The sequence below is a fragment of the Protopterus annectens genome, chromosome 1.part1, assembly GCF_019279795.1.
Source record: "Protopterus annectens isolate FY-2018-M chromosome 1.part1, PAN1.0, whole genome shotgun sequence".
Taxonomy (NCBI): domain Eukaryota; kingdom Metazoa; phylum Chordata; order Ceratodontiformes; family Protopteridae; genus Protopterus; species Protopterus annectens.
The window spans coordinates 1096082505-1096211829 of record NC_056726.1 but is presented as its reverse complement, the minus strand read 5'-3'; the positions used below and the strand labels follow the sequence as shown (position 1 = coordinate 1096211829).

Below are 129325 nucleotides of genomic sequence, written 5' to 3'. Positions count from 1 at the left end.
ACTGGCAAACTGGGCAAATTAGATGACTGCAAACTGGGCACCATAGTTGAAAATCCATCAGACACAGATATCCTTCAGAGAGGTCTCATAGAAATGGATAACTGGTGCCAGAGCCATGGCCTTAAGCTGAACGCCAAAAATGTATAGTCATACCCTTTGGTAAAAACAAGGTAACCCCAAGTTACCACATTGGTGGCAATCCATTAAGCACAGAAGAGGTTATCAGGGACCTGGGGACCCAAGTTGACAGTAACCTTTCTTTTGACACTCACATTGCCAAAGTGGTTAGGAGGACCTTCTACATTGCCCACCTGATTATGAAGGGATTCACATCCAGATCAAGGGAGGTCATTGTTCCCCTGTACTCTTCACTTATCAGACCAATGATTGAGTACAATGCCCCATTCGGAATGTATCTTACCCGACACCTGCAGCATTTGGAAAGACCCCAAAAGTTCCTCACCAAAAGGATAAAGGGGCTCAAAAATATGCCATATGCTGCCCGACTGAAGTAACTCCAGCTCTATTCAGTCGCATACCGTCTGCTCAGAGGTGACCTGTGCCTGACATACAAGGCCATGTCCAACCCGGAATTAATGGACATGCTCCACCTCAAAAAATCTAAATCCACCAGAGCCACAAGAGCAAGAGACTTAAACCTCAACACGGATATAAATAGGACATGCTGGAGGGACAGATTCATCACCCAGAGACTCCCTATGCTGTGGAACAGAATCCCAGTCCATGTGAGACAGAGCACCTTGCTGGCTCTGTTCAAGAGGAATCTTGACCAGTGGATGGGAGATCGTAGGTTTACCCCGGAGATCATCTCTGTATCATTGCTGTACAGAAGCACGACAAACTAATGGGTATAGTATTCTTCAACCTAAGGGGTGGTGAAAGCCACACAACTCTGGCTAGGCTTATAAATGCCCTAGGGCAGATAGCCTAGTATGAACCTATGAACCTATGAACCTATGCATGTCAAATCTGAGGTTATTATCAATTGTGATACCTAGGCGTTTGGTAGATTTATCTGGTGAGATTATATTATTTATACTGCCCATAGCTGTATTAGTAGAAGTGTCATTGTGAATACAGTTGCATTATTTATGAAGTTTTGCTTGCTCACCTCCTTGTGGTGATAATGCTTTGAATGCCATGACCCCTGTTGGGGGAACTCACTTTGGGGTTTTTCTGTCTGATGCATGGAAGTGAGCAGGCTGAGCATGTTTTGGGGGGATATCACTTTCAGCGTTGCTCTGGAAATCCTCAGTTCTATGTTATGTAGTTAACTTTAGTTTGGTAATAGAGGGAATGAATAAGTATGCTTGATCAACTACTGAGGTGGATGATGGTAAAACTGCCGGTTTACCATTACAATTTCATCGTGCAATTGTACGGCTATGAAGTATTTGAACAAAAGATGTTCGATTACTTCATATTTCGGCAGGTTATGTGAGCAAACATTATTATTGCGAATGGACTGTGCATTTGCAATTATAACATTCGCTCATGTAAGGGGATCGTGGTACAGTGCATTTAGGGAAATACATCCCTTTCCTCACTGTATTGCGATCTCGGAGTTGGAATATTAAGCTGGGGGGGGGCTTTTCCCCTGCATAAACGTGAGTTTAGCCAAGATATTTAGGGAGTTAAGGGAAGGGTGGGATTGCGTGTTGAAAATGTCATGAGCGACATTTTCAACATTAACAGCTGTTTTTTGACGTTAGGAACGTTCGGAATTGTGTACTTTCGGTGAAACACTTTGCTGATAAGTACACACTTTTTTTTTTTTAATTTTCGAAATAATGATAGTAAACCAAAACTGCCCTACACCTTTTTTTTGTCATGGGACGTCTTTGGCTTGATGCACAGGTTGCAAACATTTGCAGGAAAATTATTTGATTCTATTTAAATGTGTCACAGTTGGTTTTGTCTGTATATGTTATCTATATTTCTCAAATAGGTTAATGATGACATTGGTGTATAGTGAGCTGATCAATAGTCTGCTATTACTGAGTTGCAATGTGCATGTATTTATCTTGTCAATACAGGTTCATCACTCACCTTTGTTACTGCTATAGAGAACATTGCAGTGTGGCATTCCCTTATGTCTGATGTACACCACAGGCAGCCCATAAGTGGGCATGTAAAGGCTGGTAAGTTTGCATGCATCACTTTTATTGTTTATATGTGTGTGTATCATTTTTATATACAGCAAGTAATCTCCATGGTATCCCCAACGTCTCAACCAAACTACTAAACAGGTATAGTGGGTTTAAACGCAAAACAGTGTGAGAAACGTCTCTCTGTGGAAGATTTTCAATCCATATATGTATGTATATATATATATATATATATATATATATATATATATATATATATATATATAGTTAATACTGTATACTAATCAGATCAGATAATGGTACTAGAAGTAGCAAACTTAAACTTGCCCTAAGTAAAAAAATAATAAAAATATATAATTTTAAATATTATACAGAATTACTAAGTATTCAAAAGTAATCCAAGCAGGGTAGACAGTCTGTTTCCAGTCAAAAAAATCTTTATTAAGCACACAGATAAGCAATCCAAGTTAAACAAAAATAACAGAATAATAGTTTCATCACAAACTTTCTAACTATATATATACTTTTTATCAGGTATGAGAGTGGTTTATTGTGCTGTAAAATATAGTGTATTGGTATACATATTAACAACTTCACATCTCTTCCCCCATTAGTGTCACATTCGAGCTGGTCCTGCCTTACTTAGTAGCTGTCATAATAATATAACTCTTATGAACTTTAAATAAAATTAATAATGATGTGGTACCTCTTATTAACCAGATTATTAAGTCTGTGATTTTATCAAAGCCAATATACTATATGGTTGGAAATATATAAACCTTAAACCATTTGCTAGTGTAAAATAAAAAATATATACATATACATTTTGCATGCAAAAATCCACCTTGCAAGCCATATTCTATTTCCATAACCTATTTTTAACAAAGATCACTTTCATCCTTCTAGACTTCTTCAGGACTGTGTACAAGAACCCTCAAAAACTATCTTCAAAAATAGTATTGTTTAAATAGCTAGCATTGTTATTAAACATCATTTCAAATAAAGAGGAAAAAAGCAGAAAAAAGAAAAAAAATGTGTGATGATAGAAACAAAATATACACTTCTATTAAAAATTATTTACCAAGATATTTAAGATCAAATGGAAGAATAAAATAAAACAAAAATTAGTCATGTAAACGATGTGGCATTTTTTTAAGTTCCAGTGCACTTTTAAGTGAACAGTAATAGTTTAGTCCAGGCTTGCTGAAAGAGTTCAGCTTTAATTGCCACATGAGTTCATATTTTTCCAGCATATTCAAGATGTCTCCTTCAAGATCACCCATGCTATGTGATCTAGTTACCTGGAACTTAAAACCTGTGTGTTTTTTATGAAGAGCAAAGTGTTTGGCTAGTGCATTATTTTTACATCCGGAACGGATTTCTGCCAGATGACATGACATCCTATGCTTAACTTTTTTTACAGTCTTGCCCACATAAAATACATCACATTCATTGCACTGTGCCCTGTAAATTACTTCTGTAGTGTTACAGTCACCCCATACACTGGTTTTACTGATTTTCTTTAAATAAGGGCAATAAAAACTATCACCTTACTGTATAAATATACAAAATGTACAATAAACTTCACATCTTTTAGTGTTCCTCTCATATAGTCTAGGTTTAAATTCAGCAAAACTAATATTCCTGGCTTTCCTGTAAACAAAGGATGGGGCTTCACCTAAGATGTTATTCAGCAAAGGGTTTCCTGTGACAATGTCCCAGTTTTCTTCAATAACATTTTTGATAGTGTGATAATCTAAAATGTATGTCAGGATGCAGCTATTTTTTGCATTTGTTATTCTCTGTGGACTTTCTTAACATTCTCCTACTGGGGAGGTTGAGTGAAGGTGCTTCAGTCCTTTTCAGTTCTATAATGGGTTCCAGGATGTTTTTTAACATCCTACTTTCATAGCCTCTCACTAGAAAATCATTCTCTAAGTTGTTCAGGTTTCTCAAAAATGGTTCAATCTCTGTGGTAATTCTAGCTAATCTATAGCCTTGGGACTTCAGTACATTATGCTTGTTTTTTGTAGGATGTAGACTTTTACTATGGGGTAATAAGTTAACCCTCATTGGTTTTCTGAATAGATCAGTAAAAGTCAGTTTAGCTAATATACATAATGTAAAACATACCTTAGTTTCTGCTGTGATGAGTTCTCTGTGCTTCTCATTGGATCTCAGGTTGGGATGGCAGATGTTCACTATTAATGTCCTTGTCTACCCTATAGCGAGCTATTATTCCTATTTCATGTTGTCCCTAGTAGGTCAAATGTGGTCTGAACACCTTAAGCCTTCTAGTCTGAGGTCTGGCAGCAGCAGCACCTTGTATTAGAGCCTGGTGCACATAAAGATGTATAATGGCTGCAGCAATCTAACAGTTTTACAATTTCCTCATGGGTATATTCCAGATTAGAGCCTGGTGCACATAAAGATGTATAATGGATGCAGCTATCTAACAGTTTTACAATTTCCTCATGGGTATATTCCAGATTAGAGCCTGGTGCACATAAAGATGTATAATGGCTGCAGCAATCTAACAGTTTTACAATTTCCTCATGGTTATATTCCAGATTGCAGCCTGGCGCACATAAAGATGTATAATGGCTGCAGCAATCTAACAGTTTTACAATTTCCTCATGGTTATATTCCAGATTACAGCCTGGTGCACATAAAGATTTATAATGGCTGCAGCAATCTAACAGTTTTACAATTTCCTCATGGTCATAATCCAGATTAGAGCCTGGTGCACATAAAGATGTATAATGGCTGCAGCAATCTAACAGTTTTACAATTTCCTCATGGGTATATTCCAGATTACAGCCTGGTGCAAATAAAGATGTATAATGGCTGCTGCAATCTAACAGTTTTACAATTTCCTCATGGCTATAATCCAGATTAGAGCCTGGTGCACATAAAGATGTATAATGGCTGCAGCAACAGTTTTACAATTTACTCATGGCTATATTCCAGATTAGAGCCTGGTGCACACAAAGATTTATAATGGCTGAGCAATCTAACAGTTTTACAATTTCCTCATAGGTATATTCCAGATTAGAGCCTGGTGAGCACAAAGATTTATAATGGCTGCAGCAATCTAACAGTTTTACAATTTCCTCATGGTTATATTCCAGATTACAGCCTGGTGCACATAAAGATTTATAATGGCTGCAGCTATCTAACAGTTTTACAATTTTCTCATGGTTATATTCCAGATTAAAGCCTGGTGCACATAATGATGTATAATGGATGCAGCTATCTAACAGTTTTACAATTTCCTCATGGCTATATTCCAGATTAGAGCCTGGTGTGCACAAAGATTTATAATGGCTGCAGCAATCTAACAGTTTTACAATTTCCTCATGGTTGTAATCCAGATTAGTGCCTGGTGCACATAAAGATGTATAATGGCTGCAGCAATCTAACAGTTTTACAATTTCCTCATGGTTATATTCCAGATTAGAGCCTGGTTACATAAAGATGTATAATGGCTGCAGCAATCTAACAGTTTTACAATTTCCTCATGGGTATATCCCAGATTACAGCCTGGTGCACATAAAGATGTATAATGGCTCCAGCAATCTAACAGTTTTACAATTTCCTCATGGTTATAATCCAGATTAGAGCCTGGTGCACATAATGATGTATAATGGCTGCAGCAATCTAACAGTTTTACAATTTCCTCATGGCTTTATTCCAGATTACAGCCTGGTGCACATAAAGATTTATAATGGCTGCCGCAATCAAACAGTTTTACAATTTCCTCATGGGCATATTCCAGATTACAGCCTGGTGCACATAAAGATTTATAATGGCTGCAGCAATCTAACAGTTTTACAATTTCCTCATGGTTATATTCCAGATTAGAGCCTGGTGCACATAAAGATGTATAATGACTGCAGCAATCTAACAGTTTTATAATTTCCTCATTGGCATATTCCAGATTACAGCCTTGTGCACATAAAGATGTATAATGGATGCAGCTATCTAACAGTTTTACAATTTCCTCATGGTTATATTCCAGATTAGAGCCTGGTGCACATAAAGATGTATAATGGCTGCAGCAATCTAACAGTTTTACAATTTCCTCATGGTTATATTCCAGATCAGAGCCTGGTGCACATAAAGATGTATAACGGATGCAGCAATATAACAGTTTTACAATTTCCTCATGGTTATATTCCAGATTAGAGCCTGGTGCACATAAAGATGTATAATGACTGCAGCAATCTAACAGTTTTACAATTTCCTCATGAGTATATTCCAGATTACAGCCTGGTGCACATAAAGATTTATGGTGGCTGCATCAATCTAACAGTTTTACATTTTCCTCATGGTTATATTCCAAATTAGAGCCTGGTGCACATAAAGATGTATAATGGCTGCAGCAATCTAACAGTTTTATAATTTCCTCATGGGTATATTCCAGATTACAGCCTGGTGCACATAAAGATGTATGATGGCTGCAGCAGTCTAACAATTTTACAATTTCCTCATTTTTATATTCCAGATTAGAGCCTTGTGCACATAAAGATGTATAATGGATGCAACTATCTAACAGTTTTACAATTTCCTCATGACTATATTCCATCATATCTTGGAATTCATAACTAAATCAGGAGTGATGTGTAGGTGCTTGTTTTATATGTTTCTGCATTGCTCCGCTATGACTGTTTGCTTACTTATCATCTACTTCAACTCTTTATTTGCTCACTAGCATATTCCGTTGCTGACCTTAATTCCTAGCCAGGCATGACATGTACTCTTTGATGAATCACAAACAGGTTGCTTTCTGCTGTTCATCACACAACCAGGCTTAAAGCAATGTGTAAGCTATCATGAATCCAGCCCAACTGTCTTTTATCTAACCAGCATTTCTCATTAGCCAATACTGCTGCTGTCTGGAATATGTCTCAAACCTTATAGATTTGTAGGTGTTTACTAGAATAACCATCACTGAGGCCTTTTTAAGCCTAGCCATGCATCCCAAATATCTGACAAGTTCTGTTACCCTTGACAACAATTAGAGACATAGGCGCCAAATGAGGGATGAATTTCCTGTTCTCCATCCAATTGTCCAAGTTACACTTGAATTGGGCTAGGGAGCAACTCTGCTTCACATGGATGTGGAGCCTGTACTAGAGAAGGGGTAGTCTCTGGGACACATACCTATCTCTTCACCATGTCCTATTTATATCTCAGGCAATGTTTAAGTCTTAGAAGCAGTAGTTTTGGTGCTATTTGTTTTTGTGGATATGTGGAAGATCCATCAGAGTGGGGTCTGACAATGCCTTATATGCCAGAAATAGATTTCCCAAATACCTCTCAACCGCTTGTGCAAGAAATCTGGACAAAGCCCAACAAAACTGAAGAACAGAGGCCCAAAAAATAGGGACATATTTTAAATAATGCTCTTATAAACTTAAAACTTTGCTAGACTAACAGAGTTTGCTTTAACATACATTTTCTGAAGGATTTGAACTCTGAAACTCAAATGCATGTCATTATTTAGTGAGTTAAATCCTCAGATCACCCCAGTGATTTGCTAGACAAACACAAATTTTATAGGTTCATAGGTTCATAGGTTCATACTAGGCTATCTGCCCGAGGGCATTTACAAGCCTAGCCCATCGTTTTGTGGCTTACGCCACCCCTTTAGTATGGGGAACTATACCCATTATTTTGCTGTGCCTCTGTTGAGCAGTGACACTGAGGTAATCCCTGGGGTATATCTGCGATCTCCCATCCATTGGTCAAGATTTCTCTTGAACAAGGCCAGCGAGGTGCTCTGCCTCACATGTACCGGGATTTTGTTCCACAGCATAGGGAGTCTTTGGGTGATGAATCTATCCCTCCAGCACATCCTATTAATAGCCGTGTCGAGGTTTAAGTCTCCGCCCTTGTGGCTCTGATGGATCTAGATTTTTGAGGTGAAGCATATTCATCAAATCTGGGTTTGACATGGCCTTGTATGTTAGGCAAAGGTCACCTCTGAGCAGCGTAAGCGACTGAATAGAGCTGGAGTTCTTTCAGTCGGGCAGCATAGGACTGATTTTGAGACCCTTTATCCTTTTGGTGAGGAACTTTTGTGGCCTCTCCAGCTGCTGCAAGTGTCGGGTCAGATACATTCCGAATGGGGCATTGTACTCAATCATTGGTCTGATGAGTGATGAGTAAAGGGAGACTATGACCTCCCTTGATCTAGATGAGAATCCCTTCATGATAAGGTGGGCAATGTAGAAGGTCTTCCTAACTACTTTAGCTACATGGGTGTCAAATGACAGACTACTATCAACCTGGGTCCCCAGGTCCCTGATAACTTCTTCTGTGCTCAGTGGATTGCCACCTATTTGGTAGCTAGGGTAACCTTGTTTTTCCCGAAGGGTATGACTATGCATTTTTGGCATTTAACTTTAGGCCGTGGCTCTGGCACCAGTTATCCGTTTCTGTGAGACCCTTCTGAAGGATATCTGTGTCAGATGTGTTTTCTACTATGGCGCCCAGTTTGCAGTCATCTGCAAACTTTGTCAGCCATAACCCTCCTGTGTTTGCTTTTACTTGAAAAGTAGATGCCAAACAAGAGTGGGCCCAGGACTGAGCCCTGTGGGACACCACTTGTGACAGGCTTTGAGTCTGACATGGCGCCAGCAACTCTGACCCTGTGGGTTCTGTCACTCAGCCAGTTTGCAACCCATCTTGTGATGTGTGGGTTAACATTTAAGCTGATGAGTTTTTCAATGATACCCGAGTGGGGTATTGTATCGAAGGCCTTAGCCAGATCGAGGTAGGCTGTATGGACTGCCTTTCCCTCATCAATGGCTTTGGTGACTGTTTCAAAAGTCAACCAAGTTTAAAAGGCATGATCTGCCTTTGACAAAGCCAAACTGGGTTGGATCCAAAGTCTGCAAATTCCCTATGTCTTTATTTATGAGGTCCATTATGATCCTCTCCATGGCTTTGCAGATAAGGCTTGTCAAGCTAATGGGCGGTAATTTCCAGGGTCGGTGGAGGCACCGCCTTTGTGAAGTGGTACCACAGTTGCAGTGCGCCACTTCCTGGGTACGTATCCAGAGGTAAGACTTTGATTAAACAGCTGTCCTAGCTGTGGGTTTAATTCCTCATTGAGTTCGTGGAGCACACAGCCGGGGACACCATCAGGTCCCATGGATGCTGTGTTTTTTGCTTTGGAGAGAGCAGTTCTCACTTGGGCGCTGGAGATGTTTGGGGGGCTGAAATCGTTTGGTATAGATATCTCTCCTTTTGGGGAGGGGAGAAGTTTGCACTGAACCTGTCAGCCAGTATGTTGGCAATGTCTGTAGGATCAGTAATCTTCACATCCTTTTGAATTAGTTCTGAGCATATCTGGGAGTTTCCTCCTAGGTTTCTAACATAGCTAAAGAAGGCCTTATGATTGTCTTTTGAGTCTTTAGCTATTTTTCTCTCGAAATTTGCTTTGGATGATTTTATGAGAGCTCTTACTTATAGTGATCAAGGGTGTCTTACCTTTTAAGGATTTTGATCTATCTTGTAGTAGCTTCCTCCTTTTGTTGTAGAGTTTATTTATGGCTGGGGTCCACCAGACTGGACACTTGCCTTTGGTACAAAGAGTCTTTGTTTTGCTTGGGATTGCCTTATCCATGCAGTCCTGCAGGTGCTGGTAGAAGGCATTTGTAAGTGATTCAGCGGCTTGAGTACTGTTTTCCGCCGGCTCGGGGGCCTTAAAGGAGACCACACTAGTCTTTAGAAGTGTGAAGTCGGCTTTTGAGAAGTTCTTTACTGTGGTCTTTTTATTTCAGGTGGGGTGGGATGAGGACCTCCAGCGAGATTAGTTTGTGATCTGATCTCACCAGTGAAGGGTATACTTCCGGTGTTGAACATTGTGCTCCCATGTTCGTGATGATGAGATCAAGTATGTTATCTCCTCTTGTGGGGATGGTGACTAGTTGTTCCATGGCATTTGAGTTTATGAATTCCAGGAACTTTTGGGCTAGGGTGTTTGGGCTTGAGTAGTGTTCCCAGTCTATATTAGGGTAATTGAAGTCACCTAGTATGATGGTGTTTGGTGATACATTTATCCCTCTAGTGTTTTCAGGAAGGCCATGTGAGGTTCCTGAGTTTGTGAGGGTGGCCTGTAACATGCTACAATTTGCAGAGCAGTCTTGCCTACGGTTAATTGCACCTGGATGGTCTCCGATGCATCATGCGTTGCCACCAGTCTTGAGGTGTGGGTGTCCTTGATGAATATGGATACCCCCCCTCCTTTCTTGGTATTGTCCGGATTTTGGGGCGGGCATGATATGAGGTAAAGCCTGATAGCGCTGGGGTGCTCTCAGGAGCCTTGAACCAGGTTCCTGTCACAGCACAGACATCGATGTTCTCCATACTGAGAAGGGCCTCGAGTGCGTGCATTTTGAGATTTAGACTTCTGGCATTGAGCAGCATTACCCTTAGTTTTTTCCTTTTTGTGTTCTAGGGTGGTAGGTTTAGAATTTGAGCCTTGCCTAAAAAGGCACTATGGGGTGGCAAGAGCCTTTGCCAATATCCGGAATCCCAGGGTGACAGGTGCAAGCCGTCCCTTGAAGCAGCGTGGCTTGTCCAGCATGTCATCCCAGGCAGACAGATACTGGATCCCCTTTGAATGACACCAGTGTTTAAGCCAATTGTTAAAGCTGATCATCTTATCTCTGTATTGTGGCATCATTCTTGGTGAAGGTAGGATACTGCTCAAGGTCAGGGTCATACCTGCCTGGGCTACATAATCAGAGAGCTCCTCAATGTCTCTTTTCATGTAGTCCAAGGAGGTACGTCTCAGGTCGTTTACACCAGCGTGGACAATGACTGAGTCATATTTGTACCTGCTGTTGAGAGACCTGAGTTATGAGGAACAGACCAAAAATATGAGCCAAAAATCTGGACATTCTGGGAAAATCTGGAGAGTGGAGAGGTATGATCTCCCCTCAAAACCTTTAGGAGACTGAATACAAGGTCAGAGCCTTGAGACGGTCTGCATAGGGCATCTTTCTTGCACCTAGTATTATTTTACTGAAGAACCTGTGTGATGTTCCAGTTGCTGGATGTGCCTGGTCATATACCTATCAAAACAGGCATTGTACTCAGTGGCAGGTCAAATCGATGACCTCTTTGGACCTAAATACCATAATTTTATTTATATGTTGCAGTCTTTACAATGAGTTTCAGAAGACCGTGCTGTGTGTTTTAATATTCATGAAAGATTACACAACTTACATTGTATAATAGCCTGTTCTTAAACTTTGATGCGTGTACGCTTTAAGTTATTTGTTTTTTTGGTGTGATGATGATGCTTGGCCAAGTATTTTTTGTATGTAGAATCACAGAAAAAACATTTCTTCCGGAATGCAATATTTAGCTTTGTATCATTGCAGGTCTGAGCCTGAAATAGGCCCTTTTGTATCAGTGTTCTCACTGGAACAACAAATCTAAATAAATAAATTAATTAACTACCTAACTAACGAATGACTTGTGAATTATGCCTGTGACTGAAGTTGAGGTGGTGCTGTTATATCTTTCCATTGGATTAACAAGCTGAAATAACACACTTTTATTTTTAAAGGCCACATTTTAAGGTACCCATTCAGTTAAAAAATGTGTAAAGTATCAGAAGCGAATAACAAGTAACAAAATTAAACTGGCACACAGTTCTACCAGTTACATCTAGATTTAACTGTACAATTAGACTTAGTGAAAAACATGGAAAAATTAAGAAAAGAGGTTCACAAGGAAGAAATCTGTCAGCAATTCCACTTTCAAGAATGTATTTTAATATAGTACTAAAACTCACTACATATAATTACTTAAGTACTTTTCTGCCTATCATGGGGTCATAGATTTTTCCTGTCCCCTTAATTTGAACATCTTGAAATCCTGCATCTTCCAGGAGCAGGGCCATTTCCTTTGGAGTGCGTTCTTTTCCTTCTGTCATAAGGGCCATCATGAAGTGCTGTGTGTTTGCTGTGATTACCTCATCATTGGCATCTTTCAGGAAGCATTCTACTACAACAACTGCGCCCCCTAATGGAAAAGAATGATGCATATGAGTTATGATAATTTTCGGACAAATCCACATTTAAGAATAGCCTTTATGTAACTAAATGAGAAGTTAAAACATTACTTTGTATTTTAACACAAGTGAATAAAACTTCATCTGTACAAGTCAGTGAGTAATAGTTAAGCACTAGTAGCACCCTGCCTTCACCACTAGATTAGTAAGGTTTGCAAACCATGTCCTAGAGGAGCTGTACAAGTCAGTGAGTAATTGTTAAGTACCTGAGCATCCTGCCTTCATCACTAGATTAGTAAGGCTTGTATACCATCTCCTCAAGGAGCTGTCCTGTGAAACCCACCTTAGTGGCTTATCTTGTGATTAGTTTGAATAATGAATGCTTGGAGTGGTTGCTTAGCATTCAGTTTCCACAGACATCAGGAAGTGTGTTAAGTACCAACAATTAAAAAAGATTTGTCAGTTTGTAATCAATTCTTACCCATGTACCTGGCTACCCATAAAACAGAGCTCTAACCTACTTTTAGGATTACAGCTCTAGAAACTACTCCATCTACACACATTTACTCACTTTGTAGCTATACACCATACAAAACCTCATACAACATGAGCTACTATTTACAAGCCATACCAACTCTCATTACCCCCAGAACCAAAATCCACGGCATTGCACATGCTCTGTCACACCAACTCATGTTACCCCTAGAACCAAACTCCACAGCACTGCACATGATCTTTCACTCCAACTCTCATTACCTCTAGAACCAAACTCCACAGCACTGCACATGATCTGTCATACCAACTCTCATTACGCCTAGAAACAAACTCCACAGCACTGCACATGCTCTGTCACCCCAACTCTCATTACCCCTAGAACCAAACTCCACAGCACTGCACATGCTCTGTCACACCAACTCTCATTACCCTAGAACCAAACTCCGCAGCACTGCACATGCTCTGTCACACCAACTCTCATTACCCCATAGAAACAAACTCCACAGCACTACACATGCTCTGTCACAACTCTCATTACCCCTAGAACCAAACCCCACAGCACTGCACATGATCTGTCACACCAACTCTCTACACCTAGAACCAAACTCCACAGCACTACACATGCTCTGTCACAACTCTCATTACCCCTAGAACCAAACCCCACAGCACTGCACATGCTCTGTCACACCTGCACTCATTACCCCTAGAACCAAACCCCACAGCACTGCACATGCTCTGTCACAACTCTCATTACCCCTAGAACCAAACCCCACAGCACTGCACATGCTCTGTCACACTAACTCTCTTTACCCCTAGAAACAAACCCCACAGCACTGCACATGCTCTGTCACAACAACTCTCATTACCCCTAGAAACAAACCCCACATCACTGCACACACTTTCTTCTCTCAGGCACCTAATCTTTGCTAAATGATCCTGCATCAACACTGGACATCTCACCTACACTATCTCCTTCAGAGTCTTCTCCTCTGTCAAGATTCACTGAAGAATGACCCACTTTAGAAACTAATGAGTATATTGTACATTATAATCTGTTTTATTGTACATTTTTAATAGCACAACAGGTAGTGTACTTGCTTTTGATGCAGAAGGCTGTGGGTTTGACTCCCACAGGGGGTGGATGCTGCCATACTAAGAATGTTCTCTTTTCAGGGGTCCAAGGAAATAAATAGTATGGAAAGAAATAGCCAGGGAATTGTTATGGCTAGGCTTGTATAGGCCCTAGGGCAGATAGCCAAGTACCAGCCTATGAACCATTGTACTGTGCTTGTTTATTAGAAGGTATATACACAGTTTTTTTTTCTATGTAATTAGTCTGAACTCCTCTGTTATTGCTTACATTTCTTTATTTTTCTTTGTGAAATGTTTTGTGTTTCACCCAGGCTGAGCCTGAAATTGGTCAGTACTGATGAGTGCACTACTCAGGTAAGCAAATATAAATAAATAAATAAATAAAAATAAACCTATGAACCTATAAGTGCTTATGTTTCAGTGAGTATGGAAAATGAAAAATGAATGGTGTCATCATTTTGAGCCATGCTTACATACAACAGTCATTGCCTTACTTACGGAACTAATGTGAATGCTGTAAATGCTTTCACATCTATAGTACTAATTATACTCTGGGTTGTTACTTTTCAAACCATGCTTACATACAACAGTCATTGCCTTACTTACAGAACTAATATGAATGCTGTAAATGCTTGCACATCTATAGTACTAATTATACTCTGGGTTGTTACTTTTCAAACCATGCCTACATACAACAGTCATTGCCTTACTTACGGAACTAATATGAATGCTGTAAATGCTTGCACATCTATAGTACTAATTATACTCTGGGTTGTTACTTTTCAAACCATGCTTACATACAACAGTCATTGCCTTACTTACAGAACTAATGTGAAAGCTGTAAATGCTTGCACATCTATAGTACTAATTATACTCTGGGTTGTTACTTTTCAAACCATGCTTACATACAACAGTCATTGCCTTACTTACGGAACTAATATGAATGCTGTAAATGCTTGCACATCTATAGTACTAATTATACTCTGGGTTGTTACTTTTCAAACCATGCTTACATACAACAGTCATTGCCTTACTTACAGAACTAATGTGAATGCTGTAAATGCTTGCACATCTATAGTACTAATTATACTTTGGGTTGTTACTTTTCAAGCCATGCTTACATACAACAGTCATTGCCTTACTTACGGAACTAATATGAATGCTGTAAATGCTTGCACATCTATAGTACTAATTATACTCTGGGTTGTTACTTTTCAAACCATGCTTACATACAACAGTCATTGCCTTACTTACGGAACTAATATGAATGCTGTAAATGCTTGCACATCTATAGTACTAATTATACTCTGGGTTGTTACTTTTCAAACCATGCCTACATACAACAGTCATTGCCTTACTTACAGAACTAATATGAATGCTGTAAATGCTTTCACATCTATAGTACTAATTATACTCTGGGTTGTTACTTTTCAAGCCATGCTTACATACAACAGTCATTGCCTTACTTACGGAACTAATATGAATGCTGTAAATGCTTTCACATCTATAGTATTAATTATACTCTGGGTTGTTACTTTTCAAGCCATGCCTACATACAACAGTCATTGCCTTACTTACGGAACTAATATGAATGCTGTAAATGCTTTCACATCTATAGTACTAATTATACTCTGGGTTGTTACTTTTCAAGCCATGCTTAAATACAACAGTCATTGCCTTACTTACGGAACTAATATGAATGCTGTAAATGCTTTCACATCTATAGTATTAATTATACTCTGGGTTGTTAATTTTCAACCCATGCTTACATACTGCAGTCATTGCCTTACCTAGGGAACTAATATGAATGCTGTAAATGCTTTCACATCTATAGTATTAATTATACTTTGGGTTGTTACTTTTCAAGCCATGCTTACATACAACAGTCATTGCCTTACTTACGGAACTAATATGAATGCTGTAAATGCTTTCACATCTATAGTATTAATTATACTCTGGGTTGTTAATTTTCAACCCATGCTTACATACTGCAGTCATTGCCTTACCTAGGGAACTAATATGAATGCTGTAAATGCTTTCACATCTATAGTACTAATTATACTCTGGGTTGTTACTTTTCAAGCCATGCTTACATACAACAGTCATTGCCTTACTTACAGAACTAATATGAATGCTGTAAATGCTTTCACATTATAGTACTACTTATACTCTGGGTTGTTACTTTTCAAGCCATGCTTACATACTGCAGTCATTGCCTTACCTAGGGAACTAATGTGAATGCTGTAAATGCTTTCACATCTATAGTACTAATTATACTCTGGGTTGATATTATCACTGTTATTGCACAGATATTTATTCATACCTTGTTAATAAACCTATCTTTAATCCCCCGTATTTGCTAATTCAAGAAGGTTTTTGTATCAGTCAGTATAATTTACATGTTTGATTTAGGTCTTGGTATTTTACACAACACTACTGCTATTAGCCAACTATTCTGGATGTTTTGAGTAAAATAATTGATGCCCTTCCATTTCACTGTTGCAGTACTCCTTACAACAGATGTCCCCTGCCAAGGGCGACCCAATGTTCGGTCAATATACCAAAGCCTTTAAGTTGCTAAAGGTACACCATATGTCATGCGTATGCTCCCCACATACAACACAGGACATAAAGGTGCAGTTGGACATACCACCCCAGAACTTCTTTGCCAACAGTGTGAATGCTTGCTTCATTTGAAGCTATTACAAAGACATGCAGACATGCATCTGGAGCATTTCTCCCTGGGCCTCCACTGAAAATACCTTCATTCCATGTTGGACTTTCCTGGTTAGCAAATGTTAAATAAATACAAATAAATCAATACAATTTGCTGGTTCACCAACCCATTTTTAGATAAGTTATTATCTTTTTTCCTTGTTTTTGTTGCTTCTGGAGTTCATGTCATCCAGAAAGAGTAAATGCCAGTGCGGGAGACAGATTCCCCATGAACATTGTCACAAGCAGTTTTTATTTTGTATAGATTTATTTATTTATTTAAATTTGTTGACCGAGAGTATCCGACTGGACGTTGGTCTATTATCAGCAGAGGCCCGGGGAGAAAAGCTCCACAGTTAAAATAAACAGACAGTAGTTACATTGGATTACATAGCGATTAACAATTTAACATAGCAATTACTTACAACATATTTACAGATGAAGAACATAGTACATCAGTAGACAACTAGAATCTTTATCTGTGGAGTACATAACAGACATTAACAAATGTTACAATGAGAAGTTCCTGCTGTATAATAAGTACTAGGCTTATGAGCATCTGAGCTTGCTATAATCAAGGTAGTTAGTGGAGTGGAAAGAAAGGTAGTGGTTGGAAGGGGTGGATGACATTAGAGTGGGAGTTGCAAGGGCATAGCCACCGTGTTTTTAGATGCGCTTTTTGTAAAGCTTTGAAGTGGGTGCATGATGGTATGGAGGTAATTGTGGGTGGGAGTGAGTTCCATAATTTGGCTATGGTGCAAGAGAATAGTGCTTCACCAGCAGAGTTATTGGCTTTAGTGATCTTCAAGTGATTTTTGTTGCTGGATCTTAGTGGTCTGGTGGTGTAATAGGGTTGGAGTAGATTCTGGAGGGATGGGACATTTAGTGAATGGTTTACTAGTTTGTGGGTGAGTGGGAGTTGATACCACTGAAGGAGGTGAGGGAGTTCAAGCCAGCCCAGTTCAGCAAGTGAGAGACAGTGGTGACTACGGTAGGATGCCCCTGTGGCGAATTTGGTGATTTTGTTGTAGCAGGTCTCTAGCTTGTTTAGATCACATTGCCTTAGGTTGGTATATATTGGAGAGGCATAAAGTAGGGTGGAGATAAGGTGGAAATTTGCTATTGAAATCTTTGCTGCTTTGCTGAGAAATTGCTTATTTCTGTATAACGCTCCTATTTTTGTGTGGACTTTTTTTATAGATGCAGGATCCAGACTGTTCCAGTGCTAGCATCCTTGGCTCCTCCCATGGGGGATCTCTGGTTGTTTCAGCAAAATAAAGGCCACACCAATATCAAAGAAATGAGAGCTTTTCTGTTGGCTCTTCAAGCATTGCATCCTCTTCTCACTCCAGGGCCCCTCAAGGTACTGACAGGCAATACCACTTTTATATGGTGTGTCAACAAGTAAGGGGGGACAAGATCTTATCTCCTGTGCAGGTTAGCCTCTTCAAGTGTGGGAGCTAGTTATCCAGTATCAAATGATGCTTCAGGCAATGTACATTCCTTCAGGTCAGGACATTGTGGCAGACTCATAGGTTAGTGCTAAGCTAACTGCCCTTGTGAGCCATTTTAAGCCCAGCCAATTATCCCTTGTGAGACTCAAACCCTGCACCTTGTGTTTTTAAGGCAAACACCTTAACCATTAGGCCACCCTTCCAACCCCTGCCAACTCATTAAGCAGGTCTATATCACAATCCCATGAGTGAATGCTTCACAGATGTGTTTCTGGATTTTGTCCACCAGTGGGGTACTCCTCAATTAGGTATCCTTGCCTCCCCTCTGAACAGACAACTTCCTCTGTTTTATGCCAGAGTCCCATACCCTCTGGCCTGGAATGTGGACACCCTCTCTTTTTGTTGGAAGGGTATGTTTCTTTATGACTTCCCTCCCCTTCCTCTCATTCCAAAAGCCCTGCTCAAGATAAAATAGGATGCTCTCAAAATGTTGCTGGGGACTTCCTTTTGGCCCAGAGAACATTGGCTTCCTCTTTTTCTGCATTTAACAAAGGACAATCATCACACTTTACCTCACAGGGTAGACTTACTCACACAAAACAAAGGATCTCTCATCCATCCCCATCTGTCCACTCTTCAACTGACACTGTAGGTGATAGGATTTTGATTCTATATAGACACCTTTTTTCTGAGGATCTGCTTGTTATCCAAATGGAAGAAGTTTTCTGTTTGGTCTCTTTCTTGTAACATGGACCCACTTTCATGGATTCATAGGTTCATAGGTAGGTACTAGGCTATCAGCCCTGGGGTCTATACAAGCCCAGCCAAAAAGGTAGCCTGGCTATTGCCACCCAAGAAAATTATTTTCCTGTGCCACTGTCGAGCAGAGCCACAGAGGTTTCCTATTTCCCATCCAATCATCGAGATGTTCCTTAGGTTCTCTTTCTTATATGTGTGAATTGCTCAGTGCTAGGTTGGCATATTCTTCTGTTAACTCATTAACTCTGAGTACCATCACATAGCACCTCTGTGCTTAAATCCAAGTATGCTATGAGATGATTGGAATTGCATGAAGTTACCCCAAGTGCCTTCCCTAAGCACAATTAATTTTACAGTCCTATTTTAGCTGCACTGTTAATAAAGAAGTTGAAAAGTAACTGAACTTTGTCAGTTACCTTCTTAACTTTGGTTTCAGAGTGGAGTTAAGTGCAGCTCATATTGGACTTTTCTGAGAAAATCTGCTTGCCATGTGCTCTGTATTTTCCTCTGATCACAGCAAGCTGATTTTGTCTATATTTCATCAAGCAAGTGGTTCCATCCAATCAGATTCTTTCAATCCAGGCTACCACTTGCATAACACCTGCACCCCCAGACCTACCTTTTCTTTGTTCACTCCAAATAAGTAAAGGGTCCTGCAGTAGCAATTCCTTTTCTTTTTTTGTGTAATTTTCAGAATTTACCTGGATTGCTGCTGGATCCCTCTATTTATTTTATGTGCCAATTGGGTCGTGAAGCTGGAGATACTGTCTGAGAAGAAACACTGAAAGTCGAATAAGTAGAGTACGGCTGAAACAGATACCTTACTTTATGCTCAGGTAAGTCTAGAACAGTCCAGTCATTTTTGTAAGATGTGTGCCAGTGTGCCAGTCCTGTACTATGCATTTCCCATCTTTTTTTTTTTTTTGGCAATGTAGTTCATTGCAGAGTATCCTATTGGTTGTTTGAAGGAATAGCCATTTTATGTATAGAATCGCAATGAATGGAAAGCACTTAGTTTTGGAGATGCCCTGAAATATGGCAGTATGTTTTTGTTGGGCAAATCTTCTGTAATGCAATCGTTATGCTAACATGTAACTGCAAGTGATCACATTACAGAAAACACAAAAACAAACCTTATTCAGTGTTTATAGCTTCTCCTTCTTTATTTTGCAAAGGTCATTGATATCTATGTGTATGTATAGTTTTAATGGTTATTCATTTAAGATGTGTGCCAGTGTGCCAGCCCTGTACTATGCATTTCCCATCTTGTTTTGTTGCTTTTATTTTTATTTTTTGACAATGTAGTTCACTGCCATCATACACATGTTCTTCTGTAATGCGATCGTTACTCTAACATGTAACTGCAAGCAATTGCATTACAGAACAAAAAATAAATAAACCTCTGCAGTGTTTTCCAGTTTCTCCTTCTTTATTTCGCAAAGTTCAATGAAGTCGGATATCTATGTGCACGTTTAGCTTTAAATTTGCAATATTTTGGGAACATATCTATGTGTTAAGTAATCCCTCATTTGGAAGACAGTATTAGTACTTAAGACATGGTAGAATAACTGTGTCTGTGTGCTGTAGACATGTATAGATATCACAGTTAGTTTAGAACTTAGGTTATGAAAATTATGATATGTTTTCATATTTTGGTAAATAACTTTGCTAGGGAAGATGTCAGCATGTTAAGTCATACCTCATTTTGAAGACAATATTAGTACTTAAAACATGGTAAAAGAACTGTGTCTATATGATGTACACATGTACAGATATCACAGTTTGTTTAGGACTTAGATTATGGAAATTATTTTTTTTTCATATTTTGGTAAATAACTTTGCTAGGGAGCATACCTATGTGAAAGTAATCCCTCATTTGGAAGACAGTATTAGTACTTACAACATGATAAAAGAACTGTGTATGTATGATGTACACATGTACAGCTATCACAGTTTGTCTAGGGCTTAGGTTATGGAAATTATGATTTTTTTTTATATTTCAGTAAATAACTTTGCTAGGGAACATATGTACATGCTAGGTAATCCCTCATTTGGAAGTTAGTTTTAGTACTTACAACATGGTAAATGAACTGTGTCTGTATGCTATACATGTGTACAGATATCACCATTTGTTTAGGACTTACATTATGAAAATTAATGATTTTTTTTCATATTTTGGTAAATAACTTTGCTAGGCATCATGTCAATGTGCTAAGTAATACCTCATTTTGAAGACGGTATTAGTGCTTACAACATGGTAAAAGAACTGTGTCTGTATGATGTACACATGTACAGATATCACAGTTTGTTTAGTCTTGTAGGATTCTGAAAATTATACATTTACCATATTTATCATTATTATGCCCATATCTTTGCAAGGGAGTATGGGGAAGACATGCCTAACACATCGTTTTGAAGCTGACATTGAGCCACACAACTTGTTCACTGATATGTAGTCTCTCTCTGTTACAGATGATGAGATATTATGCTTTGTTTAATTATCAATTATGAGAAATATAATATTAATCATATTTCTGTGAACATCTCAGTAATGGAGGATCACACAGTAATGGTTAAGGTATCATTTTAAAGCTGGCATTCATACAGACAAATGAATTATAATTTGTGTGGGTCTACACTGTACATTCACCAAGATATTGCAATTTGTTTTACCAAAAAGGTAAAAAATATGCATAATATCAGCACCTTGGCAAATATTTAATTAGATACACACTATCAACATTTACACTGTTGGAAAGGTCTGTGTAGGTCAGTGTCTGCTGAACAACTTTCACATTTACATTTTTAGTCTAGCTCTTATGGTTAAAGAGTTATGAACATTTGTTTTCTCTATATTACAAATGGATTATCTAAAAATTAGGTCAGGCTGCACTGTTGTTCCTATGGTGGAAGTAAGCAGGAAGCATTTTCTGAGCTGCTCTGGAGTGAATGATTTAAGGGCCACTTGTTAGCTATTTCTGCTTGTCTGTCTCAAGCACCCCCTTTAGCCTCTTGATTTGAGGCTAAACAATTTCCTAAAGGTGTCCTTCATATTAGACCTCCCAGGAAGTCTGCCCCTCCTTCCTGGGACCTTAATTTTGTTTTGTAGAAATTGACTCAGGCTCCTTTTGAACCTGCATCTTCAGTTTCCTTGCAACATTGCTTTTGAAAGTCTGCTCTTTTGTTGGCCCTTATTTCTGTCAGATGGGTGTCTGAGATTCAAGCCTTTATGACTGTTCCCCTTTTTTTAGTTTTCTATAAGGACAGGGTGTCCCTTTATAGTAATTCTTCTTTTATGCCCAAAGTAGAGAATGAGTTGTCTCAATCAGTCTATTCATTTGCACACTTTCTTCCCTTTTCCACAGTCTGCTAATGAAAAGGTTTTGCACAATCTGGATGTACATAGCTCAGATTTTATTTGAATAAGACCAAAGCTTGCCACAAGTCTGATGAGGTTTTACTTTTCTTTCATCCTAAATCTTTGGAATTGGACTTCTGTGCACATTTTTACCAAGCACTATACGTTGGATGTAATATCTAGGGTTAGAGCTGGTTCTGCTAGGGCCATCCTTCATGGGTTCCTAGAGGGTTCTGCTGGTCCTTCCTCCTCCCTCTCTTTTTCATGAGCGTTTCCACTCTCCCTATTTAAGGAATAATGCATCAGTGAAATGGAAGGGGATAGTACAGTTGTGTAAAATCTTATCATAATGGTAGATGTCCTCTTCACTGTTGCACTATTCTCTCCCTCCTTCCTCCCCTGGTTATTTTTACTTCTGGATGTGCCTGGTACCTCTCTAATCCTTGGAATGGTGTTCCTGCTGGGGATCTCAGTTCTGAGGATGGTACGTCTGACGTCACCGTTATGCCCTACGCTGTATGCAGGGAGCAGACGTGAGGCATATGGCATACCCTTAGCAACCTAAATTATTTGGTTTAGTGCCCAGATGTAGGGCCACCCTTGGCAGGAGATCCCTATTGTAAAGAATGCTGTAGCAGTGAAGAGAAGGACATCTGCTGTTAAGGTATGATGTTACACACCTGCACATGTTTTACCTGCTAATGAGATGCTGCCTTCTTCAATATCTTCAATGTCATTCAGTCTTTTGTATTTTGGTTTGGGTTCTGACTGCAATAGTCCTTGGAACTGCACACTTATCTGGTTAATAAATAATAAATAATTAAAAGCTAACTTCTTAGCATTATAAGTTATGTTACAGTATTATTGTTTGCCTGTTTTGTTGTTGCTTAAATTACTGTGTTTTTCACACTTCTGTCCTCCTTTTGGCTAAGTTGGTCTGACTTATGAAGCTTTCCTGCTGTGGCTTTGAATTACTGACCTAAACCTTATTTCTTCTTCTTCTTTCAGCTTTTTGCGGTCAGGGGTCCCCACAGTGGAGCAACGGTCCACGGAACGATTGGCAGTGAAGTTTTTATGGATTTGAGTTGCCAGCCCAGCACCCAACCTTCCACAGAAGGCACACACATGCACAGTCTCACACCTAGGGCCAATTTAGAGTGTCCAATCCACCTACAGCATATCTCCTATTAATACCAAAAGACCAGCATGATGTCAAGTTCTTGTTTTTTTTTTTACAATAGCATAACCTATTATTTCAGAATAATGATGAATGTGAAAGAGAGGTGAAGAAGAGAATACAGGCATTGTGGAATGGGTGGAGAACAGTGTCAGGAGTGATTTGTGACAAACGGTTTCCAATAAGAGTGAAAGGAAAGGTGTTTCAAGAGGGTAGTGAGACTAGCTATGTTGTATGGGTTGGAGACAGTAGCATTGACAAAAAGGCAGGAGTCAGAGCTGGAAGTGGCAGAGTTAAAGATGTTAAGATTTGCACTGGGTGTGACAAGGATGAACAGGATTAGGAATCAGTATATTAGTGGGTCAGCTCAGGTTGGAAGGTTTGGAGACAAAGTCAGAGAGGCAAGATTGTGCTGGTTTGGACATGTGCTGAGGAGGGATGCTGGGTATATTGGGCAAAGGATGCTAAGGATGAAGCTACCAGGTAACAGGAAAAGAGGAAGGCCTAAAATAAGGTTTATGGATGTGGTGAAAGAGGACATGCAGGTGGTTGGTGTGACAGAGGAATATGCAGAGGATAGGAAGAAATGGAAACAGATGATCCACTGTGGTGACCCCTAACAGGAACAGCCGAAAGAGAAGAAGGAGGAGCATAAGCTACCATTTCTGATTGTGCCAACTGAAATTGTGTTGTTAACTGGGGAATGGATCCCTGTCTGTGATACTGAGTTTTCCTTAAGTTTGCCAGTGTTCTGGACATTTTGTTGACACCAGATATCAAAAGTAGCAGTGACCAATTGGCTATTTGGTGATTTTGCTGCTGTTATATTGCTTAGTTTTATAGGTTCATAGGTTCATAGGTAGATACTAGGCTATCTGCCCTAGGGCATTTATAAGCCTAGCCAGAGTGTATTTGGCTTCCGCCTCCCTATTATATTAGCCTACTGTGCCTCTGTAAAGTAGGTCACAGAAGGTATTCTTTTAAGATTAGTTTACTGTGCCTCTGTCTAGCAGGGACACAGAAGAGATCCCAGGGGTGAATTTGTGATTTCCCATCCATGCGTCCAGATTTCGCTTGAAGAGGGTCAGTGAGGGGCTATGTCTAACATGAATTGTGATTCTATTCCAAAGTGAGGGGAGCCTCTGGGAAATGAATCTGTCCCTCCAGCATGTCCTATTTATTTTTGTGCTGAGGTTTAGGTCCCTGGAGTGTGTAGCTGTAAGGGACTTGGATTTTTTGAGGTGGAGCATGTCCATTAATTCTGGGTTTGACATGGCTTTGTACATCAGGCATAGATCACCTCTGAGTAGGCGGTAAGCAACTGAGTAGAGCTGGAGTTTCTTTAGTCGTGCTGCATAGGACATCTGTTTGTAGCCCATGATCCTCTTGGTGAGGTACTTTTGGGGTCTCTCCAGTTGCTGCAGGTGTCAGGTAAGGTACATCCTAAAAAGGGCATTGTATTCAATTATGGGCCTGATGAGTGACGAGTAGAGGGGCACAATGACCTCTCTTGATCTAGATACGAGCCCTTTCGTGATAAGGTGGGCTATATAAAAGGTCTTTCTAACCACTTTGGCAATGTGATTATCAAAGGAGAGATTACTATCTACGCTGGTCCCCAAATCTCTAATTACTTCTTCTGTACTTAATGGATTACCACCTATGTGGTAATTTGTGGGCACCTTGTTTTTCCCAAAGGGGATGACTATGCACTTTTTAGCATTTAGCTTGAGGCAGTGGCTTTGGCACCAAGCATCCATCTCTGTGAGACCCTTTTGGAGGATGCTTGTATCAGCTGGAGATTTGATTATGGCCCCAGTTTGCAGTCATCTGCAAACTTTGTCAGCCATAATCCCCCCGTGTTAGCCTGAACCTCAGAGAAGTAGATACCAAAAAAGAGAGGTCCCAGAACTGAGCCCTGTGGGACACTTGGAACTGGTTTGGATTCAGAAATGGCACCTGCGATTCTGACCATGTGGGTTCTATTTCTGAGCCAGTTTGCAACCCATCTTGTGATAATAGGGGTTGATATTTAAGCTGGTAAGCTTATTTATGATGCCCGAGTGGGGTATTGTGTCGAAGGCTTTTGCGAGGTCCAGGTAGGCTGTGTGGACTACCTTGCCCTCATCTATGGCTTTGGTAACTGTTTCAAAGAAATCAATTAGGTTTAAGAGGCAAGATCTGCCCTTTGCAAAGCCGAATTGGGTAGGGTCCAGTGTCTGGAGGCTCCCAATGTCTTTGTTTATGAGTTCCATGATAATACGTTCCATAGCTTTACAGACCAGACTAGTCAGGCTTATGGGGCGATAGTTTCCGGGGTACATTGTGGCACCACCTTTGTGGAGTGGGACCACTGTAGCTGTACGCCATTCTTTGCGTACATATTCTGTAGTAAGGCTAAGTTTGAACAGTGACTTAATGTGAGGGTTCAGTTCTTCTTGGAACTCATGTAAGACGCAGCCTGGGACACCGTCCAGTCTCATAGATGCTGTGTTTTTTGCTTTGGAAAGGGCAGCTTTCACCTGTGCATCTATGATGTCAGGGAGGTTACATTCAGTTGGGATAGGCATTTGCTCCTTTGGGTGGGAAGGGGGGGAGTTTGTGCTGAATCTGCCTGTCAGGATGTTGGCTATGTCTGTAGGTTCGGTATATTTTGTACCATTATGCAACAATTCAGAGCACATCTGGGAGTTTCCGCTCGTGTACCTGACATAACTAAAGAAGGCCTTGTGATTATCTTTAGTGTCTAGGGCAATTTTTCTTTCGAAACTGGCCTTTGATGATTTTATGAGGGATCGAAATTTCTTGCTAATACTGATCAGAGATGCCTTCCCTTTTTGAGATTTTGCTCTGTCATGTAGTAGCTTTCTCCTTCTGTTCTATAGCTTATTTATGCATCATTGCACTATATTTGGCTGAGCTACTGAGAAGCATGCAGTGTGCAGTGGGAAGGTGCAGTGGACTGCATAGTTTTAAGTCTTTCATTTGAAATATTGTCTATAGCATTTGCAGTCTATACTACCACCTTATACATTGAACTATATATAGCAAAATAAATTTAAAATGGGTGGCGAAAGCCAAACACATTCTGGCTAGGCTTATAAATGCCCTAGGGCAGATAGCCTAGTATGAACCTATGAACCTATGAACCTATGAACCATAACATGGCCTGGTTTGTCAGTCCTTGCCATAGTGTAATATTTATTCCAAATCACAGCTCATAAGGGGGATCAAAAATGTTCTAACATAATCCCACATAATTGTGGTAAAACAATCCTTTTTACTCTTTAAAAGACATTAGGTGCAGTATAAGGCACATACAGTATTATGCAATTTTAACAAATCAGAACCTTACAACTACTCATGCTGTTCACATGAAAAGTGATTGCGTGAGCGTATCGTCGTTTATTTACTATATAATTAAAGCTGCATCCAGTTATACTTAGTGAGTTTTTTACTTGAGAAAACTTCATTCGGATAAGTTAAGGCATAGGCCTCTATGACATATTTATGTTGTTTTCTGAGTACTATCTTTAATAGCCCATGCGACTATTTCCTCCCTTGATTTAATTTAGTGAAATAGCTATAGAATATGCCTAAGATGGGAAACATATGCTAGCTGCTTTGCTGTCGGTTACAATATCTGGAAAGGAATATAACATTCCATCTCAGGATACAGTTAGAAATACACATCTATGCACTCAGAATTACAGAATAAAAAAAATAACTTACATTCACTATGATATGTTTGCTTTTTTTCTATTCCCATTACAATCGAAAGTGTACCTCTGCAATGTGGAAGTCACAAGGCTTCCACCCAAACAGCAGAGAATGAGAAACAATGTGAACCAAGGAGGCAGATGACAGAATAGGTAAAGGAACAAGAAGAGATTGGTTATTCTTTCAACAAATCTAATGGGCATACATTTGGCTGAGGATCGGGCTTTGGATGTACATCTGAGACCACACTGATATCTTCTGAGGTGACCTTTACAACTGTTATGTTTTTTTTATAACATTTTAAAATGTGACTTGTGGATATACTCGCTGTCTGATGAAGTTCCCATTTGATGGATGAAAGCGCTTGCTGTATTTTTTTTATGATAAAGTTAGCATACTCTTATTAACCTACATTTTTATTGATATTTAATAATGATTGCCCAAAGCAACTGCCCATACCCCTCCAGTCTTCAGTATACCTTGAAATTTCCACAGCCCCTACGAACGGGTTGCTCAACCATTCCCCTCCTACTGGTCCACGACAATTTTTCCCTACTCTAGCAACTTCACAAACTGGCCACTAAACAATAAAAGGAAACAATCATCCTGAAAGAAAAAGGACTAAAAAAGTATTGTAGGTGCACCTGAATTCCACAATATTTTGGGCTTATCCCTGTATTAAGTACATAGTGTACTTTAACTGTAGGCCAGGGGCAGCGGCTGTGCCCCCATTCACAAGCTATTATTTCTTGTAATCTTTAATTACAAACATCCTTAATATACAGTCACATACCCTTTTAGTAGTTGTACCTGAATCCCAGCTAAGCCAAACACACTAAAGTTAACTTAAGTACAAATACACAGCACAAGGTTTCTGAATTGGATAAACAGCACATTGTAGGCAATAAAGATATCACTTTTGTTTTGTAAGGTCCTGCATATATTCAAAAGAAAACAAAAACTAACATGCAAGGTACATTTTTTCCAAACAGACATACCTACAACCAGACTGTGGACTGAGTGATTGCTTTTTCTCTAACTCACTCCTACACAAGGCCAGCCCCTGGTCCCATTAGTCATTACACTTTACAGTCCCCCTCCCCCGTTCAATATGGTCTCAGCAAAGGTGATGTAAACCTGTGGTGCCATCTTGGAATCCTAAAGCAGCTGCCTGTACCCCTCTGGCCTTCAGTATACCTTGATGTAAGTGCTTAATCTTTCTGAAACAACAGTTGAAAAGTTATTATAATATTGTATAATATTGTATGTATTACTACTATCCTGTCTCTGTTGTTTCTTCTTTAACAGAAAGTGCAGTTTATTTGGGACGATTGTTTAATATTTTGTACTATGATGTTTTGTTTTGCAGCCTGTTAGTTTTTGTTTAGAACTCCCATGTACTATCTAGCAGTGCAGCCCTAAGCAATCTGTCTGTGTTGTACTATTTCTCTGTTGCTCTAACATGTACTTTTGTAGCTGTTTTTTAATATAAATGCAACATTAGTGGAGTCTTGCAGGAAACTATCTGTATTTTGCTTATTTATTGCTGCAATCTTATGAAAAGTCACTTTAAGTCTGTTTCATTGCAAATAGTTTCGCTATTTATGATTCAAGCAATGTGTTTTAAATTCTGTTTGGCAGGCTAAGATTTCTAGACTTGCAAGGCATTTAAAACTGTATTAACACATAGTACACTGTCTAGCGAGCTATCAGAAATGTTTCCCTTCTCCTTCTGTTTAGCTAATATGTGGCCGGTGACTCCTGTACCATTTTCTTAGACCTGCATGCTATATTCTATACACCATGTGCACATACTAATGTTAGTATAGTTTATGTGGGTGGTTTATCGCATATTAGCGTTGCTGTGGTCTATTTGTGCTGCATTTATTCATTGGTTTTTGTTTCCCATTTCATGCTTGTATTTCTCTGCTATGGTACTCTGTTACCCTGATAGTACTGTTTTTGGGGTTCCCGACATGCGATCGAACTTTCAAAAGTTCGACTGTCATATGGTTGGCACCATATGACTGAACTTTTAACAGTTCAAACGTTTTAATGGAGATCTCTGTACAGCATGGAATGGGAAGATTTCCCTTTTCTGCACTGTAGTGTGGTCTCGGAGTTGGTATATTTAAAGAGTGGGGGGTGTGGGGGGTGTAGGGGGGCTCGCCCCACTGCTTAAAATGTTCAGGTAGGTTATTTGCAAAGTTTTTATTTATTAGATGTTCGAACTTTTAACAGTTAGACCATATGGTGTCGGCCATATGAAACCCAAACTTTTGAAAGTTTGATGATCTAATATAGACCCCTGTTTTTGTTTCATATTTCATGCTTGCATTCCTCTGTTATGGTATTCTTTTACCCTGATAGTAATGTTTTTGTTTCATATTTCATGCTTGCATTTCTCTGCTATGATATTTCGTCTCCTGTACTTCCCTCCAGCTTCTTCAGTGACCGTACTAACTGTAGCTATCTCTTACTCTCCATTCTTAGTTTTAGATTTCCACAGCCCCTGCAAAAGAGTTGCTCAGCCATTCCCCTCCTGCTGGTCCATGTCAGTTTTACTTGCTCTAGCAACTTCATGAACCTGGCCACTAAACAATAAAAGGAAACAATCATCCTGAAAGAAAAAAGGACTAAAAAAGTATTGTAGGTGCACCTGAATTCCACAATATTTTGAGCTTATCCCTGTATTAAGTGCATAGTGTACTTTAACTATAGGCCAGGGACAGCAGCTGTGCCCCCATTCACAAGCTAGCATTTCTTGTAATCTTTAATTACAAACATCTGTAATATGCAGTCACATACATTTGTAGTAGTTGTTCCTGACTCCCAGCTAAGCCAAACACACTAAAGTTAACATAAGTACGAATACACAGCACAAGGTTTCTGAAATGGATAAACAGCACATTGTAGGCAATAAAGATATTACGTTTGTTCTGTAAGGTCCTGCATACATTCAAAAGAAATAAAAAACTAACAGGCAAGGTACCTTTTCTCCTAACAGACATACCTACAACCAGCCTGTGGATTGCGTGATTGTTTTTTGTCTGACTCACTCCTACCCGAGTCATGCCTGGTCCCTTACCCTACCCCCATTCCCATCCATCCCTACCTCATTTCCTTTATACCTGAGCTAACCAAACTCCCTGTGCAATTCTCCACTCCACTTCCTGCCCATCTCAGCTAACCACACCCCTCTAACTTCAGCTCTTATACACAACTCTCTCCCCACTAACCACATCTAGACTTAACCTCTCACAATACCATACTACACTCTACTTTCCTATACCTCACTTTCTGATTCCACACCCACTCCCCAATGAGAATGAAAGGGCAAAACAACTTGCTCTACAGCACTCTCTTTCAGGCATCCTCCACTTTGCTTATTATGCTACCAACCCACATAACTTCAAACTCACCAAGCACCCATCCCAACACTCACATGTACCTCACTGCACCTCCTTTGCAAAGCTTATCATTATATCACCAAAATTTACCATATATATATAATACTAATGTTCTCCCTTCAAGACATATACAACACATCAACACTCAGTTGTCCTTCTAGAGGTATAACCAACTTATAACCAAAGTGAAGCACTGAATTTTGTAGACTCTAACAGAGATAAGACTCCAGTCAGATATCCATCCCAATCCTGGGCCCATCTGTACCTTCCATTAACCTACCCATTACTCACAAGCTCCTGTTCCTCCACATTCACCTATAATCCCACAGACACCACTACCTATACATCTTTACCCATTACCAGTAACTCTGACCTTCTCATTACATGCTTTAATCTCAGAAGCCTTGCAAACAAATTACCTGAATTCCATACCACCTTTGCCTCCTACTCCCTAGACATTGCAGTCATAACTGAAACCTGGTTAAAGCCCCACATCAGAGACTCTGAAATTACTACAAATGGTTACAATATTATAAGACAGGACAGGATAAACAAAGATGGTGGGGGTGTAGCAATTATGTTTAAAGAATCACTTAACCTAGAAAAACTAAAATGTTCCCCCAACAGACATCTCTCATGCTGAACTCTTTATCACTCACCTCCAAATTAATCCTCACAAATCCATTAACATCACAGCCATCTACCTATCACCAGGCAACAACCTGCACAACATAGAATCCCTCCTGTCCTGGTCATCTAGCCATCTACCTACCACCAGGCAATAACCTGCACAACATAGAATCCCTCATATCCTAGTCATCTAGCCATCTACCTACCACCAGGCAACAACCTGCACAACATAGAATCCCTCCTATCCTGGTCATTTAGCCATCTACCTACCACCAGGCAACAACCTACACAACATAGAATCCCTCCTATCCTGGTCATCTAGCCATCTACCTACCACCAGGCAACAACCTGCACAACATAGAATTCCTACTATTCTGGTCATCATTTACTCTATCCCAGGAAACCATCATTCTAGGTGATTTCAACCTAGACTGGTTCGCCTGATCCTCCAACTCCCCTACCTCATTTAAAAACTTATACAGCTTCACCCAAATTATTAACTACCATAGAATCATAGGAGATTACTAGGCTAATGGCTCTAGGGCCCTTACAAGCCTAACCAAGAACTTATCTGCAGAAAAGAAACCACAATCAGCACCTGTCACCCCTGTCAATGAGGGACACAGGTGAAACTCCTGGGACAAATTTGTGGTTGCCCATCCACTCATCAAGTTGAAAAGGGTCAGTGACATACTTTGTTTGACATGTATGGAAAGTCTATTCCAGAGACGGGGCATTCTCTGGGAGACAAAGGTATCTCTCCAGCATGTTTTGTTAATGTCACATTTTAGATTTAAGCTTTTCGATCAGGTACTATGAGAGGAGTTAGATTTATGGATATGGAGCATCTCTAGTAAAGCAGGGTCTGAGATGCCTTGTAGGCAAGATACGTCACCTCTGAGCAATCTGTATGATACCGAGTAGAGTGATAGTGATTTGAGCCTGTCCACATAGGACAGGTGTTGGAGGCCATGGATTCTCTTTGTGAGGTATTTTTGTGGCCTTTCCAGTTGGTGCAGGTGCTTGGAGAGGTACATACTAAACTGGGCATTGTACTCAATTATTGGCCTAATGAGAGAGGAGTACAGAGAGGTAATAACCTCCTTTTTTTCCTGGAAGCAATTCCTTTACTTATGAGATGAATCAAGTAAAAGGCTTTTCTGATCACTGCCACTACATGATGGTCAAATGTGAGATTGTCGTCAACTTGTGTATCCAGGTCTCTCACCACAGGTTGTGTGCTTAGGAGATTGGAACTAATGTGGTAATCAGTAGGGGCCGTGTTTTTGCCTCACCCGCATCGACAAGTACACCAATAAAAAAATCACTTCTATTCTGTATTTTAACAACAAACCAAACCACAGGTACCAGACAGGCTGTCTACCAGTCACACTAAGTGACCATGCCCCTGCATTTCTACTTAGGAAGAAAACACATAGCCAAACCAATATCTCATACAAATACAGCCATACCAAAAAATATTTCTCCTCTGACACCTTCAAATTACTGCTGCAAAACTGTGTGTGGTCCCCATTAAAAATCCTGCAACTGGATCTAGCTGTAGAATACTTCAATAACAAATTCCTTCAAATATTAAATAATCTTGCTCCCCTCAGAAAAAATTGACAGAAAATCAAACAGATACAATGGCTTTCTAAAGAAACAAAACAACTAATGAAACAAAGAGATAAGGCCTGATCACTATATCACATAACCAAAAATAACAATGATCTCACCCTTTACAAACAGCTTAGAAACCATGCTAAGAAAAATATCATCAAGGATAAAAGAAACTATTTAGTAGTAGATAGTATCTAGAGGGTGCTATCCTGAATAACAATACAATATCACTTTGCCCATATGTATAGCATACATACCTAGTGAGTGCATATTTAATTGATTAAATGCAAAGCCTTAATTAATGTGTTATTAGCCGGAATGGTGTACTCTGTGTGAGAATATGAATGTATTGTTTCCCTTCTGGTCCATTGTTTAAGGTGTACTTTATGTTAGAATAAGAATGTGATGTTCACCTTCTGGTCCATTGTTTAATGGTGGGTTCTGAGCCTGCCTACTAGTTTGCCCCAACTTACACCTTGGGATTATAGTCTAGGCTCCTGTTTTATACTATGCATTGTTTTGATACATGACAATCCATCTATTCTATTGCAGTATACGTATGAATTATAACTTAGGGTCATCATACGGTCTGCTGTCCTACTGAGCCTATTAACAGTGCCTTTACTACTTTATAATGTTACAATACTACTAGCTTACAATTGATTCCAACAGCCTCTCTCAAAACTAAGGGCATGTATATAAGCTATTGTAATAATTGTGTCTTCATGTAAGCTGCTTGTTTGTTAATTGCCATACCTACTTGCTATGTGCTAACTTTTTTTCTCTCCTCTACGTTTATCTTCTCTTTCTCCCCAAAGCACCCTGCTCTCCATTGCGCTGTTCCTTATATTAGTCTCTTAAGAACCTACCTACCTGGTGACAAAGGACCTTATTTAATTATCTGTGGTCTCATCTAACAGCCTTATTTTCCCTGCACCCTCTCTCAAGGAAAGAAGAAAGAATGTGGTTGTCTAAGTCCTATTTGTAAAACTGACTAATGTCTACTATTTGCTTCAGGAGTTCTAAGTAAGCTATGAGCCTGAACAGCCAGCAGCCTTTACTCCTCCCTCCAATCTACCCTGTATCTGTCTAACCTCTTTTACTGTATAATAACCCCCCTTTAATAGCGATCACTACTTCCCCTGGTTCTAAACTAGCCAGCTCCCTACATACTTACCTGCAATACTAGATCTGCCCACTAGTTGGCACCCATTTCCCAACCTGTATCTCCTGTTTAACCCTCTGTATTTTCCTCTGTAATTACACTAAACCACTTAGGTCCTAGACCTGCTCTTATTTTCTCACTTACCCTTTACTTCAACTGTCTACTCTCATCTGTTTTTATCTCATAGACTCCTGATATATCTCTGACCATTCCCACTCCTGATTCACCTACTTACCTTCAGTTACCAGCATTGCTGATAGTTTCTTCTCTTGATTCTCCTTCACTTGTCTCTACCCACTCCATTCGCCCTGTGGGCTCACTTCGCTCCCCTACCCTACCATACCCCCAATTCCCACCCACCCCAGGGGTCCTACTCTTATACCATCTAACCACACCTCTTCCTTCTTCCACCAGTCACAAACCATTCACCATTGTTAATTAACTCCAATTCCCTCATTTCACTTACCAATCCCAATTTCCCTAACCACATCCTCCACCTATATTCTTCCACACTTAGCATACCTCCAAGCCTATAACAAGAACCTATCAACATACTCTTCCAGATGTATAAGCTACCCTCCCCAGCCTTCTTACAGAGGTTATTCATACTTGCACTTCTACCACCTCTAACTTTAGCTTACCTGCTAACCTCCTATGAACACCCAGTATATCCACACTTTCTCCACCTCAAAAGGCTATCTACCTTTTCTTCTCTACCTATTCTCACTAATCATGTTAACATAAGATTTACACCCAGGCTATCTACTATCAAAATACCATAAGATAACCCACATTAGATATGACTCTCCTAATCCAAGAAAATCTCTAACTCTATATAGTAAATTCACAAATCCTACATTTCAAACACTACTCCTCTCTTTAAAAGATGGGGACATTCACCCAAATCCAGGCCCAAAAACTGCTACTACCACTCAACTCCATAACCTCAACCCCCATACTATCCATTCCCTTACCAAATCACCTAACTCATTCTTATTAGCTCACCTCAACATGTGTAGCATTAATAACAAAGTTGCCCACCTCCATGCTCTCCTGGAAGTCTACTCCTTTGACATTCTTTGTTTAACAGAAACATGGTTAAAACCTGTAACTAAAGACAATGAAGTCCTCCCACCCAGTTAGAATATTTTGTGACTTGACTGTACAGCTAAAAAGGGTGGTGGTGTAGCTATCCTTTTTAAATATGGGCTACAGATTACTACCTACAACTATAAACCACCTCAAGACTCCAATGCTGAAATTCTTATTACCAAGCTTCAACTTAACAAATTCAAATCCATTTATATTATCTGTACCTATCTCCCTCCTGGTAATAACATTGCCACAATAGAGAATATCCTTTGATGGCTATCCCAAAATTTACCCCAAGAAACCATAATCCTAGGTGATTTTAACATTGATTGGAAGTGTGGTAGTAGTACCCACCCTACAAGCCATATTAACCTTTTTGGTTTTTCACAAACCATTACCTCCCCTACCAGGATAAACAAGCCTAATAAGAAAGAACGTACTTTAGATTGGATTCTCATAAATAATCATCACCAGACATATGAATCTGGAACCCTCCCTGATTATGTAAGTGACCACTCACTAGCCTACATCAACAGACTTAAAACCAGTCTTCCTAATCCAACCATATCTAGGACAATTAGAACCAAGAAGAACCACGATCTCTTCCAAAGGGAGCGAAAAGCATGTAACTGGTCTCACTTAAAATACCTCACACTGGAGGAAGCTGTTAATTAATTTAATTCTAACTTCCTAGCCATACTAGACCACCATACACCAACCCACTCTATTAGAATGAGAACTAAATCTGTCCCATGGCTTTCAAAAGAAACCAAGCAAAAAATCCATCTCAGAAATAAATACTGGAATAAATCTCGCTTAACTAAAAACCCAGTAGATCAATAAAACTTCAGGCAACTGAGAAATGAAACTAAAAAGCTGTACTGTCTGACAAAAGAAACTATTACCTGCAATTCCAGTGGACTCACCATAATAAACCACAAAAGTTCTGGGCAAGTATTAATCAATTATTACACCCAGATCAATCCATCACACCAAACCCACAAGGCACAGACCAAGATAATCCCAAGCAGACTGCTAATGCATTTAATACCTTTTTCACTGAGGCCATTTAAACCCTTGCCAGTCAGTTATCTACTCAGGACTTATCTATATACAGCTCTACCACTAACCCACCCCCTCCATTTCTTCTCCAACCAGTCCCAACTACATATATTCTTGCTCTTATTCAAAAACTGAAACCATACACTCCTTCAGAAGACCAACTACCCACTGAATATCTACAAAAGGCAACCAAATCTATTGCCTATCCCATTTCCATTCTTATCAATAGAACCATCAGTGAAGGACACATCCCTAGAATATGGAAGGTCTCCCATATTATCCCCTTTCATAAGGGAGGTAACTCTACTGAACTCTCCAATTACCGTCCCATTGCCCTACTGTCTCCCCTAGCAAAGATCATGAAAAAATGTATCCATAGACAATTACATGACCACCTAATCCAAGATAACTTACTTTCCAACTCTCAACATGGTTTCAGACTTTCCCACAGCACTACTACTGCCCTCCTTTCCTTCACTGACTGTATCAACAAAAAACACAACTTCAATATGCTTTCCTCTGCATTGTTTATAGATCTGTATAAGGCGTTCGATATGGTAAATCACCAGATATTTATAAATATCCTCAAATTTCTGTCACTAGATGCGTTAGCTATAAAACGGTTCCAATCCTATTTGGACAACAGACAACAGGCCGTTCTTTGACATAACACTCTATCTTCCCATCTGCCCGTTAACATAGATGTCCCTCAAGGGTCCATATTAGGACCTCTCCTATTTTCTTTATTTATCAATGACCTTCACCTAGCAATCCCCCAAGCTACATGCATACAACATGCAGACGATTCCACACTTATATGCTCAGCTACATCTATATCTGAACTTCACTCCCTTACCCAAAATGTGTTTAACACAGTTGAACAATGGTTTACTCTATGCTGTTTCCTTCTGAACCCCCCAAAAACTAAACTTCTCCTTTTCACTCCTACTTGAAAGTCCCCCGAATAGACTTCACAGTAACATCCAGTAACAGTTCTCCCAAATCCCCAGACCCAACTACCAAACTACTGAGTATCAGCATAGATAACAACCTTAACTTTGACACCCATATTAACAATACCCTAAAATCTGTTAATAGAAAACTAGGCTCTCTCTACAGGATCAAACCCTTCCTCTCTCCTGCAGCTAGAATAACTATTGCTCACACTCATCTAATTTCTACTCCCCTCTATGCCTCACCCATATATACTAATCTCTCTAAAAACAACCTTAATAAAATGGAAAACTCCTACAATAACATACCCAGATTTGCTACAGGTAACCCTTTCAGAACCCACCACTGTATTAACCTAAAGCAACTAGGATGGCTTGAATTATAAAATCAGCTTAAATTCCACCAACTGACCATTGCCCATAAAACCCTTTACCATCCTACCAATACCCCTATACTATCTACCCTCATTACCCCCTACAACAATCTAAAGACCTTACAATCATCACATAAACTTCTTGTAAATATTTGTAAGTCAAACAACAGGGCCGGGGACTCTCTTTTCTCTAATACTGTTGGAAAACCCTGGAACCTTCTTCCTAATGAACTTTCCTCTCTTCCCTCTATATCACTCTTTAAAAACAAACTGAAACTTTTCCTCAGAACACACTGGTTGTGCCCCTGCACCAAACCTGACTGATCTACTAGCTCTCTTCCGTGGATCTACTTACTCTCCTCTTCTCAGTAGTTTTGTTACTGATCTACTAGCTCTCTTCAGTGGATCTACTTACTCTCCTCTTCTCAGTAGTCTTGTTACTGATCTACTACCTCTCTTCCGTGGATCTACATACTCTCTTCTTCTCAGTAGTCTTGTTACTGATCTACTAGCTCTCTTCCGTGGATCTACTTACTCTCCTCTTCTCAGTAGTCTTGTTACTGATCTACTAGCTCTCTTCTGTGGATCTACTTACTCTCCTCTTCTCAGTAGTCTTGTTCCTTTTCTTAGAAACAACTGACCTAGTCCTTCAAGATATTTTTACTCACATCCTCAGAATTTATTAGGAGACTACTTTTACTCATATACTGTATATTTTCAGCTCCTACCTTTATTTAATGACAACTTGTTTACTAATGTATTGTATAACTCAGCTGCTATCTTTTTACATGTTGCATTGCAACTAAATTTGTATTGTACTAATTGTATCTGTATATTTAGCACTATGCTATGAACACATGACCTCTGTGATTATTATCTGTTCTGTACCTGCAATTTTCATTGTACAAATTAATCTTTTGTATAAGTGATTGTATTTTGCTTCCTGGGAGCTTATCTCCCCAGGCCTCTACTGAAAATGGGCATGTATCCAGTTAGACTAGCCCAGTCAACAAATGTAAAATAAAATAAAATAAATAAATACATTTCCTAACTTGCCAACAAAAATACCAGCACAATCCACAAAAATTATGACAGAATATCAACCACCTCCTTAACCCCGTTAAAACCTCCACCCCTGCCTCCCTCACTACTAACTCGTCTGGGCCCTTAGCCTCCCAATTCATTTCCTACTTCATCAACTCTATCACTTCTGTCCTAGATGACAAAACAATCCCACCACTCACTGTGCCCTCCCCTACCTCTAATGATGCAAACTCCTTCTCCTTTATTCCCATCCTGACTTCCTACATAAAAAAAAACTCCTTTGTAAATTAAAATCTTGCTGCTTAGCTGCCAACCAACTTCCAAATGAATACCTAAAACTAGTGGCCCCCTCCATCACCTAGCCCATATCATTACTAATAAACCACTCTATCTCCAAACAGTGCATTCCCAAATTATGGAAAATCTCTCATATCATACCACATCATAAGGGCGGCCCATCTAGAGACATAACCAACTATCGTCCCATCACCATTCTATCCTCCCTTGCCAAAATTCTAGAGAAATTTATCGACCAGCAACTCATGAATCACCTCACTACCAACAACCTACTCTCTAGCACCCAGCATGGCTTCAGGCCTAAACACAGTACTAACTCAACCCTCATAACCTTTACAGAGACCATTCACCACCTCAAAAATGAAGGACAACTAGTTTGAGCCATTTTCTTAGATATGTCAAAAGCTTTTGACACAGTGTTACATCAACTTGCCACTTACAGTGTCAATACTGCACCCCTAACATGGTTTCATAGTTATCTGACTGTCAATAGGCCACTAAATGGGCAAACAGCCTCTCCCTACTACTACCAGTCACCATAGGGGTACCCCAAAGCTCCATATTTGGGCCCCTCCTCTTCATAATATTTACCAACAACCTATATACTACCACCCAACATGCCACCTTCATGTGATATGCAGATGATTCCTCCCTTATTTGCTCACCCCAATCCCCACAAGAACTCCAACACAAAATGCAATTATCATTCCAATACATTGAAAAGTACCTCACCAGCCACCAACTCATCCTAAATCCAAATAAGACCAAGCTCTTAATTTTCCCTAATAAATCTTCTAAACCCAGTACCCAATCCCTCGCCATACTATCTAACAGTGGTGCAAAAATAAAACCCACCAATCAGACCAAGCTGCTAGGGGTAACCATAGATCACTCACTAAAATTTGATAAACATATCTATATGACCATCAAAAAAATCATCTCTAAACTAGGCCCTCTGCACAGGGTTAAACCTTACCTTACACAATAAGCTAGACTGGCCACTGAAAAATCTCACTTGCTATCCACCCTTCTATACTGCTCTGAGATCTTTACTAACCTATCAAAAAACAACCTAAATAAACTAGAGTCCTGCTTTAACAGAATAGCTAAGTTTGTCACCAACCAACCCCACAGATCACACCACTGCACTGCTCTCCGACAACTCAGCTAGCTAGAACTTCCCAACCTATTATTACTACAACGTACACTTGCCCATAAAATTATATTCAACCCTACCGACTGACCAGCTCTATCAAACCTAGTTCAGCCAAACGCAAACTGTAGACTCCTCAGGTCATCCAACAAACTAATTTTAAAGGTAACCTAGTCTCACAACTATCACAGAGACTCCCTCTACTCCCATAAAATAGCCAAAGATTGTAACACCCTTCCTCAACAGATAACTAAAAAACCCAACCTGTGCACATTTAAAACCACCCTGAAAGATTATTTAAATGATAATTGGCTATGCCACTCTATTGCTCCCAGCTAAAATTCTTCCTATTTTTTCCGTTCATCTCACACGTTAGCCCAAACAGTAGTCATCCCACATAGGGGTATCCCACTATCTGTCTTACCTTTATTAATCATTGTTCCTTCAGATGACCTAACTTGTAAAACTACATGACCAATGTTGGTCTTTCAGAAGTGACTCACCTTGTAAAGCTACATGACTTATGAAGCTCATATCTATTGTAAAAAAAATAGTACTCCTGTATGCATGAAACATGCATGTTTATATTGTATTCCTGTATGCCTGAAACATGCATGTTTATATTGTATTCCTGTATGCCTGAAACATGCATGTTTATATTGTATTCCTGTATGCCTGAAACATGCATGTTAATATTGTATTCTGTTATTATATTTTGCTGTAATATTGTTGTTAAGCTCATTTACATATTGTTAGCAATGTACTAAGTTTACTGCTTGTAGCTTAATAATGTTATTTTTGTTGTGGAGCTTTTCTCCCTGTGTCTCCACTTAAAATGTTTTTTTTTTTTTTCAACCCAGTCGGACACTACCCAGTTAACAAAAGTAAATGAATCAAAAGTAGATTTTTCATGGACTGATTTGCTGTTTATGAAAACTGAAAATCCCTTTACAGTGTATTCACAAATTATTTATTGCTGTCAAGTTATTGAAGGCAATTTTGGCAAAAGGATGTTGTTTTTCTTTCGGCTTTTCCCGGTTAGGAGTCGCTACAATGGAACTCCAGTCCGCTAATGACTGGCAGTCGATTTTTATGGTGCTGAGGTGCCAACCCGACGTTCAGCCTTCAATGAAGGCATGCCCATTCACATATGTCTTTCGAATGCCACTCGACCGCAGGGAGGACATGCAGACTCCACACAGAAGGCGCTCCAGCCGAGAATCGAATGGAGAACCTCTTGCTGTGAGGCGACAACGCTACCGCTGCACCACCGCTGCTAAAAAAAATGATAAAAAACATTCACCAAAAACTACCTCAAACAAACAGCACAATTTTGTTTTGCATAGGGGAACAACAGTGGAGGAAATAGCAAACTACACTGCCGGCAAAACTAATTTTTGGGCACAGCACTCACTGCTTTTGCATTCATCGAAATTACATTTGATGAGATGACATGCATCATTTGTTAAGATGATAGAGTGCTAGTTCAGGTAGACCGTTTACAGGTTCAGGCAATGGAAAAAAATAGGAGATGTTAAATTCCATTGTTGATTTTTATAGTCATATTTGTTATTCTTCTGCTTACATGTTCATTTAATTTGCGCAGTGCTTAGTGACTGACACTTTAATAATCTCTGAACTGAAGAAACTCTGGTGAAAAAATTGTAAAACTATTTGTGACCAGGCCTGTCATTAGCAACTAACTTTAAGCAGATTTTAGATATTGCTATTATAAACTTAGAAAGTTGCTAGAATAACAGAATTTGATTTATCATAACCCTGACTACTGAGTCAGCTCTTAATGGTGCCTCATTGATGAAGTAATTAGCCTTGGTGTCAAGCATTTTCTGAAGGATATGAAGTCTGAAACTCAAATTTATGTTATTATTTGCTGACTTAATTCTCTGTATTTGCCATTCTACAACAATCAGGGCAGTTGAGAGGTATGGCGTATAATTACCAAAAATAACAGTTAGTCTAGTCTAGCTATAAACCTGCAGCCTTTCCATCTCACTATATTACATTATCAGTTTGGTAACAAACCTGCAAGGATTTATTTATTCTTAACATAGGTTAATTTCAGGCAGAATATAACATTCATACTCAGTTATTTTAAGTGTTCATGCATTTCTAGCAGCATTACTAGACGGTTTCTACAACATGCATAAATAGTATGCATTAATAATCAGAAGAGATGTTGCAGAATTACATTACAGATCACATTACACAACCATTAACTTAAAAGTAAAGTGACAGAGCTATTTGTAACATGTTTATCAATTATCTAAAGAACAGTAATACATATTTAATATATTCAAGGAATAATAAGATTCATTTGTTACAGAATGAATTGCAAATTTTAAGAAAGCTAGCTGAAGATTTACAGAAACAAGTTAATACAGTATTTGGTGAATATGCTTCAAGATACTTATATTATATGTATAAATAGAGAGTTTATATATGGCTATCACCAAATTAGTATGGACCTTGTTCCATAGAATAAGTAACAATAGTTCACTAGTTCATAGCTATTTACTAGGCTAATAACTACCAGGGGCTTTAGAAGCATAACTGTGCAATCCAACCCTACTGTCTCTCTGTGAATCATGGGCATTTATTAAGAGGAGGTAAGTTAGTTAAGTAGTTTCTAGAGGTTACATGGGAGGTATGTTAGTTTGGGCATTACTGTCTGCCTTTATCAGAGACATGGGGGCCAGACCTGGGCTAAATTTCTGATTTCTCATCCACTTAAACAACCTTTTGAAAGGAGTCTGCTTCACATGGATAGGGAGCCTGTTTCAGAGCATGGGGATCTTCTGACACATATATCTGTCTCACTAACATGTCTTATTCATGTCATAAGCAAAATTTAAATTATCGGATCTAGTGGTTCTAATGCTGTTCATTTTGTGGATGTGGTAAAATCCACTAGAGCTGTATCCAAGGACGTCTTGTATGCCAGGCATAGATCACTTCTCAGTAATCTGAAGGATCTGTAGAGATAGGGATTTAATATGAGCTGTATAGGACAATGTGTTTATACACTGGATTCTCCTGGTAAGAAACATTTGTGGACTTTTCAGCTGTTGCATATACATTTGGTCAGGTACATGTAAAAGGGGGCATTATACTCAAATATGGGTCCAATAAGGGCCAAATAAAATGATACTATGACTTCCATAGACCTTGAAGCCATGCCCTCACTTATAAGTTATAGAAGTAGCATTTCCTTCAGATTTTGCATGCTTGTACCTGTTACGGTGGTGGATTTATCCTTTGACCTTCGCCTAAAAAAAGGCACTATAAAGGTGGCAAGAGCCTTAGCCAGTAACCTGAATCCCAGGGGTGACAGGTGCAGACTATCCCTGGCAAAGCATAAAGTGGTCTGTCGATCATGTTGTCCCAGGCAGACAGATACTGAATCTCCTTTGAATGACACCAGAAGCCAATTGTTGAAGCCAATCATTTTGTCCTTGTACTGTGGTATCATTCTGGGTGAAGGCAAGATGCTACTCAGGGTTAGGGTTATACCTGCCTGGGCCACATGATCTGAGAGCTCTTCCATGTCTCTTTTCATGTAGTCCAGGGTGGTAAGTCTCAGGTCATTCACTCCAACATGGACAATGACAGAGTCATATTTCTACTTGTGGAGTGACTTGAATGCATGCGTTATGTGGTGGATCCCGGCACCTGACAGGCAGCTGACTGTAACTTTCTCCTTTTTCAGCCTAGTGAGTGGGACATCAGTGTGCCTGACTATAGAGTCACCTATGACTAAAGTGTTGGGTATGTTATCTTGCCTTAGAGGCTGTTGTTGCGTGGCACATGGATGTTGTGAGCTCTGTGACACTTTGGTTGTGATTGGTGTTTGTTTGTGTTTCAGCTTCAGAGGTCCTTGTTGCTTGGGCAGGTTACTGTTAAGGGTCTCCACATATGTGGATTTAGTGTTGCTATATGTGGGTGTTGGTGGTGTGGGTTTAGAAGGGCAATGTGTTGCTTGAGGCGTAGTGCAGGTGTTAACCTTCTCCTCTTGACTGTCTAGCACAATCTTGGGTGGAGAGAGCTTTGCTTCCAATTTGGCTATGTAAGTGCATTTCTCACAGTTTGTAGTGTTGGGTGGTAGTAGGAGAGGGTTGTCTGTGTACATGAGGCAATTGATGCATTGCCCCAGCATGCCCAGATTCACCAGGTGGACAGGACAAATCACCAAAAGCTGACCCTTGGACATGCCTGGTTTGGTGCTTTTTTTTTTAAGTACAGGAGCTGTTTTCCCTTACCTTAGCAAGGTACTTTGCAATTATAGGCTGTTTAGTGCCTATGATTAATTTCTCCTTATTAATAAGGACAGTTGAGTGCTTGTATCAGTTTAAGGCTTCCTAGTGCTTTCCAGCAGGTATTAGAGCAAGTGCTAGTCACAGGGACACTTAAAGGTAAGATGAAAAAAATGTTTTATCCTAAACACTGCAATGTGAACTAGAGGAATTAGATGTGAAAATAGGTAACTTAAGTTTTACCTGTCTAAAAAGGTAAGTTTTAGTGGAGAGTCACTATTTTTAAAACAGCAAGATAGAGTGAAAGGGGTGGTCACTTTTGTATTCTGGTACTATGGAATACAGTAGGATGGCTAATAAATTTAAATAGTTGAAGGGGAGTGTTTTCACAAAATGATAACGTTGTGCTTACTCACACAAGCCAGTGAAAGCAGAGAGGAAATTAGATATATGGTCAAATTAACATAAGGGGGAGGAAACTAGAAATACAGTGGTGTTGTCTCTTTTCAAGTTTTAATATGCAGTTAAAAGCAGAATACAAGTAAAACACTAGGTAAAGAAAACAAATCACAGTATTTAAATAGAAAAAGGCAATAAAGTAATGCAAAGTAAAAAGCAAACTAACCTTTCCCTCACAGCAAAGTGTAGCAGAGTCTGGGTAAGCCTTTCTAGTAAAGCAGCCTTCAAACACTGGACCCCACCCAGTTTGGGTTTGTGAAGGGCCGATCTTGTCTCCTGAACCTGACTGACTTCTTTGAATCAGTCTCCAGAGTTGTGGACAAGGGTAAGGCAGTCCACACAGCCTATCTGGGCCTTGTCAAGGCCTCTGACACCATCTCCCACCATCTCTGGAATCATAGATAAACTTACTAAGCTGGGCATTAATCTCTACATTACTCGATGGGTTGCCAACTGGCTTACTTACAGAACCCACATTGTAAAAGTAGCTGACTCCAAATCCAGCTCCAGAAAAGTGACAAGTGGAGTACCTCAGGGTTCAGTCCTGGGACCGCTCTTGTTTGGCATCTACTTCTCTGAAGTACAGGCCAATACTAAGGGACTCTAGCTAATAAAGTTCATAGACAAATGCAAACTGGGAGCCATTACTGAATCCTCAAATTATGTGAATATTCTACAAAAGGGCCTTACAGAAACAGATGCTTGGTACCAGAGCCATAGGCTCAAGCTCAATGCCAAGAAATGTATAGTTATCCCCTTTGGGGAAAAACACATACCCATGAATTACCACATATGTGGCAGTACACTAAACACTGAAAGTGTGATAAGAGACTTAGGGACACAGGTGGACAGTGGTCTGACTTTTATAACCACATCACCACAACAGTCAGGAAATCCTTCTATATGGCACACCTCATCAGTAAGGGATTTTCATCCAGAAAAAAGGAGGTCATTGTCCCACTGTACTCATCCTTCATTAGATCCATTATAGACTACAACGCCCTATTTGGTATGTACCTTTCAAGACATCTGCAGCAACTGGAAAGGACGCAGAAATACCTCACTAAAAGAATCACAGGCCTAAAGCAAATGCCCTATGCTGACCGTCTAAAAAAACTCCAGCTATACTCTGTCGCATATCGTCTACTCAGAGGCAGTCTCTGCTTAACATAGAAGGCCATGTCAAACCCAGAGCTGTTGGACATGCTACACTTAAAGAAATCCCAATCCCTCAGAGCCAGATGATCCAGGGATCTAATCCTTGTTATCACAATAGACAAAACATGCTGGAGGGATAGGTTCCTGATCCAGAGACTCCCCAGACTCTGGAATAGACTACCCATGCATGTCAAGCAGAATGTCACTTTGGCCCTCTTCAAAAGGAACCTTGACGATTGGATGGGAGATAGGAAATTCACCCTGGGGGATCACATCAGTTGCCCTGCTAGACAGGAGTCCAAGGAAGTAAATATTGTGGGAAGAAATAGCAACGGAATTGTTATCGCTAGGCTTATATAGGCCTTAAGGCCGATAGCCTAGTACCAACCTATAAACCTGTATACATATATATATATATATATATATATATATATATATATATATATATACATATATATATATATATATATATATATATATATAAATATATTTATATACAAACAATAGCCTATAGAAGAATATGCAGAAACAATAGCGTATAGAAGTATATATAAACAAACAATAACTTGTGGAAGAATATGTACAAACAGTAGAATATAGAAGGACATGTACAAACAATAGCTCATAGAAGAATATGTACAAACCATAACGTCTAGGATATATATATGTACAAGATTTCAGATGCCAGAATTAACACTGGTAAGTTAAGGGATGAATATATATGCAGGATGTTTAAAATCAAGTTTTGTAATGTCGCTATACAGCAACTCACTAGTGACTCAGATTTACACCGTGAGTTGCTGGTTTTATGTAATAGATATGGATGTAATCTTTTAGAAGTTCTAATCAGGGACAATCACAGGAAAATGACTGTGCTGCATAATGACATTACAAAACTTGATTCTGGTATTCAAATGATTTACTGTTATTTAAACTTAAAGACTACAAAGCAGTATTTTTTAAAGTTGACCATTCTATTTTAGAAATCAACATCATCTTCTTTCGGCTGTTCCCATTAGCCACAGTGGATCATCTGTTTCCATTTCTTCCTGTCCTCTGCATCTTGCTCTGTCACACCAGCCACCTGCATATTCTCTCTCACCACATCCATAAACCTTATCTTAGGCCTTCCTCTTTTCCTGTTACCTGGCAGCTTCATTCTTAGCATCTTTTTCCCAATATACTCCGCATCCCTTCTCAGCACAAATCCAACCAACGTAATCTTGCCTCTCTGGCTTTGTCTCCAAACCTTCCAACCTGGGCTGACCCTCTAATATACTCATTCCTAACCCTGTCCACCCTCATTACACCCAGTGCAAATCTTAACATCTTCAACTCTGCTACATCCAGCTCTGATTCCTGCCTTTTTGTCAATGCCACTGTCTCCAACCCATATGACATAGCTGGTCTCACTACCCTCTTGTAGGCCTTCCCTTTCACTCTTACTGGTACACGTCTGTCACAAATCACTCCTGACACTCTTCTCCACCCAATCCATCCTGCCTGTACTCTCTTCTTCACCTCTCTTCCACACTCACCATTACTCTGAACTACTGATTCCAAGTATTTAAATTCATCCACCTTCGCCACCTCTACTCCTTGCATCCTCCCCATTCCTCTGTCCTCCCTCTCATTCACACATATATATTCTGTCTTAGTCATGCTGACTTTTATTCCTCTTCTCTCTAGAGCATATCTCCATCTCTCCAGCGTCTCCTCCACCTGTTCCCTACTCTCACTACAGATTCACAATGTCATCTGCAAACATCGTAGTCCACGGGAACGCCTGTCTGATCTCGTCTGTCAACCTGTCTTTCACCATTGCAAATAAGAAAGGGCTCAGAGCTGATCCTTGATGTAATCCCACCTCCACCTTAAACGCATCCATCACTCCCACTGCAGACCTCACCACTGTCACTCTGCCCTCGTACATATCCTGTACCACTCTTACATACTTCTCTGACACTGCCGACTTCCTCATACAATACCACAAGTCCTCTCTAGGCAGCCTGTCATATGCTTTCTCTAAGTCTAAAAAAACACAATACAATTCCTTCTGACCTTCTCTGTACTTCTCCATCAACACTGTTAGAGCAAACATTGCATTTGTAGTGCTCTTTCCCGGCAAGAAATCATGCTGCTGATCACTAATCATCACCTCCCTTCTTAACCTAGCTTACACTATTCTTTCCCATAACTTCATGCTGTGACTGATCAGTTTAATCCCTCTGTAGTTACTACAGATCTGCACATCACCCTTATTCTTAAAAATCTGTACCAAAACACTTTTTCTCCATTCCTCAGGCATCCTCTCACTTTCCAAGATTTCATTAAACAATCTGGTTAGGAACTCCACTGCCATTTCACCTAAACACTTCCATGCTTCCACAGGTATGTCATCTGGACCAACAGCCGTTCCATTCTTCATCCTCTTCATAGCTATCCTTACTTCCTCCTTGCTAATCCATTGCACTTCATGCTTCACTATCCCCACATCATCCAACCTTTTCTCCCTCTCATTCTCTTCATTCATCAACCCCTCAAAGTACTCTTTCCATCTGCTCAAAACACTCTCCTCAATTGTGAGTACGTTTCCCTCATTATCCTTTATCATCCTTACCTGCTGCACATCTTTCCTAGCTCAGTCCCTCTGTCTAGCGAATCGGTACAGGTCTTTTTCTCCCTTCTTAGTGTCCAACCTTTCATACAGCTCTTCATATGCCTTAGCCTCGCCACCTCTCTCTTTGCCATGCACCTCATCTCCTTATACTCCTGTCTATTTACTTCATCTCTCTGACAATCCCAATTCTTCTTTTCCAATCTCTCTCTCTGGATACTCTCTTGTACTTCCTCATTCCACCACCATGTCTCCTTGTTGTCCTTCCTCTGTCCAGATGTCATCCCAAGCACCTTTCTAGGAGTCTCCCTTACTAGCTCTGCTGTAGTTATCCAGCTATTTGGTAACTCTTCACTGCCACCCAGTGCCTGTCCTAACTCTTCCCTGAACTCCACCTCACAATTACCCTTTTTCAGTTTCCACCATTTGATCCTTGGTGCTGCCTTCACACTCCTCCTCCTCTTTTTGATCACCAATGTCAACCTACAAACCAACATCCTATGCTGCCTAACTACACTTTCCCTGGTCACCACTTTACAGTCTCCAATCTCATTCAAACTTGCCCTTCTACATAAGATATAATCCACCTGTGTGCATCTTCCTCCACTCTTGTATATCACCCTATGCTCCTCCCTCTTGTTAAAATATGTATTCACCACAGCCATGTCCATCCTTTTCGCAAAATCCACTACCACCTGACCTTCTGCATTCCTTTGCTTAGCACCATACCTACCCATCAGTTCCTCATCCCCTCTTTTCCCTTCACCAACATGCCCATTGAAATATGTTCCAATCACCACTGTCTCACCCTTGTGTACAGTCATCACTACTTCATCCAACTCACTCAAAAACTTTCTTTCTCATCCATCGCACACCCAACTTGTGGTGCATATGCACTAACAACATTCATCATTACACCATCAATTTTCAGCTTCAAAAGCATCACTCTATCCAACACTCTTTTCACCTCCAATACACTGTTAGCATACTGTTCCTTCAGGATAACTCCTATCCATTTCTCCTCCCATCCACACCATGATAAACAATTTGAACCCACCTCCGATTCACCTAGCCTTACTCCCTTTCCATCTTGTCTCTTGCGCACACAATATACCAACCTTCCTTCTGTCCATCATATCGGCTAGCTCTCTCCCTATACCAGTCATACTGCCAACATTCAATGTTCTGACCCTCACTACCACAGTCATAGCCTTTCCCCTCTCTTCCAGCCTTCGGCCATGCCTCCTTTCTCTTCTCCTCCTTTGACAAACAGTAGCCCAATTTCCACCAGCACCCTGTTGGCTAACAGTACTGGTGGCGGTCGTTGTTAACCCAGGCCTCGACTGATCCGGTATGTAAATATTTACTGCTGTCCGCATGAATGTTTTGGCAAAGTTTTACACTGGATGCCCTTCCTGAAGCAACCCTCCCCCATTTATCCGGACTTGGGACCGGCACAAAGAAATGCACTGGTTTGTGAATCCCCAGTGCTATTTTAGAAATGAAAAAAAAAAAAAATCAATAAGCTTTTAATGGCTAAAGCTGATTATGATAATGGTAGGGCAGATCCAAGCCCTCTAACTATTTGCCAAAGCAAAATAATGTTTTTATTTGTGCTCAAGAGAGCAGCAATACTATTAGTAACCCAGGTCCTATCAGCAACAATGCTATTAGTAACCCAGGTCCTGTCAGTAACAATACTATTAGTAACCCAGGTCCTGTCAGTAACAATACTATTAGGAACCCAAGCCCTCTCAGTAACAATACTATTAGTAACCCAGGTCCTATCAGTAACAATACTATTAGGAACTCAAGCCCTCTCAGTAACAATACTATTAGTAACCCAGGTCCTATCAGTGACACTACTAATAGTAACCCAGTTCTTATCAGCAACAATAGTATTAGTAACCCAAACCCTATCAGCAACAATACTAGTAACCCAGATCCTATCAGCAACAATACTATTAGTAACCCAGGTCCTATCAGCAACAATAGTATTAGTAACCCAAACTCTATCAGTAACAATAATATTAGTAGCACAAACCGTATCAGTAACAATACTATTAGTAACTCAAACCCTATCAGTAACAATACTATTAGTAACCCAAACAGTATCAGTAACAATACTATTACTAACCAAATCTCTATCAGTAACAATACTATTAGTAACCCAAGCCCTATCAGCAACAGTACTATTAGTAACCCAGGTCCTATCAGTAACAATACTATTAGTAGCCCGAACTCTATCAGTAGCAATAATATTAGTAACCCAGCTCCTATAAGTAACAATACTATTAGTAACCCAAACCCTATCAGTAACAATACTATTAGTAGCCTAAACCCACTATTAGTAACCCAGGTCTTATCAGTAACAATAGTATTAGTAACCCAAACCCTATCAGTAATAATACTATTAGTAACCCAGGTCCTAGCAGCAACAATACTATTAGTAACTCAGGTCCTATCAATAACAATACTATTAGCAACCCAAACCCTATCAGTAACAATACTATTGATAACCAAGCTCCTATCAGTTACAATACTATTAGTAACCCAGGTCCTATCAGTAACAATACTATTAGTAACCCAAATCCTATTAGCAACAATACTATTAGTAACCCAAACCCTATCAGTAACAATACTATGGGTCTAGAATAGCCAAGAGGTGTTTATAGGTTCATAGGTTCATAGGTTCATACTAGGCTATCTGCCCGAGGGCATTTACAAGCCTAGCCCATCGTTTTGTGGCTTACGCCACCCCTTTAGTATGGGGAACTATACCCATTATTTTGCTGTGCCTCTGTCGAGCAGTGACACTGAGGTAATCCCTGGGGTATATCTGCGATCTCCCATCCATTGGTCAAGATTTCTCTTGAACAAGGCCAGCGAGGTGCTCTGCCTCACATGTACCGGGATTTTGTTCCACAGCATAGGGAGTCTTTGGGTGATGAATCTATCCCTCCAGCACGTCCTATTAATAGCCGTGTCAAGGTTTAAGTCTCCCGCCCTTGTGGCTCTGATGGATCTAGATTTTTTGAGGTGAAGCATATTCATCAAATCTGGGTTTGACATGGCCTTGTATGTTAGGCAAAGGTCACCTCTGAGCAAGCGGTGGCGACTGAATAGAGCTGGAGTTCTTTCAGTCGGGCAGCATAGGACTGATTTTTGAGACCCTTTATCCTTTTGGTGAGGAACTTTTGTGGCCTCTCCAGCTGCTGCAAGTGTCGGGTCAGATACATTCCGAATGGGGCATTGTACTCAATCATTGGTCTGATGAGTGATGAGTAAAGGGAGACTATGACCTCCCTTGATCTAGATGAGAATCCCTTCATGATAAGGTGGGCAATGTAGAAGGTCTTCCTAACTACTTTAACTACATGGGTGTCGAATGACAGACTACTATCAACCTGGGTCCCCAGGTCCCTGATGACTTCTTCTGTGCTCAGTGGATTGCCACCTATTTGGTAGCTAGGGGTAACCTTGTTTTCGAAGGGTATGACTATGCATTTTTTGGCATTTAACTTTAGGCCGTGGCTCTGGCACCAGGTATCCGTTTCTGTGAGACCCTTCTGAAGGATATCTGTGTCAGATGTGTTTTCTACTATGGCCCAGTTTGCAGTCATCTGCAAACTTTGTCAGCCATAACCCTCCTGTGTTTGCTTGTACTTGGGAAAAGTAGATGCCAAACAAGAGTGGGCCCAGGACTGAGCCCTGTGGGACACCACTTGTGACAGGCTTTGAGTATGACATGGCGCCAGCAACTCTGACCCTGTGGGTTCTGTCACTCAGCCAGTTTGCAACCCATCTTGTGATGTATGGGTTGACATTTAAGCTGATGAGTTTTCAATGATACCAGTGGGGTATTGTATCGAAGGCCTTAGCCAGATCGATGTACGCTGTATGGACTACCTTCCCACATCAATGGCTTTGGTGACTGTTTCGAAAAAGTCAACCAAGTTTAAAAGGCATGATCTGCCTTTGACAAAGCCAAACTGGGTTGGATCCAAAGTCTGCAAATTCCCTATGTCTTTATTTATGAGGTCCATTATGATCCTCTCCATGGCTTTGCAGATAAGGCTTGTCAAGCTAATGGGCGGTAATTTCAGGGTCGGTGGAGGCACCGCCTTTGTGAAGTGGTACCACAGTTGCAGTGCGCCACTCCTGGAGTGCGTATCCAGAGGTAAGACTTTGATTAAACAGCTGTCCTAGCTGTGGGTTTAATTCCTCATTGAGTTCATGGAGCACACAGCGGGGACACCATCAGGTCCCATGGATGCTGTGTTTTTGCTTTGGAGAGCAGTTCTCACTTGGGCGCTGGAGATGTTTGGGGGGCTGCAATCGTTTGGTATAGATATCTCTCCTTTTGGGGGGGAGGGGGGGGAGAAGTTTGCACTGAACCTGTCAGCCAGTATGTTGGCAATGTCTGTAGGATCAGTAATCTTCACATCATTTTGAACTAGCTCTTTAATCGAACTACCCTTTGTCAACACATAAAGGGCGAATGCACTAAAGGGCAAATGCTCAAAACAGTGATTTCTTTCCCTGGGAAAGAAATCCCTTGGCCTTTCCTGGGTGTTTGCCCCTTTCCCCACTGTAGTGCAATCTCGGAGTTAGTATATTTAGTTAGAGGGTGTGGGGGCACATTCCCCTCACGTTGGGAGGTGTGGGGGTGAGGCCCCCCACATTGTAATGTTTGAAAGTGTGTGTGTTTGTGTGTTAGTGCTACTGATTTCTTTCTCAGGAAAAGAAATCGGTGTTCTGAGCATTCACGCTTTAGTGCATTTGCTGTTTATGTGTTGCCGAAGAGGCATTCGATTAAATGCCTCTTCGCTATTCTGATATAGACCCCAATACTATTAGTAACCCAAACCCTATCAGTAACAATACTATTAGTAACCCAAACCCTATCAGTAACAATACTATTAGCAACCCAAACCCTATCAGTAACAAAAATACTATTAGTATCCCAGGTCCTATCAGTGACAATACTATTAGTAATCCAAACTCTATCAGTAACAATACTATTAGTAATACATTACCTGTCAGTAACAATACTATTAGTAACCCAAACCCTATCAGTAGCAATACTATTAGTAACCCAAACCCTATCAGTAACAATACTATTAGTAACCCAGGTCCTATCAGTGACAATACTATTAGTAACACAAACCCTATCAGCAACAATACTATTAGTAACCCAAATCCTATCAGTAACAATACTATTAGTAACCCAGGTCCTATCAGTGACAATACTATTAGTAACCCAAACCCTATTAGTAACAATACTATTAGTAACACAAACCCTATCAGCAACAATACTATTAGTAATCCAAATCCTATCAGTAACAATACTATTAGTAACCCAGGTCATATCAGTGACAATACTATTAGTAACCCAAACCCTATCAGTAACAATACTATTAGTAACACAAACCCTGTCAGTAACAATACTATTAGTAACCCAGGTCCAATCAGTAACAATATTATTAGTAACCCAATCCCTATCAGTAACAATACTATTAGTAACCCAATCCCTATCAGCAACAATACTATTAGTAACCCAGGTCCTATCAGTGACAATACATGGGTGGAAATGGAATTTGACCCTTTAGAGTTTCCATCCCTGAGGAGGTCCAAGGGACTAAGGGACCAGTGGGAATGAAATGGGGGGCGGCAAATGGGGAGGAATACACAGTGCCAGCCCTTCTCCCGACAGGGAGGGAGGGGGAGGGGAGAGGCTATTCCCAGATGGATTTCCAGTAGAAGCCTGTAATATAGTCAGCAGTAAATGTGGCAATTTTAAAATTTATAATTATAGTGCAACTGATGTTGACAATTCCTGGGTGGATTGGAATGAGATTTAACCTTTGTCTCAATGAGAAGAGCAAGAACTGATGAAGCCCTTATTAACATAAAGTTTTATTCTAGAAAACTTAATTTTGGCTTTTGTTTTAAAAATAATTGTGACAATAGTGATGGTATAGTTAGTACAATCAAGAGTCCTAGCACCTTAAACCCCCCACACCCTACAGTTCTTATGTTTGAGAAGATGTGTGAACTCTGAACTCGAAATTAGGAAGCTTTTGAGCAGGTCACAAACTAGCTTCAGGAGTTCCAATATGAATCCTACAGAAAGAGCTTTTTTAAAGGCGATTCAATATAATAAAGCATTAAGGAGATATTAAACCAGACAAGGGTGGGAGTCTAGTAGTCATGGGCACTAATGGATATATTAATTATATGTTTAGTTTACTGTACTCAGATACTTATGAGGAGATCTGAAGTAATCAGATTAACATTGCTTACCAAAGAATTGACCTTTTATTGGATGATATGTTGTACAATAATCAGATGAATCTCCCAGAGTACATTTGTTATGTCCCAAATCCCAAGATACCCACTATTTTTGGAATCACCAAAATTCACAAGACTATTTCAGACCCACCTACATGACCAATTGTTGATGCAAAAGCATCAAAAAATTGTATTCCAGCTAAATCCATTGACCATGAAACCAATGCTTCATACCTCTCAACTGTCCAAATTTGCATAGAATGTCCAGATTTTTGCCTCGTATTTTTGGACTGTTCCTCATAAAATCTGTAGTTTTCTGGCAAATCACTGGGATGATCTGAGGACTGAAGTTACCAAATACTGATATACACTTGAGTTTCAGACTTCAAATCCTTCAGAAAAAATGTATGTTAACATAAACCCTGTTATTCTTCCAATTTCTAAGTTTATAACAGTAATATTAAAAATCTGTTCCTATTTTGGGGCCTTTGTCCTATCACTTTGTCACGCTCTTTCCAGATTTCTTGCATTAAAATGTTGAGTGGTATGTAAAGGTGTCTTGTCAGACAACAAATGTTTAAAAACTCATGGGATTTTCTTTCAAAAGTTTCCAATGATCTTTATTGCGATGAATTGGTGTTTGTCACTATTGATATAAAAGATCTTTTTTCAGTTATCCTACATGCTGTTCGGACAGAGTGATTTTATAAATATATCAGTGTTTTAACACCACACTTGATTACAATAAAATAGTCACACTTAGAACACTAATGTAAACTGTGCTATATAATAACTTTATTTGCTTTGAGAATCAACTGTTCAGACAAACGAAGGGTGTAGCGATGGGAACTGCTTGCGCCCCTATTTTTGACAATGTAGTGTTAGCACACTGGGAGGCAAAATTTGTAATCGATTCTGAGTTCAGCAATTGTTGGCCACTATACTGAACAGACTGGACTAATTTTTTTGATTACCTGCATACTACCACAGATTTTTTGAAATTCATCATGTTCATACAGGGGGACAAAGTGAATTAACTTGATGTTACTTTATGGAAAAATGGTATTTCAGGAGGTTTTGATTTCACTATTTATTGTAACCCTACCTATTCCAACTCGCTATTACACTTTGAGTGTTGGCACCCCATCCATCAAAAGAAGGTCTTGGTTAAAGGACACTGTGTTAGGTTGGCCAGGATGGTGTCCAATGAAAGGTTATTTCAGGATGAATGTTGTAAACTGAGGATGATGCTAGCCAGGAGAGGTTACCCAGACCCATTTTTATCTAATATATTTAGTGAAGTATCACACAAAAGAGCAACCGGTCATTTTACACCTTTATTGGGGTATGACAAGGAGTTGAACATGTCCATGATGGCATCTAATTGTAATAGTCCTAATTCTAGATTTCAAAAAGCACTCATGGATTCAGTCCATTATTTTCAAAAACTGGACCATTTTTGGGATAGACCAGTATTTCCTGAATACTGTCGGTACAGTCCTCACTACACTATTGTATCCAAAAAGACACCTGTTTCAAAATGCTAATTGAAAAGTGCAGCACTTCTAGCAATAGTGGAAAAATGAGTAAGTCCAGACAATGTTCCAATGCCAATATATGTTGGAAGGTACAGTCTTTTCATTGGCTGGCTATGGTGAAATATGATTAAACTATAAATATTATCATGGAAGTAAAGGAGTCATTTATTTAGCCCAATGCTAGGTATGCAGTGAGTTTTATATAGGGCCTCCGCTGAAAATGGACCTACGTCCAGTCGGACACTCCCAGCCAACAAATGTACATAAATAAATAAATAAATAAATAAATAAATAAATAAATAAAACTGAAAAGACTCTGAGAACTAGGGTGTACCTACACCTATATGCTATTAAAACAAGCAATGAGGATGATGTTTTATTCAAGCATATCAAGGAAAACAGGACTCATTCGTTTAAGTTTGTCATTTCAGATCATGTTGACTTGGAACAATGGGAGGGGCATCTGATTAGTTTATGGAGTCAAAGGAATTCGGATGGCAATTAAAAACCAATGCTATGGCCAGTCCTGGTTTGAATGAATCAGTTTCCATTAGCAGCCTACTGAAATTAAAAGCTGCTTACATTTTGTAATGTATTTACGTTCACCACTTACTACCCCCTTTTCAGATGTATATTCATTGACTTAATAATTCAAGTGATAAGGTTGCCTTTATTATATACATTTTTATAAACATTTTAATATACACTTTTTTATATATTTGTCTGTTTATTTTTATATATATTTATACTGGCATCTACTTTTGTACCTATATTTAAACTTTTGTGATTCAAATTGATATTTATATTCATAGCTATATGTTTTACATCCAACATAAATCATCCTGTACTGTGCATTATTTTATTTTTCAGTGTTTAACTGCACTTGTTGCTAAGGCTTTACTACCTAGTTATGTTACAACCAATTTAGGTCAGTATTGTGGTTTTATAAGTCTGGAGGTATTGTGACATTTTTAAGTAATCAATTATTTAATTAAAGAGAGGGAGGGGTCTTGGCATGTGTATGTAAACTGTGCTTTCTCAGCATTTCTTGTATTCTGATGAAGTCCATAGTACCCTGGATGAACGTGTTTAATATCTTATTCATTTTTTTTGGATTATTAGCTTATTTGGTCACATTTCTTTCCAGTTTTGTGATTTCTTGAAATTCTGAAGTAATTAGACTGGATAATTTGTATGTCACCTTGAGGTGAAGTAATACTTTATAGATTATTGGATTGGTATGCTGACAATAAGATAAAGAAACAGTTGAGATATTTCTCACATTTTCTAAATGGGCTAAGATTGTTTGCAGGATAAGTAATGAGTAGGACTTTGTATTTATTTTTCTTTTAGAAGAACCAAAACTGCATGACTTAAACATTTGCATTATTGATGGAGAGTTTATTTTGTAGCAACCAGTTGCAGATAAGGCAAAAGTCATTCTGGAAGTTTGTGGTCAACTGTTGAAGATATTTATAAGATGTAGTTAACTCAATGTCATCAGCATACAGAGGGATGTCAAAATTTGGCAGAACAAAGGAGTTTAATAATATACTGAGAAAAGAAGGAGGCCTAACACAAATCTGTGTAATACCCCAATATTTGTAATTAACTATTAATCTAATTACTAACACTATTGTCCCTTTGTTATGTCTACACAATTGTGTGTAGATTCTGTGGTGACAATATTTATTTTTATGTTTATTTGCTCATCCATTTATGGATTTATATTTGGAATGCTGCTTACTAGCATGTCATTTAACAGTCAGTTGACCAAATGCAAACTGACTTCACAAAAAAAGACCAGTTCCTGTATGAGTACATTACCGTTTTCAGTCTAAATAAATTATAAGAAAAGCCATCTCTCCAAAAAGGGAAGTATTCAGAGACTACATGAAAAGTTATTGTATATCCTGATGGGGTTGTATGTCATGCATCCACTGCACCTTTATATGTAAAGAAACATTTAATTGAGAAGTACGTGATCATGACTTCCCCATTATACGATTAACCAATAATCTCTAAGACTTGGCTAATGTTTTGAAAGAAAAGTGGGTACAAACATGCTAGGACACCAGACAGTATTAATACAGAACTGCCTAAACTTTTGCAGATTTAGCTCTGCTGACCAAAAGAGAGTTCTTGAAGTAAGGGGAGGATAGCTATGTTTCCCCTTCTTCAAACTTGTAACCCCTTATACCTGGTTAACAAAATACATACATGCTTAATGCATTAAAGAAATAAACAAAAAAGAAAACCAAAAAACAAACTTAAGTATCAGCCCTACAATGCGTGAAAGTGTGCTTTTATAATATAATATGTAAATTAACATGTAGTGTGCCAATGTTTTATATTTTCTGTAAAACATATCTGAATCCGAAATAAATCTCTACTGAATAAAATGTAAACATATATCAGCATATTGAAGGAACATAAGTTTTGTTTTAATGTTGTTTACATGCATTACCTATTGGGGACCTTTATTGTGAGGTTGTCATATATGATTTCTAATCCATGCATTACACTTACCTAGTTGTGTGTTTTTGCACACAGTTGCTGAACATTAAGTTATAGTCATTCTTACCAGGTTTACATGCTGCATAAACCTTTCTTAGAAGCTCAATGCATTTCTCCTCTGGCAGTACATGAATAACACGTGCAATGATGTACAGATCTGCTGTTGGAATGGGATCCTTAAATAAATCTCCTGCAATTACATACAAAGTTTTACTAATGCCTTGATATAATGCAACAATTTAAATTACGCAACACTGGAATTTATAGTTTTAGAATGATCTCCTACAAGTTTAAAATGCATTGTGAATGTCATAGACTGTATGTTTGCATTATCTGTTAACATTTTAGGCTGCCTCTCAGATTGTCAGACATTTACTACATACAGACATGATATTGTAGTTTCAGCTGACTTTCTTACATTATTGTTTCTTCATTTTTTTGTTATTTCCATTGCTTTTATATACCATGTATAACATAAATGTATGCAAAATACACACCGTACTGTGATATTGTTTATGGATTCCATAAATATGAACAGTAACAGTGGTTACATAACTTAACTTAGTTAAAAACCTGTGTTTGCACGGGTTTGCATGAGTTTGCGCATCATACAGTGCTGCTTAGCTAGGGTTAAACTATTCCCAGCGCCATAAAGTCTGCTCTTCAGTTTTTCTCTTAGAACTAGCCAGATTCTTAATTTCTGCTTTTTCATGCTCAGCACTGGTTCAGAACTGTTGTAAGAACTAAATAAACTACAATTTACTGAAGCACTCAACCTCTTTCATTACTTAGTGGTTAACAGTTTCAGTACTTATCTTCCCTAAGTTAATGCAAGGAAACAGCTCTAGTACTTACTTCCCTGACTTGTCTAGAGGAAATAAGTGATCACCCAGGCATGTCCGAAGGACAGCTCCCGGTGTTGTCTCCTGACTACCTGATGAATCTGAGCATCTTGGGGCAATGTAGCAATTGCCTCATGTACACAGACCACCTTCTCTTCCCACCGCCCAACACTACAACCCGTGAGAGATGCATTTATCTAGCCAAACTGGAGGCAAAGCTCTCTCACCCCAAGACTGAACTTATCAGTCAGGAGGAGAAGGTAAACACTTGCTTCACACCACACTCATCACATAGCCCCATTATACCTACACCAGCAAAACCCATGCAAAGATACACAAAAACATTCTCAGAGGCTGTCAATAAGAATCTGCCCAAGCAACAGAGGCCTCTGCAGCAGAAATGTAAGCAACCTCAACCCCTCATCACAACCCAAAAGACACTTAACACACAGACCCAGTGTGCCACTCATCCACAGCCCCATAACCTACCTAACACATTAGTCACAGTGATTCTATAGTCAGGCACACAGTTGTTCCACTCACCAAAATAGACAAGGAGAAGATTACTGCTAGCTACCTGTCGGGAGCCAGGATCCGCCTCATAACTCATGCACTCAGGTCACTCCACAACAGGTACAAATATGATTCAGTCATTGCCCATGCTGGCATGAATGACCATGATAAGAGATGTGGAGTAGCTCTCTGATCTTGTAATCCAAGTAGGTATTACCCTAGCCCTGAGTAGCATCCTACCTTCACTAGAATGATACCATAGTACATGGACAAAATGACTGACTTTAGCAACTGGCTAAGCTTCTGGTGTCATTCTAAGGGGATCCAGTATCAGTCTGCCTGGGATGACATGGTCGACAGGCCACAATGCTTTGCCAGAGAAGGTCTGCATCTGTCGACCCTGGGATTCTGGATACTGGCCAAGGCTCTTGCCGCCCCTATAGTGCCTTTTTTAGGCAAGTTTAAAAGGACAAACCCACCACTGTAACAGATACAGGCAAGCAAAAACTGAGTGTAATGCTACTCAATGCTAGAAGTCTAAACCACAAATTGCACACACTCAAGGCACTCCTTAAAATGAAGAACATCAATATCTGTACAATAACTAAAACCTGGTTCAAGGTTCCAGAGAGCACCCCTGCACTACCAGGATATAACTCATACCATTCCTTTCAGCCATCTAACCAGGACCGGAATACCAATTCTTTAAGGATAATCACACCTCCAGGCTAGTTGCCCAACATAATGCATCCGAAATTATCCAAGTTCAACTAACTCTAGGCAAAACTGCAATCCATATTGTAGCGTGCTACAGATCCCCCACCATGCCCCAGGATTCCCACTCCTCTTTTCTTGATATACTAGAAAATATTAGGGTTCAACCAAAAACCCCAGTAATGAGCGATTTCAATTACCCCACCATTAACTGGGAAAACTACTCATGTACCAACTCCTTCACTCAACACTTTCTAAAATTGATAAACTCCAATGTCCTGGATCAACTCATCCACAACACCACTAGGGGCAATAATATCCTGGACCTGGTCATTACTAACATGAGTGACTGATGCTCCACACCTGAAGTCAACTCTTCGCTGGTCAGATCTGATCATATGCTAATCACCATGGATATCCACATCCCACATCCAACACACATTAAGGAAACCATTGTAAAAAATGTTTCCAAAGCCAACTTCATGCTTCTTAAGACAGAAGTGAAAAACTTCACATCACCCATGCAGAAGGGCAATACAGTTACGACTGCTGAATCATATACAAATGTACTCTATAAGCACTTACACAAGTGCATGGATCATGCTATCCCTAACAGAACCAAGACACTGTCCTCCAAAAAAGGAAGCCAATCTGGTGGTCCCCTACTATAAACAAACTCTACAAAAGAAGGAAGAAACTGTTGCAAAACAGCATAAAATCCCAGGAGTGGAGGAGCTCCCTGGTCAGTCTCAGTAACAAGCTGAGATCCCTCATAAAATCCTCCAAAGTCAGCTATGAAAACAAATTGCCACTGACTCTAAGGACAACCACAAAGCATTGTATAGCTATGTCAAGAATCTTAATTGCAACACCCAGATCTGCTCTGTGTTACAGCACAATGGCATGAAAATTACAGAACTGATATTGCCAACATCCTGGCTGATAGGTTCAGTGCAAACTTTACCCCCCTCGCCCCCTAACGGGACCATATCCATATTGGAAGAATGCAGTGCCCCTGCAATCACAACTGAGCAGGTAAAAACTGGACTCTTCAAAGCCAAGAACATAGCATCCATGGGACTGGACAACATCCCAGGATGTGTACTCCACAAACTTCAGAATGAACTGGCCTCTCACCTAAGCACCATGTTCAATCATAGCCTCACGACAGGCTTTGTACCCACTGACTGGTGCACAGCAACAGTAATACCACTCCACAAAGGGGGTGATACCACGGACCCCAGGAATTACCTCCCTATTAGCCTGAGTCCTGTTTGCAAAGCCATGAAACGTATCATCATGAAACTCATTAACAAAGACATTGGTAACCTCCAAACTCTGGACCCCACCCAGTTCAGGTTTGTGAAGGGAAGATCATATCTCCTGAACCTGACTGACTTCTTTGAATCAGTCTCCAAAGCTGTAGATGAGGGTAATTCAGTTCGCACAGCCTATCGTGACCTCGCCAAGGCTTTTGACACCATCCCCCATTCTGGAATCATAGATAAACTCACTAAACTGGGTATAAATCCATACATCACAAGATGGGTTGCCAACTGCCTCACTGACAGAATCCACACTTTAACAGTTGCACACTCCAAATCTTACTTCAAACCTGTGGCAAGTGGAGTACCACAGGTTTCAGTCTTGGGTCCTCTCCTCTTTGGGATCTACTTCTCTGAAGTACAGGCTAACATGAAGGGCCTCTGGCTGACGAAGTTTGCAGATGACTGCAAATTAGGTGCCATAGTTGAGTCCCCAAATAATGTGGACATCCTACAGAAGGGCCTCACTGAGACTGATACCTGGTGTCAGAGTCATGGCCTCAAGTTCAGTGCTAAAAGGTGCATTGCCATCCCCTTTGGTAAAAACTCCATACCTATGAACTACCACATAGGCGGCAGTCCAATTAATGCCCACGGTGTGATAAGAAGCCTTGAGACTCAGGTGGACAGTAGTCTCTTCTTTGATAATCACATCACCACAATAGTCAGGAAATCCTTCTACATGGCACACCTCATCACGAAAGGGTTCTCATCCAGGAAAAAAGAGATCATTATTCCCCTCAACTCGGCTGTCATTTAGACCCATTATTGAGTATGACGTCCCTTTTGGAATGTACCTCACAAAACATCTGCAACATCTGTAGAGGCCACAAAAATACCTCACCAAGAGGATTACGGGACTCAAACAGATGCTTTATGCTGACAGTCTCAAAAGACTTCAGCTTTACTCCGTCACATATCGCCTACTCCGAGGTGATCTCTGCCTGACATACAGACCCAGAACTGTTGGACACGCTACACCTAAAGAAATCCCAATCTCTCTGAGCTACATACTCTAGAGACCTAAACCTTGTCACCACAGTAAACAGAATATGCTGGAGAGATAGTTTCCTGTCCCAGAGACTTCCCATACTCTGGAATGAGCTACCTATCTATGTCAAGCAGAGTTCTTCACTAGCACTCTTCAAGAAAAATCTTGATGAGTGGATGGGAAATAGGAAATTCACCCCGGGGATAACTTTTGTAGCCTTGCTCGGCAGGAGGTGAAAGTCAGGGAACCTTATTGGCTAGGCTTACATAGGCCCTTGGGCCGATAGCCTAGTACCTACCTATGAACCTAAGCCTTGATTATAACACTTATGCTTCTTCATTACAGTAAATGAAAAAAATTTTTTGCTACTTAAAATGTAACTTACATCGTAATTACTTCAGTCTTCTTACCACCCAAATTTGAGTACAGTTTATACTATTTTATTTATTTTATTTTAGTTTCCTTTGGTAAGCAGAAAAGTCCAACTAAGTCAATGGCCCACTTTCAGCAGAGGCCTGGGGAGAAATGATACACAACTAATTCAAAGACATTTAAACAACAGCTAATAAGTAACTATATACAAATGAAGAAAAGCCCTACAATAAATTAAATGTTTTATAGGGAGTTGGTGAGAAAGGCTCCATAAAACACACAAAAAACATTTTACAATAGTTTATATGTAATTACAAATGAGTTCCTATTAACTGATCGAAACTGCATTCTTTGGAATGCGCCTTGATCAAACTTAAAAGAACGAAAAGGCAAAATAGCAAAGCGGCTTTTAAGCGAATTCTTTCCCTGGGAAAGAATTTGCTTGGCTGTTTCTGTTACTTTGCCGTTTTCGGCACTGTAGTGTGATCTCTGAGTTGATATATTTAAGTAGGGGGGTGTGGGGGTGAATTCCCCAACTTTATGTATTGTTTTAAAGTTATTTTTTTGTTTTGTTTTGTTTTGGAACAGTGATTTTTTTCCCTGTTAAAAAAATCACTGTTCCAAGTGTTTGGGATTGTAAGATTTCACTTACATTTTTTTTATTTATTTATTTTTTATTTTTATTTATTTTACATTTGTTGACCGGAATAGTCCGACTGGATACATGTCCATTTTCAGCGGAGGCCCGGGGAGAAAAGCTCCACAGTGACAGAGGATAATGCATTGAGAATACAAAGAACGAAAGAACAAACAAAACAAATTAATTTCCTATACTAGAAAATGCTACAAAGGAGATGTAGTAAAGTATAATTAGTTGATCATAAACAATATCAGGGATACAAAAATATTAACACTGATTCCAGCATACCAATTCTCCTTCTAGGCTAATCATTTCAGTTAAGAGGAGAGAGAAAGAAGTAAGAGCGAGGGTATGCATCTAGGGAAATATCTATACTTGTCTGAGAGAGGATTAGTCAGGACTTGAGCATTGACAGAGCCAATGTAACTTTAGATGTTGATTTAACCTTTTTTTGAAAACGTATAGGGAGGAAGTGCAGGAAAGGCTGGGAGGAAGGGAATTCCATATTTTACCAATGGCATTGGTAAAAAGTGAGTCACCGCCTACATTGTTTGCTTTGACTGTTTGAACTAGTAGCTTATTGGAGGAACACAAACTACTGAGATTATTGTAGGGTCTGATTAAATTATTCAGCGCTGGAGTTTTGTCAGGTTGGTTCAGGATTTTAAATGCTTCAATAAGTTGGGTCTGCTGTAGAAGGTTAGTGAATTCTATCCAGCCTAGGTTTCTTAGGTTAATACAGTGGTGTGTTCTGTAAGGCATTCCTGTTGCAAATCTAGCAATCTGATTATAGCAGCGTGTTAGTTTGTTTATTTCCGCTGTTTTGAGATTAGTGAGTATAGGGGAGGCATACAGGAGGGTAGAGAGAAGATGTGAGCGGGCCATGGTCACTTTAGCTATTGGAGTTAGAAAAGACTTGATCCAGTATAGAGACCCGAGTTTTGTATTAACGGTTTTAATGGTCTGATTGATATGGATATCAAATCTAAGTTTGTTATCTATGGGAACTCCTAATAGTTTGGTATAGGAGTCTGGAGAGATGACTGTCCTATTTTTGGATTGGATAGAAAAGGATAGGGGTGTCGTCTTTTCAGTGGGGTGGAAAAGTAGTAATTTGGTTTTGTTTGGATTCAGGATCAAGTTACGTCCTAATAGCCAATTCTCTACTGACATGAAACATGATTGAGTTTTGGATAATAGGTTGTCAGGAGTAGTATCAGCACAGACTAATGTCAAGTCGTCTGCATATTGAATGCAGGTGGCTTCAGGGATGGCTTTATACAGGTCATTTATGAAGATAGTAAACAGAAGAACCCCCAGTATAGATCCTTGGGGTACTCCTATGGTATTAGGTAAGGGGTTGGAATGTTTAGATTGCCAGAGTACGGCTTGTTTCCTATCAGAGAGATAGCCAAGAAACCAATCTAGAGCTTGTTTGTCTAGTTGGAGATTTTCTAGTGTATGATGAAGTAGCTGGTGGTTCACCATATCGAAGGCCTTTGATAGGTCAAGAAATAGTGCTGAAGATATTTTTTTGTCATTTCGGTTGTGATTGATAAGTGTCAGTAAAAGAGAGAAGAGCAGTGGTTGTACTATGGTGGGGTCTAAAACCATGTTGTGTGTTGGTTAGTAAATTGTTCATGGTAAGATAGTAAAGAAGTTGTTTGTGTATACACTTCTCCATGATTTTGGCCAATGGTGACAGTATTGCTATGGGCCTATAATTTGATAGTTCAGTTGATAAGCCACCTTTGTGGAGAGGTATGACATGGGATATTTTCCATATTGATGGGATTGTGGATTCTGCTATGGTTCTATTGATTAGTATCGAGATAGGGTACGCGATGGCATCTGCTGCTATCTGTAAGTATTCAGCTGGGAGAAGGTCTGCAGAGAGAGTAGTTGGCTTTAGTTTCTTCAGTAAGGAACATATATAGGCAGTAGGGACAGGTTGGAATTTAAAGGTGGATTGTGACTTTTGTAAGTTTTCCGTTTTAATGGAGTTGGTGGATGGTAGTTGATTAGCTAGGGATTGTATAGTATCAGTAAAGAAATTGTTAAAGGAATTTGCTACGTCTTCAGGGGTTTTGTCACTTAGTGTTTTTGGGGTAGGGGTAGAGGATTTACCTGGGTGGAGAAGATTATTTAATCCAGTCCAGAATTTTTGAGGGTTGTTTTGGTGTTTATTTTGGAGTTGGCAATAGTAATTTTTCTTATCAGATAATGTTGCTTTTTTGGTCTCATTTCTTAGTTGTTGGAATTTTATGCGGTCCAAGGTTGATTTGGTTGAACGCCAGGTGTTCCAGGTTTTGTTTCTACTTTTGATTAGTGATATGGTGTTTTTTGTTAACCAGGGTGCAATATTTGTTTTTACTCCGATTTATCTTATTGGGGCGTGAGACTCAAGTATGGCTAGGAATGTGCTATTAAAAAGAAGTACTGCCTCCTCTAGGGGGAGATGCTTAAGGGATGCCCAGTTAAAGGATTTAAGTTTCATCAGGAATTTAGTGAGGTCTAAATGCTTCCTATTTCTGACTGGCCTATACATAGGCAGAGTGGAGTTTATTACCTTCTTTTTCATAATATAGGTGATGAGATGGTCGCTAAGGTTGTTCGGAAGGGTCCCGGCCGTATATGTTTGGGGATGACTGTTGATGAGTATCCAGTCTAGGATGCTCTCTTTTTGATTATTATTACCTACTCTGGTGGGGGAAGATAATAACTGACAGAATCCCTGTAAATTAATGTGGGTAGGGTTGACTTCTGAGGAGCATTGAGTCCAGTCTATATTAACATCTCCTAGGATAATGGTTTCTTGAGGATAGTTATTTGATAGCCAGCTAAGGATAAGCTCAAGGGTGTCAGAGTTATTCCCGGGGGGAATATAGGTCACAATTAGATTAATACTTTTGTCTTTGTTTATTTGTAGTTTTAGTGCAAGTATTTCAGCATTAGAGATCTGGGGTGGTTGAGGCGAGTTAATAGTGACATTCAGTGTGCTCTTATAGAGCACCGCAATGCCGCCTCCTTTTTTTGTCAGACGATCAGCTCTAAATATATTATAGCTTGGTGGCATTATCTCATTATCTTTGGTCCCTTGTTTTAGCCAGGTTTCAGTTAGACATATTATATCTGGGAGGTACATTGCTATTAGGGCGTGCAAGTTATGAATCTTATTATTTAGACTTCTTATGTTTAAGTGGTATATTTGAAGGGAGTTTGGTAGGGTAAGCGGTGGGCTGTTTGCAATTGGAGTGGATGTGGGGCCTGGGTTGGGATGGATATCCCCATCTATGGTTATATTTTTTCTTAGATAGTCTAATAGTCTCATAAGCTTAAGTAATAGTTTAAGTTCATGTTTGGATTTGGGGTGCTTTGGGTTGAGTTTAAGGGGGTTGTGGTGATTGGGATGGTATATTTTACTGGACAGATGGATGGTGTTAGGTTTAGAATAGCTTAGGGGTGGGAAGGTACTAGTTTGGCCTCTGGGGTAGAAAAAACCTGAGAGTGCCTGGTCTTCATATCTAGTTATTAGATATAGTTTGATAATAAGTAGTAGAGTACAGGATACAATTTTTGGCATTGGCTTAATTGTGATGAGTGTTGTAGGCTTCATTTTCTTTGGGCAATGATGCTTTAAATTGAGAAGATATATGGGGGTAAGATAGAAGAAATTGGTAGAGAAGTGGGTGGGGATTTAAAGTCAGTTTGGTTGGCTAAAGAAGAGAAGTGGGGGTGTGGTTTGTTAGGTATAAATTTAGCTCTACGGGGGCGGGTGGGATATGGGGGCAGGGAGAGGCATGGAGCGAGCCCGAGCGTAGCGAGGGCGAGCGGTGCGGGGTTTATCCAGCTCCCAACTATTTAGTGGCCAGGAAAAAAGGCAAACAACAAGATGGTATTTTTTCCAATTTTTTAACACCAGCCTCTTACAATTTTCAGCTTAGAATTTGCAGGGACTTTAGGGATTTACATAGGGTCGATAAATCAGCATTCGCTTTTTTAAGCATTCGCTGATTTAATATAGACCCATTACAAACAAAGGGAGAAAAGCTGCACAAAAGATAAAACTCTTTACAATAGATTGGGGTGCATCTTATACATAAGTTCCCCCACATCAGATTGAAATACATTTACATAATATTGCTAGGAGAAATTATGATCAAGATTACAGCATGTACTGCAGGTAGCAAGACATTCCTCAGAAGTGGAAAGCCTGTGTTAAGTAAAATAATATGTAGTTATTCAAAATATTGAATATAATTCTAATCATAAATGGAGGTGAGAAATAATAGTGTATTCTGATGCCAAAATAACCAGAGTAAGAGAATGAGATGGGGGTGTAATGAGCAGAAGGGAAAATTAAGGACACGCAGAGAGTAATAAAGATGAGACTGTTATAAAGACATAAGAGCAGAGAATAAAAAGTAGAAAGTGTTGGCAGAATAGCATGCATTAGTAGCATTGTATCATTAAAGTAAGATTTTTTATGCTGTTAGGACATTACTACCTGCTAAGATATGGAAGTTTTAGTGACTAAGAGTTTGAAAGGCAAAGTTATAGTAAGTGGCCATCATGCATCAGTTATGAAGATTGCTCATGGACAGGTCCAGGTGATAGATATTTTTTAGACTGGTCTTCAAGTTGAAAAGTTTGCTGGTATGTTTAAGGGATAAGGGAATAGAGTTCCAAGAGTGGCTACAGAGCTGGAGTAGAGAGGCTGCTGCTGACAGGTAATAACGGCCACACAGGTAAAAAACACACTCTCCAAAGCTAAGAATACAGCATCCATGGGACCAGATAACATCCTCGGCTGTGTACTACATGAACTACAATATGAAGTGGCACCTCACCTAAGTGTCATGTTTAATCATAGCCTCACCTTAGGTTTCATCCCCACTGAGTGGCGCAGAGCTACAGTTATCCCACTCTACAAGGGGGGATCCACCTTGGATACCAGAAACTACTATCCCATCAGTCTGACGAGCCTTATCTGCAAGACCATGGAACATATTATCATGGAACTTATAAACAAAGACATTGGCAACCTTCAAACACTGGACCCCATGCAGTTTGGGTTCGTGAAGGGCCAATCTTGTCTCCTGAATCTGATTGACTTCTTTGAATCAGTCTCCAGAGCCATGGACAAGGGTAAGGTGGTCCACACAGCCTATCTAGACCTTGCCAAGGCCTTTGACACCAACACCCCACTCTGGAATCATAGATAAACTTACTAAGCTGGGCATTAATCCCTACATCACCCAATGGGTTGCTAACTGGCTTACTGATAGAACCCACACTGTAAAAGTAGCCGACTCTAAATCCAGCTCCAGACAAGTGACAAGTGGAGTACCTCAGGGTTCAGTCCTGGGACGGCTCTTGTTTGGCATCTACTTCTCTGAAGTACAGGCCAACACTAAGGGACTCTGGCTAACAAAGTTCGCAAATGAATGCCAACTGGGAGCCATTATTGAATCCCCAAATGATGTGGATACTCTACAAAAGGGCCTTACAGAAACAGATGCTTGGTGCCAAAGCCATTGGCTCAAGCTCAGTTCCAAGAAATGTATAGTTATCACCTTTGGGAAAAAAACATGTACCCATGAATTACAAGATAGGTGACAGTACACTAAATACCAAAAGTGTGATAAGTGACTTATTGACCCAGGTGGACAGTGGTCTCACCTTTGATAACCACATCACCACAACAGTCAGGAAATCCTTCTATGTGGCACACCTCATCACTAAGGCCTTTTTATCCAGAAAAAAGGAGGTCATTGTCCCACTGTACTCATCCCTCATTAGACCCATTATAGAATACAATGCCCTGTTTGATATGTACCGCTCAAGACATCTGCAACAACTGGAAAGGCCGCAGAAGTACCTCACAAAAAGAATCACAGGCCTAAAGCAGATGCCCTATGCTGACCGCCTTAAAAAACTCCAGCTATACTCTGTCGCATATCGTCTACTCAGAGGCGATCTCTGCTTAACATACAAGGCCATGTCAAACCCAGAGCTGTTGGACATGCTACACTTAAAGAAATCCCAATCCCTGAGAGCCACATGCTCCAGGGATCTAAACCTTCTAATTACAATAAACAAAACATTCTGGAGGGATAGGTTTCTGACCCAGAGACTCTCCAGACTCTGGAATAGATTGCCCATACATGTCAAGCAGAGTGCCTCTTTGGCCCTCTTCAGAAGGAACCTTGACAATTGGATGGGAGAAAGGAAATTCACACCGGGGATCACGTCAGTCACCCTGCTATATAGGGTTCCAGGGAAGTAAATAGTGTGGGAAGAAATAGCCACGGAATTGTAATGGCTAGGCTTGTATAGGCCCTAGGGCTGATAGCCTAGTACCAACCTATGAACCTATGAACCTATGAAGGTGTGGTTTCTAGGTAGTGAGGAGCATTTGATTTCCAGATCGAAGTGGCCTAGCAGGGGTGTATGTGTGCAATAAGTCTAGTATAAATCTGTTTTATTCTGGTTTGTATATTAATTTATGGAGTAGGAACAGCTGGGTGTGAGTTGCTTGGGTAATTCAAGCTAATCAAGCTGTCTTAGGGCTAAGCAGTGATGGGTTCTGTTTGATGAGTTTGTGGTAAATTTTGTTATTTTATTATAACACTGGTTAGTTTATTGTGGATGGAAGCTTAAAGGTTAAGCAGTTCTGGGGAGTAACATAGTAAAGTGGGGAGCAGGAGTCTACAGACCAGGAGTCTCCTGGGTGAATTGATCAAGTAGTTTTTTGTTCTATAGAGGACCCCTAATTGTTTGGTGACTTTTTGGTAGCCTACTGCACATGGAAGTAAAATTTCGGGTTATTATCAATTGCCATGCCTAGTAGCTTGATTTGGGGGATGACTTCTACAGGAGTGTTTTTCACATATGGTTTCTGAGAAATTCTGTTTGAGCTTTGTAAGAGCATTTGACAAGAATAGCAGCAGCTTTTTTTTACACCAGAAGTTGAGAGCTGAGCCAGATTTCAACTGATGTAAATGACTCGAATGAAATGTAGAGCAATTCTGTTAACAGCAGAGCAGGTTAACAAGCAACAAATTGTCTGAGGGATGCTTGACATTTCCCAGAGTGTAGGTTGCTGGCAAATATGTTGTGAAGCACAGGACCCAGTATGGAACCTTGGAGAACAGCTGTTTTGATGGTTAGGAAGGCTAAGTAAGAATTAATCCATTTAACAGACTGGAGTCTTTTGGAAAGGTAGCTGGAGAACCAGTTGTTGGAGGTGTTTGATAGGCCAGTGAAGAAGGTTGTTTCAGAAGCAGGCTATGGGAAACAGTACTGAAGTCCTTGGCAGAAACATAAATACATCACAAACCTGTTGGCCATTGTCTCTGGCCAGGTTAATACTGCTGGTGAAGATTAAGAGAGCTGTGGTACTATCATGCCCTGGACTGAACCCATGTTGTGTTGGGGTAAGGAGGTTGTTTGCCCATGTGCCAGTAATTGATTTTGAATGCATTTTTCACAGATTTTAAAAAAAGGAGAGATAGTAGCAATGGGTATAAAGTTGGATACATCATTGGATTTATCTTCCTTGTGAAATTTTCTTTATGAGAGCAGATGCTGTAAATGATATTGAACTGACTGCACAGCAGGTTGCATCTGGCAGTACTGCAGTTTGGCCAAAAACAATCTGTGATGATTTCCTGTCAGCAGGCAAGTATTTAGCTCATACTTGTAATGCAAAAAATAATTTTAATTCAATTTAACTTTTATATGTGGTGTTTACATTACTCTGAAATTTGTCAGTTAATTTCAGTATTGTAAGATCATTTATTTCTATGCAGTAAGAAAAATATTTGTTAGAGCTGCATAACTAGGGAGAGTCCATAGACAGAATGGGGGGTGATGGACTGTTCTAATTAAGCAATAACCCATGCCTGGGTGTGGGTAATGCTGGATTTACCCAAGGTTGGTGTGGTTTGGTCACGAGGGTGAAAGAAAAGAAATACTTACTTTTCTTAAATAATGGCATTGTATAATGCCTCCATGCTGCCCTTCTGCAGCTGTCTGGTATTCTGCGGCAGTTCTGATGTACTGCGCATGCGTATGCTTATGCAGTACATCAGAGCTGTTGGTGGAAGCAACGGAGAAAGCAAGATCTCAGTTGCTTTTAGCAAAGTGTCTCGCTATGTTAAAGGAGTTTAACATAGCGAGACAGCTTTAAAAAAAGCAATGGAGAAAGGAAGATCTCCGTTACTTTTTTAAAGCTGTCTCGCTATGTTAAACTCCTTTAACATAGCAAGACAGTTTCTAAAAAGCAACGGAGATCTTACGTTTTCCATTGCTGTAAAAAAAAAAAAAAGACATACTAATGGAAATAGTCCGGGCAACCGGACCTTTTTCCATTAGTATAAGTCTGATTTACAACGTGCACGCTAACCAATCAGCATGCACGTTTTGGAATATTAATGGGGGGGGTCATTGTATAATGGGTGACTAACAGGCAGGTTACATTTGAAAAAGGCACTATTTACTGGAAATTTTATAGGCACTAGTATCTATAATTTATAGTTTAACATAAATATTGTTGCAGGTAATTTCTTTATATGCAGTAAGGAAAAATATATGTTACAGCTGCAGAGATAGGGAAACTAGAGTGATAGCATGATTGAGGGGAACTGATGCATTATTAATGTGTGGGTAACAATCTGGCAGATTACATTTAAAAAGGCAGTATTTAATGGGACTGGTGAAAAACAACACTGACCCAAAACCACCGACTGTGGTACAGAAAGGAAAACAAAACAAAAGTTTAAAACTTGTATTCTTTCTTTTTCTGTAGCACTTCGGTGTAACCACCTTCAAGGAGTATCAAACAGTAACAGACATAAATACACGTTTATATATACACACCCCACATGAATAGTTAAAGTTAAATTTTGAGACAATATGTCGATTTTTATTTTCGATATATAGACAGTTTAATTTTGTGTGTGATGGAGGTTTAGAAGAAGTGGAACATTTTGTAATGGAGATGCATGATAACCCATTTGGATTATCATTTGATGGGTTACAAATGGGAAGAAAGGTGATATATCTGGATTTAGTTTTAGAAGGAAGTATGGATGGCCACATCTCCTATAATGTACATAGGAAGTTTATGGATGGGAATCAGTACCTCCATGCTTCTAGCTGCCATCCTCCTCATATTTTGAAAGCGTTACCATATGGAGAGTTATATCACATTTCTAGGTTATGTAGTAATAAGGAAGTGCTGGGCAAGGAAATAGAATGAACTAGGAATATGTATTTGAAAGGGGGTTATAACCCCAATATTCTGAAAGAGGCAGAATTCAGAGTGGGAAAAGGTATGTAAAAATAAAAATATTGACAGTAGGGGTAGTAGATTAGGTTATGACACCTTGTATAGCCTACGGTCTTTGCATGGTGAGGAAATTTACGGAAATAAAGTGGATGGCATATATTATGTGTCAGTATTTAACATCAAAAGTGAGGAATTGAGGACTTAGTGGAATATTATTGGAAATATCTAATAGAAAACAGGTTTTTGGCAGGTATTTTACCACATAAGCCCCTCTTTTCATATAAGAGGGGAAGGAATCTGAAAGACATGGTGGTACACGGTAAATTCAGTTTACCAGTTGTGGATATACCTAATTCACTAGTTATTAAAGGAACATTAAGTTGTAATAAATGTACTGTTTGTAAGAATGTGGTAAAAACCTTTGATAATATAAATGGGGTTAAATTTGAACCCAGAGAGGTTTATTCATGTAGAAGTAAAGGGGTTGTTTATGCACTGAGATGCCCCTGTGCCCTATTTTATATAGGGGAAACTAAGAGAGAATTTCGTGTCAGATTTATGGAACATATGAGAGATGTTAGAAATAAAAGGGAATACAAAACAATTTCTCTACATTTTGAAATGTTACATGATAGTGATGTTTCTAGGTTAATAGGTACAGTTTTAGAAACAGTGGATTGTTTTTGTGAAGATGAAAATTTACTAAAACAAAAGTTGAGGTATAAAGAAAGTATTTATATTTTAAAGTATAAGACACTTGTGCCTAATGGTCTTAATAATGATTTGAATTGGAAATGTTTGCTTTAAATTGTAATTATTTTATTGATTAATTGAGGTTATTCATGTGGGGTGTGTATATATAAATGTGTGTTTATGTCTGTTACTGTTTGATACTCCTTGAAGGTGGTTACACCAAAGCGCTACAGAAAAAGAAAGAATAAAAGTTTTAAACTTTGGTTTTGTTTTCCTTTCTGTACCACAGTCGGTGGTTTTGGGTCAGTGTTGTTTTCCATAAGTGAGAAGTAAGAGGAAGGAGGTTGTTGTTTTTAATGGGACTGGTGTCTTTGGTGGCGTTAAGGATTTACTGATGACTGCATCCAAGTCACGTGTCCATAACTGTAGTTGGCCAGTATAGTAATAGGTCAAATGCCAATATCTAGTAGTTATTTTAAAAACACAATATACAGGACTGATAATGCAGTTTGAAATCTTGCTTATCATCTGTACAGGAGCCTTTGTTCTTGTAGATTTCTTAGTGACTGCCCTCACAGTTAGAAACAATGGACATTAGGAGGGTGAGCTGTGGTTGTTTGATAGCTGAAGGCTACCACAGGCTATTTGAGTGCTAACAATGACCAGATGAGGGATAACACTGACCTGTGATTATTATACAGTATTACTGGTCTAGGTACATTAATGGATGATAGACTTAATTTAGGGAACAGTACAGGTGCTCAATTCTCAAAAGCTCAAAAAACACTCTTTTTAAGCCAGGGACTCAAAAGACTTGTAACATGTAGGTTGCTGAATTTGGACAACTAACCCCAGGGAGGGATATTTTAGGGTTAAGGAGCAAGAAGGGAGTTTTAGGTTCACAGAGCAGAAAGGGAGTTTTAAGGTTAGAGGGAGATCATAGAATATAGGTTTTGGGAGGGAGCTTAGAGTTTTAGATTTAGGGTAAGATTATGGACTTTAGGGTAAGGGAGTAAGAACCCATGTTGAGTACTGGATGGGAGTTTTGTGGCTCGAGTTTAGTTTCTGGTAGTGCTATATCTCCCGTGTGACTCCTGGTTTTATACTAAAACTAAATGAAAATGTTATCTCCTTCTCCTCTAAAACCTATCTGTTCTTTTTCTTGTTTTTATTTGTCTGAAAATTTGTCTGTATTAGCTGAACTTCAGACCCTCACCCAAAATGTGTTTGAGCTTGTAGAAGACTGGTTTTTACAGCAATGTCTCCTCTTTAACCCTAAAAAGACTAAACTACTGCTATTTACTCCAACACAAAAATCTATTCCACTTCACTTCTCTATTACATCCAAAAATGGCACAGTCATATCTCCTGACAGAACAACCAAACTTTTAGGGGTTACTACTGACCATAGCATTAACTATGATATTAATACCTCAATAAAATAGATAAACAAAAAACTTGGCTCCCTCTACAAAATCAAGCCCTTCCTTAATCCTACAGCCAGAACTACCATTGCTCACAGCGACCTTATCTCTACTCTCTTCTATGCCTCACCTATATATACTTCTTCTTTCGGCTTTTCCCGTTTAGGGGTTGCCACAGCAGATCACCTGTCCTCTCATGATTGGCAGTGGAGTTTTACAGTATCGAGTTGCCAGCCCAGTACCCAACCATCCACAGAAGGCACACACACGCACACACTCACACCTAGGGCCAATTTGGAGTGTCCAATCCACCTACAGCATGTTTTTCGGATGTGGGCAGAAACCGGAGCACCTGGAGGAAACCCACACGACCACAGGGAGGACATGCAGACTCCGCACAGAAGGCACCCTAGCCGTGGATCGAACCCGAGAACCTCTTGCTGTGAGGCAACAATGCTAACCACTGCACCACCGTGGCCGCCCCTGACCTATATATACTAATCTGTCTAAAACTAACCTGAACAAGTTGACTGTCTCCTATAACAGTATAGCCAGATTTGCTACCAGTTCCCCATTTAGAACGTACCACTGCCTAAATTTAAAACAACTCGGTTGGCTTGAACTGCACAATCAGTTTTTATTTCAGCATGTAATTATCACCCCAAAAATCCTTTATTACCCAGATAAAACACCAGTTCTTACAAATCTCATCAGTCCATATAAAAATCTTTCTAACCTTCGCTCATCTAACAAACTATTAGTATCTACACATAAATCCAACAATAAAGCAGGTGGCTCCCTTTTCTCTTACACAGTGGGGAAAAGCTGGAACCTACTTCCTGGAGACCTCACTAATATCTCCTCTACTTCACTTTTCAAAAAGAAGCTTAAACTTCATCTTACTAGCCACTGGCTCTGTCCCTGCAGCAACCCTGACTAAAACTCTCTCCTGTTACATCACCATGTTACTCTTCCTTAGCTATTCCACCTTATATTCCTCATATTCTGAAGGTCACTTTACATGAAAGTTGGACTTAGTTTACCCGGCTAGACTTAATAGATACTCCACCCGCTTCCTGCTCTACTTGAAGTTCACTTCAGTTTACTTCTCTCTCCTTTTCCTCTTTGTATTCTCCTCTGTTACTCGTCTCTTTCCCAACTCCGTACTAAGACCCGATTCTAATAATTTCCCTCATCCTTCTTGTTAATCTCCTTCTATGAAAAAAAAATAAGTAGATTCAAACTTGAAAATAAGGGATGTGGTATTTCATCTGTATTTTATGTTATGTAAACTTTAATATATCTGTCACTGAATTTAAATGCCTTGTAACTGTAATTTGTTTTTAATTTTGTCTGTTCTTTGTGGAGCTTTTCTATCCGGGCCTCTACTGAAAATGGACATATATCCAGCTAGACTAGCCCGGTCAACAAATGTTAAATAAATAAATAAATAAATAAATAAATGTCTTACTCTTAGCTTTATAGCACTCAGGTTCACAGTTATGTACAAGGCTAATGGTTAACCAAGCTTTTATAAGCATAGCCATGCAATCCTACCCAACTCACTTGTGTCCATATGTATCATGGGCATTTATTATGATGGGGGATGTTAGTTAGCAAGTTTCTAGAGGGTATATGGGGAGAGATATGTTACTTTGTCAAATGCTGTCTGCCTGTATCAAAGAAGACAGGGCCATACCTGGGTGAATGTATGATTTCCCATCCATTGGTCAGGGTTATGATTAAATAGAATTAGCGATGGACTGTGCTTCACATGGCTAGGGAGCCTGTTCCAGAGCACGGGGATGCTCTGAGACAGACATTTCTGCCTTGCCAACATGTCTTATTGTGTCACAAGAAAAACTTAAATTTTTGGATGGTTCTGATGCTATTAATTTTGCAGATGAACAAAAGATCTATTAATGCTGGATCTGAGAATATTTGTGTGATGCCCCACCTCTGACCCAGTAATCAAGGAGCCTCAGTCCTCACCACTAGCACCTGTGGGCTATGCACATTGGGAGGATGACAAGTGCACACACAATAAAGTGCAATTTCCCTTAAGAGTACGCAGAGACCACAGTCAGTCAGGGGCTAGTTTCTCCCTCTTTATCCAGATTCCCAACAAGACTCCTCACTGGCACAGCTATACAGTTGAGATCTCAGCTGAGTGACCAAGCCAAGACCTGCAGCATCCACTCTGTCCAACCAGTGCTTTGTGTCTCTGCCCAAGTATCTGACACAAGCACTCTTTGAGATTTGATTTATACACAAACACACACACACACACACACACACCTGGGAAAGGCCGTCACATGTTTACTAGCTTTGTCCCCTTTTGCCCAGACTGTAAGGTAGTTATCACTGACACCAAACACATCCTTATCAGATACTTAAAAAGCCCTTAACAAAGGGTGTCCAATCTTACTGTGCAATGTTACTATTAATCTAAATGGTAGTTTGACCAAGAGCAAGGTTATTAGGAGTGGCCTACACAGTGTCACCAAATAAATATGCAAGTTCTCTCATAACCTAAATATGTCTCACAAATGTCAGCCACAGTGAAATGTTTAAATATATTTAATAACAAATAAAATAACAAAATACTCAGTAAATAATCACAGTTACATCAGAGTTCAAAATCACAGGAAATATTTAAAACAACATTACAGGGCAGTCTCAAATAAATAAAGAAAACATCTAAGCTATACCTCATTATATTCCTGACTGTATTTAAGAGAAATTACTGTACTCTAGTTAACTTACTTACAGAGCAGCAAGGCAGATGTGGTGAGTTGGAAGTTCTTGTCAGGTCAAAGACAAAATAAAAATGCCCAGTCTCTCTCTCTCTCTCTCTCTCTCTCTCTCTCTCTCTCTCTCTCAGAGAGTTCTTAAATTAATATCCCAAATATTACTGCTGGGATAGTTTGCAGAATGACATCACTTCTTGTCATCTGACTCTATCCCAGGTCAAATCCCCCACTGATGTAGCTGGTAGCATTCAGCAAGTACCTGTGAAAATACATAGACCTCAGATCTTTTGGCAAATGGTGGAAGCCATAAAATAATTTACATTCCTCCACATTTAAAGATAATAGAAAAAAACTTATAGTTCTAGACATTATGTTTCCTATCGCACTGAAACTGAAAGATAACATCACTTTTTATGGCCCAGCCATAAACTAATTCAATCTCAACTATTCTTCTGAAGTTAACTTCTTGAGTTTCAGTTTCTATTGTTAAAATATATACTGTACATCTAAACAGTTGTAATTGCCTGTATTCATTTCTGCTCAGTACTTTATAAAATATCTCTTCAGCACGCATCTGTACAATGTGACATACAGTTCTAATACATCTGTAACACAAGCATGTTACATGAAGTTTGTTAATATTCACAAATGACACATAAACATTTACAAAATTCCAGACAGATGCGCTGGCAGTATCTCCCTTTTATTATACTTCTATTTAAATCATGTTAATATTCACAAATGACATATAATTATTTACAAAATTCCAGCTAGTTGGGCTGACAGTATCTCCTTTCATGATACCTTGTATGCTAGGCATAGATCGCCTCTCATTAACCTGTAGGAGACAGAGTATAGCCATAGGCTATCTGAGTGGTGCAGAGCTACAGTTATCCCAATCCACAAGGGGGGATCCACCTTGGATCCCGGAAACTACCGTCCCATCAGTCTGACAAGCCTTATCTGCAAGGCCATGGAGCGTATTATCATGGAACTTATAAACAAAGACATTGGCAACCTTCAAACACTAGTCCCCACCCAGTTTGGGTTTGTGAAGGGCCGATCTTGTCTCCTGAACCTGATTGACTTCTTTGAATCAGTCTCCAGAGCCATGGGCAAGGGTAAGGTGGTCCACACAGCCTATCTAGACCTTGCCAAGGCCTTTGACAGCATCCCCCACTCTGGAATCATAGATAAACTTACTAAGTTGGGTATTAATCCCTATGTCACCCAATGGGTTGCTAAATGGCTTACTGATAGAACCCACACTGTAAAAGTAGCCAACTCCAAATCCAGCTCCAGACAAGTGACAAGTGGAGTACTTCAGGGTTCAGTCCTGGGGCAGCTCTTGTTTGGCATCTACTTCTCTGAAGTACAGGTCAACACTAAGGGACTCTGGCTAACAAAGTTTGCAGATGACTGCAAACTGGGAGCCATTATTGAATCCCCAAATGATGTGGATACTCTACAAAAGGGCCTTACAGAAACAGATGCTTGGTGCCAGAGCCATGGGCTCAAGCTCAATGCCAAGAAATGTATTGTTATCCCTTTGGGAAAAACCATGTATCCATGAATTACCATATAGGTGGCAGTACACTAAACACAGAAAGTGTGATAAGAGACTTAGGGACACAGGTGGATAGTGGTCTCACCTTCGATAACCACATCGCCACAACAGTCAGGAAATCCTTCTATGTGGCACACCTCATCACGAAGGGCTTTTCATCCAGAAAAAAGGAGGTCATTGTCCCACTGTACTCATCCCTCATTAGACCCATTATAGAATACAACGCCCCATTTGGTATGTACCTCTCAAGACATCTGCAACAACTGGAAAGGCCTCAGAAATACCTCACTAAAAGAATCACAGGCCTAAAGCAGATGCCCTACGCTGACCGCCTAAAAAAACTCCAGCTATAGTCTGTCACATATCGTCTACTCAGAGGCGATCTCTGCTTAACATACAAGACCATGTCAAACCCAGAGCTGTTGGACATGCTACACTTAAAGAAATCCCAATCCCTCAGAGCTACACGCTCCAGGGATCTAAACCTTGTCATCACAATAAACAAAACATGCTGGAGGGATAGGTTCCTGACCCAGAGACTCCCCAGACTCTGGAATAGATTGCCCATACATGTCAAGCAGAGTGCCTCTTTGGACCTCTTCAAGAGGAACCTTGACGATTGGATGGGAGAAAGGAAATTCACCCCAGGGATCACGTCAGTCACCCTGCTAGACAGGGGTCCAGGAAAGTAAATAATGTGGGAAGAAATAGCCAGGGAATTGTTATGGCTAGGCTTGTATATGCCCTAGGGCTGATAGCCTAGTACCAACCTATGAACCTCTGAACCATAGGGATTTAAAAGGATCTGTATAGGGCAATGTATTTATACAATGGATTCGCCTGGTAACAAACCTTTGTGGGCATTCCAGTTGTTACATATATCTGCTCATTTACATGCCATAGGGGGCATTGTACTCAGTGATGGGTCAGATAAGGGACAAATAAAGTTGCATTGTGACTTCCTTGGACTTGGACGGCATGCTCTTGCTAATAAGTTGGTCGACACAGAATGATTTTTGTACCACCCTGGCACATGTTGGTAATGATTACTATGTACGTATGTTCCCAGACCCTTGACTAATGGGTCAACTTTAGGAGTGCCTTATTAATAGAATAATTAGCCTGGGTGGCAGTTTTCTCCAAAGGCACTATAATATCTTTCTTGGCATTAAGTTTTAGTGTGTGACTTAGGCACCTGTCAGTTGTCTGTGTTACACCTTCGTGTCAAATGTTTGTGTCATGGGGAATGTATGATATTTCCCAATTTGTAGTCATCCATGATTTTGGTCAGCCAAAAGCCCTTGAAATTAGCTTTTACCTCTGAGAAGTAGATGACAAATAGGAGTAGTCCCAGCACAGAGCCCTGATGTACTCTGTTAGCGACTGGTCTCTTAACTGAGGTGGTATCACCAATCTTGACTTCCTGGGACCTGTTTGTGAACCAGCTGGCAAGCAAACAAGTTATGTAAGGGTTTATGCCCATTTAATTGAGTTTATCAACTATACTCAAGTGGGGTATTGTAACGAATGCCTTAGCCAGTTTTTCCCTCATTCATTGCCTTGGTGACCTTCTCAAAGAAGTCTACCAGTTTTAGTAGACATGATCTTCCCTTGACAAATCCAAACAGGGTTGGGTCCAGTGTCTGAAAGCATTCTATGACTTTCTTGATCATTCCCAAAATAATTTGCTTCATGTCTTTGCATCTTAGACTAGTCAGACTAATAGGCCTGTATTTTCCAGCATTAGTTGATGGTGCACCCTTGTGAAGTGGGATAACAGTTGCAGCCATCCATTCTCGTGAGACAAAGCCTGTTTTTCATCTATAGTGACTCAAGTGGCTCATATAGATCATGTTATCAGCTACTTAGAAAGCATCCTGGAATCCTGTCGGGCCCACTGTGGCTGTCTTTTTGGCCCTAATGAGTGTTGTCAGGATCTGCTTAGTGTTAATAGTTGAATTATTTCAGACATTACTGTGATGCCACTGCAATGGCCCAGTAATCAAGGAGGCTCAGTCCTCACCACTGGCAACAGTGGGGGACATACACACTGGGAGACTGACAAGTGCACACACAGAAAATGTACAATTTCCCTTAAGGGAACACAGAGACCACAGTCAGTCTGTGGCTGGTTTCTCTCTCTCCCACAGCTATACAGTTGAGAACTCAGCTGAGTGGTCAAACCAAGACCTCCAGAACCCTTTCCATCTGACCAGTGCTTTGTGTCACTGCCCAAGTAGCTGAAACACACAAATCCTTTAAAATTTGCCACCTTTTCTGCCTCAGTGTAGGAAAGAAGCACCGCCTCAGGATATCTGGTAGCATAAACTACTGTCACTAGGATATACTTTTTGCCTGTGGAACATGGGTTACTCAGAGGCCCCACAATATCACAACTACCCTCTGAAATGGCTTCTGAAATGGCTTCTCAGTCATAGGCAAAGGCATCAAGGAAGCTTTCACCTTGTCTCCTGCCTTGCCTACCTTTTGGTGCTGCTCACAGGTCCTGTAGTATTCTGTTACATCTCTAGAAATACCCAGCCCAATAAAAGTTCTGCATAATATGTCTCTTGGAATGCTTTATGCCTATATGACCTGCAAAAGGAATATCATCAGCTACGGCTAGAATTGCCACATGGTAGGCTCTGGGCACTACCAACTGCTGTATTCTCTCACCCTCTAGCCCTCCTCAGATGTCCACTCTCTATACAATAATCCTTTGTCCCAGTATACAGATTCCCTTTTCCCTTGAGAGTCAGGTGCGTCATTGGCTACCTCCCGCAGGCCTTGTAATGTAGGGTCTCAGAGCTGAGCCTGTCTCAACTCTCTCTTTGTAACCCTTCTCAGCTCCCCTTCCACAGTACGTCTGGTATTATCTGACAGTGATGCCTTACTGTCAGCTTGGATACTACTACTCACCTCTACCCTTGCAGTCACTCTGTCCAAGGGACCGTCAGTACCAACAAGCAGCTGTGGCTCACCTTCAGTCTCACTGCTACAGGTTAGCTCCCCCCCTGAAATAGCCACCTCACCAGTCCTGGCTGCAAGCATGCAGTCTGACTGGGTCTCCCCCAGACTACCAGGCCCACATGCTCATCTCCTAGCCTAACCGCGTGTAACTGCATAAATGCATGGTCCTGCCTCATCAAAATCCTTCCCTGTCAGGACATCTACAGGATGGTAGTTTGGTACCCTGTTGGCTCAAAACAACCTACTATTGGCATTTTGTCTTTCCCACTTGACTCCCTCACCTTTTGTTCCCCACCTTGCCTCCATGGACAACTATATGCCACATGGCCCCACTGGTTGCATTCAAAACATCTAACCCTAGCTCCTGGATGTGTACCTGGACTAGTGGCTAACCCTGCTACAGGCAGTTTCTGTTGGGGCCACCTGAGCTGCCCACCATGGGTTCCTTTAGACCCATAAACAACACTTGGTGTCCCATTTCTGTGCAGTGATGCCCTGCTTGCTAGGTATAGGTCTCCCTTCTTTCCCAACTCATCTGAAGTAGCACATTGTTTATCAGCTAACCAAATCCTAATGTCCTCAGGCAAAGTGCTAAGGGCTTGTTCCCTCACTAAAAGGTCTGCCAGCCCTTCAGAAATGGTGACCTGACATCTACTCACCCACCTATGAAAATAAGTGCTTAGTTCAGTAACATATTCACAAACACTTTCATCTGTCTTGCACCTATGCTCACAAAACGTTTTCCTATATGCTTCAGGTGTTACCTTAAATAATTCTAACAGACAGCTCTTAACAGCAGTATAATAAAAAAAAATCATGATCAGATAACTTAGACAACACAGTTACAGCTTTACCATGGAGTAAGTGGGTCAGGAACCACATCCAGAGCCTTTGGTCAACATCATACTATTTTACATAACCTCTCAAACATATGAATGAAACTATCAAAATTACCCCCTATGTAAACTGTGTAAGAAATGTAATGACCTTCTGCGCTTCTGGGGTTCAGCTACACCCTTCCTCAATACCTCCATGACTCTGGTGAAGAGTCAGCATCTCCTCTTCATTTTGCCTCTGCCTCTCACTCCCTTCCTCATTATCTCCATGATTCTGGCGAAGAGTCAGCATCTCCTCTTCATGTTGCCTCTGCCTCTCACTCCCTTCCTCATTACCTCCATGACTCTGGTGAAGAGTCAGCATCTCCTCTTCATGTTGCCTCTGCCTCTCACTCCCTTCCTCATTACCTCCATGACTCTGGTGAAGAGTCAGCATCTCATCTTCATGTTGCCTCTGCCTCTCACTCCCTTCCTCATTACATCCATGACTCTGGTGAAGAGTCAGCATCTCCTCTTCATGTTGCCTCTGCCTCTCACTCCCTTCCTCATTACCTCCATGACTCCGGTGAAGAGTCAGCATCTCCTATTCATGTTGCCTCTGCCTCTCACTCCCTTCCTCATTACCTCCATGACTCTGGTAAAGAGTCAGCATCTCCTCTTCATGTTGCCTCTGCCTCTCACTCCCTTCCTCATTACCTCCATGACTCTGGTGAAGAGTCAGCATCTCCTCTTCATGTTGCCACTGCCTCTCACTCCCTTCCTCATTACTTCCAAGACTCTGGTGAAGAGTCAGCATCTCCTCTTCATGTTGCCTCTGCCTCTCACTCCCTTCCTCATTACCTCCATGACTCTGGTGAAGAGTCAGCATCTCCTCTTCATTTTGCCTGTGCCTCTCACTCCCTTCCTCATTACCTCCATGACTCTGGTGAAGAGTCAGCATCTCCTCTTCATGTTGCCTCTGCCTCTAACTCCCTTCCTCATTACCTCCATGACTCTGGTGAAGAGTCAACATCTCCTCTTTATGTTGTCTCTGCCTCTCACTCCCTTCCTCATTACCTCCATGACTCTGGTGAAGAGTCAGCATCTCCTCTTCATGTTGCCACTGCCTCTCACTCCCTTCCTCATTACTTCCAAGACTCTGGTGAAGAGTCAGCATCTCCTCTTCATGTTGCCTCTGCCTCTCACTCCCTTCCTCATTACCTCCATGACTCTGGTGAAGAGTCAGCATCTCCTCTTCATGTTCCCACTGCCTCTTACTCCCTTCCTCATTACCTCCATGACACTTGTGAAGAGTCAGCATCTCCTCTTCATGTTGCCTCTGCCTCTCACTCCCTTCCTCATTACCTCCATGACTCTGGCAAAGAGTCAGCATCTCCTCTTCATGTTGCCTCTGCCTCTAACTCCCTTCCTCATTACCTCCATGACTCTGGTAAAGGGTCAGCATCTCCTCTTCATGTTGCCTCTGCCTCTCACTCCCTTCCTCATTACCTCCATGACTCTGGTGAAGAGTCAGCATCTCCTCTTCATGTTGCCACTGCCTCTCACTCCCTTCCTCATTACTTCCAAGACTCTGGTGAAGAGTCAGCATATCCTCTTCATGTTGCCTCTGCCTCTCACTCCCTTCCTCATTACCTCCATGACTCTGGTGAAGAGTCAGCATCTCCTCTTCATTTTTCCTGTGCCTCTCACTCCCTTCCTCATTACCTCCATGACTCTGGTGAAGAGTCAGCATCTCCTCTTCATGTTGCCTCTGCCTCTAACTCCCTTCCTCATTACCTCCATGACTCTGGTGAAGAGTCAACATCTCCTCTTTATGTTGTCTCTGCCTCTCACTCCCTTCCTCATTACCTCCATGACTCTGGTGAAGAGTCAGCATCTCCTCTTCATGTTGCCACTGCCTCTCACTCCCTTCCTCATTACTTCCAAGACTCTGGTGAAGAGTCAGCATCTCCTCTTCATGTTGCCTCTGCCTCTCACTCCCTTCTTCATTACCTCCATGACTCTGGTGAAGAGTCAGCATCTCCTCTTCATGTTCCCACTGCCTCTTACTCCCTTCCTCATTACCTCCATGACACTGGTGAAGAGTCAGCATCTCCTCTTCATGTTGCCTCTGCCTCTCACTCCCTTCCTCATTACCTCCATGACTCTGGTGAAGAGTCAGCATCTCCTCTTCATGTTGCCTCTGCCTCTAACTCCCTTCCTCATTACCTCCATGACTCTGGTGAAGAGTCAGCATCTCCTCTTCATGGTGCCTCTGCCTCTCACTCCCTTCCTCATTACCTCCATGACTCTGGTGAAGAGTCAGCATCTCCTCTTCATGTTGCCTCTGCCTCTCACTCCCTTCCTCATTACCTTCATGACTCTGGTGAAGAGTCAGCATCTCCTCTTCATGTTGCCTCTGCCTCTCACTCCCTTCCGCATTACCTCCATGACTCTGGTGAAGAGTCAGCATCTCATCTTCATGTTGCCTCTGCCTCTCACTCCCTTCCGCATTACCTCCATGACTCTGGTGAAGAGTCAGCATCTCCTCTTCATGTTGCCTCTGCCTCTCACTCCCTTCCTCATTACCTCCATGACTCTGATGAAGAGTCAGCATCTCCTTTTCATGTTGCCTCTGACTCTCACTCCCTTCCTCATTAACTCCATGACTTTGGTGAAGAGTCAGCATCTCCTCTTCATGTTGCCTCTGCCTCTCACTCCGTTCCTCATTACCTCCATGACTCTAGTGAAAAGTCAGCATCTCCTCTTCATGTTGCCTCTGCCTCTCACTCCCTTCCTCATTACCTCCATGACTCTGGTGAAGAGTCAGCATCTCCTCTTCATGTTGCCTCTGCCTCTCACTCCCTTCCTCATTACCTCCATAACTCTGGTTAAGAGTCAGCATCTCCTCTTCATGTTGCCTCTCACTCCCTTCCTCATTACCTCCATGACTCTGGTGAAGAGTCAGCATCTCCTCTTCATGTTGCCTCTGCCTCTCACTCCCTTCCTCATTACCTCCATGACTCTGGTGAAGAGTCAGCATCTCCTCTTCATGTTGCCTCTGCCTCTCACTCCATTCTTCATTACGTCCATGACTCTGTTGAAGAGTCAGCGTCACCTCTTCATGTTGCCTCTGCCTCTCACTCCCTTCTGCATTACCTCCATGATTCTGGTGAAGAGTCAGCATCTCCTCTTCATGTTGCCTCTGCCTCTCACTCCCTTCCTCATTACCTCCATGACTCTGATGAAGAGTCAGCATCTCCTTTTCATGTTGCCTCTGACTCTCACTCCCTTCCTCATTACTTCGATGACTTTGGTGAAGAGTCAGCATCTCCTCTTCATGTTGCCTCTGCCTCTCACTCCGTTTCTCATTACCTCCATGACTCTAGTGAAAAGTCAACATCTCCTCTTCATGTTGCCTCTGCCTCTCACTCCCTTCCTCATTACCTCCATGACTCTGGTGAAGAGTCAGCATCTCCTCTTCATGTTGCTTCTGCCTCTCACTCCCTTCCTCATTACCTGCATGACTCTGGTGAAGAGTCATCATCTCCTCTTCATGTTGCCTCTGCCTCTCACTCCCTTCCTCATTACCTCCATGACTCTGGTGAAGAGTCAGCATCGCCTTTTCATGTTGCCTCTGCCTCTCACTCCCTTCCTCATTACCTCCATGACTCTGGTGAAGAGTCAGCATCGCCCTTTTCATGTTGCCTTTGCCTCTCCTTCTCTTCAGCTTCCAGGAGTAGCAGTTTCTCATTTTCCTTAGCCTGTAGATGGTACAGTTTCTCATTCTCTTCAGCTTGTAGATGTCTCAGTCTCTCTGCTGCTTCTGTTTCCAAACACCTGGTTTCCGACTTAAGTCTCTTTAGCTCCAGATGGATTTTTAAGTCCTTTGTAAAAAGGTTGAGCTGTTCATTCTCTGAGTGTGGTACATCTCCACGGCCAGTCTGGTTGTCCTCCTGATTGCTGTTTTCTGATGCAGCTGTGACCAAAGCTGCAATCATGTCTGCCTTAGTCAGGTTTCCATGCACCAGTCCCTTAGCCTGGCATATCTCAGCCAAATGGCTCCTTGTCAGCTTGCCATACTCCTCTGCTGACATGCTTGCCTGCTCTCCCTGACTAACTAAGCTCAGAAAAGAAATAAAACAATTGTGATCTGAACTGTGAATATTCACTGCATGGCTGATTTAGAGTAGAAAAACATCTTCAGTGATCACTGTACACAAGCTACAGGAATTTATTATCCACACCACTACAAGCCAATTAGTATGTGGTGTGGCTATCCCATCACTGCCAAACAATTAATATGTGATGTTTGTGCCCTGGCCCAGTAATCAAGGAGCCTCGATCCTCACCACTTGCACTAGTTATGGGTGTCTACATTGAGAAGGATAACCAGTACACACACAGTAAAGTACAATTTCACTTAAGAGGCACACAGAGATCACAGTCAGTCGAGGGCTGGTTTCTCCCTCTTTCTCCAGATCCCCAATAAGACTCCCCACTGGTACAGCTATAGGGCTAAGATTCCAGCTGAGTAGGCAAACCAAAACCTCAGTACCCTCTCTATCCAACCAGTACTTCATGTCCCTCCCCAGATAGCTCACACACACACACACACACACACACACACACACACACACACACACACACACACACACACACACACACACACTGAGATTTTAATTATATACAAACACACAGACCCTCCTGGAGAAGGATAGCACATGTTCTCCAGCTATGCCCCCTTTCTGCCCAGACTTAATGATAGTAACACCTGCCACCCCCTACTTTTACCAGCTAGTATAAAGGCCCTTACCAAAGGGTGCCCAATCTTACTGTGTGATATTACTATTATCCAATTAGTAGTGTTAACCAAGACTTGAAGGCTATTTAGGAATGACTTGTGCAGTATCTCAGAATACATGAAAGTACTCTTAAGAGCTTAAATATCTCTACACAAAACAGCCACAGTTGAAAGGTTTAAATATATTTAATAATAAATAATAAAACACAAGGCAATACTTCATTCATTCAATACAATGACATTACAGAGTTCAGAGATCACAGGAAAATGCTTTACAGCAACACTGTAGGATAGTCTGACATAAATATAGAAAACAGCTAGACTAATCTGGCTATATTTCTATCTATCTTTAAGAGAGATCACCGTAACCTAGTACTTACCAGGAGCAAGACAAGTGCTGATGAGTTGTTATCAGGTCCAGAATACGATACAAAATGCCTCTTTTCCTTTTCTCTGACACTAACAAACATTTCTGCTGGGCCATCCCAGATTACATCATTCGTTTCACCTCTGATTTAGTTTGCAGGGCAACAGAAACTCAACATTTACATTTTTAACATCTCTTTTGTTGTCTTGCACCTGCCAGGAAGCTACAGCAATAAAAAGGCATTTTACATGTAAAATTTAGCAATTAATTCTGGTCCTAAAACAATAGAAAGAATTTGCTAGCTCAGACAGGCTGACTCCAAGCTTAGAGAGCAGGTATACAATTATTTGCTTATCAGCTTTCTTCCCGTAGGGTGCACTGTGGTTACATTTTTGAAGCTCAGAACATACACAGTTTTCTTTACATTTAGTTTTCTTACATATTAATATCTACAATGACATAGAATTATTTTCAAAATTCTATCTAGCTAGGCTGGCAGCCTTCACTGTGATAATGCATCATCTATATATTTAAATAGGTATATGGAGTCACATACCTTCTTGGAAAGAAATCTGGGAATCCTTAATCAGCTTATCATACGTTCTTGCAATATGGATCATCTGTGGTAAATCATAGACAGTTACTCTTGACTGTGGATATGCTGCGATAAATTTCTTGGCAAAGGCACCTGTATTTCCTGAATGATAAAGCAATAAAGGTTATTAACCTTAGGCAATAGCTTGGTTTGTGAACTTCTGATTTTTTTCGGACTCCTTCTTTGGTATTTGTGCATCATAACCATGTGTGTTGTGCTTGGGTGAGGACTGTGAAAAAACAAAGATAGTTTTTTGTTATCTGAGTTTTATTACACTGTGATCAAAAGATCTGAGTTATTTGTGGATATATACTACAAACTATGACAAAATAATGTGACATTCATCATGGATTGTGACCACAGCCAATCAACGTTGCATCATGTTCTGAGAGACAGTATATAAAGACCTGTAGGACACATGAACCTACGTAGAATAAACTCTGAAAAGGAATGTCATCTCAAATGTAGTATTTTTTAAATGTGTCATGGATGTATACTAATTATATTTTACCAAGGCAACTGGCACTGATCCACATAGATAAACTAAGTCTCAATAGCTCAAAAGGCAGAACATTCACCTTTGGTATCAGATGATCTGAAGGCTATGGGTTTTATTCCCACCACAGATAGTTGGACTAATTTTCCAGTGCTGACACTGCAGTGTGTAAATATACAGGTGCTACACCCCTGCGAGAGATGAGATGATAAACCAATGCCCCTCTGCCTGAGTGGTGGTAGCTCAGGTGGATATAAGAGAGCTAAAACAGACTTATCGAAAACGTGAAGGGGAAGTTTCCTGGTACCCTGACCAAATTTCCCCTAGTCAGTTTAATACCACCTTGGGTCTTCCCTAAAATCCTAATCAACAAAGTGTAACTAAATCAATAACTAAAGCAATTACTGTACACAGTAACTGTGTAGTGAGTCTTAGTGGTGTCTTTTGTTAAATGTTGACTCTATAACAGGAGAGTGCACACCTTAGCAAAAATATTCCACCATAAAAAAGAGGAGTTGTAAGCTGTGAACAGAGGACTTCTTTCTGAGATTGTACCTTCACTTCACTGTAAGTGAACAGTGAAAATATATATCTCACTGCAGATGAGCTAAAGATCTGCAACAGAGATAATACAGAAGGTGAGTTTGGACAGGATATAATGGGGCATATCTCAATTTGAAGATTTTCAGCCGTGTTGCCACTTTAATTCTATATAAAGAAGCATGTGATAATGCAGTTAGATAACAAGTCCTTCGATGAAGGATCTATAATGGTGAAGTGATATTGCCAACAACAATAAATTTGAAAGGGAAATTATTGAAATTATATCAGTTAATCTAAAAGATGAACAGTAGATATAAACGTGATAAGGATATCTGGGGTAGAAACAAGACTGAAAACCTGGAAGGGAGTATGGCTGAGATGAGTAGGATGTAAGGGTAAGGCATGTGGGTAGACTAGTAGGGCACTCTTCCTTCATGGACTCTAATCTTAGATGTATGTGAGGGAAAAAATAATAAGACTAGCCTGTTTGGGGATTAAACAAAATAGGAGAAGCTGTAAAGAACCAATAAATGAAAAAATGAGAGTGTGTTGTTCAGCTGCACAGAGAGATTCATTCCCATGAGTTACCACATCGATGGCAGTTCACTGAACACAGATGGTATTCTAAGAGATCTGGGGACGCATGTTGATAGCAACCTCTCTTCTGACCACCACATTGCCACTGTGGTCAGAAAGTCCTTCTATGTGGCACATCTCATTACTAAGGGTTTTGCATCCAGGAAGAAAGAGGTCATTGTCTCCCTCTACTCTTCCCACATTAGGCCAATCATTGAGTACAATGCCCCATTTGGCATGTACCTCACTAGACACCTGCAAAAGCTGGTGAGGCCACAAAAGTACCCCACAAAGAGGATTGTAGGCCTTAAACACTTGTCCTACATGGACAGACTCAAAAAACTCCAACTATTCTCTGTCTCGTATCACCTACTTAGAGGCGATGTCTGTTTGACTTACAAAGCCATGTCTGACCCAGCCCTGTTAGAAATGCTACATCTGAAGAAATCCCAATCCCTCTACACCACACAGTCCAAAGACCTCAGCCTCATTATCACAATCAACAAAATGTGCTGGAGGGACAGGGTCATAACCCAGAGACTGCCCATGCTATGGAATAGACCTCCCATACATGTCAAACAGAGCACCTCACTAGCTCTCTTCAAGAGAAATATTGATGAGTGGATGGTAAATAGAAAATTTACCCCAGAGATCACTCCAGTGGCTCTACTCGACAGAGGCACTGGGAACTAATTCGGGTGGCATGATGCCAGGGTAATCCTATGGGCTAGGATTGTAAAGGCTCCAGGGCCATTAGCCTAGTAATCACCTATGAACCTATAAGTGCAAAGTGCTAAACTTGGGTTGCAACATTTCTGGGGTAAAGTATTAGCTTTGGGTGAATGAAACAGATGAAAAATAGCAAGAAAAGAACTTGAAGAGTTCATAATATTTTGGAAGTATCTGGACAGAAAAAATGTCACCAGTGATGTCCCACAAGACTCTGTCTGAGTCCCCTCCTGTTTAGTATATAAATCTGTGACTTCAAAGCTGATATCCAGAAACTATGGTGAACCAAGATTCTGTTGACTGAAAACTGTGGGTGCAAGAGCTGAATTAAACAAATTGTTGATGTATTAACCTTGAACGTACATCAATACCATCAAATGGAGAGACAAATACTTAATGCAATCTATACCCCATTTTTTAATAGGCTACCCTTACTTTTTAAGCAGAGCACTTCCTTAGCAATTTTTAAAATCAGTCCGGATGACTGGATGGGTGAACACAAATTTTCACTGAGGATACGTGGAGAAAGTCTACTTAATGGAGGACAATCCAAGTCTCTCACAGAACTGTGTGACTTAGCTAGGCTTATCGATGGTCTCCTTTGCCTGTAAGCTTAGTGAAAACCTATGAACCTATGAAAAGTAAGGCATGATAGTTAGGAGTATAGACAGAAGGCTGTAGTCATAGCCAAAAATATTGCTGAGTTATACCCTTGGGGAGATCAAGAACTAAAGTGCCAATGATTCTGCTTTACTGTGCCTTTATCAGGACACATTTGAATCACTGTGTGCCATGTGTGTATTTCTGGAGGCAAAAATATGACAACTGCATCAGGCCATAGAAAGAAGTCATAATGAAAGTCAGTATAGGGGTGTGTGAAATTTATAAGAAAGGCTGCAGCTGGAGGGGTTAGTTGAATAGACCAACCACTTTAGGCATCAATTGTGGTGCACCAAATCTTCTAGACAAGAGAATATTGACCTAAGACTGTCCACTGTACAAGATGAGCCTTGCAATGATATAAAAACAGACTCTAGGCAATTTGGCCACATTGAATGATGTCAACAAAAATGAGCATGGGTATTTGCCAGTGATAAGTTGGTTGAGAACATGGCCTACTCTGACCTATTCCAGGTACCATGATAATGGTGGGAGGGATCTATGTGCCTTTATTGGTCAGAGTGTGCCTACCATAAAGCCCAGCAACCCTGGGTCAGTAAGCTACTGGCTGTCAGGTGTCCAGTTGCTCAGCTCGGGTTACTTGTGATAGTTCTGTTGAGTGAAAGCTTGACATATTTCTAATCAACCTGCCTAACGTGAACTAATGACTGGTAAACTCAGTATAGGTTTACTGACAGAATGCAGCTTGGAGTGGATGACATGATGGTAAGGAGGAGGAGGCAGGACATCCTCCGTATCCAGGACACAAGATGGAAGGCCAGTGCAGCAAAGCCACGTGGCTTGGGAAACAGTCTACTACTCAGAAAAAGATTAGTGAAGTTGAAGTTAAAAATTAGAAGATGATGTTATGGAGGGCTTGTGAAGTGAAGGATTTAGTGCAGAAGGTCTAACACAGGATGTCCTTCAAGGATGCATCTGCAGTCATAACATATGGGTTGTCCTGCCTCAGGCAGCCCTTCGGTCGCCCGGATTCCAAAGTCTGGGTCTGGCCTCGGCTGATGTCGCACTTTCCCCGACGTCAGAGCTTCTGGGGTATAAAGGCATCAGCCGACGCCATTTTCCTCAGTCTTTCTTGCCGCGCGGTGCCCGAAGCAGAAGCTGTTCGCAAGTGCCGGTCGGTCGGATCCAGAGATTTCAGCTACCGAAGACTTCTAAAAAAGCTAAGTACCCCGTTGGGGACTCTTTCTTGCCTCAGCCGATGTCAGACAAAGTAAATAATTGTTTAACTTGTGGGAAACAAATACCTCATAAGGATTTCCATTCTTACTGCCTTCCTTGCTTAGGCCCAGACCACGACGTATCAGCTTGTTTAGCCTGTGCCTCCTTCAACCGACGGACTCTTAGACGTCGGTCGGAGTTTGCAGAAGAGTTTTTTGGATCTGCTTTTGCATATAAAATGCCATCGGAGACTCCGACTACGCATTTGGCCAAAAAACGCAAGGAAAAGGACCGACACTCACGGCCCGCGGTTACGGCTGAAACCACGGTTAGGCCTACCGCGAGTGTCTCGGTTTCGGCTGAAACCGAGTCCTCGGTTCTTACTTCTGCTGAAAACATACCTCCGACAACCGAGGCCAGAGCGGCCCAGGCTGAGTCGGCTTCAGAAATCCCTACCGAAGAAGCAAGCGCACAAGAATTGTCCGACACCATTACATTGGACATTTCTACTCCTGCACGTGGGGCAGCTAGGCCCCCTACTTCTATGTCTATTAAGGCCTTCTCCAGGGCTAAAGCTGCCAAACTTTCAAAAGCTTTACCTGCCAAATCTACTTCTCAGAGACCTTCCTCAAGTTCTCAGATTCTCAGCCTTGCTGAGGACCTTATATCTTTGATTAGGGGTTCCCAACCTCACCCAGACAGGGCCTCCCACCCTCCTCCCGACAAAAGGCCTAGGACTGAACCCCCTGAACCTCTCTCCTCTGATTACTCCTCGGATGGATCCGATTTATCAGACCATCAGGAAGGGCCATATTCACCTTATGAGGATTCAGATGCAGAAAACTCTATTCCTTCTGCCTCCCCTCCTGAAGAATTTTCCTTTGGGGAGACTTTACACTCAATGAGGGAACACTTTCAATGGCAGGGTCAGGATTTTTCTGATTCTAGAAAAAGGTTAAGGACATTTTTACATTTGCCACAGCATAGGCCTTTAGCCATACCACCTGTGCTAACTGTAGTTGATGATGCATTCAATGATGTCAGTTCTGCTCCTGATTCTCTTCCCCCGGCCCTGCCAAACCTGACCGATATTACAGGGTCCCGGATTCTCACTTCCACTTGTATAAAGCCCATGCTGCAGACCCAGAAACTATTTCTCAGGGCCCAAAAGGTGTTGCAGCTGCCACTGCCAAAACCCCCCTACCCTCTGAAAGAGAGTCAAGAGCATTAGAGAGATGGGGTAAAAAGGTTTATACATCTGCTACTCTTTCTGCCAGGGCATTAAACTGTCAATTCCATATGATACAGTACCAGGAATATTTGTTAGATCAGCTGAATAAAAAGCTTTCTTCTCCTGAATTTTTAGACCGTAAGTCCCTTCAGGATTTGGTACACAACTCTCAGCAGGTCAGTAATCATTTCTTAAAATGTGGCTATGATGCACTGGAGGCTTCATTTAGATCAGCTATGACTGGGGCAGTAATTCGGAGACATGCCTGGCTAAAAGAGCAATCCTTGCCAGACCATGTCAAGGCTAAACTACTAGATGCTCCAATGGAGAAACAAAGTTTATTTGGCTCCCCTGCACAGGAAATTCTAAAGAAAGTGGAAGAAAAAGCAAAATCTGTGCAAACAGTAAAGGATTTTCTGCAGGTTCAACCTCCAAGGTTCAGTAGAAACTGGCCTTCAAAGAATTGGTCCTTCCCAGACACCTCCAGAGCACAGAGGGGCAGGAATAAACGCCCAAGAGGCAGAGGTCAATCAAAGGGTGCCTACAGGGGTCATCAATGGCAGCCTGCCAACCAGAGGAGTACTGCCACAGCTGCAACTACAACCACTTCCACAGGACAGACACAACGACTTGACTGTGATTCCGCCTACCAGGGAACAACTGGAAGCACCCTTGGGTGGAAAGCTGGCTTTATTCTCGAAAAACTGGCATTGCATTACAAAAGACACATGGACATTGCAAACAATAGACAAAGGATACAGGTTTCACGTCCACACTTTACCAAAAAGGAGCGGAATGCCAAACCTTCCACCAAACCAGAAGCCAGAGGCTTTAAGACAAATCAACAATTTACTTCAGATGAAAGCGATAGAAAGGGTACCATCTATGGAACAAGGCCAAGGATTTTACTCCAGACTATTCCTTGTACCAAGAAAAGAAAACCAATGGAGGCCTATTCTCGACTTGTCCGCACTAAACACATATCTCATTGTGCCAAAATTCAAAATGCTGACCCTACAGCAACTTCTTCCCATGTTGGGCAAGGAGTCTTGGCTGGTGACTCTAGATCTCAAGGAGGCATACCTGCACGTCCCTATACGACCAGATTGCAGAAGACACCTCAGATTTCTTGCAGGATGAGAGCATTATCAATTCTCAGCATTGCCCTTTGGCTTATCTACTGTGCCCAGAGTATTCACGAAATGCCTGGCATCAGTAATTGCACATTGCAGGCTTCAGGGAATTCAAATCTACCCATACCTGGACGACTGCCTAATACAAGCAGACAACAAGACAAAACTAATAAAGGATTTGGCCTATACCATACACCTGTTACAGGCCTTGGGATACACAGTCAACATCCAGAAGTCAAGACTAGTGCCATCCCAAAGGATAACCTTTTTGGGAGCAGATCTGGACACAATAACTCAGATGACTTTTCTCACAGAAGAAAAACAAAAGCAACTCCCAGACTACTTCATGGCTCTGACAAGACAAGCTCAGCTTACTGCAAGGAAAGTCCTGCAGGCCCTGGGTTACATGGCATCCTGCATAATCTTGATCCCACATGCCAGGCTGCATATGAGGAAATTACAATGGTACCTAAGGAATGTATGGTCTCAACACAGGCACAGTCTAGAAACCATGATACCAATCATTCCATGCCTGAAAAAGGAATTCTTGTGGTGGGCTCAGGCCTGCCAGTCCAACAGACGGTTGCCTTTCAACAAACCACAACCAAGGCAGACCATCACCACGGACGCCTCAGACCTAGGATGGGGAGCACACATGGAGGACAAGTGTATCCAAGGCCTATGGTCTCAAGACCAACTAAACTTACTCATAAACCAAAAGGAGATGCTGGCAGTGAAGCATGCAATCGAGGCATTCAAACTATTCCTCCAGCAAGGACATCTGCTGATAAGGACAGACAATACCACAGTTATGTGGTACATAACCAACAGGGAGGCACGCATTCCTACCCTTTATGCCGGATGGCAATGGATCTGTGGAACCTATGCCTGAATCTCAACATCCAGCTGCAGGCAAAGAGAATTCAGTAGCAGACAGCTTAAGCAGAACTACCACGGATGCTCATGAATGGATGCTGCATCCAGACATCTTCAAACTCATAACAAACAAATGGGGAATGCCAGAGATAGACCTGTTCGCCTCCCCACTCAACCACCAACTGAAGAAATTCTGCTCAAGTATATACCACCCACAAGCCTGGAGGGTGGACTCTCTCTCTCTTTCAGCTGGAATGCCTAACAGTGTATGCATTCCCACCTCTCCCATTGCTGTACAAAGTTCTACTGATGATCAGGGAGGAACAGCCAAAGGTGATACTAATATCTCCAGACTGGCTAAGGCAGCACTGGTATCCGCTGCTGAGAAGCATGTCTCGGGCGAACTCATGGCCTCTACCCCTATGGCCTCTTCTTCTTATGCAGAACAACTTCAAGACCCTGCATCCAAACTTGAAAACACTGCAGCTAACTGCCTGGAAAATTGTTTAAAACAAAACCAAACTGTCTTATCTCAGAGGGTCAAGGACATTATCCTGGAGGCTCGCAGACCCTCCACAAGGAAGACATACTCAGCTAAATGGAAGAGATTCCTCATTTGGAGCACATCAAAGGGTACAGATGTCACACTGGCGAACCTAGCACACATCCTAGAATACTTAGCAGAACTGTTCCACAATGGCCTGTCCTATTCTTCCATTAAGATTCATGCTTCAGCAATTTCAGCAGAGTACAATATGGATCCTCCTATCTTCTCTCACCGTCTCCTCAGACAATTTTTGAGAGGGATCAAAAATGTAAAACCTCCAAGGAGACCCCCTCTGCCTGTATGGGATCTCAATTTTGTGCTGGAAAAATTAACACTACCCCCTTTTGAACCAGCAGCATCAGCAGACTTACAGTTTTTATCTTGGAAAACTGCTTTCCTTCTGGCAATCACTTCAGCAAGAAGAGTATCCGAGTTACAGGCATTAATGGCAGTGCAGCCTTTCCTTATTTTTCACCAGGATAGAGTGTCTCTGAGAACCAGTCCTACTTTCATGCCAAAGGTGGTATCCAGGGTATCCTTGAACCAAGCTATTCATTTGCCTACGTTCTTCCCTAACCCACAGAACAAGGGGGAAAGACTATTGCACACCTTGGATGTACACAGACAACTACGCTACTATCTGGACAGAACTAAAACCAGCAGAAAAACTGACCAACTTTTTGTAGCATATGCAACTGGAGTGCAAGGAAAAGCAATTTCCAAACAGACAATTTCAAAATGGATAGGAAATTGCATTTGTTTCTGCTACTCTTTTCATGGAAAGACAGCTCCTGAAAATATCAGACCTCATTCCACAAGAGCCACAGCCACCACTACAGCTTTCCTACAAGGGGTGGCTACTAAGGACATTTTAGAAGCTGCTACTTGGAGCTCTGTGCATACATTTGCCAAGCATTACAATCTACCTTTATACTCCAGATCCCAAGCAGGTTTTGCAACTGCAGTTTTACAGGGGATCTTAACTACACCATCCTTATCTTAGTACCTCCTCCCCCAGTTTGGCTATGGTATTCTACCCATATGTTATGACTGCAGATGCATCCTTGAAGGACATAGTACAGTTTTGTACCTACCATAAATGTAGATGTCCGATAGGTATGCATCTGCAGTTGGGATTACCCACCCTCCTTCCCTCTGTGGTATTCCTAGGGTGCTTACTCCTCTTTCAGCTAGCTGGGGGAATCTATTATGGTGTATTTGTTTGTATGTATATATGTATATATATTGTTTGCTACTATTTGGAATTTTCAACTTTTCTCCAAATTTAGCCTTCCTAGAGGGCACCTGGCATCTGGGGCAAGAAACACTGAGGAAAATGGCGTCGGCTGATGCCTTTATACCCCAGAAGCTCTGACGTCGGGGAAAGTGCGACATCAGCCGAGGCCAGACCCAGACTTTGGAATCCGGCTGACCGAAGGGCTGCCTGAGGCAGGACAACCCATATGTTATGACTGCAGATGCATACCTATCGGACATCTACATTTATGGTAGGTACAAAACTGTACTTTCCATCACAGCATGATGGAGCAAGTCCACAAAGTAAGAAGAAGCAAAAAGATCAGGAGAATCTGAAGACAAAATATGGACATGGGAAAGAAAAATAAATTTAATATGGTGTAATATCTATGCAAATGAGAAAGCAAAACTAACCAATAGAAAAAGAGCAGCACCAATGATATTCAAAGAGAAATACAGGCAAAACAATCTGGATATGGAAAACTTTACAATACAAAAACTAAGAATACAAAGAGGAAAAGAGAAAACGTAGAAAAGGAGATTAGCAATGAAGAAGTTAAAGAAAGAGAAACTGAGGTCATGGAGTACCTGCAAAGTGAAGGATTCAATGTAGAAAACCTAATTCAGAAAGCACCACAACAGGATAGAGCAATGGATATCCAAATTAAGGGGAAACCAGTGGAACAGGCAGCAATTGGTCAGGTGCCATATGAACATATTTTGGCGACTTCCACAAGAAACCAGTATAAATCTTCTCTTGAAGCTGGACAGCAAAGGAAGGAACAGAAAACTGTGGAAACTCTTGACACAGTCAGTGTTGAGGAGTGATAAGCCAGTAAGTTCCCATATCGCAGAGCAATGGATGGCAGAGGATGAAACTGAAGAGAATGTGTGCAGGAAGATGCTATAGATCTTTCTATAGAATACTCGCAGAAAATATAAAAATGTGCCATCAGTTTAGAAGCAAGACAGCAGAAGGTCAATAAAACCCAAAAAGTCAGAAGTTTTATAACAATTGCACCTACTTTAGCAAGTGAAAGACAGTTTAGACAAACTTCCAAACAAGGTAAGTGGCAATGATACCATTCATAGCTGTGCTCCGGTAGTAATTAATCTGGTTGTACTCTTACGGATGAACAACATAACATTTTAAATTTAGGTTTAAAGTTTGTGCCAACAGTATTTCCTAGTTGGCATGTTTTAAAACAAGAATTGTTTCATTTATCACATAAACTGTATCTCAAATATTATTTTTATGAAAGGGAATAAAGTGGGGGTCTCAGTTTTAGTGAAGATGAGTTGTTCTATTCTTGTGATTCTGAAGCTGATGATACATATAATGTTATTGAAGCTAGCAATGCATATTGTCCATTGAATTTTTAAAATGCTACCCATAAGAGTCACTTTATACCTGTTTATAATAATGAGTGTATTAGGAATTTTAGTGCTATGTTACATTTCTTAATTGAGCAATGTTATAAATATTTTTTTAGTCATAAGAAAGATGTATCTTATAATTTGACTAAGCTAAAATGGGGGGCTCTTAAACAAGGGGGTGGGAGGGTGGCCTAATGGTTAAGGTGTTTGCCTTACAAACACAAGGTGCAGCATTTGAGTCTCACAAGGGATAATTGGCTAGCCTTAAAATGGCTCGCAAGGGCAGTTAGCTTAGTATGAATCTATGAAACCTATGAAGCTATGGATAGAAAAGATTTGATTATTAAAACTGCAGACAAGGGCAGTAAAATTGTAGTTTTAAACTAGAAACAATATCTATGGATATGTTGTGACCACCTAAATAGTAGCTCTGTTTATAAGATGGTTGATTATACTCTATATCAAAATGCCATATAACAATTTTCTTTGCTTTTGACTAAAGGTGTTAGATTGGGTTATTTTAGGAGTGATGATATTAAGAAAAAAATTAACAGTGAAGGATGTGCTTTGGCAACCTTTTACTGTTTGCCCAAAATACATAAAGATATTTATCATACTTCTGGAAGGCCGATAGTAGCTGCAAAAAATATTTCTTATATAATATTGGTATTGTATTACATACATTTTTATTGCCATTTGTACAAAATTTAGACTCTTATATTAAAGATACTTTTGATTTTTTGATAAAATTACTGATATTCAATGGAATTCTAAAATGCATTGGGTGACACTGGATGTCTTTAGCCTATATACCAGTATTCGACATGTGGATAGTATAAAGGCAATATATGATATCTTAGATGATACTCCAGTATCTAATTATACCGTTGAACTACTGGAATTTTGTTTATTGAATAATTATTATTTTTTTAATAATGAGATTTTTCATCAGTTGCAACAGACTGCTATGGGGCACCTTCTGCCCCCATATACGCTAATATTTTTATGGCTATGTTTGAGAGATAATATATCTATAAACATGAAATTTTTGGTAAATATGTTTTACGTTACTACGGGTACATACATGATTTGTTTTTTACGGGTACATACATGATTTGTTTTTTATTTGTGAGGATGGTCAGGATGAAGTACAAAATTTTGTAAATGATATAAATAATATTTATAATGTACATTTTGATGGCTTGCAAGTTGGTAAAGAAATTCATTTTTTTTTTTGGATGCACGTGAAAGCGCTTGTTACAAATAAATCGGTTTTATTTCTACTCTACATTGTGGTGGTTTCCATATGGCTGTTTCTTTACATATTTCTTGTTTTTTTGGTTGGAAACCTTTGAATGGTAGCATTCATAGGTTCATAGGTTCATAGGTTGGTACTAGGCTATGAGCCCTAGGGCCTATACAAGCCTAGCCATAACAATTCCCTGTCTATTTCTTCCCAAACTATTTACTTCACTGGACCCTTGTCTAGAAGGGTGACTGACGTGATCCCCGGGGTGAATTTCCTTTCTCCCATCCAATCATCAAGGTTCCTTTTGATGAGGGCCAAAGAGGCACTCTTCTTGATATGTATTGGCAGTCTATTTCAGAGTCTGGGGAGTCTCTGGGTCAGGAGCCTATCCCTCCAGCATGTTTTGTTTATTATTATTTATTATTCCTTATCTACATTCATCCCCCCATTTATTGCACTCTCTCCCTTATAGTGAGTTTTTACACCTGTTTAGAATCTGTAACAGCATACAAGATCTTGGAAAATAAATTCTACAAACCTCTTTAATGTTTTTAAATAGAGGTTATAATAAAATAGACATTATTGCTGCATTGGATAAACTTTTTGAAGGGAAATATGTGAATATTAATAGAAGTTTTGAAATAAGGGATAATCAAAATAAGATATACTATGTTATTCTGTATAATCTAATACATAATAAAATAAGTGATTAGATAAGATATTTTTGGAAGTTTTTGATCAATGATCAAAGGCTAAATAAAGTATTATGTCAGAATACAGCTTTTTCTTATAAAAGATGACCAAGTTTAATGGATAAGTTGGTTAAATCATCCTTTATTTTACCAGAAGAGACTTTTTCTTCTGGTTTGAAGCCTAAGGGATCTGTTCCATGTGGAAATGTAATGTCTGTGACTTTAGAGTAATAGATTTTCATTATATTAATAATAATTTAATTCTAAAGGTTTTTTTCCTGTTGCACTGAGGGGCTTATTTATCCCCTTCACTGCCCTTGTAATCTGTTATATATTGCTGAAAGGAAGAGAACGGTCAGGGTTCGATTACAAGAACATGCTAGGGATGTAAAAAAACAACACGTTGAGAGTTCCATAGCTACACACTTCAAAAAATATCATGATGGTAATTATAAATTGTTGCAAGCTACTGTTTTGGAAAAAAGTTTTTATTAAATGTGGTGATATAGCTTTGTTGAAAGATCATTTGTTGTATAAATAACCTATTTTTATTCTTAAATATGGTACTCTTGCTTCCCCATGGGCTTAATAATGAAGTTAATTGGAAATATTTAGCATAATTGGTATCTAATTATGTTTTAATTGTTTTATTGCTTGATTGGGTGTGCTATATAAGGGGAATGCTTTTTCAAATGTATGTAACCTCTTGAAGGCCATGTAATACTCAATAGACTGATTACCTATGAATCTATCTACACTTAAAGTCCATGAAAGTTGCCTTTGTCTTATATATTTTCTCCTACTGAAAAAAAGAGCTTTGTTTGTGAAATACTTAACAATATGTCCTCATCAGTGAATCAAATAAGGTGCATTTATTACAGAATCCATTTTATATTACTTCCATATTCTTCTGTGTTTCAAGCTTCATGTATCTATGCAATAATATTACATTGTTTACTTTTGATTCTGAAATACCTAATTCATGTAATGATTCTTTCTTTAGTAACAGTGATTAGTTGAAACACTTTTTGATCCTTTAATGTTCTTTCTTCTTCTGTCTTCATTAGCTAAGATTCAAGATACTAGTTATCTTTATAATTTTGAACTTCAATGGACTTAATGTGTCTATGATTTCACCTCTTATATTCACAGGCCATTCAGACAGATATGCCTTTATCATTCTTATTAGTCTAAATGGTTTAAAGCATTTCAAAGTTTGTCCAAAAACAAGCATCAAACAGCTGCATATTCCTTGTTAGATCACATACAACAGGCTCATCTTTGGTGCTAGATGATCAGAAGACTGTGAGTTTGATTCCCACTCCTGGTGACGGGATTACTGCATCTCAATGTGTGTCCAAGAACAGGCATTGAACAGCTGCGTGTTGCTTATTAGGTCATTGGTTCAACTAGTAACTTGCCTTCAGTGCTGGAAGATTAGATGGTTGTCAGGTTCTATTCCCACTCCAGGTGAATGGATTACCCACACTAGGGGAGTGCTACTCTCCAGACTGTGTCAGACTTTGAGATGATAAACAGAGGTCCCCCTGCTTAAGCTGATGATAGCTCAGCTAAATATGAAAGATACCACGGCACTAACTGAAAAGAGTAGGACATGCTCCTTCATGCCCTGCCCAAATTCCCCACATAGTAGAAAAATCACCCTGGATCTCCCCTGAAAAAAAGGCCACAAGCCAATGAACAAAGGATAAATCAAATAGCATAAATAGAGTTCTTTTGCGGGGTGTATTATTTTTAAGGTATATTTGTTTAAACATTTTTATGGTAATGTTGATTTAGTCATCATCATCTTCTTTCGGCTGTTCCTGTTAGGGGTCGCCACGGTGGATCATCTGTTTCCATTTCTTCCTGTCTTAGTACTTCCTATAAACCCAGTTCTCAGTATCATTTACTGTACAAGTTTCAGTCGCAGTCTTTCACAGGAAATACTGAGTAAAAGTACATATTTTGTGGTATCGTTTTCTTGTGACCTTTCTCTGATGTCACCACTCTGTTTATTTGATAAAAGTAAGCTCACATAGTGTAGGACCTTAGTTAGCCCAGCAGCACAAAGGGATAAAGGCCTTATTTTTCTCAGATGACACATGTTTCATTAGAGCCACAGGTGACCGAGGTGGCATGGGGAAGGATGGGAGTGAGTGACCAAAGATGGATCACACATCTGGACAGATGGAGACAGTACAGACTCAATACATTATGCAGCATGAGAGCCTGGTCAGCTGTGAGCCACTCAGTCGGGAGGTGGCACATTCCTGGAAGCAGCATTCACTTTCCCAAGAGGAGATATTGTGGACTTGGGAAGGCTGCTCTAAGGGAGTGGGTGTTAGGAAATACTCTACAGCAAGCAGTATACTACACTAGCATTCTTGATCTCCTTACAAACCCCAGATGGTGGTCAGATTTAGCCCAGGGAGGCTAAGAAGGGTCCAGTAGACCTGGTGAATGAAGAGAGGAGATGGTGGCAGCAGATGGACAGCTACAGGGGAAATAATAAGAAACTCAGTAACTTACAGGACAAGTGAGTAATAAAGGATGTATCTTATATAAATAATTTACTCTTCCTTTTTCTGTTGGCCTTTTCATGGAGCTGCCCATGTGTTTATTAAACTTTATAACTTTGGTGACTTCCTTCTTAGATAAATACGACTGAGAAGTTATGCTGACAGTTCATTCTATTCTGGTTTAGACCTGTCTGGTATGGAATAATGTGGAGAGACTAGCAAAAACAAAAAATATGATTTGAATTTCTATAATCCCTTTGAGTATGTATCACAAAAAGTCATTTTTACATTGATTTCTTCTATGGCTGCAGGTCGGTCACTTACTGTTGTTTGATCAGCAGACAGACTAGATACTTTTTATATTTTATCATATAATTTGCAACAATCATGTATTTTAATGGTTTACAACATGCCTGTATATAACCTATAGAGCTTTATAACAATTTTGTAAATGCAATAAAACTACTTGCTATGACTGTTGCTGCAATAAATATCATCAATTCCCATGAGTCCTTGTTTGCATTCGATATAAACATCATAATGTAACATAACCTGTAGCCACTTAGCACTTCATTCATCTCACAAGTAGTTTGAAACCATTTACCTCCAAGATCATAAACATTTTTAAAAGATGAAAGGTCAAATGCTGTCACCACATCTTGTCCACAGATGTTCCAAGCTGAAGTCATCACATCAAGGTATAGGACAGCTTGTTCCGTAGAACTGAAAGTACAAAACAATAAAATCAATTACCTTGAATTATTTGTCTGACAACTGTAGTTGCATGTAACCATGTGCACTCAGTATAGGAGACAGTGCAATGTCAGTGACACAACAGGTATCACACTCACCTTTGGTGCAGAAGGCAGTGGGTTATATGCCCACAGCATGTAGACTGCTGACACTGCAGTGCAGCATGAGGTGGGGGGTACTGTACTCCCGAGTGTGTCATCTGTCAGATGAGATCTTAAACTGAAGCCCCATCTACCTGAGATGGTGGTAGCCCATGTGGACATAAAATGTCCCACAGCCCCTATCTAAAAAAGTCGTTTTTTTATTGATATATACATTACATATTATTTACATATTTACAGTATTTACATCATTAGCGGACCAGAGTTCTGCTGTGGCAACCCCTAGCTAGGAAAAGCCGAAAGACACAACAACAGTATTTACATCTATTTACAAAACTCCATACATTATAAACTTCAGTTTAAGCATTCCCCCCAATCTTTTATCCACAACCCAAACATTATTTTTTCAAAAATCTTTGTCAAAGTCCATTTCCCATTGTATTTAATTTCATTTAATCCCTTGTTCCGTACAGTCCATGAAGCATACAATATTACTCGGTCCATTTTCTTTACTTGTTCCTGTTTTCATGCACCATAATAACCAAATTCGATTTTGTCCATATTTATTTCTTCAAATTTTAATAAACTTTTCACCCTATTATCTTTACACATTTCTTTCCACAAATTATTAACTCTTTCATATTTCAAAAACACATGCTCAGTGGTCTCAAACTCTCCATATTTATTACATATTCTAGCTTGCCTTTTTTATATTGCTTATTTGCCTTAGCCGGCAATTTACCAATAGATAAACTCCATAAAAATGACTACATTCTTTAATCATTTTAGACTTATTATATCTCACCATTATGGCTTTTTTCTTATCTATTTCTAAATATTTCCATAGATCAATACAATAAAATGCTTTCATAATAATTAAGTACCTTTTCTTTTTGTTTTTATCACATACATTCTTTTTTATTTTCCATAACACAATTTTGTTTTGATACTTTTTCATTTCTTCATTCATAATGCTTTTACTTCCTTCCCACAATTCTTTGTATTTATAATATAGTATCATTTCTATCAAGTTTTTATTTCCCTTCATAATTCCTTTTAATACCTTAAATAAAAACAAACATGCTGCATGTACTATTGGGCTTATTAAACCCAAGCCTCCTTGTTCTTCTTTCATATACAGAATCCCTCTTTTCATAGTTTCATAGTTTAGTACTAGGATATCTGCCCTGGGGCATTTGTAAGCCTAGCCATAGTGATGTGGCTTTTGTCACCCCATGAAAAATGTACAAAAATGTAAAAATTATAAATTAGAATACTGTGCCTCTGTCTGAATAGTAGTGCAACATTCCTTATATAATAATATATAAGATTTTCTGCATTTTTGGGCAATTGAACCTGGGTCTTACCTGAAAGAAAGGCAGCTGCTCACCACTATACCATACCATAATACCTTGTAAGTGTCAAGTGTCAAACCCCAGACCTTCCCAGACATTTTGACTGGATTCAGCCTAGAGCTCCATATAAAAGAAAACATAGTCATCATTAGTTCCTTTTCATACTTAATAGGAATCATATAGATGTTAGCAACATAAGCATTTTTCCTATTACCATGATGTTCAAGTGTGTTTTTTTTCTATATCAAACTCTATATGATTTCCAAAAATGTAGTCATAGCCTTTACTTCTTAGAGTACATTATCCCATTGCTGTTGTCTATACTCATTCCTTCCAAATGTTATTCCTAATATATCTATATATTTTTCATTGAACTCAACACCTCCTATCATACATTCAAAACAAAATCTTTACTTTTCTCCTTATTTATACTTAAACCATTTTTTTAAATTTATACTTAAATTTTCATTTACTTTTTCCATCCATACTTCATTTTTAACAATTAATAGAATATCGTCTGGATAATTATACATTACTGGCAATTGTGCTTCCTTCACCATTTTGTATCCACCACCACTTGACATTTTATTCATTTCCTTCACTATTACATTCATGACTAATGAGAACATTACACTACTAGCTGGGCAGCCCTGCTTTATTCCACATTCTATTTCTATTACTTCTCCAATCCAGCCATTTACATTTAGTTTCACATAGTTCCTTTCATAAACAGATTGTATTACGTGTAATATTTTTTGTTTACATTATATGCCTGCAAAATTCCCCATAATTATTTATATTGAATATTATTGTAAGCTTTCCTTATATCCCCTATCATGACCTTTGCTTCTACATTTTTATTTATATCATCAATTATTTCTCTTATTATCCATAATAACTACACCAGACATATTCAAAACAACTCTCACTTTAACATCACAGCAAAAGACAACACCACTATATACCCAACTGAACACACCAAATTGCTAGGAGTGGAAATAGACAATAAACTAAAATTTGACATTCATATATCCATGACCATAAAAAAGTCCACAAAATACTAGGAGCGTTATACAGAAATAAGCACCTTCTCACCAAAGTAGCAACAATTTCAATAACTCCCTCATAGTCACATTATTTTTCCATAATTGCACAAGTTCTTTTTTCTCTTTTAAATCTAATTCATTTTCATTAATTATCTTTATTCCTTTTCCTATTCTAATAAATTCTTCATTTTCCTGTGTCTTAACCCATATTGTCACATGATCTGAAAATCCAACTTACTTAATTCCTTTTTTATAACTTTTAAACTATCATATATTAACAAAATAATCAATTTCTATCCTAATTTCATTTTTTATAGGTCCAGTGGTTATAGTCCCATACACTTAACTTTCCATGTCTCATAATTTCTTTAGCCATTTTAACATCACAGTTTCTCTTATTTGCCTCATAGGTTCATAGGTGTGTACTAGGCTAAAGGCCCTGGAGCCTTTACAAGCCTAGTCCATAGGATTACCCTGACATCGTCCCACCCGACCTTACTTCCCAGTGCCTTTGTCAAGTAGAGCACCTTGAGTGATCCCCAGGGTGAATTTTCTATTTGCCATCCACTCATCAAGATTTCTTTTGAAGAGGGACAGTGAGGTGTTCTTTTTGACATGTATGGGTAGTGTATCCCATAACATGGGCAGTCTCTGGGTTATAAACCTGTTCCTCCAGCATGTTCTGTTGATTGTGGTAATGAGGTCAAGGTCTCTGGATCATGTGGTGTGGAGGGATTGGGATTTCTTCATATGTAGCATTTCTAACAGGGCTGGGTCAGACATGGTTTTGTAAGTCAAACAGAGATCCCCTCTAAGTAAGCGATATGAGACAGAGAATAGTTGGAGTTTTTTGAGTCTGTCCATATAGGACAAGTGTTTAAGGCCTAGGATCCTCTTTGTCAGGTACTTTTGTAGCCTCTCCAGCTGTTGCATGTGTCTAGTGAGGTACATGCCAAATGAAGGAAGAGTAGAGGAGACAATGACCTCTCATTCTGGATGCAAAACCCTGATTAATGAGGTGTGCCACATAGAAGGACTTTCTGACCACAATGGCAATTTGGTTGTCAAAAGAGAGGTTGCTGTCAACCTGTGTTCCCAGATCTCTTATAACGCCTTCTGTGTTCAGTGGGCTACCATCATTGTGGTAATTCATAAGAACTGGGTTTTTCCCAAAGTCGGTGATGACACATATTTTGGCATTGAACTTAAGGCCATGGTTCTGACACCAATCGTTGGTCCCAATGAGGCCTTTCTGTAGGATGTCAACATCACATGGGGAGTTAATAATAGCTCCCAACTTGCAATTGTCTGTGAGCTTTTTCAGCCAGAGTCCCTTGGTGTTGGCCTGGACTTCATAGAAGTAGATACCAAAAAGTAGAGGACCCAGGACATAACCCTGTGGGACTCCACTAGTGACTAGTTGGCAGTCTGACTTGGAGTCAGCTGCTTTCACACTGTGGGTTCTATCTGTGAGCCAGTTTGCAACCCACCTAGTGGTATAGGGGTACATGCCTAGCGTACTGAGTTTTTCTGTGATTCCTGAGTGGAGAATGGTATCAATGGCCTTGGCCATATCAAGGTAGGCTGTATGAACCACCTTGTCATCATCCACAGCTCTGGTGACTGACTCAAGAAGTCGACCAAGTTAAGCAGGCATGATGTACCCTTAACAAAACCAAACTGTGTGGTATCCAGAGTTTGGAGATTCCCTATATCCTTGTTTATTAGGTCCATAATGATGCATTCCATAGCTTTGCATATCAGACTCATCAGGCTGATGGGGCAATAGTTCCCAGGGTCTTTCGTCGCTCCTCCTTTGTGGAGATGGATGACTATAGCAGTACACTATTCAGTATGGACAAAGCCTGAGATCAGGCTGTGACTGAACAGGACACACTGGTGAGGTGCCAGTTCACTCTGTAGTTCATGTAAAACACAGCCAGGGATATTGTTAGGTCCCATAGAAGCTGTATTATTGGCCTTGAACAGTGCTGTTTTAACCTGTGCAGCAGTAATACTGGGTGTCTGGCAATCTGCTTTTATCATGATAGGTCCTTAGGGAGGGGAGAGAGGGGTAAAGTTGGCACTGATTTTGTCGGCCAGTATATTGTCAATATCTTTTGGCTCAGTATAGGAGGTACCATTGTGCAGTAGTTCAGAGCAAATCTGGGTATTGCCATGGAGATTCTTTACATAACTGTAGAAGGCCTTGTGGTTGTCTTTACTATCTGCTGCTATTCTGTTTTCATAGCTAGCTTTAGAGGATTTGATGAGGGGATCTCAACTTTTTGTTGAGGCTGGTAAGGGAGTTTTTCCACTGTTGGTAATTCACCTTATTCCACATCACTTTCTTCCTTCTGTTGTAGAATTTGTTTATGGCAGGGGACTACCAGATCGGCTTCGTTTTTCGGAGGAGCACATCTTGGTTCTATTGAGTATGGTGAGATCCATGCATTTGTGTACATGCTCGTACAGTGCTTTGGTGTATGACTTGGTAGTCATGCAACTATTCTCCATTTACATGGATGCCATGAAGTTAGCTACCTCTGTTTTTAGGAGCCTAAAGTTAGCTTTGGAAAAGATTTTCATGGTGGTTACCTTTGTGGGGGGTGGGGTGAATTTCCAAGGTAATTAGTTTGTGATTGGATCTAACCAGGGAGGAGTTGACTATTGGTGTAGAGCAATGGTCACCCATGTTAGTAATGACCAAGTCATGGATGTTGCTACCTCTAGTCAGGGTAAGAACAAGCTGGTCCAGGGCATTGGAATTAATGAATTCTAGGAAATGTTGGACAAGTGTATTGGTACATGAGTAGTTTTCCCAATTAATGGAGGGGTAGTTGAAGTCACCCAGTATGTGAGTGTTAGATTGGACCCTAATATTCTCCAGGGTGCTTTGGAATGTGGAGTGTGAGTCTTGGGACATGGTTGGGGACCTATAGCAGGCTACAACCTGAATTGCTGTCTTATCCAATGTTAGCTGCACCTGTAGTATTTCTGATGCATTATTTTGGGCTACCAGTCTGGACGTGTGCTCATCATTTATGAATATGGAAACACCACTGCCTTTGGAGCTTTGGTCCCAGTTCTGAGGATGAAAGGTGTGGAATGAGTTATATCCTGGTAGTGCAGGTGTGCTTTCTGCTGCCTTGAACCAGGTCTCAGTTACAGTACAAATGTCAATGTTCTCCATTTTAAGGAGTACTTCAAGTGAGTGCACTTTGAGATTTAGACTTCTAGTGTTGAGCAGCATGACCCACAGACTGCATTTGATTGTAGCTGTTATGGTGGTAATTTGGTCTTTGGAACACCACCTAAAAGAGGCACTATAGGGGTGGCAAGAGCCTAGGCCAGTATCCAGAAGCCTAGGGGTGACAGATGCAGGCTATCTCTGGAAAACCATTGAGGTCTATCAATCATTACAATTAAAATCACCTACCACTATAATGTCCATACTTAAGAATAATAAGAATATTTTTAAACATTATTTGTCTCTCTTTTTTGTTACATATGCATATATAGCTATCATTCTATACACATATTTTTCCATCTCATGTCTATTACCATAATTCATCCGAGTTCCACTATGGTTACATCTAATATTTAATGCTTTCTTGACATAATATACTGTACATATGCCCAAGAATGTTTCTTTCTCCATGTTCCAAACTACCACACTATTCCACGGTTTTTCAGTTTGTGTTCTTTCTTTCTTTCTCCGTTAGTGATCTGATCTCTTCTGAAACAATAATATGTGCATCTCCTGCAGCACACCATTGTAACATACCAATTCTCCTTTTAAGATTGTTTATTTTTATTTTATTTATTTATTTATTTTACATTTGTTGACCGGGCTAGCCCAGCTGCATATTTGTCCATTTTCAGTGGAGGCCCGGGGAGAAAAGCTCCAACGGTTATAACAAGTTTAGAGAATACAAAATAAATAACAAAACAAAACAAAACAAAAACATTGAGCATAAAAGATAAAACGATTTTTAGTATAGGTAATACACATCTCAAAGGAAATATCCATAACAAGATAATATTCCTAAAGAAGTTATTAAATAATTGCAATAAACAAATTTGATAATATCAAAACGTAGTGTAAATAATAAATTGTGTTACTAATATGGATGACAAAATAACATTTTTTTGTCATACAGTATACATGAGATAAGTTATATCTACGAAGATGTTATGTCAGTGGGGATCAGTCGGGAAGTATTGTGGTAGAGGAAAGGAAGAAGGAAGGTTAATCAGGGTTGGTACAGGAGCAAAGCCGGTATTTATTAAGATGGATTTCCAGTTGTCTTTTAAAGAGTGGAAGAGTGGACAAAGATGAGATATTGGATGGAAGTTTGTTCCACATTTTCATACTGTTCACATTTAAAGCTAATGTTTTCAGCTTTTAAGAACAGTTAGTGTAATAAAATGTTTATCCCTTTCCTTTCGTATTTTCTCTAGGCGTTATGTTTGTGAATGTTCTTTTCCTTTCTTTAACTGTTTTCCCGGTTGAATTGTTTTTATTTCTTACTGTGCACCAGACAGCTTCTTCCTAACTTGTCTCCACTGTTTCTCTTTCCTTGTTACTTGCTTTAACTTCAAGTATAACCTCTTTATCAGTCACATCTTTGTGTACATTTCCTTGTATAACACATTATTCTATCTCTTCATCCTGTATAACTTCATGTAGACCTCTTTATCAGTCCCATCTTTTTGTACATTTCCTTGTATAACACATTCTTCTATCTCTTCATCCTGTATAACTTCATGTAGACCTCTTTATCAGTCCCATCTTTTTGTACATTTCCTTGTATAACACATTCTATCTCTTCATCCTGTATAACTTCATGTATAACCTCTTTATCACTCACATCTTTGTGTACATTTCCTTGTATAACACATTCTTCAGTCTCTTTCTCCTGTATAACTTCATGTAAAACCCCTTTATCAGTCACATCTTTGTGTACATTTCCTTGTATAACACATTATTCTATCTCTTTCTCCTGTATAACTTCATGTATAACCTCTTTATCAGTCCCATTTTTGTGTACATTTCCTTGTATAACACATTCTATCTCTTTCTCCCTTATAACTTCATGTATAACCCCTTTATCAGTTACATCTTTTTGTACATTTCCTTGTATAACACATTCTGTCTCTTTCACCTGTATAACTTCATGTATAACCCCTTTATCAGTCACATCTTTGTGTACATTTCCTTGTACAACACATTCTTCTATCTCTTTCTCCTGTATAACTTCATGTATAACCCCTTTATCAGTCACATCTTTGTGTACATTTCCTCGTATAACACATTCTTCTATCTCTATCTCCTGTATAACTTCATGTATAACCTCTTTATCAGTCCCATTTTTGTGTACATTTCCTTGTATAACACATTCTATCTCTTTCTCCCTTATAACTTCATGTATAACCCCTTTATCAGTTACATCTTTGTGTACATTTCCTTGTATAACACATTCTGTCTCTTCATCCTGTATAACTTCATGTATAACCCCTTTATCAGTCACATCTTTTTGTACATTTCCTTGTATAACACATTCTATCTATTTATCCTGTATAACTTCATGTATAACCCCTTTATCAATCCATCTTTTTCTACATTTCCTTGTATAACACATTCTTCTATCTCTTTCTCCTGTATACCTTCATGTATAACCCCTTTATCAGTTACATCTTTTTGTACATTTCCTTGTATAACACATTCTTCTATCTCTTTCTCCTGTATAACTTCATGTATAACCCCTTTATCAGTTACATCTTTCTGTACATTTCCTTGTACAACACATTCTATCTCTTTATCCTGTGTAACTTCATTTTCTTGGACATTCATTTCACATTCTAGCCATAAATGACCAGTATTGCCACATTTTTTGCACTTTAAATCACATTTTTTTGCATTATGCCCTGTTTTATCACACATCTTTTTTATCAAATTCCTTGATTAAATGATACTTTTTTGGTTGACCCCTGTATTTCACAAACCCCTGTTACCATGAACATTAGTAATAGTAGGTATGTGCATAACATTATCATTTTCCATTTCCAGTATTACTGCACATTCCCACCCCCCAGTCCATAGTCCTCTTTCATCATATATTTTTGTGGTGTCCATTCCCTCTTTAACTGTAATTAACAAATGTTGTTTCAGTTCTTTTGCTTCAGTTTTGGTTCTAAACTGGATCGTTATTCTTTTTTGTTTGTTTGTCTGTAAAAAGTTTGCACCACATATTCTGACCATGGATAAATATTTTTCTTTTGTTCATATGTACCCCCAAAAATTTCCATGGCCTGCCCATTCTCAAATATCAAGTCACAAAAAGTCTCTTTATTAATTAAAATGAATATTCTTACCTCTTTTGCTTTGACACCCAGAGGTGCTTTGACAGGGTCCCAAACCTCATACCTGTCCACACTTTCTTTTTTACTGCTCACACGTACTGTATACATCTTTTTTTTGTTCTTTTATTAATTCTTTCTTTCTTGATCCTTCTCCCAAAGTTTGTGCATATGTTTTTCTCTCTTGAATTTTTTCTGGCACTGTCTCTTCTTCTCTTTTTTCTTCTTCTATTTTCTCCAAGATGTCACTGCATGAAATTGCTGCTCCACTTTCTGGTTCACTTTGGTTTACCATTTCTTGCAAATAATCATCCCGCAAGCACACCCCCCCCCCCCGCCGCCGATTGGAGGGCTGTAATTATGCATTTCTCAGAGGTAACTGTCTGTCCTTCAAACAATCTTCTCTGAAAGTTTTCCTCTAAATCCATCTCTTTTAAAGCTACAGTCTCCTCTTCCTCCAATGTCACTTTTTTTTTCTGCACCCACAACATCAGAAAAAACTTCTGGTAGCAATTCTGCCATTTCAACTACATTTTCAGCAACCTTCACTTCATTTTCAGCCAAAGCTGAATCAGCCATATGTTCTCCCTGTTCCTCCTGGCTGCCACAGTGCCTGTGGTGGAAATAGGAAGTCAGGATGTGTAACACACAAAGCCTTCCCCCAACTACCAAGAGTAGGGGAAGTTCCCCAATGTCCTGGCCAAATTTCCCCTAGCAGTGTAAATATCACCTTGGGTCTCTTCTGAAAACAGGCTAATAGCCTAGTGCGATGAACCTAGTCAGCATTGTGTGCAGAGTAACTCTTTTTTCTTGCACAGATAGTAGGCAGACACCTGAGAGGGTGTAGCATTGTGTGCAGAGTAACTCTTTGTTCTTGCACAGATACTAGGCAGGTACGTGAGAGGGTGTAGCATTGTGTGCAGAATAACTCTTTGTTCTTGCACAGGTTCTAGGCAGATACCTGAGAGGGTGTAGCATTGTGTGCAGAGTAACTCTTTGTTCTTGCACAGATACTAGGCAGACACCTAAGAGGGTGTAGCATTGTCTGCAGAGTAACTCTTTGTTTTTGCACAGACACTAGGCAGGTACCTGAGAGGGTGTAGCATTGTGTGCAGAGTAACTCTTTGTTATTTCACAGATACTAGGCAGACACCTGAGAGGGTGTAGCATTGTGTGCAGCGTAACTCTTTGTTTTTGCATAGACACTAGGCAGGTACCTGAGAGGGTGTAGCATTGTGTGCAGAGTAACTCTTTGTTCTTGCACAGATACTAGGCAGACACTTGAGAGGGTATAGCATTGTGTGCAGAGTAACTTTTTATTCTTGCACAGATACTAGGCAGGTACCTGAGAGGGTGTAGCATTGTGTGCAGAGCAACTTTTTGTTCCTGCACAAATTCTAGGCAGACACCTGAAAGGGTGTAGCATTGTGTACAGAGTAACTCTTTGTTCTTGCACAGATACTAGGCAGACACCTGAGAGGATGCAGCATTGTGTGCAGAGTAACTCTTTGTTCTTGCACAGATACTAGGCAGGTACCTGAGAGGGTGTAGCATTGTGTGCAGAGTAACTCTTTGTTATTGCCCAAATACTAGGCAGACACCTGAGAGGGTGTAGCATTGTGTGCAGAGTAACTCTTTGTTCTTGCACAGATACTAGGCAGACACCTGAGAGGGTGTAGCATTGTGTGCAGAGTAACTCTTTGTTCTTGCACAGACACTAGGCAGGTACCTGAGAGGGTGTAGCATTGTGTGCAGAGTAACTCTTTGTTCTTGCACAGATACTAGGCAGGTACCTGAGAGGGTGTAGCATTGTGTGCAGAGTAACTCTTTGTTATTGCACAGATACTAGGCAGACACCTGAGAGGGTGTAGCATTGTGTGCAGAGTAACTCTTTGTTCTTGCACAGATACTAGACAGACACCTGAGAGGGTGTAACATTGTGTGCAGAGTAGCTCTTTGTTCTTGCACAGATTCTAGGCAGATACCTGAGAGGGCGTAGCATTGTGTGCAGAGTAACTCTTTGTTCTTGCACAGATACTAGGCAGGTACCTGAGAGGGTGTAGTATTGTGTGCAGAGTAACTCTTTGTTCTTGCACAGATTCTAGGCAGATACCTCAGAGGGTGTAGCATTGTGTGCAGAGTAACTATTTGTTCTTGCACAGATTCTAGGCAGATACCTGAGAGGGTGTAGCATTGTGTGCAGAGTAACTCTTTGTTATTGCACAGATTCTAGGCAGATACCTCAGAGGGTGTAGCATTGTGTGCAGAGTAACTCTTTGTTCTTGCACAGATTCTAGGCAGATACCTGAGAGGGTGTAGCATTGTGTGCAGAGTAACTCTTTGTTCTTGCACAGATACTAGGCAGGTACCTGAGAGGGTGTAGCATTGTGTGCAGAGTAACTCTTTGTTCTTGCACAGATACTAGGCAGACACCTGAGAGGGTGTAGCATTGTGTGCAGAGTAACTCTTTGTTCTTGCACAGATTCTAGGCAGATACCTGAGAGGGGTAGCATTGTGTGCAGAGTAACTCTTTGCTATTGCACAGATTCTAGGCAGACACCTGAGAGGGTGTAGTGTTGTGTGCAGAGTAACTCTTTGTTCTTGCACAGATTCTAGGCAGATACCTGAGAGGGTGTAGTGTTGTGTGCAGAGTAACTCTTTGTTCTTGCACAGATACTAGGCAGGTACCTGAGAGGGTGTAGCATTGTGTGCAGAGTAACTCTTTGTTCTTGCACAGATACTAGGCAGATACCTGAGAGGTTGCACAATTGTGTCAGTATTATCCATTTGATTTTGTTGACATGAAAAGGTATGCGACTGTGTATACGGAATGCTTTGTGGAAGGTGTACTAACAGAACTGGATCGTGACAGCTGCTGCTGAGTGTGGAACCGCAACAGTTGCCACATTCTTGGAATTAAAACTGCAATCTTTAATCTTTATGTGTATAAAGATTTAAGGAGTATACATTATATTTATAGAAACTATATATAAACACTCCAGATATATTGAGAAGTGCACACCAAGACTGAAATATACTAAATACAAAGTATACAGGACTTCTACTAACATACTAAGAGGCAAGGCACTAAATAATTTTAACAGAATTCCTATAGTCTTTGAAATGTGTTAAATAGTGGATTATATTACACAGTGTTTAATCCTGAACAAGTATTTTTTTCCCTCACAACTGATCATAAGCTGCCATACTCGCCTCTTCCTGTTCATCAAGTCTGCCACACCTGCCTTAGCCTCTCTAGGGCTCAACCAGAGCTATTTCTAGAGCCAGTGAGGTGATCAATGATACTGATATTGTGCCGTGTTACTGACGCAGAGTGTGCCATAATGCCTACCATCCCCACAACAGCCTTCTGAGCTCCACAGTTGTTATTGTCATGTCATATACTTCATAACCAGGAATATTAATGCAGTCTGTAACTTGGCATTGTATGCACTGGTAAGCTAGTAAGAGAACTTCTAAAACAAAAACAAAAACAATTATTCTTACAGAAGAGTAGACCATCTACACTAAACACTAGGTTCATAGGTCTTTACTAGGCTAAGGACTACAAGGGCTGTTTTAGGCCTAGCCATGCATCCCAAATCTCTGACAAGTTCTGATACCCTTGATAAGTATAAGCAGGGGCCTGGGAGATGACCCATTTACAAGCAGGGGGCTGGGAGATGAACCATTTGCAGCCTGCCTGTGTCCATTAGAGACATAGGTGCCAAACCAGGGATGGATATCCTGTTCCCCAACCAATTGTCCATGTTGCACTTGAATTGGGTTAGGGAGGACCTCTGCTTCACATGGATAGGGAGCCTAATCCAAAGATGGGGTAGTCTCTGGGATACATACCTGTTTCTCCAGCAGGTCCTATTTATATCACAGACAAGGTTTAAGTCTTTAGAATGGGTAATTCTAGTGATGTTTGTTTTGTGGATATGCAGGAGGTCCATCAAAATGAGGTCTGAGATTGCCCTGTAGGCCAAGTATAGATTTCCCTTCAAAATCCTGTAGGAAACAGAATACAGGGATAGGGCCTTGAGATGGTCTGTAAAGGACATTTTACTTACACCCTTTATTCTTTTAGTGGGAACCTCTGTGGACAATCCAGTTGCTGGATATGCCTGGTTAGGTAAATACCAAATGGGGGACTGTACTCAATGGTAGGTCTGATGAATGCCAAATACAGTAGAACAATGACTTTCTTGGACTTAAATGCCATACCTTTGTTTGTAAGATGCACAACATAGAATGATTTCATCACTATAACTCTAAGGGGTGTGTTATCAATATAATAGTTACCAGGGGTGAATGACTTCCCAAAGGATACTGTTATGTATTTATTGGCATTTACCTCATTTCCTCCAGTACAGCTCTTTTGTGTATGTACCTTTAACTCCCAGTGGGCATGGCTTGAGCCTTTAAAAAAATAAAGTTATCACCTTACTGTTCAAACAAATACTCATTGACATAGGTCAAATATCAATACAGCTGCGTTTGCCATCATGTATGCTTCAAGATAAAATATTCGGATAGCTTGTTTGTAGCATGGGTTTTTGAAGTATTAATGCAAATATGAACAAGCAATATTTGATGACTAGAGGCACAGTAGGGGGTACCTGCAGGTGGACCTGGAGGTGTCACTTGGATGTAATGCGTTAGTTATAGTCCGTGACTCTGACATGAGTTGTTTGTCTGTATCAGCCCTTCCTGGAGAACATCTGTGTCAGTGGGAGTTTCGATGACAGCTCCTAATTTGCAATCGTGCAAATTTAGTCAGCCAGAGACCACTGACATTCGCTATATCTTCAGAGAAGTAAATGCCCAAGAGGTTGGAAGTTGAAAGTCTGTACATCTGACAGTTTGACTGACTGAAGTAAATCTTAAATGTGTACAAGAACACAAGAAATCAATGCATCTGAAATTAAATTAAGGGGTGTGAAATTTGATGCACATCTGAAATAAGTATGATTATACTTAGTAAGATAAACATCTGTTATATCTAAATCATCAATAAACAATAGTTACATAGATAATGATACATGACTACAGCTTTGTGTAAAAAGTGAAGTGTCATTTAACAGGTCATTATTTACCTTGTTCAGCCCATATCTGTAAAACATTTGAATGTGTTTTCATTTAGCAACTAAGCCTTAAGATGTTTATTATTAATATTTTAATTCGAAGTTCAAGTCCAAATTAAATTAAAAAATGTGTAAATATATATAAACACACATTCACATATTTATTTATATCTGGTGACCTCAACATTGACCTGAACTTTGAACTCACCGAAGGCTAGCAAACATGAATGATTAAGCATGTATCAATGAGGACCTGTTGATTACTTACAGAAAAGGTCAGAGGTAACCTGGTAGATGGCACTCCTGCCTATATCAGCAATTTACCCCTGCTAGCAGAAAATATTAAAGTGGAATTGATATATCCTGACTTGATCTGGGTCCAAACCATATTTTAAAACAAACATCCCAATCAACAGTATTTCAATACCTTGGACACTGGAAGCCTTTAAGAAATGGATGCCGCCAGATGGTGTTTTGATTTTTCATCAAGTTAGATGTCTGTGATAAACATGAGGTCAAAGTCCTAAACCAATCAAGGTTTGCTTTGTATGGTCTTAATATTAAATAGCAGTTTCTGGTGTGAGGTGACAAGAGGACAGGTGTGATGCCCGTACACTGGCCCAGTAATCAAGGAGCCTCAATCCTCACCACTAACACCAGTCAGGGGAATGCACATTGGGGGGATAACAAGTACACAAACAGTAAAGTACAATTTCCCTTAAGAGCACACAGAGATCTCAGTCAGTCTGGGACTGGTTTCTCCATTTCTCTCCAGATCCCCAATAAGACTCCCACTGGCACAGCTACAGGGTACAGATCTCAGCCTAGTTGTCAAGCCAAAACTTCTAGCACCCTCTCTAGCCAATCAGTGCTTCATGCCCCTACCCAAGTAGCTGACACACACACACACACACACACACACACACACACACACACACACACACACACACACACACACACACACACACACACACACACACACACACACACACACACACACACACACACACACACACACACACACACACACACACACACACACACACACTTTAAAATATGAATTATATACAAACACACAGAGACTCCTGAGGAAGGCTTGCACAAGTTCTCCAGCTATGCCCCCTCCTGCCCAGACTATAAGGTAAAAATCACTGCCATCAACCACTACTTATCAGCTGCTATAAGGCCCTTCCCAAAGGGTGGCCAGTGTAACTGTGTGCTGTTACTGTTATCCAAATAGTAAGTGTAACCCAGTGCTAAAGCTATTGGAGTGGCTTTGTACAGTTTCACCAAATACATGCAAGTAGTCTTAAGAGCTTAAATTATCCCTACATGAAACAGCCACAGTTGAAAGGTTTAAAAATATTTACTAATAAATAATAAAAACACAAGACAATATTCATTCAACACAATGACATTACAGAGTTCAGAAATCACAGGAAATACTATAAAACATTGTAGGATAGTCTCACATAAATATAGAAAACAGCTAGACTAATCTGGCTGTATTTTTATCGATCTCTAAGAGAAATCACTGTTCTAACTTCTACTTACAGAGCAAAGGCAAAGTGCTGGTGAGCTGATGTGTTCAGGTTCAGACCAAAACACAAAATTCTCTGACTTTCTCTCTGAAAAAGTCTTAAATTGATAACACCCAGTACTGCTGAGTCATTTCACATTACATAATTTGTATCACTTCTTTAGTTCCCAAGCTAACTGAAACTCAGCATTTACATTTCTTTACAAGCTGCATCTGGCCAGGAAGCTACAGCAATAAGAAACACTTTACATGTAAAACACTTGTTCAGAAAAAAAAAATTCATCTGCTTTTACTGTACTTGTGTTTCTACCTACTTTTTTTTTACTTTTGCATCATCTTAAAAGTACTCAATTGTATTTATTACTGCTTGGTGTAACTCATTCTAAGCCTTTTGGTTTAAACACTTGGGCTTTCTGACCAGTTGTTTTGCACTGAGAGGGTTTGTGGTCTGCACTGTAGTGGCAGAACAGGTAGCTTACATCCTTCCAGGTTGGGAACTGCTGATTGAGGGCTCAGTGTCTGTTATTCTAAAAGTGTATTAATTCTGGTTTAAGCACTTGGGCTTTCAGGCCAGTTATTTTACATTAAGAGGGTTCGTGGTCTGCACTCTTGTGGGAGGAGAGGCTGGACTCTGCCCTTCTGAGCTGGGAATTTCTGGTTGAAGGCTTATAGTGCATGCATATCTGAACTGCTTCTTACTGAAGTTGGTGCGCCTTGTTTGCTGTGGCATAGACTGGATTCGGGCCTGCTGGATCTAGCTTTGTTTGTGTAACTTGAGCACTAATCCAGGCATTCTCTAAAGTATTCAGTTGCATTTATTACTGCTTGGTAGTAACTTGATTAAAGTGTAGCTATCATTCTAAGTCTTTTGGATTAAGCACTTGGGCTTCAGACCAGTTGTTTTACATTAGGAAGGTTTGTGGCATGCACTGTGGTGGCAGGACAGGGAGCTTTCATCCTTCTAAGTTGGGAAATGCTGATTGAGAGCCCAGTGTCTGTTATTCTTAAAGTGTATTAGTTCTGGTTTAAGCAATTGGGCTTCAAGCCAGTTATTTTACATTAAGAAGGTCTGTGGTCTGCACTCTTGTGGGAGAAGAGGCTGGACTCTGCCCTTCTGAGCTGGGAATTTCTGGTTAAAGGTTTATAGTGCCTGAATATTTGAACTGTATCTTATTGAAATTGGTACACCTTGTTTGCTGTAGCATAGACTAGATCCAGGCCTGCTGCATCTAGCTTTGTTTATATGCTTGTTGTTTGTTTGCTTGTTATTTCCCTGGAACGCTAATCCCACCTAATACGCGGCTTCTCAGCACTTCTGTGGATCACTAGTGATATCTGCATTGCTTACTGTACTTATTTCCTTGTTTCACTTGAAAGAAAGTTACTGTTTGTCGTTTTTGCATTTAAGTTGCCTGTAACACATTGCACTTAAGTTACTTGGCACTTGCTCACTAAATCAATTATATAAGTCAACACTAAAAATTAAAAGCACTACACCCTCACTCCCCACTGGCCCTGGTTTTCAATTATTAAGGAATTCCTAATATTATTCTAGCATGTCCAAAGGTCAGTTGTCAATCTCCTCTCCAGTCCAGCTGGTGAATCTGGGAATCTTGAGGCAATGTTACAACTGCCTCATGTACACAGACAACCCTCTCCTCCCAACAAATTCCAACACATGTGAGAGATGCAACCATATAGCCAAACTGGAGGCTAAGCTCTCTCAACTCAGTACTGGCATAACCAGTCAGGAGGAGAAGGAAACCACACTCACTACAATTCCAGTCTCACATAGGCCTACCACGACAGCAAACCAACCACATAATCACACAAAAACATACTCGGAGGCTCTAAATAAAGATCTGCCGAAGCAGCAGAGACCTCCAAAGCAGACACCCAAGCAGCCGCTACCCCAAAACAAAACACATGCAACACATATCTCACAAAGTCAGTGTGCCAAACAGTCACAGCCCTTAAGACTAAACAACACACCTGATACACTTGTAATAGGTGACTCTATCGTCAGGCACACTGACGTCGCGCTCACCAGGCTGAACAAGGAGAGGGTCACAGTGAGCAGCCTGTCGGGCGCTAGGATCCGCCACATAACACAAGCACTCAGGTCACTCCAAAGCAAGTACAAATATGACTCAGTCATTGTCCATGCTGGTGTGAATGACCTGAGACGTACCTCCCTGGACTACATGAAAAGAGACATAAAGGAGCTCTCTGAGCATGTAGCCCAGGCCGGTATGACCCTGACCTTGAGTAGCATCTTACCCTCACCAAGAATGATGCCACAATATGAAGACAAGATGATCAATTTCAACAATTGGCTTAAGTACTGGTGTCATTCAAAGGGGATCCAATGCCTGTCAGCTTGGGATGATATGCTCGACAAGCCACGATGCTTCGCTAGGGACGGCTTGCACCTGTCACCCCTGGGCTTTCGGATATTGGCAAAGGCTCTTGCTACCCCCATAGTGCCTATTTTAGGCAAGGCTCAAAAGACAAATCCACCTCCATAGGTATCACAAGGGATAAGAAACTAAGAGTAATGCTACTCAACGCCAGAAGTCTAAACCTCAAGATGCACACACTCAAAACTCTCCTTAGCATGGAGAACATTGATATCTGTGCAGTAACAGAAACCTGGTTCAGGGCTCCCGAGAGCACCCCAGCACTACCAGGTTATACCTCATACCATGCTTTTCGGCCCCAAAACTTGGACCGAACCACAAAAGAAGGGGGAGTATCGATATTCATCAAAGATACCCACACCTCCAGGTTGGTGGCAAAGCATGAAGCATCAGAAACTATCCATGTGCAACTAGCAGTGGGTAAAACTGCCTTCCAGTTTATAGCCTGCTACAGACCACCCTCCCAAACCCAGGAACCCCACTTGGCCTTCCTGAGAACAGTGGAAAATATGAAGGTCTCTCCAAACACCATTATATTGGGTGACTTCAACTACCCAAACATAGACTGGGAGCATTACTCTAGCTCCAGCACCCTAGCCCAAAGGTTCCTAGAATTTATAAACTAAAATGCTATGGAACAACTTGTTACCACTCCCACAAGAGGGGAAAACATACTGGACCTGATCATCACCAACATGGGGACTCTATGCTCCAGAACAGAAGTGTATCCCTCACTGGTAAGATCAGACCATAAACTAATCTCACTGGATATTCACATCCCGACCCCACCCCTGCCCAGAAAACCACAGTGAAAAACTTCTCTAAAGCAAATTTCACACTCCTCAAAACTGAGGTGGAATCCTTCAAAGCCCCCGGGCCTGTGGAAAATATGGCCCAGACCGCAGAATCCTTTATAAACGCATTCTATGAACACCTTCAGGAATGCATGGATCATGCGATCCCAAATAAAACCAAGACCCAATCCTCCAAAGGCAGATGTCCTGTCTGGTGGACCCCAGCCATAAACAAACTATACAATAGAAGGAGGAAGCTACTAAATGATAGAGCAAAATCCCAAAAAGGGAAGGCATCACTGATCAGTATTAGCAAAAAACTACGGGCACACATAAAATTGTCTAAGGCCAGCTTCGAGAGAAAAATTGCACAGGACACTAAGGATAATCACAAGGCTTTCTTTAGATATGTTAGGAACCTGGGTGGGAATTCCCAGATATGCTCAGAATTTGTCCAAAATGACAAAAAATACACCAAACCCACAGACATTGCCAACATCCTAGCTGACAGGTTCAGTGCAAACTTCTCTCCCCACCAAAAGGGCAAATATCTATCCCAGCAGAGTGCTGCCCCTGACATCTCAGATGCTCAGGTAAGAGCCGCCTCTCCAAAGCAAAAAACACAGCCTCAATGGGACCAGACGGTGTCCCGGGCTGCGTCCTACATGAACTCCAAGAAGAGCTAAACCCAAACATAAAACTACTGTTCAATCTCAGCCTTACTACAGGATATGTGCCCAAAGAGTGGCGTACAGCAACAGTGGTCCCTCTCCATAAAGGTGGTGCCTCAATGGATCCTGGAAACTATCACCCCATAAGCCTGACTAGCTTGGTCTGCAAAGCTATGGAAAGGATCATCATGGACCTCATAAATAAAGATATTGGGGACATACAAAAACTGGATCCTACCCAGTTCGACTTTGTTAAGGGCAGATCCTGCCTCTTAAACCTGGTTGATTTCTTTGAAACAGTCACCAAGGCCATTGACAAGGGGAAGGTGGTCCACACAGCCTACCTGGACCTTGCAAAAGCCTTCGATACAATACCCCACTCGGGCATTATAGATAAGCTCACCAGCTTAAATATAAACCCCTATGTCACTAGATGGATTGCAAACTGGCTCAAGGACAGAACCCACATGGTTAGAATTGCTGGAGCCATGTCAGACTCCAAACCAGTTACAAGTGGTGTCCCACAAGGCTCAGTCCTGGGACCTCTCTTGTTCGGTATATATTTCTCGGAGGTACAGGCCAACACGGAAGGACTGTGGCTGACCAAGTTCACAGATGACTGCAAACTGGGTGCCATAATCAACTCTCCAGCCGACACAAACATCCTCCAAAAGGGCCTCATAGAAACAGACAACTGGTGCCAGAGCCATGGCCTCAAGCTAAAATGCCAAAAAGTGTATAGTCATCCCCTTTGGCAAAAACAAAGTGCCCACAAATTACCACATAGGTGGTAATCCATTAAGTACAGAAGAAGTAATTAGGGACCTGGGGACCCAAGTTGATACCAATCTCTCATTTGACAACCACGTGGCCAAAGTGGTTAGAAAAACATTTTATATAGCCCACCTAATCATGAAGGGATTCACATCTAGATCAAGGGAGGTCAACGTGCCTCTTTACTCATCCCTCATCAGGCCCATAATTGAGTACAATGCCCCTTTTGGGATGTACCTTACCAGACACCTGCAGCAACTGGAAAGACCCCAAAAGTACCTCACCAAGAGGATCAAAGGGCTCAAACAGATGCCATATGCTGCCCGGTTAAAGAAACTCCAGCTCTACTCAGAGGCATACCACCTGTTCAGAGGTGTTCTGTGCCTGACGTATAAAGCCATGTCCAACCCGGAATTAATGGACATGCTGCACCTCAGAAAATCCAAATCCCATCGAGCTACGCGCTCGAGAGACTTGAACCTCAGCACTGAAATAAATAGGACATGCTGGAGGGACAGATTCATAACCCAGAGGCTCCCTTCACTCTGGAATAAAATCCCAGTCCAGGTTAGGCAGAGTCCCTCACTGACTCTCTTCAAGAGGAATCTTGATGAGTGGATGGGAGATCGTAGGTTTACCCCGGGTATCACTTCTGTGTCACTGTTAGACAGAGGCACAGTATACTAACCTCGAAAAAGGGCATAGCAAAATTAATTTAAAATGGGTGGCAAAAGCCAAACACATTCTGGCTAGGCTTATAAATGCCCTAGGGCAGATAGTCTAGTATGAACCTATGAACCTATGAACCTATCTAATAATTATTTCTTAAGTTAAGACAACAGAAATAATTTGCTAGTCCAGACACCCTGTCTCTGGGCTTGAGATCAAACAGTCATACAACTTATTTTATTTTTATTTTATTTATTTAACATTTGTTAACCAGGAAAGTCTGACTTGAAACGAGCCAATTTTCAGCAGAGGCGTAGGGAGAAACGTTCCAAACGTATGTCTTTGTAACGTGAGAGGAAACCAGAGCACCCAGAGGAAACCCACACGGAAGCAGGGAAAACATGCAGACTCCTCACAGAAGGCACCCCAGCCGAGATTCAAACTGGAGAACCTCTTGCTGTGAGGCAACAATGCTACCACTGCACCACTGTGCTGTCTGCATGCTTTACTTATCAGCTTTCTTCCCGTAGGGTGCACTGTGGTTACAGTTTTGAAGCGAAGAACATACCCAGTTTTCTTTACATTTAGTTTTCTTACATGTGTAAAAACAAGCCTGTGGATTTAATATCTCAGTGACATAGAATTATTTACAAAATTCTACCTAGCTAGGATGGCAGCCTTCACAGCAGGTCCCAACAAATAGTTAATACTGTAAAATGAATAATAAAGGTATATCACAGATAAAGTAAGTTCCCTATCCCTTACATTCCTTCACCCTGCAGTAGGACATAATCACTGTAGCCTGCAACCTTCAGCACAGATCAACATCCAGTGTCCATGCCCTATATGTTGTCCTAACCAATGGCTTCTAGTTAAGCCATGATGACTTTTGAAAGCCAGTGGCATTTAGCATTGCCAAGCAGACAGCAGCATACCTCTCAACTTCATTGCTTAAGTATTCTGGACACATTCAAAAATAAGGAGAGACATTTTTTAAATATTTCTCTAATTCATATAAAAAGTTAATAGAAGACTGGGTTTTGCACCAGCATGCATTTTCTGAACAATAATCATCGTCATCAGCCCCCCTTTTTCTCATTTTTCTACATGGGGTTGGGGTATCATGTTAACTGTTGCCAACTCTCTCGATTCAGTGCCACACTCCTGCATTCTTCAACACTCATGCCTGATGTTGCAGATCTTCTTTCCCACAATCCATCCACCTCTTTGTTAAACATCCTCACTTCCTCTTACCTTGTTCCTGCCTGTCCCAAATCTTCCTCACCAGACTGACTTCTGCTTTTCTGCACATGTCCAAACCACTGTAATCTGTTCTCTTTGATTTCTTCTGCAATTGGAGCTACTTTGGCTTCTGCTCTGATGTCCTTATTTCTTCATCTGTCCCACAGTGTGCATCCTACCACCCATCTTAGACACTTCATTTCCATCACCTCTAGCTTCTTCAGCTGTTCTGCCTTCACTGCCCAGGTTTCTGTACCATACAGTAGTACTGGTTGTACCACTGCCTTGTACACTTTACTTTTCAGCTTCTTTGGCATTCTTCTGTTATAGACTACACCTGAAACTCTATGCCAGTTGGCTACAGCCCCTCTGATTCTAGCTTTGACCTCCTGATTCAGACTTCCCTTCTCCTCAACCACCCCTCCCAGATATTTGAAGCTGTTTGCCTGTTCCACTATCTTCCCTTCTATCTCTGTTCTCAGCTTCTTCTGATTTCTCCAGTTTACTGCCATTACCACCATCTTCTGTGTTATGTTTCATCCCATGTGCCTTCAGTTTTACATTACATTTTCCTATCCTTTGCTGAAGTTCTTGCTCAGAGTCTGCCTGTAAGACCACATTGACTGCATATAGCAACTTTGCTGATCTGTCCCCTCCAACCTGTTTGCTAATGTAGTCCATCACCAGTATGAACAGCAGTGGGCTCAGAGTTGAGCCCTGGTGTACATCCATTCCCACTGGGAATCCCTTTGTGAGGCCAAACACTGTTCGTACTTGAGTCATTGGATCCTTGTACATAGCATGCACTAATTCTACCAATGTTTCTGGGACTACAAACCACTGCAGTACTGCTAAGATCAGCTTGCTTGGGACCTTGTCATATGCTTTCTCCAAGTCTAGGAATGCCCAGTTGGACTCTTTCCTCATCGCTAGCTTCTTATGAAGTATCTGTCTCACTGAAAACATTGGTCAATTCTGCTGCATCCTGATCTGAATCCAAACTGTTCATCTCCCATCTTACATTCTACTACTCTGCATAACTGTTTATCAATCACCCACTCCAGAACTTTCACACAGTGTGATAGAAATTTGATGCCTCTGTACTGCCCACAGTTGTGGATGTCCCCTTTGTTCTTGCACACTGGCATGAGTATGCTTATTTTCCAGTCATCTGGGATATGCCTTTCTCTCCACACTGCCATGAGTACCCTCAGGTGCCATTTCTCCTCTATCTCACCCAGCATCTTTGTCATATTTGCTGTGTCCCCATCTGAGCCTGCTGCTTTCCCTGAATTCATTCTCCCTAGTGCTGTTCTTACATCTTCTACGGTGGGCTCCTCTTCTTCTCTCTTCATAGGCTGTTTCTGGGGCAGTACAGCTTCCGTGGGGGTTTTCCTTCATTTAGAAGCTGCTGGACATTATCCTTCCATCTGCCTTTGACAGTCCTGTGGACTGGTGAGGCTTCCCTTATGAAGGGTGTCTGACTATCTTCTTTCTCTTTCTGTCTTTGCCTTACAACCTGATATAGTTTCTTTGTACCCCTTACTGAGTCACTTTCCAGAAGTTGGTACAGTGCCTCCAATGCCCTATTATTTGCTATTGCAACTTCTTTCTTAGCTTCTTTGTTGGCCAACCAGTAGTCCTTCCTAGCTTGGTCAGTCTTTTCTGCCTCCCACTTCTTCCTGCACACCATCTCTGTTTTGATGACTTCCACATTCCACCACCAGCTTTCCTTATGTACCTTATTTCCATACCTGGCTTATAGGTTCATAGGTAGGTACTAGGCTATTGGCCCTAGGGCATAAGTAAGCCTAGCCAACAAGGTTCCCTAGCGTACACCACCCAAAAAAGTTATTTTCCTGTACCCCTGTCGAGCAGAGCCACAGAAGTGATCCCCGGGGTGGATTTCCTATTTCCCATCCAATCATCAAGATTATTCTTGGAGAGTGCTAATGAGGAAATTTGTTTGACATAGATGGGTGGTTTGTTCCAGACTATGGGAAGTCTCTGGGACAGGAATCTATCCCTCCAGCATGTCCTGTTTGTTGTGATGACAAGGTATAGGTCCCTAGAGCGTGTAGCTCAGAGGGATTGGGATTTCTTTAGGTGTAGCATGTCCAACAGCTCTGGGTTTGACATAGCTTTATATGTTAGGCAGAGACCACCTCGTA

General features: G+C 40.4%; 1 protein-coding gene across 1 annotated transcript; it reads right to left on the bottom strand.

Moving 5' to 3' along the window:
• Positions 1 to 10991: 10991 nt before the first annotated feature.
• Positions 10992 to 105068, bottom strand: LOC122808980 (acetylserotonin O-methyltransferase-like). Its single transcript, XM_044080149.1, has 4 exons — positions 104941 to 105068; positions 89231 to 89371; positions 58657 to 58779; positions 10992 to 12176 (listed from the first exon to the last, which is right to left on the bottom strand). The coding sequence occupies exons 1-4, from the start codon at positions 105023 to 105025 to the stop codon at positions 11956 to 11958; spliced, it is 570 nt and encodes a 189-aa protein (XP_043936084.1). The 5' UTR covers positions 105026 to 105068; the 3' UTR covers positions 10992 to 11955.
• Positions 105069 to 129325: the final 24257 nt, after the last annotated feature.

What these genes read in the sequence shown, in the direction of transcription:
- LOC122808980 (XM_044080149.1), bottom strand. Translation starts at nt 105,025, where the DNA reads ATGACTTCAGCTTGGAACATCTGTGGACAAGATGTGGTGACAGCATTT. An exon ending in AAATGTTTATGATCTTGGAG is followed by an intron (nt 89,372 to 104,940) that starts GTAAATGGTTTC and finishes TTTATCATTCAG; the next exon opens with GAAATACAGGTGCCTTTGCC. An exon ending in CCAGATTTCTTTCCAAGAAG is followed by an intron (nt 58,780 to 89,230) that starts GTATGTGACTCC and finishes ATGTAATTGCAG; the next exon opens with GAGATTTATTTAAGGATCCC.